At 50.2% G+C, this 114,432-nt stretch overlaps 3 protein-coding genes across 10 annotated transcripts; 2 read left to right on the forward strand and 1 right to left on the reverse strand.

Moving 5' to 3' along the window:
* Positions 1-7,695: 7,695 nt before the first annotated feature.
* On the reverse strand, positions 7,696-75,377 carry OGDH (oxoglutarate dehydrogenase). Of its 7 annotated transcripts, none has more exons than XM_025988371.2 (24): positions 74,904-75,051; positions 55,931-56,179; positions 45,691-45,882; positions 44,244-44,334; positions 38,378-38,422; positions 31,607-31,722; positions 27,774-27,928; positions 27,534-27,680; positions 27,259-27,349; positions 26,746-26,925; positions 23,870-23,998; positions 16,123-16,302; positions 15,696-15,848; positions 15,350-15,452; positions 15,107-15,235; positions 14,756-14,906; positions 14,439-14,566; positions 14,164-14,342; positions 13,713-13,784; positions 12,741-12,869; positions 12,197-12,269; positions 9,033-9,196; positions 8,789-8,943; positions 7,696-8,699 (listed from the first exon to the last, which is right to left on the reverse strand). In XM_025988371.2, the coding sequence occupies exons 2-24, from the start codon at positions 56,150-56,152 to the stop codon at positions 8,579-8,581; spliced, it is 3,105 nt and encodes a 1,034-aa protein (XP_025844156.1). In that variant the 5' UTR covers positions 56,153-56,179; positions 74,904-75,051; the 3' UTR covers positions 7,696-8,578. The 7 variants fall into 7 exon arrangements, with proteins under 7 accessions (XP_025844156.1, XP_025844154.1, XP_072619135.1 ...); XM_025988369.2 differs by lacking the exon at positions 44,244-44,334 and adding an exon at positions 44,025-44,127 and having other exon boundaries at positions 74,904-75,022; XM_072763034.1 differs by lacking the exon at positions 74,904-75,051 and adding an exon at positions 60,562-60,864.
* Positions 75,378-86,153: 10,776 nt separating this feature from the next.
* Positions 86,154-88,637, forward strand: TMED4 (transmembrane p24 trafficking protein 4). The gene is made up of 5 exons (XM_025988364.2): positions 86,154-86,463; positions 86,582-86,682; positions 86,828-86,953; positions 87,184-87,330; positions 87,629-88,637. The coding sequence occupies exons 1-5, from the start codon at positions 86,337-86,339 to the stop codon at positions 87,776-87,778; spliced, it is 651 nt and encodes a 216-aa protein (XP_025844149.1). The 5' UTR covers positions 86,154-86,336; the 3' UTR covers positions 87,779-88,637.
* A 939-nt stretch (positions 88,638-89,576) lies between these two features.
* DDX56 (DEAD-box helicase 56) lies at positions 89,577-96,543 on the forward strand. Of its 2 annotated transcripts, none has more exons than XM_025988345.2 (14): positions 89,577-90,059; positions 90,137-90,298; positions 90,737-90,897; positions 91,069-91,239; positions 91,317-91,407; positions 91,957-92,201; positions 92,524-92,643; positions 93,211-93,324; positions 93,409-93,503; positions 94,363-94,436; positions 94,576-94,665; positions 94,927-95,032; positions 95,827-95,897; positions 96,234-96,543. In XM_025988345.2, the coding sequence occupies exons 1-14, from the start codon at positions 90,000-90,002 to the stop codon at positions 96,309-96,311; spliced, it is 1,638 nt and encodes a 545-aa protein (XP_025844130.1). In that variant the 5' UTR covers positions 89,577-89,999; the 3' UTR covers positions 96,312-96,543. The 2 variants fall into 2 exon arrangements, with proteins under 2 accessions (XP_025844130.1, XP_072619140.1); XM_072763039.1 differs by having other exon boundaries at positions 89,963-90,059; positions 90,741-90,897.
* The last annotated feature ends 17,889 nt before the right edge of the window (positions 96,544-114,432 follow it).

Here is a 114,432-nt window from a genome sequence, read left to right on the forward strand (position 1 = left end):
TCAGTCCTTGGTGCTGCTCTGTGCCCACTGTACTCTGCTGTGGCTCCTGTGGCCCTGGAGCCCATCCACTGCCATCCTGGCCTTCCCTGAAGCCAGGCTGACCTGAGCCGTGCAATTCTCATTCTGAGTCTGCCTTGGCATATGCATGTACACAGTGGGACTCTGGGTCCTACCCCAGGCCTGCTGATCCCACTCTTCCTGCAGGTCCTCCCCTGGCAGCCATCCTCAACCTCCTGCAGTGCCTGGCAACCAGCTTTCCACTTTCTGTCCCTGTGGGTTTCCCTGTTCTGGACACTTCGTGCATGTGGAATCACCCAGCAGGTGGTCCTTTGTATCCCCCTGTTTCACTTAATGTTTCCCAGGTTCAGCCAGATGTGGTGTGGAGGGTTCGTGCCACATTCCTCTTTCGTGGCTGAATAATATTCCATTATATGGTTGAAGACAGATGCTCAACTACTGAGTCACCCGGTGCCCTGCAGATCAGTTTTGAGAGCAATGCCATCTTAATGGTCTTCTGCCTCTTGATCCATGAATATGGGATGTCCTTCATGTGATTAGGTGTTTTTCTGTGTGTGTGTGTGTCAATTATAGTTCATGGTTTTCAGAATATACATTTCACACTTTTTTGGTAATTATTCCTGAGCATTTTATCACTTCTGATGCTGTACATGAGATTTCAATTTCATTTTCATTCTGTCCATTGCTATGGTCTAGAAATATACAGATTCTTAGGTAATGATCTTGTATCCTGCAACCCAGCTTGCTTCATTCTGTACTTCTACTAGTTTTGAAAATGGATTCTGTAGGGTTTTCTTTATATGAGATCACATCATCTAAATGGAGATAGTTTTACTTCTTCCCTTCCAATCTGGATGTCTTTTATTTCATTTTCTTGCCCTGTTGCCCTGTGTGGGGCTTCCATACAGTGTTGAACAGCACTGATGATGAGTGCCTCCCTGGGATTCGGTGCGAGCCTGGCCATGGTCGCCCATCTTTGCCCATCCCTTGGTCAGCAGTGAGCCCTTTGAAGAGGAGCTCTGCCTGTGGTGTGCCTCTTCTCAGAGCTCGTGGCTGCACGCTCGACCCAGTGCCCCCCTGCCTTCATCTCAGGGATGCTCTGTGCTCACCATGCTTGGGCCACACGGGCCATCCACTGACCCCAACCTCTCCGACTCCTTGTCTTTTCACTCGTTTGCTCTGTTCCCAGATTTTTACACAGCTTATTCCCTTATTTCCTCTGGGTCAGTGGCTCAGGACAAATTTGTACTCTTAACACTTATTAATGGAGACTCTGACTTCCAGGAAGATGGAGATGTACTTTCCATGTTCTGCTAAGGACAACAAAAGCCTTAGACATTACATATAAACACAACGCAAGGAGTCTCTGAAAAGAGGAAAGAAGGCAGACGGACTATGGACCTCAGAACCCAAGGAATGACCACTCAGTAAGTCCTCCAAGTTTTCTTTTCCTTGATATTTCCCAGACAGGGTGCTGGAGGAGCTGGCAACCCAGAAACACCAACACGTGCAGACCATGGGGCTCCTGGAAGAGCCAGCTGTCTAGCCACAGGACCAAGAAAGGCACAGCCAAGCAGGACAGAAAACTTTGAGATAATAACAGCCCTACCCCAGGCAACACCACCACCCAAGCAAAGGCTGATTGGGGAGCCTAGACCTCCATCCTCAGCTGGCTTAAGTGTGGGAGCACTGCCCCCCAGTGAGCTGGTTTTAGAGGAGCACTTTTACCACTCTGTGGTAGTACAAATTCCAGGGGAGGCCATGTGAATACAGTCACCAGATGCTCATGCCCCTCCACTCCCTGCCATGGAGGTGAGAGTGGAGGCCCAGTGGGGAACAGGAACTCCTACACCAGCAGCCTCAATTAGGAGGCCTCCTCCGCGGAAAGGAGGCCGAATGGGGAACACCTGCCATGGTATTATCCCATCTCCCACTGAAATGCAGTGAGAAGATGCCACTTAAAATAAAAATCCAGAGTCTCATAATACTCAAATGTCCAGTTTTCAAGAAAAGAAATCACTTATGCCAAAACTTAGGAAGATATCAAACTAAATTTATGAAGATAATCAATAGATGCTAACACCAAAGTGAGAGAAATGTTAGAATTATCTGACAAAGATTTTAATTTTTTAAAAAGATTTTATTTATTTATTCATGAGAGAGAGAGAGAGAGAGAGAGAGAGAGAGAGAGAGGCAGAGACATAGGCAGAGGGAGAAGCAGGCTCCAGGCAGGGAGCCCGACGTGAGACTTGATCCCAGGACTCCAGGATCACAACCCAAGCTGAAGGTGGCGCTAAACCGCTGAGCCACCCAGGCTGCCCTCTGACAAAGATTTTAAGCAGCCATATAAGCACGCTTCAACAGGCACTTGTGAATACTCTCAGGACAAATATAAAAAAAAGAATGCCTCAATAATAGAAGATATAAAGAAGAACCGAATGGAACATTTATTTTGTATTTATTTATTTTTTTTCAAATGGAACATTTAGAAGTAAAGAATGCAGTAACTGAAATTTAAAAACTCCATGGGTGGGCTCACTGGCAGAATGGACAGGTCAGAAGATCAGACAGCTGGAAGGAACAACAACAGAAATTACCCAATCTGAACAACAGAGAGAAAATTGTTGGGAAAAACAAAATAAAACAGAGCCCAGGGTCTTGTGGCACTATAACAAAAGGTCTAACATCTTAGTTTATCAAAGTCCTGAAGGTAGAGGTGAAAGGGCAGCTGGAAAGGCATCTAAGGAAAGTGGCTGAAAACATCCCAAATACAATAAAAGGTGGATACATACAGATTCAAGGTAAGCAAATCCAAAGTGGGTAAATCCAAAGAAACCAAGCCAAGACACATCATAAGCAAACCTCTAAGAATTGAATTCTAATACACATTATTCCATGCAGAACAGTTAATACAAGAGATTTCTCATCAGAAACCAGGGAGGAGGGCAGCCCGGGTGGGTCAGCGGTTTAGCACTGCCTTCGGCCCAGGGTGTTATCCTGGGGATCCAGGATCGAGTCCCGCGTTGGGCTCCCTGCGTGGAGTCTGCTCCTCCCTCTGCTTGTGTCTGTGCTTCTCTGTCTCTCTATCTCTCATGAATAAATAAATAAAATCTTAAAAAAAAATTAGGAAGGCCAGAAGAAAGTGACACCTTTACCAAATTCTTTTTTTTTTTTAAGATTTTATTTATTTATTCATAGAGATGCAGAGAGAGAGAGAGAGAGAGAGAGAGAGGCAGAGACACAGGCAGAGGGAGAAGCAGGCTCCATGCAGAGAGCCTGACGTGGGACTCAATCCAGGGTCTCCAGGATCATGCCCTGGGCTGCAGGCGGCACTAAATCGCTGCGCCACCAGGGCTGCCCACCTTTTCCAAATTCTAAAAGCAAAGAACTGTTAACTGAGAATTCTCCATCCAGCTATTTTGGATTTAATTCTCTATCCAGCTCTATCTATCTATCTATCTATCTATCTATCTATCTATCTATCTATCATCTATCTATTCTCTATCCAGATCTATCTATCTATTTAATTCTCTATCCAGCTCTATCCTCTATTTTGGATATCCAGGACATCCAAAGTGTCCTTCAGGAATTACGAGGTGGCTGATTCATTCTTAGATGTAGGACAAGAGAATTTGTTACTAGTAGACCTACCCTAAAAGAATAGCTAAAACACATTCTCTAACAGAAAGGAAATGATAAACTATCTTTGACCATCAGAAAGGAATAAACGACACAGACAGCAAAACATTTTTTATAAAATATTTTGTTTATTTATTCATGAGAGACAGAGAGAGGCAGAGACACAGGCAGAAGGAGAAACAGGCTCCATGCAGGGAGCCCGATGCAGGGCTCAATCCAGGGACCCGAGGACCACGCCCTGGGCTGAAGTCAGGCACTAAACTGCTGAGCCACCCACGGATCCCCAAAATGTGTTGTTAAATAAAATAGAACTGGGTCTTCTAAATTATCTTTGGTGGTGGAGCAGACGTACAAGACTGTCTGATGTGGTTCTAGATGGCACTGAGAAAATGTTTACGGCAATTATATTTTAAGTGGAAAGGGCAAAGGGATGTACAAGAAGGTATGTTTTCTGCACTTTACTTGAACTGTTAAAATTATGACACCAATAGACTGTGATAAGTTCTGTATACATAATGTCATACCTAGAGCAACTACAAAAAGCTACACCATAGACAAATACCAATGGTCAAAAACACCATAAATAAAAATGGAATTATAAAAAATTTGTAATTCATAGAAAGGCAGAGGAACGAGGATGGAGATTAAAATTAGAAAGAATAAACAGAAAACAAAAATAATATGACATACTTATACTCTGACATGGTAACAATTACACTAAGTGTAAATAGTCTAAATATACCAATTAAAAGAGATTGGAAAAGTGGATAAAAAATACATGCTGCCTACAAGACTCTCACTTAAAAAACACATATAGGCAGGTTGAAAGTAAAAGGATGGAAAAAGATAAAGATATACATATACATGCAAATATTAATCAAAGAAAAGCAGAGACAGCTCTATCATTATCAGATAAAGTAGACGTCAGAGCAAAGAGAATTACAAGTCAGAGAGGAACATTACATCATGAAAAAAGGGCCAACCTACCAAGAAGACACAGCAATCTTAAATGTGCACACACTGACCCAAAGCTACAAATATGTGAACTGAAAACTGAGGCCTGAAAAGAGAAACAGAGAAACCCATAGTTATAGTTGGAGATGCCACCACCTGTCTCTCAACAACTGATGGAAGACGAGATAGAAAGTCAGCAAGGACATAGAAGGACTCTATGACACCATGACCCCACAGGGTTGACTGGATGTTGACAGAGTACTTCACCCAATGCACATTCTTTCTGAGTGTCTGTGGAACACACACCAAGACGGACCATATCATGGTCCATAAAACAAATGTCAATGAATTCAACAGAACTGAAATCCTATGGAGTGCCTTTTCCCAGAGACAATGGAATCAAAACAATAACAGAAAGTGAACAGGAAATAACACATATTTTAGAGAGGAGTCTCAAGGGAAAAAAATTTAAAATATCAAACGCAGTGAAAATGAAAAAATACAACATATCATTTGTGAGCCACAGCTGAAGTGAGGCTGAGAGGGAAATTTATAGAAGTAAATGCACTGATTAGAGAAGAAAAGTCTCTATTTAATGACCTACACTCTACCCAAGTATCTAGAAAAAGAAGAGCAAAAGAAACCAAAAGCAATTAGAAGAATTAAATAATAAAGACTGGAAATCAGTGAAACTGAAAACAGAAAAACTAGAGAAAACTCATGAAAAAAGTCTGATTCCTTGAAAAGATCAATAACATTGATGAACCTTCAGCAAGATGGATAAAGAACACAGAACACACACAACTACAGACCAATATCCCTCATGAATCTAGAAGGAAATCCTTAGCAAATTATTATCAGATAGGACTTGACAATGAATAAAAGGAATTATACATCACGATCAAGAGGGATCCATGGCTGCTTGAATGATCACATGTAACAGACTAATGGAAAAAACCCATATGATTACATCAATCGTTGCTGGTAAAGCATTTGACAAAATTCAACACCTGTTTATGATATAGACTCTCAGAAAAATAGTCATAGAGTGGAACTTCTGGACTAGACAGTCTACAGAATTCCTGCAGTTCACAGCACACCACTCATTCCTGAGTGGGACCACAGGACCTGAGGGGACCTGTGGCAGGGACTGTCCAGCCTGGGGCACTCCCTCAGATGGCCACACCTGGCCTGGGTGTCAGCAGGACAGCAGTTCTCTTGGGCGTTCCCCTGAAGGTCAGAGCAGAATGGGGGCAGGGAAGGGACATGGGGGCATGCTCTGTGTCTGGGCCAAGGGCCACCAGGGGCAGGGGGACCCTGGGCTGCGGTCCAGCTCTAGGCTGGGTGGACAGGGAGAGGGAGGGTCTGAGGCCAGATGGCCATCCCAGCCCCTCCCAAGCCAGGAGGCCAGGGGTTAGCAGAGGCTGGGGGCAGTGATGGGAGGGTTATTGGGGTGGGGACGTGGCCCTGGGGGCAGGGGGTCAATGGTGTACATTTCTAATCACACAATGAATAAGTCCTGCAGTCCAGTGTGCAGCCTGGCAGTTGTAGTTAATGATACTGTATTGCATATGTGAAAGTTTCAAGAGAGTCAATCTTAAAGTATGTGTCAGTGAGGTGAGCTACTTGGCCATGATTCTGCAGAATGTACAAACACGGAGTCACTACGTTATACACCCAAAACCCATGTCATGTGTCACTTAGATCTCATTATAGAAAGGGCCTGGGGAGGCAGTGGGAGAGGGGCTGGGAGGTGGGGCGACCATGTCCTGGCCCCTGCAGGCACTCGCTCAGCGGTCACTTGGGGATACTCTGGGCCTTGTGTGGCCTCGTGGGTACAGCAGGGCCTGAGATGGGAAGCAAGACAGGTGTAGTTCGCTCCGGATGGCTTCTCATTCTGTTCAAGAAGTCCCAACTGAACGCTGCCTTGACGGGGAGCTCACTGCCCCAGCTAATTTCAGGCAGAAATAGGTTCAACACAGATTCCAATTCCCTCTCTTTCCACTGGAGTAGATGGAATCAGCCCAGTGAGTGGGCACGCCACATAATACCTACCCTCCTGTGCCACCCCCAGGCCCCGCCCTGGCCCAGGCGCACCTGTACTGGGGCTGGAGCCTGCTGGGGCTTCACCCCCGCCAGCAGTTGGCTGGCTCTCCCCCACTTTCAAGCTGGCGTGAGTGTCGAAAGGTCCTCTCCATCCAATAAAACCCAGACAACTCCCTCAGCACACCCAGGGACACTCGTGTGCACAAAGTATGCTCATGTTCACAGGCACTCAGATGTGCAAGCACACACTTATCCTCCCCGACACCGCAGCTGAGCACGCGGGATGTTTGCCCAGACGTGAAGCGTCTTCCTTCGTGCGATCACGGGGCAGAGAGGACCGCAGGCTTAGCAGACGAGCTAACCTGGGAGGGCTGAGTGTTCCTGCTCCTGGCACAGCCCCTCCAGACCACACTCCAGACCACATGGCAGCACCCAGCACAGCCAGGGGTCTCCAGGGAAGGGGCTCCTGCTTCATTTTTGCACTTTCTGGCCCTAATTAGCCAGCCAGTCAACTGCGTCAGTCACAGGTGTGTTGCTTGTGTTCCCCGGACCCCCTGCCCAGGTCGGCTTGTGGGTGGCCATTGTCCCAGTAGGGCTGCCAGGACCCTTGGGTCAGCTGCAGGGAGCATGCAGGATGTGGTGGAGATTACAAGCAGGGACCCAGGTGTGGCCTACAGGTTAGGGCACACATCAGCCCCATGTCCACACCCAGGCCTTCCCCTGAGCTGCCTTTTGGAGCTGGGACACTGGGACCTGGGGGCCCTGCTGGCATAGCTGCTTCTCTGCAGAGGCCAAAGGAGCTACATAGGCCTTTAGAGGCACACTGGCTCAGGGCCCAGGCGCAGACCATGGAGCATGGCTCTAGGTGGTGAGGGGAGGGGCCCTGGCATCAGCGGAGGCTCAAGAAGCGGGTGCACAGGCACAGCCCTCACCCATGATACATGGCCAAGCAGTGAGGAACTGCTTCCCAGGCAGGGTGGGGAGGCCTCGGTGGGTCTCTTCTGAGGGAGGACAGAAAAGAAGGACACGCAGACAGGCCCGTGGGGAATTTCGTTTATGGGACAAGCCAAATGCAATGCAAAGTTGTTTTTGTTCTTTTTTTTTTAACCAAAATAAATAAATCAGATCTGTTCCTGTGATGGGTGAGGGGAGCTGCCCCACAGCCCTGGCCCTCCTCTCCTCTCCTGACCAGCTGTGACACAGCACAGAAAAGAATGCTTCTGTCTCCATGGTGTCGGGGGAAATGGACATAGGAGTGGGCTGGGTGGGTGGTGGGAGGTGGGGGGCAGCTGCACCTTGGCTTGGCCGTGTACCCTGCACACCTGGTGCCACCTGGCCCCAGGTGGGTGAAGCATGCATGGCCCCCACGCATGGCCCAGAACCATCTTGAGGGACGGAAGTGGACACTGCAGAGAGCGGACCTGCCCTCTCTGTGCCAGGTCGGGGGTAGGCCCCCTCCTGCCAGCCGCCCCCAGCCGCCTTGCCAGAGCTCAGCCCACCCGTGACAGTTCCTTCTGAGGGCCCTGGGGCTGGAGATGAAGAGGCAGCCACCTGGGTCCAGGTGCAGCAGCCCCCTTGCTGGGTGACAAGGACCGCCGCTACCTGGGGAGGCCATGTGAGGCTGGTCCTGCGGGGGTGGGGGCTGGGGTGCAGCTGACCCTCTCAGGACACCTGCAGGGACTCCCTCTCCTCCTCCTGCTCCCTGTGGCCTCCGCAGAGGACGCGCAGATGGACAGAAGTCATAGCGCCTGAGGGGGCAGCCAAGCACACGGGGGATGGCAGCCTAACTGGTAAGCAAGGGGGGTGTGCGGTGCAGTGGAAGGGCAGAGGTGTGGGCAGCGCTGAGGCACTATTCTTTAGTTGAGAAGCGAGGGGCGGCCGTGGCTGTGGAGGGCAGTGGCCCACGCGGCCCATGTGGCGTCTATGAAAAGTTCTTAAAGGCGTCCAGGTCAAAGGCCGTGTCCAGGAGACGCTGTAGCTCCGTGAGGTGGGTCTTCTTGTTGCCGGTGGCTGGAGCAGCGGCTGGGTCCCGGCCTGCATACCTGCAGAGGTGTCGGCAGGGGTCACGGAGGAGGTGATGGCAGAGCCACGGAGGACCCAGTCCCCGCTGCTCTCCCAAGGCCCCACTCACCACACGGGCTTGGCGCGGCTGATGGTCGTCCGCAGCCTGGGCTTCACGTAGTCATAGTAGCCCTGGTTCTTGTGCTCCTCCTGGCACCAGGCCAGCTCGGCATTGGGGTACTTCTGTACCTCCCGCAGCAGGAGGTCAAAGGGGAATGGGGACAGCTGCGGGGAGAGAATGTGGGCTCTGGTCAGGAGGGGCACATTCAGGGGCCCCTGATGACCCGGGGGGGCGCCAGCACACCTGCCCTCACCTGTTCAATCCTGGTGATGGCCACTTGCTCTGCCATGCCTCGCGCCTTCCGCTCACGGGTGAGGTCATAGTACACCTTGCCCGTACAGAACAGAAGTCTCTTGACGTTCTCTGGGTTCTGGGCTGCGAGGCCATCTTCGGGGATGACCCGCTGGAAGTGCGTTCCTACGAGAGGATCCCCGCAGCCGGGGGTTCTCTCAGGACCTGGTGGAGGACACCTGGGACCCTCCCACCATTGCCCTGCATGGGCGGGGTCCCCCAGGCAGGGCTGTGACCAGGGCTGATGCCAGAGTACATAGCTCCTCGCAAACACCAGCCTCAGATGTGACCGAGAGAGCCCTGAGGAGTATGTCACGTGCAGTGCACAGTAGGCACACCAGTTCCTTCTTCCGAACAGCCCATCCCGATGCCCAGTACGACTTAGTCTGATCACTCTGCTCAGACTCTCCACAAGTTTACAAATCCTGAAGCCTTCCACACAACTGACAAATACCCAGATTCCCATTGCTGGGCTGGGCCCCATAACCAGCTGCCTTCAGGAAGCAGCATCCAGAAATGGGTCTCACTTGGTGATATGCACACAACACATGCATGTTCGTGCTACAGAAGGACACTTCCCCCACGCAATACAGGGTCAGATCTGAAAGGCCCACCATGAATGTAATGCTCAGGGGTGCAAGACAGGGAGACCCATGTCACTGCTCCCATGCGGCCTGGTACCGGAAGCCCCAGCCAGAGCAGTTGGGGGAGAAGGAAGAGAAAAGGCCTCTAACTTGTAAAAGAAGAGATAAAATTATCTGTGTGTGGATGACATGATATTGTATGTAGAAAACCCCCAAATTAGAAGAGATGAACTCTGCAAAGTTGCGAATCAAAAAAAAATCCACATTCAGAGCTCAGAGGCATTTCTGCACACTGACAACAAACCACCCAAACGTGAATAAGAAACTCCATTTGCAATGGCATCAAAAGGAATAAAATACTTAAGGATCAAGACAGGGAAGGCGTGCACATTGTGTTCACGGGCAGGCAAGCCTGCTGCTGTTACAACGTCGGTAGTCCTCAGAGTGACCTACACATTTGATCCTACCAGAACCCGAGTGATGTCTTCTGCAGAGACAGAGAAATCCTTCCTAACACGCATGGATTCGCAAAGGCCCCTGAAGAGCCAGAATGATTTTACAACAGAGGAGCACGGTTTCTGATGTCAGAAGCCAGCACAGAGCTACAGTGCCCGGATCAGTGAGGCCCCAGCTTGCCGACCGGGACAGGAAGCCCAGAAGTAAGCCCAGCACACATGACATCTTTGTGACAAGGGAGCCAAGACCATTCAGTAGGGAAGGAAAAGGAGTCTTTGCAAAGAACGTTGGGAAAACTGGACATCCACATGCAAAGGACTAGTACACCACACAGAAAAGTTAATCCAAAATACGCTAAGGACTTCAACACAGGAACTACAATAATAACACTCTTAGAAAAAAACAGAGCAAACACTTCAGAACCCTGGATGTAACAGTGATCATCTGGGTGTAAACAGAAAAAGAGAGACTTCAAGAGACAACACACAGGGGGGCGCCTGGGTAGCTCAGCTGGTTTAGTGTCTGACTTTGGCTCAGGTCATGATCTCAGAGTCCTGGGATCGAGCCCCACATCGGGCTTGCTGCTCAGCAAGGAGTCTGCTGCTCCCTCTCCCTCTAACCCTCCCTCGTCCCCCAGTTCTCTTTAGAATAATTTTTTTAAAGATTTTATTTATTTATTCATGACAGAGAGAGAGAGAGAGAGAGAGAGAGAGAGAGAGAGGGGCAGAGGGAGAAGCAGGCTCCATGCAGGGAGCCCGATGTGGGACTCAATCCCAGGTCTCCAAGATCAGGCCCTGGGCTGAAGGCGGCACAAAACCGCTGAGCTACCAGGGCTGCCCAGAATAAATAAAATCTTAAAAAAAAAAAAAAAAAAAAGAGGCAACACGCAAAAATGAGAAAACAGCTATAAGCTCTCTGATGTCAGATTAGTATCCAGCTTATAGAAAGAACCTCTAAATATCAACACCAACACAAAGAACCCAAAAAAATCAGGCAAAGGACAGAAGAGATGCTTCTCTGAAGCCGATACCTAGCCAGCCAGCAGACGCACGAGAGGAGGCTCGCCATCACTGTCAGCAGGGAAACACAAGTTAAAACCACAAGGTATGGCTTCACGGGCAGTAGCATGGCCCTGATAAACACACACCAAGAGCCAGTGTGGACATGGAGAAGCTGGAGACCTCCAGAGTGTGGGTAGGGATGTCAAAAGGCACAGCTGCTGGGGAAAACCGCACAGAGGTTCCTCAATGACCTAAAAACAGAACCACCGTAGGATCTCGCAGTGCCACCCCTGGGGATATGCTCAAAGGGACCAAACGTGAGTTCTCCAAAGGTATTTACACACCCAGCTCACGGCAGCATCAATCACAATCGCTCCCAAGTGGAAGCGACCGATGTCCACTGACAGATAAACAGGTAACACGAGTGTTTCATCCGCACATTGGAGTAGCATTCAGTCTTAAACCTAAAAGGGGTCCTGACACCTGCTGTGATGTGAGTGGACCTGGAGACACAGCGACACCTGTTGCCCTCCTGCCTGTACTTACTTGAGAGGTCTCTCATGGCTAGACCAGAGACAGTAAGTGGGATGGAGGATCTCTGGAGGTGGCCACACAGCTGTGAGCATGCTTAAGGCTCATGAGCTGCACATGTGGAAACATTTACGTTTAAATTTTATGTGTATTTCACCATAATAATGATAAATGGGAACACAAACCAACCAAGCAGGGCTTCACCCTAATTGGAGATTAAGGAGGCACCCCCGGCCAGGTGAGCCTGGGGATGGGGGGCCTGCTCCATGCTGTGTCCACTGCCTGCCATCAGGGTGGGATCTCAACACTGTGGGCCTCACTGCATGTCCCCCAGGAGCAGCGGCCAAGCAGCAGGGGAAATGAGTTCAGACTTGCTTCCTGCCTCTACACGAGGCCTGGGGCATGCTCAGGTGAAGACCGCAGACCCGGTGAGCAACTCACAAGCAAGCTCCAACTTGTGGCCTGTTGTGTTCACTGGTCTTTATCCGATGACCAACGATGTGGCAAGGGCCACAGTGAGACTGTCATGTACAGGTCCCAAGCCTCACACCCACCTGAGAGCATCTCATCGAAGCTGGTTCTGGCCTCAGGGTGCCGCAGCAGAGACTTGGGGGTGAAGATGATTAGCTGGAACAGAGTAGCATAGGCTGTGATGGATAAGGCCCCACAGATTCTGGAAGGCATGGCGAGGACGGCCCCGACTCATCCCCAGGCTGGGGACCTGGTACTGTGCCCCACCCCCAGCTCTGCGGGCAGGAGCTGCTGGGATGATGCTGCTTCCCATTCAGCCACGTGTGTACTCCTCTGGGACCTCTTCCAGTCTGCTCTGAGCCCCAGCCCCAGTGCCACTTCCCTGTACCCAGCAAAGAGCCCCCACCTCTCTTCAGGGTCCCCACCCAGAACCAGGGCTGTCTCGACCCAGGGTCCCTTCACACACACACTTCTACTCACCCTTCAACACCCTGCCCAGGAGTCTGCTGGTTGGGACCCTTCTAGAGCTCACCCCTCTTCTTCCACCCACTCACACATCCCTCTTCCCAATGAATGGGGCCTGGACTCTGCAGGCCAGGCCTCTGAGCAGGGACCCCCACTACTGACCGGCTTCCGGAAGGGCAGGAGAATCTGACGACGCAGCACATGGAAGAAGTTGCCAGGGGTGGAGCAGTTGACGACAACCCAGTTGCAATCATACAGCTGGTTTATGTCAAAGTTGGCTTCTTCCAGGTTCTGCAGCTCGAGGGAGAGGCCAGAGGCCAGGCAGCACTGAGCACCTACCGTGGGACTTGGGGGCAGAAGCCCCAGCCTCAGAGCTGTCCTGCCCTTGCTCTGTCCACTATACCCTCCACTCCTCTGGAGACCTTGGCCACGCCTGGACCTTGGTTCTTTTTTTTTTTTTTTTTTTTTTAATTTTTTATTTATTTATGATAGTCACACAGAGAGAGAGAGAGAGAGAGAGGCAGAGACACAGGCGGAGGGAGAAGCAGGCTCCATGCACCGGGAGCCTGATGTGGGATTCGATCCCGGGTCTCCAGGATCACGCCCTGGGCCAAAGGCAGGCGCCAAACCGCTGCGCCACCCAGGGATCCCCTGGACCTTGGTTCTACCTACAGCCATGTCCGGTTCACCTTAGAAACCAACTCCCTAGGGGCACGGGGGTGGCTCAGTGGTGGAGCATCTGTCTTTGGCTCAGGGCGTGATCCCGGAGTCCTGGGATCGAGTCCCGCATTAGGCTCCTTGCAGGGTCCCTGTTTCTCCCTCTGCCTACGTCTCTGCCTCTCTGTCTCTCTCAGGAATAAATAAAATCTTAAAAAAAAAAAAAAAAAAAAAAAAAAAAGGGAAACCAACTCCCAGTTACTTTGTTCCAAGTCTTAAAGCTCTACTGAAGCCAGCCCAGAGGGCTCCACGTTCTTTCCTCTGAGTCATCTGCCTGAATCCAATGCAGTCGCTTGTCACGCAGCAGCACAAAGGAGACTTGCACTTTTGGGGGGGCCAGCAGGAACTGCCCTCCCGCCACCCCCATGAGGCCCGGGTGCAAAGCAGCGGTGCCTGTGGCGTGACCGCTCTGCTCACCGGCAGGACGTCCGGGTCATCATTGCACATCTGCAGGAACCGCTCTGGCCGGGCAGAGGAATGTTCCGGGCCCTGGAACCGGAACACAAATTATGGTTTGGGAGCTCTGCAGAAGGGGGAGATATACTTGCCATATCTCTTCCTTCACAAACTCTGGTCATTTCTGGTCTGAAATACGCTGAGTTGCACAGACCCGCTGGCATTTCAACTCCTTCCCCTCCCCAAGAGGTTGGATGGGCACTTCCATGTCAGGAAGGTTTCCAAACCCCAGTCCTGAGACGGTGTCCCACAGGGCCTCTGCAGTGAGGAGAGTCCCCACAGACCCACGGCAGGGGCGGGGAGGGGAGCAGGACCGGACGCCTGCTCCTGGGGATGGAGGCAGACCGGACTGCACCACGCCAGCTTCTGGGGCCAGAGTCCTAGGCTTGGTGGGGAGGGCTGGGGGGCTCACCATGCCCTCCATGCCATGGGGGAGCAGCAGCACAATGCCATTCTGTCGCACCCACTTGGCCTGTCCTGGGCAGATGAACTGGTCTATGATGCACTGGGCCGTGTTGTGGAAGTCACCAAACTGGGCCTCCCAGAGGACCAGGGCATTAGGGCTGGCCATGGCAAAGCCCAGCTCGAAGCCTGTGGAACAAGGAGGCCTGAGTCAGCTGGCGGGCAGGGAGGGGGCTACTGTGGGATACGGTAGTGGAAGGAGGGCTTGTGGGCTGGGGCACTCACCCAGGACCCCGTACTCAGAGAGAGAGCTGTTGCACACGGTGTAGGGGGCCTGGTTGGGCCAGAGGTGGTTCATGGGAATGCAGGTCTTCTTGTCCACGTTCTGGTCGTGGAGCACGTGGTGGCGGTGGCTGTGGCACAACAGCACAGATTAGAAGGTGGAAGCACCTGTGCTGTGCCCTGACACACAGACCTAAGAGGCAGCTACTTGCTGCAGTCTGAGCAGGGGAAGAGTGCTTGCAGGCCGACACAGGATTTTCTTCTCTAGAGAAACACCAGAGCCCTCCCTTTCAGTGCCAAAAGAACCCTGAGAGAATTACCTAAAGGTGCCTCGCTCCACATCCTGGCCGCTCAGCCGGATATGGATGCCCTCCTTCAGGAGGGACCCGAAAGCCATGTACTCCGCCAGAGCCCAGTCCACGGTCCTATTCTTCACCATTTCCCCGCGGGTCTTCAAGATCCGGCTCAGCCCTGCAGAGACAGGGTGCTCAGCAGCCACTGGGCATACCAGCGGGGGACAAGAGCAGTAGCTCCTTCAGCCTGGCCAGCAGCTGTGACAGCCCACCCTTTCCTCTGCCACGGGGGTGGAGGACCATGCTGGGCCAGCCCCGTGCTGGAGAGAAGTCCACGGACACGGCCCAACACTTCCACAGGTCAGTGGGTGTCCTCACCTCCATGAATGGTGAAGTTCTCCACAGGCACGGAACTGGCCACGTTCCCAATGTGTGTCAGAATGTCCTCTGTCAGGCCTGTGGAGGGGCAGGTCATGCTCCTTGGCTGTCCGTCTAGGGTGAAGAAGCCTAGGACAGGGAGACAAGCTGACACATGGCCGCCACTCTTCTAGAAACCAACTGTAGCCCACAGGGGTGTGGTGGGGGTGGAGGAGAGGGGCAAAGGCGATGCTCCTCACTCACCGGGCCAGGGGGAGTCCAGCCAGTGCTTGATGTGCAAGATCTTCTCGTCCTTGGACCTGGTGAAGGCCTCCTCGCAGATCTTATCGTACTTGGAGATCTCCTCCTGTGGGGTCAGGCATAGCACAGCCATTAGGGGCGCTCTGTGGTGTACCCCACCACAGCGCACCTGACTCTGCTGGCCCCCCATGTGTACGACGGCTCTGAGGCCTGCCAGAAGCCTGCTGTGTTCTCATCTTTATCCCTAGCATCTGCTTTGTGTCTAGGGGCTGCAGACCTGCTTGAGGTCAGATGCCCTGTCCCTGCCTGGTCTCTGTCCACCCCTCCTGGATTGGAACCAGGGACTTACCTCGTACTCCGGCTGGTTGACCACACCCTGGGACACCAACAGCTCTGCATACTTCTGCAGCACGGGCTTCTGCTTGCGGATCTGCTTGTACATGAGTGGCTGCGTGAACATGGGCTCATCCATCTCGTTGTGGCCGTTGCGCCGATAACACACCTGGACACAGCCCGGACATGCTGGCATCAGAAACCCACCAGCACCAGCCTGCTCTCCTGCACCGTGCGCCCTGTTGGCCCTTCTCTACAATTCGGGTCCTGCTGAGATCTCCTTTATGCCAGAGTCGCCACCACAGGAGATGAAACCAGTGACCTGAGGACACCCTGGCAGACCTGAACTACCTTCCTTCCCGGCAGGGCCCTAGGATGTGGGCGGGTCTGCCACGAGTGGGAGCCCGCTGCTCCTCTCCCAGACACAGATGGAGGCTGCTCACCAGGTCCACTACCACGTCCTTATGGAAGGTGCTCCGCCACTCGGCCGCCACCTTGCACACATACATGACAGCCTCTGGGTCGTCCGAGTTCACGTGGAAAATGGGCGCATTCACGACGCGGGCCACGTCGGTGGGGTAGGGTGAGGAGCGGGCCATGCGTGGGTCAGTGGTGAAGCCAATCTGCAAGAGACACGCTGCTGGGCGGGGCTGGGCAAGAAGGGTGGCACTCCACTGGCCCAGCGGGGCTGGGTCAGACAGGTGGGGCTGGGCGGGGTTAGGCTGGGTGGGGTGGGTGGAGCACCACTGTCTTAGCTGCCTCCTGGCTGCACCTGCCCTACTTGGTCCCCAATGGCTACTCAGGTGGTTTATTAAAAACTGTTTTGTTGTTTCCTATTCTGCGAAGAAACTTCATATGTTCAACATATAGAGTTTGGAAGACAGGATTAAAAAATTAAAGTTAATTTAAACAAAGTTACATATCTTTCCACCAGGTACAGGGTAAACACCTTGATGTCTTTCTTTGCACATATACAGCTCATATATATTAAAAATTTCAGAGGCTGGTCTATAACCCAGCAGTTTCTTCATTTAACACTGTAAGCACTATTTTCTTTTTCTTTCTTTCTCTCTCTCTTTCTTTTCCTTTCTCTCTTTCTTTCTTTCTTTTTAAAGATTTTATTTATTCATGAGAGACACACACACACACACACACACACACACACACACAGAGGCAGAGACACAGGCAGAGGGAGAAGCTGGCTCCATGCAGGAAGCCTGACGTGGGACTCGATCCCGGGACCCCAGGATCACACCCTGGGCCAAAGGCAACCACCCAGGGATCCCCATCAGCACTGTTTTCTTTGAAAGGAAAATTTAAAGCTTTCATGATAATCCTTACTTTGTCTATATTTGTATTTCTATGACCTATATCTCCTACTGACTTCTAGGAAATGCCTCACATGCACAGTGTGACAATACCATAGTGGTCACACATGAGCGCCTGCAAACCTCTGTGCCAACATGACCTGCTTCTGCTGCAGCGACTATCCTCTTAGGCTTGTCCCAACTTTACAATTTTGATACAATTTCAGAGTGGAGAAAGTTGAAAGAATAACACAAATAACTCCCATACACTCTTGACTCAGATTTGGCACTTGTTTCCTTTTACCATCCATGGTCCCTCCCTCCACACGCGTGTGACACAGGACGTAGGTAGTCCCCATTTGCTAAAACAGGGATGTTCCCTGAGCAGCCTAATCAATTCCATATCCCAGGCTCCACACACACACGCCCCCACTCTGTGCCCTCTCTTGTTTCCCTTTCATCTGGAAGACTCCCCACCTTTCTTGATTTTCATAGCACTGGCATCTGTCCATTTTACTGGTGGTGGACACGTTCCCACACAGGTCTGCTCCAGCAAATACGGAGCTCACTTGCGCCCACTCCCAGGAAGGGAATGCTGAGCCACAGGCTGCGAGCCTGTGGATGTCTGCAAATGCCAGCAAGCTTCTCTTCTGTTGTGAGTGTGCCATTCAAGTTCCAGCCGGTGGCAAGTGAGGGCCCCATACTGCCTTTCACCAAACTATGACTCTGTCTCCATGGTATTAAATGTTTTGATGATTATATAGCACTGCTTCCTATGGTTTTGCCGAAATATATGCCAAGACTTCTACTGTCAGACATATGGCTTATTTTCTACTTTTGTAAACAGTACCATTATGGTTTTGACAAACATAGAAAAGCATTTAGCATCTGATAGCTTCCTCAGGAGAGAATTTCTGGTCAAATCGTAGATACATCCATAGAGAAACAAGAGCATCAGGAAAACAGCCACTTCATCTCTCGCTACACATCTTACTGACCTGGTCTCACACTGTGTCATGATCTGTGGCATCAAAATATCAATGAAGAGACTGAAGAAAACATGAGCAAAACCACAGCTCCTAAAGATGTCTGGGAATTCCCATGGTTTTTACAATCTCCTTTATCACACTGACTAAAGAGAAGATTAGAAATGATCAGAAACCAATGAGAACATTAACAAATGATGTACCAGGGAGAATTCTGATGAACACGTCTTGAACAATCTCATCACCCATCGGGGTCACCTCATTCAGGGAGATGAATGTGGGGAACTATGAGTTCGTGACCACAATTCACATGTTGCTTATAGAACCTCACTGGAAGTGAACTGCTTTGACAGGTTTTGACCTGAGTCCACCAGCCGCCCTCCCCCTCAGGACCCACCACAGTTATCAGCATCTGTGTCTTCAAGCACATATAGATGTACGCACACGCGTGAGGAGACAGAGGTGTGCTCTGCAAGCACAGGCACCTCTGTGGGTGGTGGGTGTGCACACACACAAACACGGAGATGGGTGCGTACACACTCTGCCCGCTACTTTCTCCCCATGGAATCCATCTCGTAGACCATTTCAACAGTACACAGACCCCAGTCTTTTAAATAGTTTCACTGCACCGCGTTAATCACTACAGTTAACTCACACCGTGGCTATTTACGCACCAGGCATTCTTCTGAACATTTTATATATATTAACTTTCATGTGCTTTGTAACACACAGATGGGTACACCATAGACTATTTAACCAGCTCCCTGTTGATCTAGTGATGAAAATTTTTATTTCTGGTCTTAGAGCATCAGGGATGTCTTTAAAGACATCTCTCAGCAAACATCTGGTAGTGAGTGCTCCAGTGGGAAGACCCCACTGAGTGGAACTGCAGGTTTGAGAGCCAGAGACCCCGAAGTCAAATGGTTAACTCTTGCCATCCCTGGCTGGAGCCCTGTCTCCTTCACTCTGCAGCTGGACCCTGGCTGGGACAAATCTGATTGCCCAAAGCTCTTCTGGTCACTCAACCGAGACCTGGTTTCTAGTAGTTGCTATCCATTGGTGCTGACTCTGCCATCACATTCTTGCTACATGAAACATTGGTTTTGATGAAAACAGCTCCCAGGCTTTTAGAGGTCTTCCAGCTTCCTGGGTCATTCCTGGTGGGGTCGTTTCCAGACGCTATGCCATCCTATGACACTCTCCCCTGGACACGGTCTCACTTAAGTGCAACCAAAATCCTTCACAATCTTTCATAAGAAGTTTGACAAACCCATGGCTGACCTACACTGTATCTGTGTAATGAGGTTCTTAAATTGGAATGCTATTAAACATTTATATTGCAAAGAAGGAAAGTTTCAAATCAGTGATCTAAGAAACCAGGAAGAGGAGGCTAAATTAAATCCAAAGCAAGCAGAAGGGAAGGGATAACAAGGAGTAGAAATTAATAAACCAGAAAAACAGGAGCACACAGAAAATGCAATGAACCCAAAGCTGATCCTTGGAAAGCAACAACAAATCTAAAGCTAGACCAACTAAGAAAAAAAGAGAAAAGATATGAATTATCAGTATCAGGAATGAGAGAAGGGATATCAGTACAGATTCCAGTAAACTTCCAAACTCTAGGACCATAAATTCTACAACTTAAATGAAAGAAGTCACCACAGCCACTTGAGAACAAACTCACAACCTGGATGGTCCTACATTTATTAAAGATACTGAGTTTATATATAAATAAATAATATATAAGTAAATATGTATTTGTATATAAGGAAATATATATTTATGCATATAAATAAATAAATATAAATATATATATATAATATATATTAAAAAATATTTTTAAGGTGCGTGTGTGTTTAAGATTTAGTTATTTATTTGAGACAGAGAGAGAAGGAGAGAGAGAGAGCAAGCATGTGCACTCAGGGGCGAGGGCAGAGGGAGGAGCAGACTCCCTGCTGAGCAGGGAGCCCAACAAGGGACTCCATCCTAGGACCCTGAGACCATGATCTGAGTCAAAAGCAGACGTTTCACCCACTGAGCCCCCCAGGGGCTCTAACAAAAGATTTAAGTAAGATCGGAGTCTCAACACAAAACCCAAGATGTCTTGGTTTCATTTGAAAACCAACAACCTAGCTTGAATGAGAAAAAGCGATCATCAGAAGCTAACACCAAGACGACACAGATGTTAGAATTATCTGACAAAGACATTAAAAAGATGTCATAAAAATGCTTTGATGAAAATTATGAACATGCATGAAAACGCATGAAAAAATAAAAATTCTCAGCAAAGACAAAGAAGACATAAGAATGAAGTCAAAAGTTTAGAACTGAAAAATTAAAAATTAAAAAAACTGGCATGCCTGGGTGGCTCAGTTGGTAAAGTGTCCCACTCTTATTTCAGCTCTGGTTGTGGGATCAAACCCTGTGTCAGGCTCTGCGCTAAGTATAGGAGTCTGCCTGAGATGGTCTCCCTCCTTCTCCTGCTGCCTCTCCACCCTGCTCGTGCTCTCTCTAAAAAACAAACAAACAAAAAACAACAACAAAAAAACAAAAAACAAAAAAACAAAAAAAAAGAAAAAAATAATAAAAACCAAACAAAAAACTGGTGGAAACAACCTGAATGGAGGTCTCTACAGTACAATAGAGAGGAAAGAATCTACGACCTTGAGGTCACCCCGAATCCCAAAAAATGGAGAGGCTGAAGAACACCATGAACAAAGCATCAGGGAATTTGAGGCTGGCAACAGGTCTGACGTTGGCACCACTGGAGACTCAGAAACAGAGGGGTGGGGTTGAGTAAGTATCTGAAATAAGAAATATCGTCTGTAGGAATAAATGTAGTTGAGGAGGTGAGAGACCTGTCCTCTGAAAACTGCAATATGTTGATGAAAGAAATGGAAGACAACACAAATGGAAAGACATACCATGCTCATGGACTGGAAAAATTACCTATCAAAATACCAGGGGCATTTTTCACAGAAATAGAGCAATCAACCCTGAAAATTACATGGAACCACAGACCACAAATAGCCACAGTAGTATCGTGAAAGAAGAATAAAGCTGCAGGTGTCATACTGCCTGATTTCAAACCACACTGCCAAAGCTGTAGTGATCCAGACACTATGGTGCTGGCATAAAAACAGAATAGACCAATGGTACAGAACAGAGCCCAGAAACAAACAAACCCATGCCTACAAAGGAGCCCAAACTATATAGTGAGGAAAGGACAGTCTCTTCAACAAATGATTTTGGGAAAACTGAACAGCCACATGCAGAAGACCACGTTCTTACTCCATACACAAACATAAACTCAAGGGGATCCCTGGGTGGTGCAGCGGTTTGGCGCCTGCCTTTGGCCCAGGGAGCGATCCTGGAGACCCAGGATCGAATCCCACGTCGGGCTCCCGGTGCATGGAGCCTGCTTCTCCCTCTTCCTATGTCTCTGCCTCTCTCTCTCTCTCTCTGTGACTATCATAAATAAATAAAAATTAAAAGGGATCCCTGGGTGGCACAGCGGTTTGGTGCCTGCCTTTGGCCCAGGGCGCGATCCTGGAGACCCGGGATCGAATCCCACGTCGGGCTCCCAGTGCTTGGAGCCTGCTTCTCCCTCTGCCTGTGTCTCTGCCTCTCTCTCTCTCTCTCTCTGTGTGACTATCATAAATAAATAAAAAAACATTAAAAAAATTAAAAAAAACAACAACAACAAAAAAAACAAACATAAACTCAAAATGGAAGAGTGAGCCGCACGTGACACTGCAGGCTGCAGGAGTTCTGGGAAATAGGCCGGTTCTGGTAAAGTCTATCAGACCGTTAGGGTGTGTGCACCCAGTAGTCCCAGCAACAGGTACGTGCAGAGTGAGAAACAGACAGATAAGCCATCATCTGTCGATGAACCTTTACGCTGACTTCAGTCCTAACTGCCAAAGCTGGGAATGCTCCAAATTCCCACCCACTGTGGTGAGCGACCGTGCAACTGAGTGCCATGCAGCGACCGGAGGAAAAGACCCCACAAACACAGATGTGCGCCAAGGGGTGTCGCCAGGGGAGCCAGTACTGGAGGGCTCCGTTCACCTGTCACTGTGGCGGCAGGTGGGGAGAGGGCGGCAGGTGCCTGTGTGTATCTGTCCCAGCCTGGAGGAGTGCGCACTAGCACCGCTGGACTGTACCGTGTGGAGCCATTCCTGTGTCTACACTTTAGACTGCGTGTTGTTGCCTGCGGATGCCTCTCATGACTGGACTGGCACAAAATGTTACAGGCTCTCTTCTGGAGAATGGGAAAGATCCTGCCCGGGGCTCGGGTGGCTTCGGTATTGGCTAATGTGAGTGCCTAGCCTGGTGCCTGGCACACAGCAGGTGCTTGATGAGTGACAGCTGTGATCACACTGCATGTTATGTTGGTACCCGATGACGTGCCTGACCGTGCAGATTTTGAGCTCTCCTGCCTTATGGCAGAAGGGCCACCATGTCTGCTTTGATGTTTGCATTCTCCTGGCTCCCTCTCTGCGCCCTGCTGGGACACTGCAATCGTCCCCTGTTCCTCTATGCCCTCTGCAGATAGAAAAAATCACCTTTGGAAATGAAACTATCTTGTCACTCCCTCACTCTGGTCCTTCCAGCAGCCTCCCGATGCATGGAGGGCCCCAAGGGAGCTGGCCGATGGCCGCACACTCACCAAACTTCAGTGCGGATGGCCCCGTCCCCTCCTCTGGACACAGGGACTCCTTCCCTGCCTGGATCCGAAGGCCCCATCATTTGTCTACCTGACTGTCAGTTTGCATTTAAAGATTAAATCCGGGGATCCCTGGGTGGCTCAATGGTTTAGTGCCTGCCTTTGGCCCAGGGCGTGATCCTGGAGTCCCGGGATCAAGTCCTGCATCAGGCTCCCTATATGGAGCCTGCTTCTCCCTCTGCCTGTGTGTCTGCCTCTCTCTGTGTCTCTCACGAATAAATAATACAATAAAATCTTTTAAAAAATTAAAATATAAATAAGTAAATAAAATACACACACACACACACACACACACACACACACACACACACACACATACATATATTAAATCCTCTGGGAAACGTGCTGCCCGACCAGCATTCGTAGGCCCCCACCCCACATTGGACCCCAGCTCTGAGGCGGCAGGGAGCATGCCCTCACTCTGCTGGAACCTAGCACAGCACCTACATGCAAAGGCCTCAGTATCTGTCACAGGACAGTTCACACGAGCTGGCGACAGGCACCCTCGGGTATAGCCGCCAGAAGTAACAGACACATCAGGATTATGTAAGAACAGCCGAAATATTCCCTTACAAGAGTGTTCATCACGGCATTACTTAAAACAGTGCAAAATGAGAATCCTAAAAGTCTAACAACATGGCAATGTCTGTTTTATTAAACAATCTATGACAGATATTTCCACTAAAATTAATATTTTCAGGGGTACCTGGGTGGCTCAGTGGTTGAGCATCTATCTACCTTCAGCTCAGGTCATGATCTTGCAGTCCTGGGATCGAGCCCAGGAGTCTGCTTCTCCCTCTCCCTGCTTGTGCTCTCCCTCTCTCTCAAATAAAATCTTTAAAATTAATATTTTAAAAGTACATAAGAACATGAGAAAATAATGAGATGAGTAAGAAAGGGGCATACTGAAGAACCTCAGTTTCTTCAATATGAACCGCCATCTATATACCCTCGTGGGGCTGAAATAAAATATTCTAAAGTAGTATCATGATCTTGAATAACGTCATCAAAATCTCTCCTTTTTAAAAAGATATCTTTTGTGTTGCCCACATCTTTCATAAAAGACACACGTACATGATCAGAGAACAACTGTTCTAAATAACCGAGGCATGTCATTCTAAGTAAGATGATGTGAGCACAGGGTGCCCTCAGGAGGAGCCTCGGTTACCTGATTGTTGACGACCACGTGGACGGTGCCGTGAGTCGTATAAGAGGGCAGGTCACTCAGGTGGAAGGTCTCGTACACAATGCCTTGGCCGGCAAAGGCAGCGTCTCCATGCAGAAGGATGGACATGACCTGCAGACATGCAAAGGAAACCCGAAATCCAACACAGTCCTGACCATCATGGCTACAGGGCATACCAGATACTGAGTCACAATGTGCTTTTCAAAAATGAATGCATTTTGAAAACCTGTCAAACTTAGAAACAAACAAACAAAAAAAAAGTGGGAGGAGAACAAGACCCCCAACCCCTCCTGGGTCCTGACCCGCTCCATCTGCACACCTGCCACTCTGCCACTGTCTGCTGCAGAGCCCGTGGATGTCACGCTGGCATAGCCTGTGGGACCCTCCCACCAGGAGAGCAACTCTGGCGGGGCTCTGACTGGGAGTAGTTCATTGCCTCTCCTGTCTCCACCACCTGGACAAGCCTTGGGCTCCAGCATCCTTCATGACCAGGCTCAGTACACTCCATCCCGGGAGATACCCCAGTTGGCCTGACCCACGCCAGCTTGTGTCTCCCTTCCACTCACTGTTCTCCTCAGTCAGTACACTCCATCCCGGGAGATACCCCAGTTGGCCTGACCCACGCCAGCTTGTGTCCTTGTGGTCGCCTAGGCAGGGAGTTGGCTTTGTGTCTCCCTTCCACTCACTGTTCCCCTCAGTAGGGAGAACAGCAGCAGCATCTGAGAACCTCTGGGTCCCGCTGCTCACCAAGCCCTGCCCAGCAGCCGCAGTGGCCTCTCTAGGGCGCTACCAGGCGTCACTCTCACATGTACCTAGTGGCGATCTGCAAGACCCTCTCCTTCTTGCCTTTTATTTGTATTCATGTGTGCTTAGGGGTTTCTAGCTTATTCAATTGCTGTAACTGACTCATCAGAGTGACTTTGCCGTCTGGACGGCAGCTCTCTGGCACGGTAGAGCCTTCAGCTTTATGCTGAGCGGCCCCGTGGCCTGGAAGGAGATACTTCTCCGGGAGCCTGCTTCCTTCAGCAGGGACAACAGGTGAGACCAGGCTGCGCATACAGGTGTCTCTCAGCGTCTGTGTGTGCAGCATAACAGCAATGCTGCTGAGTGCAACCCGACCCTGTTCTGTGTGCTCCTCCCTCCACATCCACAAATACTTCCTACGCTGTGAAACACAGCTACTGCTCCCTTGGATGCTTTTGTGTGTCCCCCGCCAGGAAGGGAAAGTCTACGATGTCCTCTTAGGGGACAAAATCTAGATCTACTCAATAGCACCCTTCGTGTCCTGCCTCTGGATGCAGGGATGTTTGCTAGAACAGGTTGTTCAGAGGCATCCTCAGAGGCATGTAGGAAGGTCACAGGGAGTCCAGCCAACGCCTTCTCTGCACATACTCAGCTTCCCGCTGTAGGGTGCTTCGGGGAGAGCCTCCTGTTCAGGTCTCCTGGGGAAGCCGCTGGGGCCCTTGCCAGGCAGCAAGGCTGTCCCCCGAGGCTCCCTCAGTGCGGCGCTGGCTGCCGCTCCTTGCGTCTGACAGCATCCCAGTGCCCGATATCTAGACCTTGGCAGGAGCAAGTCTCTGGGTGGGCTGCTTCCCCATGAACACCCCAGGGGCCAAACCAGGTCAGGCCCCATCCTGTCCCAGGTTATGCAACAACCCTGGTTACATGGACAGAGGATAAAGATGTTTTCTTAAATGAGAAAGATAGGTTAACAGCTCCAGCTCCCTAAATTCCGTTTAGCAGAAATCAGCTAATTGCTGGGGGTTTCAGACGAGCAGAGAGAACAGGCATGAAGGGGTGTGGGGTCTGGATCCGTGGCTGAGGGTGGGCAAGGGCTGGAGTGGCTCCCACGGAGGGGCGGGTCCTCAAGGGGTGGGCAGCGTGCACTAGGAAGAGCCCTCCCGAAAACAAGGGCCTGGGGAGCACCGGGGCTGACCAGCCTCTCCTGGCCTTCCAGCTCACAGCAGGACTGATCCGTGCCAGCATCCGGAGCAGTTCAAATGTTCTCGGCCCTCACCTAGTTATTCACTGCTTTCCAGGACGTGTCTAGCACTCTGGGTGAGTGCTGCTTGAGGGGCTTTTTGTCTGTCACTCACAAATGAAGACATTGCACAGACTTTCCTGCAATCTCCTTCCCCTGCCTAGCTCCAAATGCCCAGGCCAGTGTCCTCACCAAGGACGACAGGATGATGGCTAACCTTGGCCACTGTGTCAGTGCTGCTCCCAGAGGCTGCACAGGAGGCCCGCCCTTCTCTGGAGTTTGACCATCACACCCTGACATCTTCCCCGCGGTCCGTGCCCTTTCTCTGTGAGGGCAGGAGTGCCTGCAGCACAGGACCCACTTCCTGTCCCCGACACCATGCCTAGTCCACACCGATTGCTGCTGATGGCAGCTTCCTGTGTCACCCTCCGAGCACAGTCTAGCAGACTTACAGTATTTTAAATTACAGAACCGGTAAGCTAATGCTTGGCACCAGCCCTAAAAAGCTGGCCTCCTCTAAGGGCACCCCTGGGCCAGCATGCTCCGCTCTGCCCTCAGCACCCCCCAGTCTACCTCCACCTCACCTCTGCCTTTCACCTCTACAGTAAGTTCTTTCTTGCAAGCCCGGCTTCACCGGGGGTGTGAGGATGGGATTGGCCAACCCCCCCCCCACCACATCCCTGCCTGTCCCTGCTGCTCCAACCCGGGAGGGGGCACCTCTGGCAGCATGGCTGTATCGCTATCTAGAATTCCTCCAAAGTCTGTCCAGAATACGTTGTTAAACTGCAGAAACCTGAGGTGGGAGACATGATGGGCTCAGAGCCCATCCTGGACACTGTGGCCTCAGGGTTGTCCTGGCTGATCCCTGCGGCCTTACCTTCTTACCCTCCGTGTCCCCGCAGTAAAACTGCTCGGCCTTCGTCTTGCCCATCACCACTGGGTCAGCAGCCTCGAGGTGGGAAGGGTTCGCTACCAGCGACAGGGTGATGTTCCTGTCAGTCACACGGTTGATCCGCCGGTGGTACATGCCCAGGTGGTACTTCACGTCCCCAGAACCCTGACACACAGACACAGGGTCTTTATCCTCAGTGGGAGATGCTTAGGCTTCACGATGGCTCTGCTCTGTGCCACTTCTATCCCAGAACCCCATTCCCGAAGGCGTGGTGGGAAGGTGTTTCCCGGGATGGCTCCCTCCATGGCTCTGGGAGGAGGGGCATATCCTTGCCCCCAGTGGGAGGCTGTGGGGGCCACCTGGCCACTGGCCACCTGTGTATGGTGTGGAAGCCCCGGCCCCCAGGAAAGGGAGGGATGTCCTGAGCGACAAGTGGAGCTGAGGGTCTCCAGTGGCTGACCTGTGCTGGATGTTTCTGAAAGAAAACAGGTGCCTCACCTCATCAGCTGCCTCCAGCTTCGAATCAAACTGGCAGAAAATCTGCTCCAGCTCCTTCCTGATGACATTGGCAAGGACATTCAGCCGCCCCCTGGAACACAGAGGCAGGTGAGCCAGATGCCACAGCAGTGGAGGAGGGAAGGTGGAAAACAAAGGCCATGGGCTGTGGGGGGCCCTCGGCCCTCTGCCTCTGCTCTGCTATGCCCAGTGGGCTGGAGCCCCAGAGGGTGGTGGTGGTGGGGCCGTGGGGAAGGCCACAGGGGGCGCGTGCGTACCTGTGGGGCATCCCCATGATCACGTAGTCCACCCCGTTCTCACTGGACTTGTCGATGATGGTCTTGAGCGCAGGAATCAACACCTCGCACCCTTCCAGACCGAAGCGCTTCTCAGATGACCACTTTCGCTGCAGGAAATCCTCAAACCTGGCCAGGGACCGCCACGTCACCAGGGTCAGTGCCACTCACAGGGGCTATGGCCCCTCCCCTCCCCCCATGGGCAGAGGGGACAGCCCGCACCTGGTGGACCGCACGAGCCTGGCCAGCAGCGTCCGCTTCTCCTCATTGGTGAACTGCATGATTCCAGGCGTCTCAAACTTTTGGCGGATCCACTGGCACTGCTCCAGGTCGTTGATGAACATGAACTCCACCCCAATGTGCTGACAGTAGGCCATCTGTGTCACACACACGCACACATACCCTGTCAAGGGCTGCTCGCCTGAGGCTGTCCACTGCCTCCTCAGCCAGAAGGTTGGCAGAAACAGGGGCCTCCCTTTGAAGGCAGCAGAGCTGGCTGGGCCCGGGGCAGAGACGCACAGCTGGAGGGCGGTGCCAGGTCCAGGCCCACACCATCCTCTCACTTCTAGCAGGGCCACGAGATGCATCCTTCACGTCACACTGAGCCAGTGAGCAGGAAGGGGACAGCAAGAACCATGGGGCCAGCAGCCAGGGGATGGGCAATTCTGGGAAGCCAGCTTCCCTGACCTCAAGGTCAGACTGGGGCCGGCACCACGAGAAAGAAGGGACTGTGTGGCAGTGGGTGACAGAGCTCAGCAGTCACTGAAGATTCACAGGTGTTTAGATTTTAACAACTGACCCTTCCTGGGAAGGCTGGGTCCTACAGAAGCGTGACTGCACACATCACGACACACAGGGTCGGGAATAGAGCAGGGTGTCCATCCACGGCACTCACATTACAGCTGGGAAGGATGATGCATGGGCTCAGTGGAAAGGAAACCAGAGTGGAACAGAGGACATGAAGGTACAGGAGTGCCCAGTCTGGGGGGGTTTACATTTTCCTGAGGCAGATGACCAGGACCCCTCTTCTTCCTCCACCCGCCAGCCATCCCAAATCAGCACAGGAGTTAAAGAAGGAAGCACCTTGGCATGGCAGTAGGGAGATTCTATAGACCCTAAAACACCTCTAGCAGCCACACTGTCCCAGCTGAGGGCTCAAGGCTCTGCTGGTTTCCATGACAGGCATGGAGCCACCTATCACCCTGGACCATTCCTCCTGCCTTCAGAGCAGGGTGGGCATCTGTGCACATAGCACCATGATTAGGAAACAAAGGAAGGACTGTCTGAGCCAAGAATGGGCAAGCACTACAGGCACCATCACCCTGGCCAGGAGAGGAAGGGCTCAGGTGATAAACCCAGACCATGAAGCCCAAGGATGGGGTGGGCTGGGACAATTTCCTTGACGTCAGAGTCAGCACTAGTCCCTGCTTCTGCTTTATGGTATGCAGATCCGCTTGAGCCCCAAAACGGGTCCGAACCCCCCCACCAGGGTGCCTGTTGAGAGGAACCTCCTCCTTCAGCTTAACACAGGTCTTTCTTGGGGCTTGAATGTGACCTGCAAGGTGAGGTGGGGGAGGTCTGGCGGGGGAAGAGGAGGGAGGGAGGAGGAGGGAGAGAAGGGAGGAAAGTGGAGGGAGGGGGAGGGAAGAGGATGCAGGGAAGGATGGGGAGGGAGACCCACACCCCTTACTCCCAGGGAACACTATTTCCCTGACCTGAACGCCTTAAAAGCTAGAAAAAAAAAAAAAAAAAAACTAGCAACTCTCTTGTGTCGATCACCATCAGCATGAGTTTAGCTATTAACTTGGATGCGTGATGACTGGGCCCTGGATCACGTGTTGTTTTTCCTAGTCTTGGCTCAATCCCCAGGAGAAAAGGCCGAGCGTTTTCAGGGGCCGGTTCTCAGTTCCTCTGTCCAGAACTTTTCAGAGGCCACAGTGTCCTGGGCCAGCCTGTGTTCCTGGCAGCTCATGCCAGCAGCCCAGTGTGCACACATGTGTGTGAACCTCCACACCATTGCTGGCAAGTGTGCCCCGACACCTGGAAGCCATGAGCATGGCACACGGGTTGGCACGTGGGCACCCTGGGGTCAAGAGGGGCAGTGGCCAAGGTCTCACATAGCAAGAGCCCACCTCCTGGGCTGCAAGTGACAGCAGAGGGCTTTGCCCTTCCTTTTTTTTTTTTTTTTTTTGGCTTTGCCCTTCCTAATGCCGGGGGTCAGGGCCACCGGGACTCAAGGCTGAGGAGGTCAAGCACAGGGCTCTGCACACCCCTAGAAACCTGGCTCAGGAGGAGGGCTGGGCTCCCCTCTGGAGCCGTGTGGGAAGGGAAGGGGGCAGGAGCACCATGCCAGCCCTTACGAAGACTGCCCCAATCTCTGTTTTCCACAAACAGATTGGCCCAGGTGCCTGTGACACATACGGGGTAGGGCCCACATGGCCTAGGCCTACAGACAGGCTCATCTGGAGAAGGACTAATCTCCAAGGGGTGCAGTTTCTGAGGTCTGAGCCAGGGGAGCCCCCAGTCAGTAATGTCCCAGAGAAACAGAACATAACCATCCGTGACATTTAAATTTTTCTAACAGACATGAATTAATTCTCAGCCTGTGTCTGATCAAGGTATCAACACTAGTTATCTCCTCAAGATCTAAGTCCCTCAGGTATTCTGCACGCTTCCAGAACTCAAGGACCGCATGGGGCTGGGGGCCACTCCTGGACGGAGTGGATCCAGACACTGCAGGCAGTGGTAAGGCCCAGTGTAGACCCAGAGGACCCCCTTGGCTAATCCTGCCCATCCCTCCCCACCCCTCCCTGATGCACACACCCCTCCCCACCCTTCCCTGACACGTCCATTCCTCCCCACTCTTGCCTGACGCCCACACCTCTCCCTGTGTCCACACCCTCATGTTGCACCAGGTCACAGTGTCAACATTTTCCCCTCACAGCCTGGAAGTGATGAAGGCCAAGCTGAAATATTGACACCACAGGATGTAAGTCACAAGTTAAAGACAATGTCATCAACAGACACTTAGACCTTTCTAGATTATCACAGCCACAGCCACATGTGGTACCACCCATGGGAGCATTCTGATCAGATCCCACTGGCTGGAGTAAGATCCCCTTTATCACAACTGAGTCATAGGGCTGGGTACGAGCAGTAGTGCTGGTGCCTGGCGTGGAGAGCCCTACTATTGGGTGTCGTGCAGCTGGGGCTTGCCAGGGACACCAGGTGCCACACACGATCCAGAGAGTGCATGCCAGGCAGTGCCCCAGGTAACTGCATGATCCACTCTGAGGAGCCTTGTTCCAGAGTACTTGTTTCCTTCATCTGATTATTTATTTATTTATTTGTTTGTTTGTTTGTTTAAAGATTTTATTTATTTATTCATGAGAGACACAGAGAGAAAGAGAGGCAGAGACACAGGCAGAGAGAGAAGCAGGCTCCATGCAGGAAGCTCGACATGGGACTCGATCACAGGTCTCCAGGATCACACCCCAGGCTGCAGGCAGTGCAAGCCACTGCGCCACCGGGGCCGCCCCTCCTTCATCTGTCTTAATGGGCAGCACAGGCACAGACCCCCCACACCCTGTACAGATGAGGGGCTAGACAAAGACTGGCAGGTGGCAGTAGACCCCTGTGTAGCTGTGGTGCGTGTGCGGCAACCAGCAGGTTCTGTGCCAACCAGGGCCGGAAAGGAGAAGGAAAAGAAGAAAACACCAGAAGTGTGGTGCAAGCAGACAGACCTCTGGGGGCAGAGACACTGGGCAGCCTGGGGCCCAAACCTGGTCCCTGAAGGCAGAATGCGGGTTCTGGGGGACCTCGCACACCTGAAGTGAGCTCCCACTGAGATTGATGTGCACAGAAATACTTTATCTCTGTTATCACTGACGGTAAAAATAAAAAGCATGAATTTTTTATCTACCAAATGAAAAAAATGTTCCCCTCTCTCTTACACTGAGAAGGAAACCAGAGAACTAAGACAAAGAACCACCTAGTCTGGAGGCCTCCTGCCAACACAGGTGAAAAACAAGTACATGAGATTTCTGTCCCCTTACCTCCAGCCGCCGGATGATCTCCCGCAGAGGAAGTGCTGACTCCTGCCCCCCAATGAAGGTGGTGGTGGGCAGGTGGAAAACCTTGTCCAGATCGGACTCATCCAGGCCGTAGAACCCTGCAGGGTGAGGAGAGACGGGCACAGCCACGAGGGGACCACAGTTTATGGAAAGGGGAAGGGACTCCCCGGAGGAGAGAAAAGAGAAGAGGAAAAATCATAAAAACCTCTGATATAGGTGAAAATTAGTAATATTTTACAGTCAGAAACACAAATTTTAGCAACAAACAGAAGCTGAGAATATTACTAGCATCACCGCTAAATGAGAATAAAATTCATATTATGTGTATTAGTCCAGGGCACCAACTATTCATGATTTAGAAGAAAATGTATTTCAAGGTCCCAGAGACACCAATTTTGACTTGAAAAGGCACTGGGTAAGTTAATCGGAAAGCAAATGTGCAGTAGTTAAGGAGGAATTTCAAGTGGAAACTGAGGAACTGGTGTAGAACAGGCCCAGCGTCCTGTGTGAGGAAGTGACCGGGAGCTGGGGGCCTGAGGCAGGGAACGCGGCCAGCCTGGACCCACAGTGCCCGCCCCCTTCTCCCAACCATCCGTTGGCATCCATTTTGCACCCATCCTGCACACGGTAGGCAGCAGGCGCCCCCCAGGGCCCCGCTCACACAGATCGCCTGACTAATCCCTAGCATGTCCCACAGTGCCGGCTAGGCAAGGCACCTCAGCTGAGAGCGTATTTCCAACTGACAGAAACGTGAAGGAAGGACTCTTTCTCAGGCATGAGGTGCTTGTTTCATGTCATAGTGACTGTCGGGGAAGAGACGGGGAGGGCTGTTGGGCGATACAGGAGACTGGGCTCCCGCCAGCTCTGAAAGCTAATGTGCGTGGGAGGAGGCAGAGGCGCCACTTCACACCAACAGGCTGGACGCCAGAATGCCACAGCCTGGGACACCCGGCTGTGCAAGGTCACAGTCCTTGTTCCTGCCTAACTAAGAGTCACCGGGAGAAGTGCCGGGAGTGGGACTCGGGCTGCCGCAGGCAGACACAGCTGTGTGTCTGAACCGCTGGAAGCTTGTAGAAGCGCACATTTCCAGGCCTCACCCCAGCGCTGACTCCCTGGTCACGTGGGGGCCAGGAATCCCCAGGTGATCCCATCCAAGCTGCCGTGGGGACCACAGTCTGCATGCATTTAACATTTTGGCACACATTTTTAAAGTCTTAGAACTCTTTTCTAAACCCCTTTCTGCTTAAAAGTCTTTTCTAAACCCCTTTTTGCTTTACTGAAACAAAAGCAACCCAGCTGGCTTTTTCATATGGGGGCAGCGAAGGCAGTGGTGGCTTGCGTAAACACACGCAGCGGTTTCCTGCTGCCATTCTATCCAGAATGAGAACGGTCCACCGCATTGGTCTGGTGAGGCTCCGGGTACTCAGTGCCCGGCTCGTGGTATTAAGGGATGGCAGCCAGAATCATATGGGGGGCATTTTTCCTAGCTGATGAGAACACCAGGTGTGCACACTGCCGGGAATGCTCTGATCCAGAGAACTTCAGCTTGTCAGGACCTTTGAGTGGGAAGAGCCCCCAGCCTTGACATGCATATGGCTCTTTGCCCCGGTCACCCTGTGCTAACTACTCTTGGGCTGCCCTGATGAGCCTCCAAACGGCCGGCCCTGCTTCTACATTCTTTAATCACATGAAAACTGAATCTTGGACACCCGTGTTCAAAAAGGTGAGCTGACATATTCCTATCTATTCCCCACTAAAGGTAACTACAAAGCCCAGACATAGTGGGTAAAACAAACATAAGACAATGCCAGAAGGTGAAGAAGGCTGACCAGCCAGTGAGGTCCCGGGATTTCCTTCCAGGCTTCCATATCCCAGACTTGGGGCAAAGAAAAAGCAACGTGAGAACTCCTCCAGATGCAGACCAAAAAAGCCCCCAAAAAAGCTTGGGTCAGGAGCGGGGCAGCCAAGCAGGGCAGAGAACTCACACAATGACCATTCATACTACCCAAAACCCCAGCACACACTGCAGTCCAGATGCACCCCCACAGGCTGCGATGCCCTCCAACATCCAGCCCCATCCTGGGCTTTCAGGGAAAGCCCAACAAGGAGCCCAGACTTTGTTCCCTTCAGGAGGTGATGCACTGGCCCACTTGCCCATTCCAGCAACAGTGGATGTCTATGGGGACCATGGCTCCTCCCTGTCACAGCAGTGTTCAGATGGGGCCTGCTGTAACAGAGATCAGAGTATGATTCCAAGTCTGCTAATACCCAAGTGTCCTGGCTTCAATAAAAGAATCCCTGACAACAAGAACCAGGAATATCTCTGACTGAATGAGGGAAGAAAACCAAGAGACACCACGCCAACTCCCAGTAGCATGGATGCTGGAACTACCTACTTGGGGGTCTCCAGGAGCCGTCCTCAGGGACAATGTGACAGGGATAGTGGGGAGCTAAGTCTACAAAAACTGAAGATGCAGAAAAAAAACAAATGGGAAAGTCTGAAATGGAAAACGTAACCAACTGAAATAAAGTCGGACACGTAGGCTGGAGGGCAGAGGTGAGGGTTGGAGGACAGGGACTTTGAGGACAGAACCATAGAGATGAACCAATCTGAAAAATAGAGAAAAATGAAGAAAGCTTCGGGGACATGTAGCATGAACAAAAGACTTTGTGCCCACAAACCCAGAAGGGGAGGAGACAGAGGGACGCCGAGAAAGGGACCTGGAAAATCATGGCTGAAATGCCCCACATATGGCCAGAGACTTCCACCCACAGATCAAAGAAGCAGTGATGGGATGCCTGGGTGGCTCAGTGCTTGAGCATCTGCCTTTGGCTCAGGGTATGATCCTGGAGTTCCGGGATCAAGTCCCACATCGGGCTCCCTGCATGGAGCCTGCTTCTCCCTCTGCCTGTGTCTCTGCCTCTCTCTCTCTCTCTCATAAATAAATATAATCTTAAAAAAAAAAAAAAAAAAAGAACTGTGTCCAGGGACGACACCCTTTAGGAACGAAAGGGAAATGGAGGCATTCTCAGTTGCAGGGAACAGAGAGTCTGTCACCTACAGGAATGGCTACAGAAAGTTCTCTCCAAATAAATGAAATGACATCTGAAGGGATCTTAGCCACTAGGGAGGAAGACAGAACACGGAATAAAAAGTATGGGTTAATAAAGCAGACTTCCCTTCCCCTTGGGTCTTCTAACTTACAGTTGACGGTTGAGGCCAAACTTATGACACTAAGGTTCTAAACATGTACAGAAAATATTTAAAATAATTTTATTTTAAATGAAGAGGGTAAAGGGATATATAGAGAGGTATACTTTCTATACATCATTTGAACTCATCACACAAGGACACCAGTAGATTGTGATAAATTGGATTTATGGATATCTGAAAGAGGCTGAAAACTACTAAAATCACAAAGATATGACCAAAAATACTATATGTAAGTAAAATCAGAATTCTAAAATATAGGCTTAAAAACCTAGATGAAAAAAAAAAAAAGGAAAAAAAAAACAAAACCTAGATGAAGTCAGGAAAAAGGCAGAGAAATGAAAAAGAGGACAAATAAAACACTAGATGTTAGACTTAAGCCCTAGCATATCAATAATTACATTAGATATAAATAATCTAAATATGCCAATTAGAAGACAAAGGTTGGCATAGTGGATTAAAAAAAAAAAAGATCCAACATATGGTTGTCTATAAGAAACTCCCTTCAAATATAATGACATAGGCAGGCTAAAAGTAAAAGGATGGAAAGATACATCATATAAACACAATCAAAAGCAGAGGTGGCTCGATTATTATCAGATAAAGCAGATATCAAAGAAAATTACTAGACACAGGGGGCATTACATGATGAAAATAGATGAATCCATCTAGAAGACACAGCAAGCCCAACTGTATATGCACCCAGTGATGAAGCTATAAAGTTTGTAAACCAAAAATTGAGGATAGAAAGAAGAAACAGAGAAACCCATAGCTACAGTTGGAGACTTCAACTCTTCTCTCAGTAACTCATTGAAAAAGTAAATAGAAAAATCACCAAGGATGTAGAAGGACTCAACAACCATCAGTTAAAAGCAAACAAAAAACAACAAAATCCCATCAATTTGGTACCGATGGGTGTTTACAGAACACTTCACCCAAAAGTAACAGAATATACATTCTTCCAAGTGCCCATGAAACATAAACCAAGACAGATAATTAACTGGCCATAAAAAATCCTCAACAAGTTTAGCAGAATTGAAATCACAGAGTGCACTCTCTGTGATTTAGGCATGAAAAGGAAATACAAGGCACACAGGTTAGAAAGGAAGAAATAATTGTTCCTCTTGTCAGATGACATGATTATCTACACAGAAAATCCTAAGGAATCTACTAAAAAAAAAAAAAGTCTTTGAATAAGTCAGCTCAGTAAGGCCACAGGATACAACATAAATACAAAAATCAACTGTATTTCTAGATATTAGTAATGATACATTGACACTAAAATTAAAAAGAAAAAGAATCTGGGTATAAACATTAACAAAGCATGTACAGAGCTTATAAACTAAAAATACAAAAAGCTGATGAAAGCAATCAAAACAGATCTAAATAAAAGGAGAGGCATACTATGTTCATGGATTGGGAAGCAATGGAGTGAACATGCCAATTCTCTTAAACTGATCTGGAGGTTTAGCACCATTGTTACCAAAATGTCAGCAAGTTGTTTTGTAAACACAAACAAACCTTTTCTCAAATTTGTCTGGAAAGAGAAAGGCCCTACAATAGCCACAACAATTCTGAAGCAGGAAAATAAAGCTCAGTAGCTATGGTAACAAAGAGAGTGAAAGTGGTTAATACAGGCACAGACTATAGAAAATGATCGAGAATCCAGGAACAGACCGGTGCAAGTCAGTCCAACTGATTTTTGACAAAAGTGAGAAAGCAGTTCAGTAGAAGGAACACAGGGGATCCTGTGTTTACTCAGTGGTTGAGCATCTGCCTTTGGCCCAGGGCATGGTCCTGGAGTCCCAGGACCGATTCCCACATCGGGCTCCCTGCATGGAGCCTGCTTCTCTCTCTGCCTATGTCTCTGCCTCTCTCTTCTCTCTGTCTCTCATGAATAAAAAAAATAAAATCTTAAAAAACAAACAAACAAACAAACAAACAAAAACCCCAGAAGGAACACAAACCTTCCACGTGTTGGGCAACTGGAGATCCATAAGCAAAAAACAAAAGCAAAAAACAACCTTGACCTAAACTTCAGGTTTTATACAGAAATTAACTCTAAAAGGATCATAGATTTAAATGTAAAATGGAAAACCAGAGAAATCATTAGAAAATACATAAGAGGGATGCCTGGTTGGCTCAGAAGGTTAAGTGGCCAACTCTTGACTTTGGCTCAGGTCATAACCTCCAGGTTGTGAGATCCAGCCCTGCATTGGGCTCTGTGTTGGGTGTGGAGTCTGCCTAAGATCGTCTCTCCTTCTGCCTCTGCCCCTCCCCCAGTCACTCTCTCTCTAAAATAAATAAATATAAATAAATCTTAAAAAAAATACACAAGAGAAAATTTTTGGGATCTTAGGCTTCACTACAAAAGCACAATCCGTAAAAGGGAAAAGTGACAAACTAGACATCATCAGAATTTAAAATTTTGTTCAGCAAAAGATGGTACTAGCCAAAGAATGGGAATAATACAAAGGTCCTCCAAATGAAGACTGGAAACAAGTGTGGGACACCCATGGCAGGGAGTCCTGCCCAGCAAGAAGGGATAAACCAGTGTTAAAAAGCCTCCTGGGCTCAAACTCCAGAAAAATCACGTTGACTAAAAACTGCTGATTACAAAATGTTACATACTGCGATTCCACTGCAGAATATTCTTTCACTGAGGAATTAGAGAAATGGGGCCCAGGATAGGTCTGCCAGGGGTTAAATGGGAACAGGATGCAGGGGAAGACGGTGTGGCTCAGGAAGCTCCACCCCCCCTCTGGTGATGAGGTGCCCCTGTGCTATTGATGTGCTATCTTTGCAAGATGTTACACCAGGGGACCAGCTGCTAGGCATGAGGCATGGGTTTCCCTGTGAGTTGTTCCAACTGCATATGAATCTACGATGATCTCAAAACAAAAAGTATCATCAAAACTGGGGTCTCACAGCTATGGTAAGATGGAGGAAAAAGAACTTCTCAGGGCCACAGGGCATGGAGGGAAGACTGGCCACCAGGGTAATAATAACAGGCAGATGGCCTCAGCACCTCACTCTGAATTCCTCAAAAGTACTTTGCCCAGAACCCCAGGTCACTGAGGATTCCTTACTTAGGGAAATAAGTTTTTATCAATTGTTGTCAAGTTGTCCTTCAAACACAGGAGGGTCAAAAGAGAACTCGTCAAACTGCCCAGGAAGCAGAATCTGAGAGAATCCGGAGCCCAGTAAAAGGCACAGCGCAGAAGGTGGAGGAGAGGGTGAGCTGACATGCAGAACGCTGTGTGGCCTTGGGGCGCCCACCAGCCAGGCAGGAGATCCAAACACCTGCACTAGAGATGAGCTTAGCGAAGCGGTGGTGAGACACATGGCAGGTGAGAATGGACAGAAACGGAAATGACACAGAAGTGGCTCTCCCTGCTGGGTGACAGATGAATGACAGAACAATGCACTTCAGTAAAATCAACAGTCAACTTTCCCCCAATCACATGCTGGGAAAAGTTGCACATCCCTGTTCCAATGAAGTCCTCAGCTCCAGAAAGGTGAAAGGCGCATTATTTTCCTACCTCCTACTGTTAGCATTCGGAGTCGTTCCTTGAACACTGCAAGGTCTGAGAGGCAGAGTGGGTGGCGTGGGTGAGCGCAGAAGGAAAAAGACAGCGAGAGTTAGTTAAACACCCAGACATCCCAACCCTGCACCGTCACCGCGGTCACGGGGGCGGGGGGCACAGACACTGCCACACAGACAGACACTGAAAGGGAACAGAGTGGGCTCGGGGGCTGACAGAGACTGGGGTTAGGGTGGGAGCTGCTCGGGAACAGCTGGAATGAGGGGAGCCTAAAGGAGGGACATGCTGTTTCCCAATGCGGGAAAGACCACCTGGCTTCCCCGTCCTGAGGAAGGCACTGACACAGAGCTCTGCTGGGAAACCAACCCACCCCACTCAGCCCACTTCGGGTGAGAAAACCAGGGAACACAAAATGAAAAGGCCTAATTGCTAGCAGACCATCCTCAGAACCGGAGCAACGAACTACACCCTAAACCTCAGGTTCTGATGAGGTCTAAAGGACAGAGGTGGGTCCTCGGTCTCCCCTCAGTGACAATGCAGAACTGGGAGGGAGCTTGGCTGCACAGAACCCCCCGAGGGCTGCCCTTGGTCCTCCTGCTGCAAGCTTTTCAGGGCACTGTACCATTCCTGGATGCTTTCCAGGCCATTGCTGAAAGCCAAGGTGTTCATTTGGACACATGCCAGCACCGTCCTTCCCCTGGCCCTGCTCTCCCAGGAATGTGAGCCCAGGGGCTGGGGCCGGGAGGTTCTTGGTGACAGGGCACACGAGGGTTGATAGCTGAGTGGTTGGGGCATGCTCACTGTCCCTGCAGCTGCTCCCTGCCCTGGGAGGGCAGAGGAAGGCCAGCACACACTGCCTCGGAGGTTGAGAGCAAGAGATCCGAGTCAGAGGAGGCAGGCCCCCTTGCTTGGGCAGGCAAGCCCTCCTCCTCACCCATGAGGAGAGCCGCACCCAGCAAAGACTGCGGAGCCAGTGGCTCTTAGACAACATATCATCCAATTTTGGCAGAGAAGTGTGGATGCTGTGCTCAAGGACAAGAATAAAGAATCTTCCTGTTTTTCTTTCGAGCCTCAGAATGAAGACGGAGGACCATGTCCTGCCCCAAAGGGAATGCAAGCATGCCCTATGTGTTAAAAAATCCACAGGCAACATGTGAAAGGTCTTGAAATGTTTACATCTGTTCACTCTGCGTACTGATTATGTGAAGCCTTTTTGTCTGTACTTCTTTGTAGTTTTAAAATTAAACGTGAATAAAAGACACAGACTAAAGGTGAGTGAAAAGGACAGGGGTGTTCTGGCCGTCACCCCAGAAAGCCAGAGGGATCCCCACGGCCTGCATGTTACTCCTGGTGAGTGCACGACACTGCTACAGACATGAGGTGGCTGTGGTTCAGCCATGCTGCCCCCAGGCACACCTGGGCATCCAGGAGGACCCCTGTGCATGGCATGCTGGCCTGGTCCCCAGCGCTTCACTCAGGTGTTTGGTGGCACTGCATGTGGCAGCCCACAAGTGTCAGGTGCACTGCTCTCAACTGCTCTGAAATTAGGAAAGCGGGCTAAAAACCAATTCTATTTTTAGCTATTTTCCCCAGCCATCCAGGGAGAAGTGGCCTGGTGACACACAGGGTCAGGGGCGAGACTCCAGCCCCTGCCACGCTGGAATGAGCTAATCCACTGATGTGCTCAAAGTGCTGCCATGATTTTGGACTTCTGAATTGGCTTTTTAATGACAGGCACACCTTGCTTCATCATCCTTCACAGATATTGAGTTTTTGTCGGGTTTCTGTTTGTTTGTTTTTCTTACAAATTTTAGCGATTTACAAATTTGTGGCAACCCTGCATCCAGCACGCCCATCGGCCCCACTTCTCCACAGCATTTGCTCACTTCCTGTCTCTGTGTTACATTTTGGTAATTCTTGCACTATTCTAAACTTTTCGCTATTATCCTATGTGCTACAGTGGCCTGTGATGTGATGACCCTGACAGCTCAGATGACTTCAGATGATGGTGTGCTTTAGCGTGAAGTATTTTTAATGAAGGTATGTGAAGTATTTTTTATTCAGACGCAGTGCTGCTACTGTACACTCCTCAGCCGCAGCACAGACCTCACCTGCATGCACCAGGAAACCGAAAAGCTCACGGGGCTCGCTTGATGGCCGCATGGGCTCTCCTGCGCTGCTCTGGCACTGAGCCCGCAGGACCTCCAAAGTGGGCCTGGACTTAAGCTCAAGCTTGTTTCCTACAACTGGCTGTGTGCAAACACTGAGGGCAAACAGCAGAAGCATCAGTTTCCTCCCTGTGATCTACAGAATTTGTTCAAGTTCTCCTTTAATTACATTTAAATCTCACATTACAGTAAACCCCCACCACCTCTGTCTCCGTGAGCAATCACACTGTGTATCTACCCAGGAGCACAGGCGCCGGCACTCTGACGTTGGAGTCTAATTCATGTGCTGAATTTCAAAGCAAGACACAGAAGGCAGGTCAGTGGGACTTTGCTGCACATCCCAGACGAGTCAAGGGTGGCCCAGCTGCCTCCCCACCTGAACAAAGCAAGTGCTGCATGTCCGTACAGGACACAGGTGTGCTTTCATCCAGTTTGTCCGTAATGAAGACGGCAATGACCCTGACCCCATAGGACTCTGGATCTTTCCATCAACAGATGCACCCTAACCCTAACTTAGGGTCAACCAGAAAGGCCTCACTAGAAAACCCAATCCTGTCCGGACCTCCTGAGGAAGTCAAGGTGGAATGTGTGCTCAGGCATCTTATGTCGAACTCCCCACCCTCCTCCACAGGTGTGGGGTTGACGGTACAACCTGGTACAGATGAAGATGCATTTCTGGGCCCATCTGGAACCCAACACAACACGCCCAGGGAAATGGTACCCTATTCCTAGTCATCATCCACCCAATTATGGACCTGCTGAGAAATTGTACTAACGTTAGCTTAAATGTAAAATCTTCATTAAAATAATCACACCTCAACAATGTTTCTGGTTCACGGGCAGTTATGTTCCATGCACACGCCACATCTGCTGGTGATCCCAGCCACCCTGGCTGCCCAGGAGTGCCACACACCTGCCGACTCGGTGCGCAGTAAGAGCCTGCCTGGGAATCATCTTTCCCTGCCACTTTGGGGGCCAGGAGAATGTGTGCGACATTAGGGTAGGGACCCTGGGCCAGTAATTCCTAACCTTCTCAAAACTAGTCAAAAGTCAAGAGCTGAACAGAAATGATTTTATACCATCTACCTTATTTAAAAAACTGGGAGTGGACATAAGCCCACTGTAGACCAGCACTGGCGCCGCTGGAAGACAGCCTGCTGCCTGTGCCCAAGGCTCACGTCCACGCACCGCTGTCCCTCCACTCACATGCTTCTCCAGCAGCACAACATGCTCTCAGACTTACGGGGAGTGAGGATCTCCCAAGCCCGGTTTCCCCACATGAGGATAGAGAAATTGTGCTTGTATCCACAGGGAGAAGGGGAGGTCAGCACAGAGGGGGCATGAGAGGGACCTAGGCTCCATGCGGAACATGCAGGCCACTCTGCTCTGGCCCCAGCTCCCGGGCTCCCTCACCACCACCAACTCTGGTGTGACCCTGTGCTGCTTGCTCCATCCCTCGGTTTCTGGATTTATCTCGTTACCAGAGAACATGGCAGCTTCGTATCTCTAAAGACTGTTAATGACTACACTAACTCAGAACTTCATGGAGCTTAGGAAGCTCCAGGCACTGTTCTATGGAGTTTAATTCTGAAATAGCTTTACAGATGAGGAGATGCAGGCACACAGCTGGTCCTGGAAAGGGCCCACGGTCCCACCCGGGAAGCCACCTCTGAGGCCAGGCCCGTGGCCCAGAGGAGGTGAGGGGTATGGAAAGACCCAGAAGTGACCAGGCCCATGAGCAGCGGTCGGGTTGGACCAGCTATTTTCCCAAAGACTTGCATGCACCAGAGGTGAGATACACTTCAAACTAATTTTCCTGCAAATTCACTATTTCCATTTCTTACATCTAAAAAAATAATTCATCACAACTATTTTGGCCACCTCCGTGTGGCCCTCCTAGGGCATCATGTCCTCTGACCCTTTCACCCTTACCGTGGTGAGGCTGATCCCCAAAGAAGTACAAATCCTTGGGGACACTACTCTAGGAGGGGATGGAAGGGATCACGGTGGCCAGGAAAGCACTGGGAAGAATGATGGAGGCCCTGCCCCACTCCTGCCTCTGCCCTCAAGCAGCGCTGGGATGGAGATGCTGGAGTGCCACCAGGTGTCCCCCTCTCCACAGACCAGCCGGGCTCTAAGCAACCACTAAGCAACCTCTGCCGGTGCCTGTGGGCTGTGGCTCTGCCCTGCCCAGTCTCATGTGGGACAGAGCAAAGCTTCGCACTCCCCTCCCCTGAAGTTCTCATGAAAGCTGAGAACCATGAAAAAAACATCCATTTTAATACCAAGAAATTGGTGACCATGTATGCCACTGGGGTGATGCAGTTTTGGGTGGCAAAGGGCGACCCCTACCTCCTGTACTCTTTTCCTGTACGTACAGTGCTTCACTGTGTATGGGAGCTCTAGCCTTGGAGCCTTCTCCAGAGAGGCCCCAGGCCTAAAGCTGTCCAGATGGGGTCTCTGCCCTGCCTTCAACACATGGATGGGCTGCCGAGGGGCTGCAGGACAGCCAGGCACAGGTTGTGTGGGGCCTAGGTGCTGCTGGGGCTGTGTGGTAAGGACGAAAAGGGGAGGCAGCCCTGGACCACCCAGCAGTGTTTCTCCAATGAACAGGGCAGCAAGACTGCTAGCTAACACTGGCCCTGGAGCAACACTGTCTGAAACCTAGCCTTACCTGGCTCGAGCCTGACCACCCCTGTCACAGCCTAGCGATGCCAACCAGGTGCTGGGGTGTCCCTGAGTGTTAGAGACCATCACTGGAGGAGGCGAGGTCCATCCCCTCGCAAAGAACAGCATTAGGCAGGTAGGCAATTGTCAGTTTCGTTAGCATGCATGGGGTGTCTGCTGGACACTTGGCCATCTTCAGATCAGTCATCTCAGCACAGGTTAGCGGCGCAGTGACTGAGAGCAGATTAACTTGAGAAAGCAGCTGTGGGGTGAGCCTGGCCGCGCCCCTGTGCTGCACGGTGGCAGTGGGGATGCGTGACAGCAACTGCCTGCATGCCACGTACCTCCCTGTGTGCTGGGATGCCTTCCAAAGTTTCCTTCCTCAGTGTGATCACCAGCGCTTACGAATTGACACCCAGTGCACAGTGCACTTCGGCCTTTTGCCTGTTAAAGGCAGGCCTTGTTGGGGCACAGGCCGCACCGCACTGGGATTTGGGTACCAAGCCACCAGAGTGGACGCCTGGAATGTCATGTGACCCACCTACCCAGGGAGGTCACCTTTATATCTTGGCCACAAACCTTGTGTGCCCCCAGTTTTACTCTCCAATTTTGAGGCTTCGACAATTGAGCTCATACAGCCTGGCTGAAAGCTGGGATAAAAGTAACTTGTCCCAAACATGCTAAATTTCAAGTGATCATAACGAAGGAAACTTAAGAGCCTTTCCCTTCCATCTGAGGACATCCTGGCTGTCACAGCCGTGACACAGAGCAGCTAAGCAGCGCAGCGCTGGCCGCTCCCAGACCCTCACCAAGTTTGTCTGTGGATGAGATAATGTCAGCGGGCACGGACGAGTCCAGATCGGCGTCCAAAATCCCCAGGGGGTCCAGCTGCGCTACATGGTGCCCTCGTATCTACGAACGGGCCAGCGAGGGAGGGGACACACACAAAAGGACAGGAGAAAAAAAAGAGGGAAGGGGTAAAAAAAAGTAAAATTACATTAAATTAGCATTTACAGATTAATTCTCACCCACGTTTGAAGAAACAGTTACCGGAGCATCATCAAAATTTACACAACTAATTCCGAGAGGATCAAGTTTTGCAATGTGGTGACCCCTGACCTGGAAGCAATAACACAAGCAGTTGTTAAGCAGGACCCGCGGGCTGTGGGGGGGGAAAAGTTACACTTGGTCAGACTTGAACCCAAAGTAACAAAATTAGTTAAAAAAAAAAAAAAAGCCTTTGGATATTTTACTGTAAAAGCACTCTTGTGCTTGTAAAAAGAGATGAGCTCAGGTCACAGTACACCAGGCAGCTCAGGAGGACCCAGTTCTGGGCATCCTCGAAGTTTCCCTGGATACATGAAGTGGGACACGCTGGAGGCTCACACCTGCGTGGGGTCATGCAGCTTAGGACATCAGCACCCCCAAGGAAGGGAGTGGCGGGGATGCCTCCCGCCCACCGTGGGGGTGCAGGGGCTTCAGCATCTGACCTGAACTGCCTAAGAAGCAAAAGGAGGAAGTAAGTCCCTCCCAGCTTTAGGTGCTGGCTTTTACCTACAATTGTTTGCTAGCCATTTGAGAAGGCACAGCTGCTGAGGGGGACCTGGGACTGTGTGGAGTTACTGAGGCTGCATGAGGTAGCCACAGTCAGAAGCCACCCAATGCACCTCCTTCCTGCAGAAATGCCCCCTGAACAACGCTCCAGAACACATGGCCGTGTGGGCCACGGAGCTCGGAGTGTCTCCTCACCACGACCCACCACCCTGCCCTGTGCCACCTGCCCCGACCTGTGGTGTCTCCTGGAAATGTGCCCAGGAAAGAGAGAACTCTGTGTGATCCATGGGAGAGGAGGTGGCAGGGGGCCCCAGAAGTGGCCCCGCAGGCCTGATTGTTCTTCCTGCCCTCAGAGCTACTCTCAGAACAGGTGTTCGGGTCTGAATTCTGGGCTGTTCCCCAGCAGGCAGAGAAAGGTCGGGGGAGCCCCACTTGTCCTGTCCAGCAGCCCTCCGATGGTGTGAACTGCTAACTGGAACCCTCCTGGAGACCGCCCTGCCCTTCATCCGTCTCTCACACACATCCATGGGCCCTGCTTCCATCCTGAACTCTATGGGTTCATTTTCTCTGGTCATATCTGGGTGCTGGCAATTGAGAAGGGGGAGTACCCTTCTGGTCACTGATCCCTCCTGGTGACCGGCAGCCCCCTTGACACCCCAGCAATGACTGTCTTTCCCTGCCCACAAATTTTTCTTGTCGACTTATGGAAAGACATAAGGAGCTCTTTGCAGGGCAGGTGCTACAGGTGGCAGAGAATGTGCTCAAGCAGGGTCAGAAAGTCTGGCAGATACCATTTTTGTCTCCCCAGGCTCCTGGGCAGGGAGGGCGTGCCCACGGTTGCTGGGGGTGCAGGTTATATGACATTTTAGTCGGGGCACCCTCTGTCACTGATGTACCGCCAGCTGGCCAGCACCACCTTACCTGGTAGGCTCTTATGAGAGACTGCACCGCCAGGTGATCCTCCACCAGCTTGTCCACGTTGGGCTGGGCTTCCACCAGGGGTTGTGCTCGGGCCATTGCAGACAGGGAGCCTGGGCTCAGGGGAAGTGGGCTCTGGTAGGCAGTGCCCGGGGGCGCTCCAGCATTGGTGTTTCGGAAAAAAATGTCCCATGACTAAAGACAAAGAAGGAACTTGTGTTACCCCATGGCTCACCTAGGATGTAGGACCCACTTTTAGCCCAAAAGAGCAGCATTCTTGGCAGGCAGGTCATGTCCTGGCTGTATCTGCCCACCAGCAGGCTGGCTGGGTCGATGGCCTGATTCCACCCCTAAGGATGGGGCCCTGCTTCCATTATTCCCTTGGGATGCCTAAGACATAGAGGACGTGACACTGGCCTTCCATCAAACCCCCAAAGGCCCATGGTTGCACAGCTCTGCTGCATGACATGACCTGTCAACTGCCTCCGTGGCAGAGTCCTTCCCACCCCATCTGGCCTGGGCCCAGTCGTCTGGAAGACCAGTGCTCCTGGCCCTGGTGTGCAGATGTCCTGACAGGACCACCTGAGAGGGACTGAGCATTCCAAGGGTCTCTCCAGACCCAGAGGCTGGGCACAGTCCTGGAGGTGCCTTGTAAGGCATCCAAGACCCATATCTGGAAGCTTGCCATGCTTCCTTAGTGACCCCTGGAGGTGGGCGTACTCACAGACAGAACCAGGGTCTCTCAGCCCCGACATATGGGCGAGTCACCTAACTTTCTGTGCTCGGTCATCATAAGAGGACTCACATCTATACTCCTCAAAGGTCTGTCGTAAAGATCAAAGCAAGCGGTTAAAGACACTTAGAACGTAACTGTAGGCAACAAGAATTTCCCCGGCAGGACTGCTGCCCCGATTTCCTCTGGGTGAACATGATCTCTTTTACTATGTCCTTCTGTTCTCGGGTGTTCTGTGCTTGGATGCTTCAATTTGCAACTTACAGAAATGTCGTGAGCTATGATGGTTTATCATCTCATACATGGATAAGAGCTTAAAAAAACTTCAGAGCTCAGAGAAATAAAGGCTTAATAAAATTCTTTTGGAAAAAAGAACACTATTGAAACCCAGCAAGTTCAGAGACATGAAAATGTTCTTTCCTCAGTTTCTGAGGTTCTTCTGTCAATAAGCTGATTTAGACTCCTGACAAATGTCGCTGGACTTCTGTGCTCGCCTTCTCAGGAGGAGCTATCAGACACCGTCCAAAGGAGCTGGGCTGGGGCTTGACAGGCATCGTGTGGGTTGTCCATGTGCAGACTGACGCCATAGCGCAGGTCCTCACGGTCCTCTGGCTTTCTCAGGCAGGCTGCATCCAGGGCTATTCAGGACATAGCTGTACCTGAGTCCATGGCCCCCCGAAAGGCTGGTCATAAGCTCATCACCAGGGGAGGCCTGTAGCACTGCCTCATGTGGGGAGGACAGGCCTTTCCCTACCACTGCTTCTGACGAAGCTTTGCAAAATATTTAAATCATTCTACTATATGTACACAATTACTTTTGGATTCCAAAAAGGTAATTAAAAAAAATTCAAACCCTTAGCAGGATGGCTGTCCAACGCCGAACTGTACACTTTATGTGATTTTATATGTCAACAATTTTAAGATATTTTTACTAATTAGTCCAGATATTACTGTTTTTGCCTTTCTGGCTAATTTGCAGTGTGCCAGCTGATGGGAGAGAGATGCGGGGCTCTCCCCTGGCACCTGCCTTGATGCTGCTGTGAACCCTCTCCTCCCACGAAAACTGACAGCGGAGTGGGGAGGGGGCCTCTCTGCAATCTGGGACTCAGGGGCCCGGGACTAACCTCTCACCCCTCCCCTGTCAAACTGGTGCTGCCGACACCCGGACAGGTGAGAGGCAGCATGTCCACCAGGGAAGGCAGCTGCCTTTATCTCTGGAGGGAAACAGGGGCCACCTGAGTATTGTCTCCCTAGGGAAGGTAAGGCTGCCTCCCTGCTCCCATATGGTTCAGTAAAAGGACACAAGGAGCTGACCTGCTGGATGCTCCACATACTTCTGATCCGTGGGGCTTTCTAGCACATGTGAGCGAGCCCCCTGCAGCTGGGGAGTGGCTCTGGACCAGGGCTCACCCTGGCTGCCATCCAGGCCTCCAGTGACCGAGGGCCTGGCCCAGAAGGAGCCCCTCCAAGGTAACAGTGAGGCAAGAGCCATAGCATGCTGCCCTGAGTGCCAGGACAGCCAGGCCACAGGGACACGTGGGCAGCCTAGACAGCATTGCTCAGCTGCCCACCCTGCCAAGGAAATGCAGAAAGGCCTCTCCAGCAGTGGACGCAGAGTGCAGAGCCAGAAGACAAAGGCAGCAGGGGCTTCATCCAGCCTGCCCTCCCCTCCGGGGAAGGTGGGCAATCGCTACTATCAGGCCTCCTCTCTCTGACCTTCTTTTGTGCTCAGAATAAAACTCCAGGTGATTTTCAATTGGCTGGGACAAATGCATGCATAGCAGCAAACCCTGCCAGCGCTGGAGGCAGTTGGAAGAAACTGGTTCACACCAGTCCTGCAAAGGGGGAGCTAGCAGGGAGGAACACACTGGAATGCAGTGTCGGCCCTTCCCGTCACTTGCCCCCGTGCCCGGCCAGGCTGGGCACCTGCCCTGAGGTGACCTGTCCTTACAGCAGTGGCGAGCCTCTTCCCCCCAGACACCCAGACCAGGAGGCTCTCCCACGCAGTGATACAAAAGCCTGAGGACCTCTGCAAACGGGTGTCGGGGTGGCACGGCTGCAGGCACTGGCACACCCACCATGCTAAAACTTAAAATGGGTGCATTTCAATATAAGTCAGACCTCAAAAAAGCTGATTAACAAAGTAGTCTCTGAAAGTGGAGGTCATGTTGTAGCTGCAGGCTTCACCACCCCAAAGAGCTGCTCTCATCCCTCCAGTGGTTTCAGTTCCCCAAGGAGCCTTGCTTCCCTCTCTCCCCCACCTTCTCTCCCTTGCTCTTCCCACCTTCTCCCTCTCTCCCCTGCCCCCAGTCCGCTGAACACGGAGAGGGCTTCCTGGCTGATGAGTGCAGCCCTCACTGGCACGCCCGTTGGCAGCACTGAGTGCCAGCAGTCTCGACACACGAGGCTGCAGTGCCTGGTAGGGGAATCCTTCCACTCTATGAGGAAGAAGCTTCCAGAAGAGGATGCCTGACCCCAGCCCACCTGCTCCTTGAGACTGGCAGTGCGAGGTCATTGTGTCATGGAGGGCGAGTGGCCCCGGGCTTCTTGTTGAGTGAGAAAAACCCTGTGTGCATGTGCACACCGCATTAGCGTTCTTCTCCAAGCCACTCATTCCTTTTGTCTGGACACTCTGATCCTATAGTGTGGTGACCTCTGACTCTGGCACTAACTCTAGCGATAAAGCAGAAGTAAAAGGGAGGAAGCACAGGGACCGGCTAGTGGGACTGATTTCACAGCACAGTCTAAGAGTGCATCTAGAACACCCACAACAAACCAGCAAAGCCGAGCCTGGCTGCCATCTGGGTGGCAGTCCTTGGGCCCAGAGGGTGGCCTTCTGTGTCAGCCCTGCTGCACAGCTACAGGCTTATCACCTCCTCCAAGGGCGACACAAGGCACACTGGAGCAGCCCCTGCCACGCAGCCACCAGACACACACGCCGAGGGTCGCCCCAGCCTCCAACCTGTCCACCTGCCTTGGCACACAAGTAACCCAGAGGAAATTCTCTGTCCCCTTGCCCACCTTCAAGCCTACCCATGGCCACTGATGGACACTCAGTCCTCTGCTGCGGGAGAGGGAGTGGTGGCCTAGAGCGAGGATGAAGGAAGGAGCTTGCCCACAGGAGGCCAGCATCTCTGCCTGGCAAGACTGGAGGGTTCCAGTGACGTTCTGCTTACGCAGGAACCATCTTCCCCAAAGGCACATACGATGGGTGTGAGCAGTGCTCTGTGACAGGTGAACAGGGCACTCAGAAGTTCAACCCCTTGGCTCGACGCCATCTGCTTTTGGGTTTGGGGCCAAGTACACAACCACGAAGGGCATCCCCTCTCACGAATGGCAGGAAAATGAGTGAGCGTGGGATGTCAGAGCAGACACAGGACAGAGAAGATGGTACCTGGGGACTGGTGCCAAAAGGACAGTTGGTACAGGGAGCCCGGGACAGGAGCCATGCAGGAAGAGGGGACAGCCATCAGTAGACACGCGGGCCTGCCATCCCTGCCCCCCATGAGTGGGGCTAAGACCATCATTTACTGCTGAAATGACCTCATCAGAACGTGGTAGACTTTGAGTGTAAATAAGTGGAATATTCTGGTAGAAATAAAACCAGAAATCTTATTTTCAATTTTAGGTAAATGAAAGCATTCCCCCGTAACATACATATGAAGTGGAAGCTCTGTTCCTAAAGCCATTGCCCCTTTGCTCCCTCAACCTCCCAGACCTCCTGTAACCATGACAGGCTCTCCCGCCAGCCACCAGCCCTCTCTGCCCTAAGCAGAGGAAGCCATCCGATGGCCGCACACGTCCCCTTTCCTCTGCAACATCCTAAGAAGTTACTCTGGGCTCTGCACACAGTAGGTGCTCAACACACCTGAGCTAAATTCAGACAGCTGGGACTCCCTCACATGGGAACAGCCTGACAAGTTAGCTGTGGTGTCAGGTGGGGGGCGGGGGGGGGGGGTCAGCTGCTGACACCTGTGGCCTCCAGAATCTAGAGGCTCCACCTCACCTGGGAAAGGTGCTGACGCTGGTAAGATGGGGCCACTCACCAGGGCACATGGGTGTGAGCTGGTCAGTGAGCAGGTCAGGAAGGCAAGTGGACTCTGCCTTCAGTTATTTATTGTCAACAGATCACAGGCGCCTTGGGGCCAAGTTCCTGGCTGCAGTGCTCCCATCAGAGACCGTTGGAGCGCTCCAGCTTCGGTGGGGTGGTGTGTTCACCTGCCGGGAAGGCCCCTGCAATGTGTCTGACAGGGCAGCCAGCGTGAGCGTGTGACGTAAGGGCTGCACACACAGCAAGCCCAGTCCACCGTGGTGGTGAGGCCCAGGGAAGCTGCTTCAGCTCTGTGTGTGCCAGACCCTCACCTGCAAGTGGGATGGAGATGCCCCTGTACTTGCACACCTTCTTATGCTTTGAAAAGCAGCCACAGGACACTTGGATTTCTTCCAGAAGCTGGGGATCAACACTCAATCCCGGGGTTACTGATGGTGACTGTAGCCACCCAATCCCATGCCTCTGGGCTGACACCATTTCCTCCTGCCCAAAGGCCCCTCCAGATGCTGCTCCACCTGGGCCCTGCCCACCTGCTCCACACACCTTGGTCCAGCACACCGTGTCACCCAATGCCACCACCGCTCTCTGCTGGCACCCTGCCAAGCACCCTGACCTAAAACCAGCTGGGGGAGTGGGTGAGGCAGCCTCTGGAATGGACCAAACCCTGGGCTGAAAGGCCAGCCCAGGGCTGATGAACTACTGACCCTGGGTCTGGGTTGGATCCCAGCACCCTGACAAACAAGCGTGTTGTTTAAGTCCCCGTATTAGCAATGTTTCTTAACTGCTGCCAATGTGAAAGTCGGGGCAACAAGTGACTAGCTGCCATCCTGAAACGCAGTGGCTGATTCAGGCTAATTCAGCCAACCTGATGGACGGGCAGTGGCTCCTCAGGCTGAGGGTGGCCACCAGGTGCTGCTGTGGGGCTCCTGTCCTCCTCATCCCACTCCCCGCACAGAGGCTCTTCTGCCGTGGAAGGCATGCTGGCAGCTCTGCACTGTCTCCTCAGCAGCCAGGTTACTGTGCACAGCAGCCCAGCCACCACATGTTGCTGTGTGTCCTGTGTCCCCACTGGGCATGAAAAAGCTGTGCGGACAGCCCCCACACCCACCTGATGTGCCCTATTCATGCCACCTGCTGGCTGCCAGCCTTCCCTGAAGACACTGATGTGCCTGCCCCAAGGTGCCGCCATGAGGCTCTGGGGGGCAGGGGCAGGCAGTGCACTGGGGTCTGTGCCTGCCTGACCAGTCACCCGGGAACCGTTTACACTGGAAATGGCTAAAATTGGGGGTTCCTGCTGGGGTATCCCTCAGTCACAGAAACCAAGGGAACTTAAGCTCAGTCTGAGTGATGCTGCTGCACTCAAAGCACAGCACAGGTGAGGGCATGTCTGCAGACGACCTCTGCTAACTTCTCCCTGTAAGAGCGTGCAAGCAAAATATCAGCAGCCCCCCGCCCACGAGCAAAGGAACGCTGCCTCAGCTCTCACCGTGGAGTCCACAGACAGTGACTGCCACTCCTAGGTAGGACCCAAGACCAAGGTCGGCAGCCCAGTCCCTGGCCTGCAGAACAGCCCTTGCAGGTTCCAAGAGTATCCGAGTCTGGGAGTCATAATTACTTAAAGGAGGGGCCTCCTTTCCAAGCCCTGAGGGTGGCAGAGCCAGAACCAAGAGCCCCCAGACCTTCAGACCACTCAGTGCTTCACTCATCATTCCGGCCCGAGAGGTGGCGGGCCAGCCTGCACTCACAAGGACACTGGGTCAGCACCTCCCCCAGCAGCCCCTGGCCACCGTGCTCCCACAGGACAGTCCTGGTACTCTTCTGACATGCTCATCTTATCTCCTTTTATCTCCCTACCCAAACTGTGCAAGGGAAGACCCCAGAAGGTACTCCACCTATTTGGCTGACTTCATAAGCAAAGTCACTGTGGTTGAGGTGCCTTCTGAGGTCGGGAGCCGAGTGTCATCGAGGGCCAATGTCACTGCTGCTCAACATCACAGAAATCCCACAAGGCACCCCACAGACCTACAACCTAGGTGTGTCTCTCCTCTGAGGCTGGTACGGGGTCTCCAAGCACAGCCAGGGCACTTTCAAAACTGCAGGGTGAAAAGGCATGTGCCATGATGAACTGGGGTCCGTTTGTTTTTTGCTCTGTCTGGTTCCCTTACATAAAATGACAGGATTGTGTCTCAGAGACACTGAAGGAAGACACAGAGCTGCCCTCGCCAGGAGGGTGGCACAGCCAAGCCCCTGGAGGAGGGACTGAATGTGGAATGACCCATGGATGGCATAAAAAAATGGGTGTGTTGAAGGAGAGGTGGAAGACAGTATTTAAGAACTGGGCTGAGGCCACCGTGAAGGCCTGGCAGGGGAAGTGAGCTCTGAGGCTGGAGGATGGCAGAGACGGCCCTCCCTCCAACTCCTGGGTCCTCTCCAGCAGGGCTGCTGCCACGCTCAGCCCACGGGTGGGTGCGTGCCTCTGCGCACACATGAGGCCCAGCAGTGCCCAACGCCCATCTATCCTAAACACCGGCGGGGCAATCTGGCTTTGACTCTAAGTGTTTCTAAGATGTAAATGAAAATGAGACGCCACCACCTGATTTGTTCCCAACACGGCCTAAGGAGACCCTACGGAGGGAGGCTTCTCGTGTTGACACCACAGCCACCAGCTGAGGGTCCCTACGGGGGTCCAGCGCTGAGCTGTGCCTGACGTTTCAGATGGCAGGTGATGATGGGGAGGGGACACCTGCAGTGGCCAACCGGGGCGCCAGGAGCCAGAGGGGCTTGCAGCTCTGAACTGCTCAATTACTTTACCACAAACAATTTTCACCATCAAACATTTAAAAAGATAGAAGTGGTCTTTAAAAACAAGGATCTATGCTTTACGGTAACCACAGCTGGCAGAGGCTGAGAAGTAGATGGTACAGAGTCACTTTGTTACCTTCATCAGGTGTGGTGAAGGAAACCTTCCCGTTCATCAGAGTTGTACCGAAATGACGCACACTTGGATTGGTTTGAAATATTCCTCTGGGCCCTCACCCTGAAAAAACTACCAAGCAAAAAAGAGTGGGGCAGGAAGAGGTTTTTGAGAACTGGCAAGCTGCAGAGTGCTGTGGAGGTTGGATGTGGGTCTCCTCACAGAGGCTCACTGTAGACCCTCCTCTCTACTCTATGTTTGAAAATATCATAGAAAGTAATTGGAAAGCTGAGCGCAGCAGGACAGGGCAGAGAGACGCTAAATTTTGTTCTGTTTCTGCCGGATGTGAACAAGTTCTATGCCGGTGGTGGAGAGAAGGGACAGGACCAGCACTAGGGGCCAGGAGCCCACACCACACACCCACACCCACCTGGGGGATCGAAACACCAATTGATCTCAATCTCCAAAGCTAGTTTCTCATTTCTGCTTGAACTATGTGTTCTAAAACATGACCACAAAGGAAGCATTCTTAATAAAGTCAATTATTTTGAAGGACTTCCCTGAGTCCCAGATACCTCTGAAATCTGACACAAGCTCTGGATTGTGTCTCTGAAAAAACACGGACATGTCAGGTATGAGGCCTATCCCAATTTGGAGAGGCAGCTGATTCCCCGTGGCTGGTACTGCGGACCAGGGGCACGCCCACTGATTTATGCCACCCCGCCCCTCTGTAGAAGATGCGATGTCCCCTGGAGAATTCCAGTAACAGACACAAGCACATAAAATCTGTCCCAAAGATGTCAACTGTCGTGGATTCCCATATTAAACCATCAAGTCAATCTGTGAGATCCTGCACATCTGCTTGGTAGCATCCCTGTGGGGTGTTCGGACAGACCAGCAGAACCCATGGACCAGTCCCCACCCTGGATTCCTCCCTGGCCTGTGGTACCTGGCCTGTCAGTGGACCTGTCACTGTGCTGTCCTCCCCAGGAGTGGGAATGAAGTCAGATGACCCTCCCCTATTGTCCACAGTACATGCACTGCATCTTAGATTCTCCTCCAAAGAAGAATAACGATACTAATATGAATGCTAATAATAACAACAGTACTAAACCTAGTGACTAGGAAAAAAAACTTTTCAAGGAAATCGGCCCCATTTACGTACCACGGTTTACGATCAGGTCCCCATAAAAGCCTCCTTGAAAAGTTTCTGGCAGGAGCCATGGTGAGTGTTAGCCCCTTTTCTGAGTTCTGCACCAGTCACAGGGCGCTTCCCCACTGCCACCCACTGGCACAGACGCTCCTGGCACTGTGCGTACAAGGCGTGGTTGTAACTTCAGATGTGGTTGGTTCCACAAAGAGGTCATGTTTGGGGAGAGGAAGGCCAAGGGATAGGCCTGGGCATGAGAGGACAGCGTGAACCCACAGCCTCTGGCTAGCTTTATTTCAGAGTGCCCAGCGCAGCGCCTATCTTCAGAGCTTCTGATGGCCAACATCTAGGCAGGGCCACTTGCAGGATGCCTCTGGTCAGGGAAAGATCTACTCTCACAGGAAACTAGGATTTACAGGTCAGGGAAACATCTACTCTCACAGGAAACCAGGTCTCACCTGCTCAGAGAGCCATGTGGCCCTCAGGTTGCCAAGGGAATGGGGAAGCACCCAGCTGGATATCCTCCTCTGCCAAGCAACGAGGCTCAGATCAGGACAAAACAGGGCCAGTGGCTCTGGCAGTCACACAAACGTATCCAACCTTAAGTGTCACGCACCTCACACGTACGGTCTCAGGCAATCCTCCCACGGTCTGCAAACAGGGTACACATTGCAACTTGGGGACCCACCCTCCAGTTCCTGCAAGGAGGCCGGGAACCAGGAACAACCATCAAAACCCACAAATATCACTGGCCAGAATTCTATGAAGAAGTTCGGCCATCACTGGACATGCCCTGTATCAAGCAAACACGTGTACACAGGGATTCTCGACGGGTTGCCTTACAGGTGACAGAGATGAGTTACAGAGAAGCCTGCGCAGAATTCATTTTCAAACACAGGAGATAAAACATGAGCATACTGCTCGAAAATGCCAATTACACAGCATTTGCATGTGATCATTATAAGGCCTTCTCAGGATGAGGGGATGGAGTGTTGGAGGAGCAGCCTGCAGGGTTGTGGCTTCTGTTTCCTTCCCGTCTTGGGCGTCTGTACCCCATGGCTTCCTTGGGGGAGGGCTGGCAGTGGTGCCCGAGCGTCTTCAGGGTGCCCGACCCTTGCAGGTCAAACAGGCCTTCTGTTCCAGGGTGAGGGTCTCAAGTGTGCAGCATGTCCAATGAGAGGGGAGTGCTCCTCCACAGAGGCGGTCACTGTTGGGCCTGGCTGACAGCCAAGCTGCCTGCTGATGCAAAGGACTCTGCCAGGTGGGGTTTTCGCCGCCTGTCGGCCGGCCCGCCTTCCAGAAGTTTCCTCAGGACACAGGTACTTACCTGGACGGCCAGCAAACACCAGGCCAAGACTCCAAACACATGAAGACATTCCCTCCTGGGAGCCTTACCTTGTGTACACTTTTGGGGTTTTCCAACCAAGCATAGTACATTTCTTCCACATAGTTGGAACTAGTCCCGCTGAGGAAGGGCTCAGCAGCAACGGGGGAGGTAAAGCAGCGAATCTGCCCCAACGTCCTAGCTGCTGCTGGTCTGTTTTGTGAAAATGTCTTCACAGTCTGGGAGGCCGTCAACGGCCTCAACTTAGCAGCACAAGTCCTTAAGTGAAACATTCTTGTCCTGACGTCTCTCACGACTGTCTGTACAAAAAAGAAGAAAAGTTAGCAAGGGCATCCTATCAGACGGGGAAAATCCATGCAGACCAAGGCTGGCGGAGATGCTTGTGGCTGTGAGCACGGGCGGAGAGCAAAACAGCGTGTGCAGGTCACCCCAAACCTGTCTTCTACGTTCGGGGCCCATGCTCGAGGACACAGTTTCCACCTCACTGGAGGGATGTGATGCCAATGAGAAGCATGGGACACTTCAAGTCTGCATGAGTACGCACAGGGATAGAAAAGGCAATAGGGGCAATTTAGTGCGAAAGACATTTCTAACCTATCCTGAAACTACTGCGCACCTACTGGACTCATGGTGTTCTGGAACCTAGAGAAACTGCTAAGTATCTTGTTCACACTCAAAGAATTTATCATCACGCAGAAGAGAAAACAAATATATAAACAACACTGCGGAGAAAGCACTGACTACTGGAGAGGCACCAAGGTGCCAAGGAAACCTCTGGAAGGAGAGCACTGGGAAGGCTGTGGTGTTCAGGCCTCCAGGAAGGATCTAGCCGTGGCGGGAGGAGGCAGCCTAAGCCGAAGAATCAGAAGGAATCACAAGTAGGGGGGAAGCACAAAGGAGCCCAGAGGAAGAGCGAGGAGCGAGGCGGAGAGTGCAGAGTGTGGGCAGCCAGGCTCCGACACCACCGCACGCGTGGCTACACTTCACAAGCCCCGTGGAGTTCAGGGGGGCCTGGGCAGGGAGGTGCTCGAACGAAGGCTCTGAAGGCAAGTCCACGCACAGGTCGTGACAGGAATGTCTACTTGCCCCGCGACACGCTGGGACTCCGCATGAACCCTGAAAACCTGCAGGAGGCGGGCGCCGGCCCTTCTGTTTGTAGACCGCTTTCCTGGCTGGAGTTCCTTTCTTGAGAGAAAGTCCCTAAGGTTGGCAGGACCAAGAGGCAAAGCCCGGCTTCCAGTTCTGAAGAGGAAGGGAGAGGCCAGGGCAAGAAGGAAGGGAATGCGCAGGGGGAGGGGCACTCATTTGCTTCTGAGCTGAGTGGACCTTGTGCCCGATAGTCATAATTTTACTAAATATAACACATACCTCTATCAAACACAGCCGAGTTATAAAAGCAGCAGCTGCGGCCACCAGACCATGCAAGAGTTCAGACTGCTCCCAGAGTATCTCGAACCACTTCCAGCCATGTGTGCCCGTGGGCAGGGCCCTTGTCCAGAGTGATACGGACACCGCACTGCTCCCCTTCCCTGAGAATCCTGGCTGCCCAGGGACCCCAGGAGGGGTGCAGGGCTTACACCACAGCCCTCTGCCCCGAGCTGCCGTGTGCACTGGCCTAATGCCTTGCTCACGCTTGTGCCTCAAAGCAGGCACCCTGGCTGGAATCACACCCACCTCCACATCTACCTGAAGGAGATCTAAGCCTTGAAACATGCTGAGAATTCCCCCAAAGTAACTGTTGTATAAACTACCCTGTGTACAGGTTGTTGTTTTTTTTTCTTTTAAGATTTTATTTATCTATTCATGAGACACACACAGAGAGAGAGGCACAGACACAGGCAGAGGGAGAAGCAGGCTCCCTGCAGGGAGCCCAACGTGGGACTCGATCTCTGGTCTTCGGGATCAGGCCCCAGGCCGAAGGCAGTGCTAAACTGCTGAGCCACCCAGCTGCCCCTCTGCGTACTGTTTACAGGAACTGTTCCTTTTGGCCCAGACATGCTAAGAATACACACACAAGGTCTCGGACACAGGGCAGGGCGCCTGCCTGCTCTGCTACTTGGAAAAGACAGGCCAACAAAAGGAAAAAGCAGAGCAGGTGCTCTGAAAACCAACTAAATGATAAATGAAAATTTGCCCCTTACAGGGTCAAGACGGGCAGGCTGCAAGTCTCAAATGTGGCCACAGAACGCGATCTCAGCCTGTGCCGTTTCCACCTTGGAGTCATGGCCACCTACCCTGTCCCTCCCCAGGCGTCTCTCCATTGCGCGGGCTGCAAATACCAGCACCATCACTTTAATATAGAGGTACAGAGGAAACCACCTGTGCCTCCCTCCAGCGTCACCGTCATCTGGGCCTCCTGAGCCACGCCACGGTCTCTGCATTGGGCTCTCCTCCCGGGACACCGTAGTTTCACCTCCACTAACTGTCATTATTCAGCAGCTGTGATGCCCAGTGACACAGGTACCACACTGACAACCACAAAACTGCTCATTTCTTGTTCTGCCAAATGCGGTCCTTCCAATATGACACTGCAAATGACCCATGTTATCTAGCTGCTGTGCAATCACTGAGTGTGACACACAGCTTAGGGCTGCCCAGATGGTCACCAGGATAGATGGCGACTGTCAAACTTCCCTTTAGATGACTCGTCAGAAAGACTGCTCGTCAGCAGGCGGCTCCACCCCAGGATGTTCATGCTCTGACAGCTCCAAGCAGACACTAGGTTTACCATTCCAGATGTGGAAGAACCAGATTCCGTCCTTCCAATTCCAGAGTCACTGTGAGAATAGTGCATTGTTTGGGACATTTAATTGTTCACTTTCATGAAAACTCTGGGTTATCCCAAAAGTCCAAGTGTTCTGACTCTGGTTTGGATGAATATTTCCATTTGACAAAGGTGCCAGAAAGTACACTTTTCAACAGATGGTGTTGGGACAAACACAGTACACAGATAAGAGCATGAAACTGAACCCCTATCTCAAACCATATAGAAAGTTAACTCAAAATGGAACAGAGACCTAAATGCAAGAGCTAAAAAAACTGTAATACTCGTAACTTTTATACCTCCTGAGTTACAATGTTGTAAATCTTTGTCGTCCTGACTCAGCGAAGAGTACCAGAAGTACAAACAAATGAACAAATGGGAACTTCCAAAGTAAAAACCTTTGTGCATCATCACAGACACCATCAAGAAAAACACAAACACTGAATAGGAAAAACATTCACAAATCACATGACTGAATACACTTAAAAACCGTCTTCTAAGTCAACAGTAAAGAGAAAAATAACCAAATCAAACAACCACCATAGGACATGAGTAGACGTTTTTCCCAAGAATATACTCAAATGGCCAACAAACATGTTAAAAGACGTTCAAAATCATTATTAATTCCGGAACTTCAAATCAAAATGGTAAGATACCACTTGATGCCCACGAGACTAGACATGATCAAAGAGAAAACAGGTGCTGTGGAGGCCGTAGAGAAACCAGAGCCCTCACGTACTGTTGGTCGGAATGCAAGCTAGTGCGGCCGCCGGGGAACATGTGGTTAAACACAGAGCTGCCGTATGACTCAGCAATTCCACTCCTAGGTACATGACCAAGAGAAACGACAACCTATGTCTATGTAAACCTTTGTATGTAAATGTTCACAGTAGCATTTTCCATCACTGCCAAAACATGGCAACAGCCCAGATGTCCTTCAACTGATGATGGAAGGTGTACGGAAGGTGCTATAATAGCCATACAATGTGACAGTCGTTGATAATAAAAAAGGATGCAATATGGATGCGTGCTGTGACACAGATGAACCTTCAAAGTGTTAAGTGAAGAATGCCATCCACAAAAAACAACAGGTTATATGATTACACTCACATAAAATGTTCAGAACAGGTCAATCTCTACAGAGCCTACTGGTAGCTGTGAGGGGCTGGGAGCAGAGAGGAGAGGACAGGTGTCTATGAATGGGTGTGGATTTTCTTTGGAGGAGGATGGAGATGCCCTACAACCAGATTATGATGACTGCTGCACAACCCTCTAGTCTACTGGGGAAACACCCAATTGTGAAATTTAAGTGGGTGAATTGTATCATATGTGAATTGTATCAAAGAAGTTGTTCAAAAATAAAGTCTCAGAAAAAATAAAAGTGAATCTATTTGCATCAGTAAAGTACACAAATGACACTATTTGTAACCTGTTAATTTCATGTAGATACAGGTATAGATCCGTACATTTGAGAAAAAGTACATTTAAGGTAAGCAGAAACCAAGGCAAAATTTGTTATTAAGGATTTGCTATACTGCCCTTAGGAAACTATATGCTGACATAAAATGAGACTTTATCTGTGCCTGGCCCTTCCCAAGTTGGGCACGCACTTTACCCAAGGCCACCTCCCCATACACAGAATGCTAGATAAACTGCCTCCTGATGCTATCAAGGTCACGTCAGCGAGGCAGAGGTGCAAGTACACAGGCAGGGTCTAGCAAAAACAGCCGAGGCAGCTCCTCAGGAAATGAGTCTGAGGAACAGAGTGACTGTTTCCAGTATGTGTTTGTTGCCTGACAACCATTTCAAAAGAACAACAACTCATCTTGAAGACATTCTTCTTTCTCTTTTTCTTTTACGGTTTCAGACTCATTGAGATTCTTGGGACGAACCAAGAAAGCAATATTTGCTACATACCTATAGCTGTTACTTCCATGGCTGCAGTTACGGTACTTCTGGCAGTGATACAAAAACACGGACAGAGAAAGCACGAGTAGGAGCTCTCCCCTTACTGGCTGAGAATCTCGAAGAATTCCATGTCTTTCACTTGTGACACGTCATCAAACATATACTGAAGGAAAGGCAGGTAGTGAGGATCACTTTCAAACTGCAGAAGTATTTTGCCATTACTAGGTAGAAAGGATGGTTGAGTGCAGGGCAAAGTGACTCTAAGTTCCTGCGTGAGCCTCAGACAAGTCACTGGCTCCGTGTTCCGGTTCCTTTGTCAGAAAGTGAAGGCAACAATCACTCCTGTTCCCTCCTCTCACTTCTTGTGATTATGGTACAAATATGAAAGCACTTTGAAGGCTTTGCGAGTGTTCTATGATGAATGAATTACTACTCACCAGCAGGAGAAAAAAACCAATTAATGATAGTTCTTAAAAGGCTTAGGTAAAACTAAACATAAATTAATGTGGAGTGGGTAGCTGACCAGATTACTGGGAGGGACTTCCACCTCAAAGTCAGAACCCCCAGCAAGCTTCAGTGTGTAGGTCTGAGGCTGACCCATCCTTGCCCAGACTGTGACTGTGCTCGGGAGCATAGCTACACAGGTATTCTTCAAGGGTGTTGATCAGGGTATAAATTATGAAGTATTTATAGAAAGAAGGCCATCTGTCAGTATTTACTAAAAAGTTTAAAGGCACATACAAGGGGCGCCTGGGTGGCTCAGTCAGTTAAGGACCTGACTCTCAGTTTCCTCTCAGGCCATGATTTCAGGGTCGTGAGATTGAGCCCCATATCAGGATCTGCACCCAGTGCGGGGTCTGCTTGGGGTTTCTCTTTCCTGCTCCCTCTGCTCCTCCCCCTAAAATAAATAAATCTTAGGAAAAACCCAAAGGCACATACAGGACTCCTGTTTCCCACTAAATGCAACTAAAGAAATAGACGTTGCATTCAAACCAAACAAAAGACAGAAAGGTGGAGTGAGAGAAGGCAGACTGGGAAGACATCTGGGGACCAAAAGACACACCATCAAGTCCTCGATTTTCTTTCTGCTTCATATATTCCAGACTAGGTACCAAAGAAACTGGTAACCCAGACATGCTAACATAGACAAAGCTGCAAACAAAGCCTGACCTCTGGTCAAAGGACCAGGAATGGGTTGCAGAGCAAGAGAGAACATTTTTGGACAATAATTGCTCTATTGTAGCCTGCAGCCAACCCCACAGAAAACACTGTGGCCCACCTCTACCCCAAATGGTGGTATCAGAGAAGATCAGGGACTTCCATCCCCGCAGGGGACCCCCACAAGCTCAGTGGAAGCCAGGAGGAAGCTGGCATTCCACTGTGCCCAGCAGTAACAGGGTGGTACCGTTCCCCTCCCCGGCAGGGCTGAATCACAAAGGCTTAATGGAGAACTTATGCCCACACAGCAATACCAAGGAGTCCCTCCCCACAGATACCAAGGAGGCTGGGTGGAGAGCCTGGATTCCACCCCTGCCCAGTATAACCAGGCAGCACCTGCTGACCTCCAGCAGCGTCAGCAAAAGCCTATTCTGCTGTGTTCAGGTATTTAAGATTCAGAGTCTCAATGTAACACGCAAAATGTCCAAGACCTAACCAAAGATCACTCACCACATCAAGAACCAGGATGATCTCAATCAAAACAAACAAACAAGGACAATCTATAGGCACCAAGAAGGCAGAAATGTCAGAATTATCTAGCAAAAAGTTTAAAGGAGCCAGCTTCAAAATGCATCCTTGAGCAACTAAGAACATGCTCGCAAACAAGTAAAAAAAAAATTTTTTTTAAAACCTCAACAAATGGGGATCCCTGGGTGGCGCAGCGGTTTGGCGCCTGCCTTTGGCCCAGGGCGCGATCCTGGAGACCCGGGATCGAATCCCACGTCGGGCTCCCGGTGCATGGAGCCTGCTTCTTCCTCCGCCTGTGTCTCTGCCTCTCTCTCTCTCTCTGTGACTATCATAAATAAAAAAAATAAAAAAATAAAAAAATAAAACCTCAACAAATGGATTTCTGGGTGGCTCAGTGGTTGGGCACCTGCCTTCGGCTTGGGTCGTGATCCCTGGATCCGGTATCAAGTCCTGTCATCAGGCTCCCTTCAAGGAGCCTGCTGCTCTCTCTCCCCCTCTCTCTTTTTTTTAATTAATTAATTTAAAAAAATTTATTTATTTATTCAGAGAGAGAGAGAGAGAGAGGCAGAGACACAGGCAGAGGGAGAAGCAGGCTCCACGCAGGGAGCCTGACATGGGACTCGATCCTGGGTCTCCAGGATCACACCCTGGGCTGCAGGCGGTGCTAAACCACTGTGCCACTGGGGCTGCCCCTGCTCTCTCTTTTTTAAAAAAAGATTTTATATATTTATTCATGAGAGACACAGAGAGAGAGAGAAGCAGAGACACAGGCAGAGGGAGAAGCAGGCTCCACGCAGGGAGCCCGATGTGGGACTCGATCCCAGGACTCCGGGATCACTCCCTGAACCGAAGCCAGATGCTCAACTATTGAGCCACCCAGGCGTCCCAGAGGAGCCTGCTTCTCCCTCTATGTCTCTGCCTCTCTCAGACTGTGTCTCTCATGAATAAATAAATAAATCTTAAAAAAAAAAACCTCAACAAAGAAATGAAGGACATAAAAAAGAACCAAATGGAAATTCAGAGCTGAAAAATACAACCACCAAAATAAAATTGATGGATGGGCTAAACTGCAGAATGAAAAGGAAAGAAAAAACTCAGTGAACAAAGATAGAACAAAAAAATTATCCAAGCTGAACAACAGGGAATACACACTGAAAAGAAAAATGACACATGGGACCGTAACACAAGATTTCATGATGAATATGAATGCCATGTTATCAATGATGTGAAAATGTCATCAGAATCTCAAGAGAAGGGGATCCCTGGGTGGCTCAGCAGTTTAGCGCCTGCCTTTGGCCCAGGGCGTGGTCCTGGAGTCCCAGGATCAAGTCCTGCATCAGGCTCCCTGCGTGGAGCCTGCTTCTCCCTCTGCCTGTGTCTCTGCCACTCTGTGTGTCTCTCGTGAATAAATAAATAAAATCTTAAAAAAAAAAAAAAAAAAAAAAAGAACCTCAAGAGAAAAATGAAGAGGTAGGAGCTGAAAAACTATTCAAAGAAATAATGGCAAAACCTTCTCAAATTTGGCAAATGACATAAACCTACAGATTTGAGAAACTTAGTGGACCCCAAAAAAGAATAAACCCAAAGAAACCCACTGTAAGACACTCCATAATCAAACCCGAAAACTACAGACAAACAATTTGAAGGGCATATCTCTCACCAGAAACTGGAGGCCAAGAGAAAGTGGCAAGTGCTGAAGGCATCACTGTGAACCCAGAATCCAATGAAAATAGCCTTTGGGAATGAAAAGATGAAGAAAAACTAACAGAATATGCCTCCAGCAGACTTTCCTTAAATAAATGGCTAAATGAAATTCTCTGAACAGAAATGAAATGATAAAATAAGGAATCTTATAACATCATGAAATAAAGAGGAATAAAAATGGGTAAATATTTCCTTCTCCTCTTGAATCTTCTAATTATGTGTGATAGATGAGGCAAAAATTGCAACATGTTTGATATGGTTCTAAACATATGTAGAGATAATATTTAAGATAAATGAGGGAGGATAAAGAGATGTAAATGGAGGTATGGTTTCTATACTTCCCTCGAACTGATATAATGATGACACCAATAAACTATAATAAGTCACACACACATATATACACATACTATTATACACAACCACTAAAAAGGCTATTCAAAGACACATACTCAAAATCACTATACATAATTAAAAGGTTTTAACATATGTTCAAATACTCTGTAAGAAGTCATGAAAAAGACAACAAAGAAAAAACAGAAAACAAAGAAAGACATTTAACTCCTAATATAAACAATCATTTAAGTATAAAGGATCTAAATATACCAAATAGAAAACAGATTGGCAAAGTGGATAAAAAAGGATCCAACTATATGCAAATCTATAGGAAACTCAATTCCAACAAAATGATAAAGACGGAAAGCCAAAAGGTGAAAAATTACATATCATGCAAACATTAATCAAAGAAAAGCAAAAGTGCAGTATTATCAGATAAAGTAGACACAATAGCAAAAAAAAAAAAAAAAAATACAAGACAGAGACATTATATAATGATAATAGATCAATCCACTAAGAAGATAATACTAATCCTGGATATACATCAAACAATGTAAGTGCAAAATATATTAACCAAACTAATAAAAGGGAAAAGAGAAACTCACAATTATAGTTGGAGACTTCAAGTTCCCTCTTTCAACAAGGGACAGAGCAGCTAGATGTAAGATGAACAAGGATATAGAGGAACTCAACAGAAGTACAAACTGTCACAACTGACCCAACTTGAAATAGGTAACTTTATAATTCCACAACTATTAAAGAAATTTAATATGCAATTAAAATCTCAAAAAGTAATTTTCAGGCACAGATGATTTCACTAGGGAATCATACCATATGTTTAAAGATTAATTCCGATCCTACACAAACTATTCCAGAAAATATAAGACACCAATTCAAAAACAACAACAAAAATTCAGCAAATAGAATTAAGCAATACACAGACACAATTATACTTTAGTGAAATTTATTCCAGGGAGGCAAGGCTTGTTCACTACTCAAGAAAAAAAAAACAGGGATCCCTGGGTGGCGCAGCGGTTTGGCGCCTGCCTTTGGCCCAGGGCGCGATCCTGGAGACCCGGGATCGAATCCCACATCGGGCTCCCGGTGCATGGAGCCTGCTTCTCCCTCTGCCTGTGTCTCTGCCTCTCTCTCTCTCTCTCTGTGACTATCATAAATAAATAAAGATTAAAAAAAAAAAATGTTTAAAAAAAAAAAAAAAAAAAAAGAAAAAAAAACAACAATGTAATCCACCACATTGACAAGCTAGAGAAGAAAAATCACATGATCATATCAATAGATGCTGACAAAGCATGTGACAAAATTCAACACCCACTCATGATAAAAACCCTCAGAAAGCTAGGAGTAGAGAGGGATGTCGACTTGATACAGAGCACCACAAAAACATCCCGCTAACATACTAAAGAGATTGAAAAAAGAGACTGAAAAAGAGACTTCTTTCTAAAACTGGCAGCAACATTAGGATGTCTACTCTCATGTCTACTATTCAACACAGTACTGAGAATTGTTGCCAGAACAAAAAGGCAAGAAAAGGAACTGAAAAGCCTACAGGTCAGAGATTAAGAAAGGAAACTACTTCTACTACTTCTATCTGCAGATGACATGATTGTCTTTATATAAAACCTGAAGGAATCTACAAAACTCCTCACAGAATAAATGAATTCAGCAGGTCAGAGAATACAAGATAAACATATAAAAATCAACAGTATTTCTATATGCTATTACCAAATACATGAAAGCCGAAAAACTTTAAAAAGAAATATTTAGTTTTAAGTCCAACAAAACATGTGCAGGTAGGCTGAAAACTACAAAACACTGATGAAAAAATTTAAAAATCTAAATAAGTGGAGAAACACACCATGTTCATAGACTGGAACACTGAACATGGTCAGGATATTGATTATTACCAAACTGATATACCAGTATAATACAATTCTTATCAAAACTCCAATAACTTATTTTTTGTAGATAGAGGTTAAAATTATTCTAAAATTTTTAGGAGAAGGCAAAGGAACTAGATTAGCTAAAACAATTTTGAAAAGAGAGAATAAAGTGGGAAGAACCAACCTACTTGACTTCAAAATTATGTAGTTGCAGTAATCAAGACTGTGTGGTATTGATGGTAAGATGAACAAAAATTCTAGTAACAGAATAGAGAACTCTGAAATAGACCCATACAAACACAACTGATTTCGGACAAAACTGCAAAAGCAATTCAATGGAGGAAGAATAGTCTTTTCAACAAATAGCATAAGCTGAATATTCATTGGCAACCTCCTCTCAAAACAAAACACATCTCAAACTAACTTAATACCTTATACGGAAATTAACTCAAGAAGAGTCAGATTTACATGTGCAACAAAAAACCATGAAACTTATAGAAAAGAACATAACAAGAAATCTTCAGGAACTAGAACTAGCAGAGTTCTTAAACTTGATGCTAAAAGCACAATCCATAAAAGACAAAAATTGATAAACTGGACTTCATCAAAATTATAAACTTTTGCCCTGCAAAACATCTTAAGGAGATGACAAGCTACAAAAGAGGAGAAAATATTTGCAAACCACATATTCAACAAAGGCCTAAAATATATAAAGAATTCTCAAAACTCAACATTAAAAAATATACATATCATAAAATGAGCAAAAGACCAAATGGGCAAAACAACATGACACTATACAGATGGCAAATAAGCACACAAAAATGTGTTCAACATCACTAGCCATCAGGGAAATGCAAACTGAAACCACGAGACATCGCTACACAGCTATTAGAATGGCTAAAATTAAAAAAAAAAAAATAGTGACATTACGAAATGCTGGCAAGGATGTAGAGAAAGTGGATCGTAAATACATTCCCCGTGGGAGAGTAAAATGGCACAGCCACCATGGAAATTTTGGCTATTTCTTAAAGGACCAGACATGCAGCCACCGAATGACCTCGTCATTGCACTCCTAGGCATTTATCCCAGAGAGAGAAAAACTTATGTTCACAAAAAAACCTGCATATGAATGTTTCTAGGAGCCTTATTTGTAATAGTCCAAGAATGGAAACAACTCAATGTCCTTTAATGGGTGGTGGTGTATTCTTGGCTTGGAGGCATAAAAAAGAGCTACTGATGCAGGCAGAAAGCTGCATTCATCTTCAGAATATTATGAGGAGTGGAAAAAGCCAATCCCAAACAGTTATGTGCCTTACGATTCTCTTTCTATAACACACATCATTTGCCAAAATCAGAGAAATGGAGAGTAGATTAGTGGCTGCCAGGAGCTAATAAGATGGAGGCAGGAGGAAAGAATATGTGGCTATAAAAAGGCAACAGGAGAGATCCTTGTGATGAGGGAAATATTCTGAATCTTGGCTGGTACCAATGCCAGTACCTGGTTGTGATACCATACTTAGGTTCTGCAAAATGTTACCATTTGAGGAAACCAGGTAAAGGGGTACTGGGATCTCTCTGCACTATCTGTTGTAACTGCATATGATAAATTTATAGGTACAGTTATCAAAATAAATCTCAATAGCTGCAGTTATCCCAAAGTAAACTATCTAAAAATTTAAAAAGTAGATAGTACAGTATTTTTTTTAATGGGGCAAAGAGGAGTGAGATCGGTTAAAAGTAGACCGATATGTACACAAGTACACTACTGTGTAGGTATAATACACATACAATAAACATGGTAAAGGTTTGGTAGTTAATAAACTGCAAATTTAAATGAGACCCACAGAAATTCATGCTTCTGAAATTAGTTTTTTTTTTAATTTTTATTTATTTATGATAGTCACACAGGGAGAGAGAGAGAGGCAGAGACATAGGCAGAGGGAGAAGCAGGCTCCATGCACCGGGAGCCTGACGTGGGATTCGATTCCGGGTCTCCAGGATCGCGCCCTGGGTCAAAGGCAGGCGCTAAACCGCTGCGCCACCCAGGGATCCCCTGAAATTAGTTTTTATTCTTTTTTATTTTATTTTATTTTATTTTATTTTATTTTATTTTATTTTATTTATTTATTTATTTATGAATGATAGTCACAGAGAGAGAGACAGAGAGAGAGAGAGGCAGAGACACAGGCAGAGGGAGAAGCAGGCTCCATGCACCGGGAGCCCGATGCGGGATTCGATCCCAGGTCTCCAGGACCGCGCCCTGGGCCAAAGGCAGGCGCCAAACCGCTGCGCCACCCAAGGATCCCTGAAATTAGTTTTTAAAAGTAACTGAACTATGGCGATGGCTGTATAAGTGTGAATACCCTACAAATCCTTTGTGTATTCTATTTTTTTTTTAATTTTTATTTATTTATGATAGTCACAGAGAGAGAGAGAGAGGCGCAGAGACACAGGCAGAGGGAGAAGCAGGCTCCATGCACTGGGAGCCCGATGTGGGATTCGATCCCGGGTCTCCAGGATCGCGCCCTGGGCCAAAGGCAGGCGCCAAACCGCTGCGCCACCCAGGGATCCCCATGTATTCTATTTTTTTATAGAATATTTTATTTATTATTTTGACAGAGAGAAAGCCCAAACAGAGGAGCCTGATGCGGGGCTAGATCCCAGGACTCCGGGATCATGACCTGAGCTGAAGGCAGATGCTTCACCTAGTGAGCCACTCAGGCAACCTAATTGTACATTTTATTTTATTTTATTTTATTTTATTTTACTTTTTAAAGATTTTATTTATTTATTCATGACAGACAGAGAGAGAGAGGCAGAGACACTGGCAGAAGGAGAAGCAGGTTCCATGCAGGGAGCCCGACATGGGACTCGATCCCGGGTCTCCAGGATCAGGCCCTGGGCCGAAGGCGGCGCTAAACCACTGAGCCACCGGGGCTGCCCTAATTGTACATTTTAAATGAGTGAATGGCACAGCACACGAGTTGTATCTCAAAAGTTTTGCAAAGGAAAAAAACTGAAATGTGGAAAGTGCTCTCAGTTATCGGAAACTCTGATCTTTCTCCAGCTTTCCAAGATCCAGTCCTTGGCTAATTTGCAAAGCTAGAACTGTACTGCGTACTTTCACATAAAGCATGTCCACATGAAAACACTGTAGTTTTACTGTCACACCTACTGCTACTGTTTGTCACACTGTCCTGCCATGAACAAGGCTTCATTCCAGGTCACTGGTCCTGAAGCTGCTTGGAGCAGTGAGCCTGGAAGTATGCCTCCAGTCCCTGCTTCACAGTACGGGACTGCAGGACACGGCACACAGAAACCAAAACAGAGGGCACTCCTCAGGCCTTGGATTCATCTGTCCTCTGTTCTGCAACTACCACTTCTCCACTGCATTTTGGAAGGCAGCTATGCTCACCCCTACACCACCAACGCCGATGCCCCCAGATTCTACTGAGTCTTGAAACATAACTTACACTTCTGTTTGGCAGCTCCATGAGGCAGAAGAGGTACACTAGTGGTGTGCTACTACAAGAAATGTGCCTCATCTCATCACAGGCCATCCAACCTCCAGAAAAAGGACAAGTATTGTGGGTGATGCAGGGTGGTCTGCTCAAGGGCTCCCCAGAAGCGCCAAGGAGAAGGATGGGAATCGTGGGGTACTGAGTACGGAGAAGTGCTAAGTACACAAAGTGCTGTGGAGGCTAAATATGCTTAGGGGCATCACTCCAAGAGTGCAGAGAGGATGGGTACATGGGGTGCTGAGGATGGAGGGGTACTGAGTACACAGGTGCTGCATGGTGGTACACTTAAGCACGTCACCCCAGGACCTCAGGGAGAAGGATGGGTGAGGCAGGGTGCTGAGTCCAGAAGAGTACTAAATACACAGCATGATCTGAACATTAAATATTTTTAAGGTTATCACCCTAGGAGTGCAGGGAGAAGAATGGATATGGCAGGGTCCAGGTTACGGAGGGGTACCGAGTACACAGAGTGCTGTGGAGATTAAATACGCTCAAGGGTGTCCCCCTGGGAGCGCAGGAAGGATGGGTAAGGTGGGGTAGTGGGTGCAGAGGAGTACTGAGTTCACAGGGTGCTGTGGATCCTCTGCTCAAGTGTGTCTTCCCCAGAGTGTAGGGAGAAAGATGAGTATGCAGGATACTGAGTCTGAAGGGGTACTGAGCATGGGCTGCTGTGGGTGGTCTGCTCAAGGGTGTCCCCCCAGGAACAGAGAGAGAGGGATGGGTAAGGGAGGGTACTCAGTCTGGAGGGGAACTGAGTCCATGAAAGGCTGTGGGTGGCCCACTCAAGGGCATCTCCTCAAAAGCGCAGGTTGAAGGATATATGAGGTGGGATACTGAGTCTGGAGGAGTACCAAGCCCATGGGATACTGAGGGTGGTCTGCTCAAGGGTGTCTCCCCAGGACCATAGGGAGAAGGATGAATACAAAGAAGTACTTAGTCTGGAGAAGTACTGAGTCCACAGGGTGCTGTGGGTTGTCTGCTCAAGGGATCCCAGGGAGAAGGATGGGTACTGAGTCCATGGGGTACTGTGGGTGATGTGCTCAAGGGCATCCCCCCAGGAGTGCAGGGAGAATGAGTAAGGAAGAGTATTGAGTCTGGAGGGATACTGAGTCCACAGGATGCTATTGGTGGTCCATTCAAAGGTGTCTCCCCAGGACCACAGGGAGAAGAACGGGTAAGGTGAAGTCCTCAGTCCAGAGAGGTCCTGAGTCTGGAGTACTGCAGGTGGTGCATTCAAGGTTGTCTCCCCAGGCACACAGGGAGGATGAGTAAAGCGGATACTGAGTCCGTAAGGGTACTTAATCCACAGGGTGCTGTAGGTGGTATATTCAAGGGTATCACTCCAGGAGCACAAGGAGAAAAATGGGTAAGGTTGGGTACCGAGTCTGGAAGGGAACTGAGTACATGGGGTGGTGTGCTCAAGGGTGTCACCCCAGGAGTGCATGAAGAAAGATGGACAGAAAGGAGTACTGAGCCTAGTGAGTCCCTGGGGTGCTATGGGTGGTCCACTCAAGGATGTCTCCCTAGAACAGACAGAAGGATGGATACAGAGAAATACTAAATCTGAAGGGGTACTAAGTACCCTAGGTGCTACAGATTGTGTGCTCAAGAGTATCCCCCCAGCACGAGAGAGAGAATGAATACAGAGAAATACTGGGTCTGGAGAGGTAGTGAGTTCATGGGCTGCTGCAAGTGGTGTACTCAAGGGCATCCCTCCAGGACAAAAGGAAGAAGAATGGGTACAAAGTCTATGGGGTGCTCTGGGTGGTCTGTTCAAGGGTGTCTCCCTAGGACCACAGGAAGAAGGATGGGTACTAAGTCCCTGGGATGGTGCAGGTGGTGGGCTGAAGGGCGTCTCCCCAGGACTGCAGGGAAAAAGATGGGTAAGGAGGAATACTGAGTCTAGAGCAGTATTGAGTCCCTAGGGTGGTACAGTTGGTGTGCTAAAGGGTGTCTCCCCAGGACCACAGGGAGGAGGAGGGGTATGGAGCCAATGGGGTACAGTGGGTGGTCTCCTCAAGGGTGTCTCCCCAGGACCACAGGGAGGATGGGTAAGGAGGAGTACTGAGTCCAAAGGTGTACTGAATCTCCGGGGCGGTGTGTTCAAAGGTGTCCCCCCCAAGACTACAGGGAGAAGGAGAAGTAAGAAGGAGTACAGAGTCTGGGGGAGTAGGGGATCCATGTAGTGCTGTGGATGCTGTGTTTAAAGGTGTCTCCCCAGGAACAGAGTAAGGATGGGTAAGGTGGAGTACTGAGTCTGGAGAGGTAATGAGTCCCCAGGGAGGTATGGGTGGTGTGCTCAAAGGTATCACCCCAGGACTGCAAGGAGAAGAATGGGTATGAGGTAAGGGAGAAAGATGGGTACTGATTCCATGGTATGCCGCAGGTGGTGTGCTTGAGGGCGTCCCCCCAGGACCAGTGGGAGGACGAGGAGTAAGGAGGAGTACCAAGACTGGAGAAGTAGACAGTCCACAGGGCGCTGTGGGTGGTGTGCTCAAGGGCGTCCCCCCAGGACCACTGGGAGAAGGAGGGGTAAGGAGGAGTACTGAACCTGGAGAAGCAGTCCACAGGGCACTATGGGTGCTGTGCTCAAGGGTGTACCCCCAGGACCACTGGGAGGAGGGGTAAAGATGAGTAGTGAGTCTGGGGGAGTAGACAGTCCACGCCACTCTGTGGGTGGTGTGCTCAAAGGCATCCTCCTAGAACATCTGAGAGAAGAAGTAAGTAGTAGTACTGAGTCTGGAGGAGTAGACAGTCCATGGGGCTCTGTGGGTGGTGTGCTCAAGGACGTCCCCCCAGGACCACTGGGAGGAGGGGTGAGGAGTACTGAGTCTGGCGGAGTAGACAGTCCAAGGGGCTCTGTGGGTGGTGTGCTCAAAAGCGTCCTCCTAGGACATCAGGGAGAAGGAGGGGTAAGGAGGGGTACTGAACCTGGAGTAGACAGTCCACAAGGCGCTGCAAGTGCTCAGGGGTGTACCCCCAGGACCACTGGGAGGAGGGGCAAAGAGGAGTACTGAGTCTGGGGAAGTAGACAATCCACACTGCTCTGTGGGTGGTGTGCTCAAGGGCGTCCTCCTAGGACGTCTAGGAGAAAGAGAGGTAAGAAGGAGTACTGAGTCTGGAGGAGTAGACAGTCCATGGGCCTCTGTGGGTGGTGTGCTCAAAGGCATCTTCTTAGGGTGTCTAAGAGGAGGACAAAGGAAGAGTACTGAGTCTAGAGGAGTAGACAGTCCACAGGGCGCTGTGGGTGGTGTGCTCAAGGGCGTCCCCCCAGGACCACTGGGAGAAGTAAGGAGGAGTACTGAGTTTGGCAGAGTAGACAGTCTGTGGGGCTCTGGGGGTGGTGTGCTCAAGGGCGTCCTCCTAGGACCACTGGGAGAAGTAGTAAGGAGGAGTACTGAGTCTGGAGAAGTAAACAGTCCACGGCGTGCTGTGGGTAGTGTGCTCAAGGGCGTCCCCCTAGGATCCCTGGGAGTAGGAGGGGTAAGCGGGAGTACTGAGTCAGGGGGAATAGACAGTCCATGCTGCTCTGTGGGTGGTGTTCTCAAAGGCATCCTCCTAGGATGTCTGGGAGGAGTAAGGAAGGGTACTGAGTCTGGAGGAGTAGACAGTCCATGGGGTGCTGTGGGTTGTGTGCTCAAGGGTGTCCCCCCAGGACCACTGGGAGAAAAACGAGTAATGAGGACTACTGAGTCTAGAGGAGTAGACGGTCCACAGGGCGCTGTGGGTGTTGTGCTCAAGGGCATCCCTCCAGGACCACTGGGAGAAGGAGGGGTAAGAAGAAGTACTGAGTCTGGAGAAGTAGACAGTCCAAGGGGCTCTGGGTTTGGTGTGCTCAAAGGCATCCTCCCAGGACATCTGGGAGAAGGAGGGCTAGGGAGGAGTACTGAGTCTGGGTGGTGTCCAGGACCACAGAGAGAAGGATGGGTATTAAGTCTCTGGGGTCCTACAGATGGTGAGTTCAAGGGCATATACCCAAGATCACAGGGAAGAGGGAAAGGAGTACTGGGTCTGGAGGGGTGCTGAGTCCCCAGGGTGCTGCGGGTGGTGTGCTCAAGGGCATCTCCCCAGGGCTACAGGGAGAAGGAGTAAGACGTACTGAGTCTGGAGGAGTACTGAGTCCTTGGGGCACTGTGGGTGGTGTACTCAAGAATGTCCCCCTGGTACCACAGGATGAAGAAGAAGTACAGAGGAGTACTGAGTCCAGGAGTATTGAGTCCTTGGGGTCCTGCTGGTGGTGTGCTCAAGGGCGATCCCCCATGACCACAGGGAAGAGAGGAGGTACTGAGTCCTCGGGGTGCTGAAGGTTGTATGCTCAAGGTCATCCCCCCTAGATCACAGAGTGAAGAAGTGGTAAAGAGTAGTACTGAGTCCGGAGAGGTACTAAGTCCTCGGGGTGCTGCAGGTGGTGTGCTCAAGGTTGTCCCCACAGGACCACAGGGTGAAGAAGTGGTAAAGAGTAGTACTGAGTCCGGAGAGGTACTAAGTCCTGGGGGTGCTGCCCTCAAGGTTATCCCCCCAGGACCACAGGGTGAAGGAGTAAAGAGTAGTCTGAGTCCGAAGAGGTACTAAGTCCGTGGGGTGCTGCGGGTGGTGTGCTCAAGGGCGTCTCCCCAGGACCGTAAGGAGAAAGTGGAGTACGGGGGAGTACTGAGTCCGGAGGGATACTGAGTCCTCGGGGTGCTGCCCTCGGTCTTCTCAAGGGCGTCTCCCGGGGCGCGCAGCCAGGGCGGCGGCGGGCGGAGCAGGCCCCACGGCCCGCAGCCGCTCCATCAAGGGCGCGCCACCCTTCCGAGCCGGCAGAGGACGGCGCCGGGCGGCTCCCGTGTGACGCCTCCCCGACCTTGGGGGTCACCCTGGCCGCGGCGCCCGTTCCCTCACATCCGCCGCGAGGCCCACCCCACGCCCCACACAGCCAATAGCGCGCCACTGCGCGCCCCCCGCGACGTCTGCGCGCGCCAGCGCCCGCCAATCTCCGCCCGTCAGACGGCCCTCGCCGTCCCATTGGCTGCCACGGTCGTCCATCAGGCCCCGTCCTGCCCACCTCCCGCCGTCAGCTCTGCTCCATCCGGCTTCACTCCCTGTCACCGCGGCGCCTGCGACAACGAGGCTGCGGCGCCCTCGCCCTCTGCCACGCCCCCCGCCTCCTGCCCGAGGGCGCGGGTCCTCCCGCACCAGCCCAGGCCCAGCGGCAGCGCGCGCTTACCTGTCCCCGGCTCGGCTCCACCCGAATGAGGCGCCGACACCCCACTCCGGGGCACCAAACTCTTGATCCCGCCCCGGCGTGTGGCGTCAGCACGCAGTCCCGCCCCTGGAGAAGAAGGCCCGCCCCGGCCGCTCGGGCGTGGCCTGACGTCACAGAGCAGCGCCGGCGTGGTCGTGGCGTGGGCCGGGGGCCTGCAGTGGGCGGGCGGGGTCTTTGCGGCCCCGACGCCGGGTGGCCGCCGGGGGAGGAGTGGCGAGTGCGAGTGCGGTTTCCCTCCGGAGGTCGTTCCCGTGAGGAAGGAAGAGCGCTGTGCGCGGGCAGCTGGGCGGCCATGGGGTCGGGGTATTCCTGGGGATGGGGGGCCAGTGGGGACCGTCCGAGCGGTAACCACTCCCAGTACCCTTCGCTACTCCTGTCCCTGGGCCCCGTGCGGGTGCGGTGGTGCGGTTCCTGTCTCGGAGCTTGTTTCACTGAGCATGTGCTGAAGGTGGGTCCACGTTGGAGCAGGGGTCAGGATTCCCTTTTTTGTTTTGTTTTGTTTTTTAAAGATTTTATTTATTAACCAGACAGAGAGGCAGAGACACAGGCAGCGGGAGACGCAGGCTCCATGCACGGAGCCCGACGTGGGACTCGAACCCAGGACCCCGAGGTCACGCCCTGGGCTGAAGGCTGACGTGCAACCGCTGAGCCCCCGGGCGACCTGATTGCCATTCGTTTCTACGAGCAGAGAGTAGTCCGTCCTGTGGCTCCTCTGCCGCTCCTGTGCCCATTCCTTGTTGGGGTCGTTTGCATGTTTGAGCTTTTGTGCCTGGTGCTGCGGTGAGGTTGGCCCACAAGCACCCGTGGAGTGCGAGACGGGTGTCCACCCCTACTGTGTGTGTACCTGGGAGGGGAGCCCTAGCTGGGTTTTCCAGCGCCTGCCACGGCCGCATCACTTCCCCACCAGCAAGATGCGAGGGTCCCAACTTACTTACATTCTGGTTACTATTTATTTTCTTTTTTAAAAGATTTTATTTATTCATGAGAGACAGGCAGAGACACAGGCAGAGGGAGAAGCAAGCTCCATGCAGGGAGCCCAGCGCGAGACTCGATCCCAGGTCTCCAGGATCACACCTCGGGCCAAAGGCGGCGCTAAACCGCGGAGCCAACCAGGGACCCTGGCTTTAACTTTTTAAAAAAAACTGGGTGAGGGCAGCCCGGGTGGTGCAGCGGTTTAGCGCCTCCTGCAGCCCGGGATGTGATCCTGGAGACCCGGAATCGAGTCCCACATCGGGCTCCCTGCATGGAGCCTGCTTCTCCCTCTGCCTGTGTCTCTGCCCCCCCCCCCCCTCTGTCTCTATGAATAAATCTTAAAAAAAAAAAAAAAAACTGGGTGATTATCTTCTTTTTTTTTGATTGAAGTACAATTGCCTTAAGAGTGTAGCATTAATTTCAGGTGTATACCATGGTGACTTGATATTTTTATACATTAGGAAATGGAGCCCTGCAGGGGCGCCTGGGTGGCTCAGTTGGTTGAGCTTCTGCCTTCAGCGCAGGTCATGATCTCAGGGTCCCAGGAGGGAGCCCCAGGTCCTGGCCCAGATCCCTGCTCAGCAGGAAGTCTGCTTCTCCCTCTCCCTACCCCTTCTCCCCCTCTCTCTCTTAAATAAAATCTTAAAAACAAAAACAAAAACAAAAAAATACCCATCCCCGCGATAGTCTAGTTACCTTCTGTTGTCATACGAAGCTATGAGGGGGTCGCTGCCTGTGCTCCCTGTGCTGTACATCAACATTTATCGCTGGGCAGCCCCGGTGGCGCAGCAGTTTGGTGCCGCCTGCAGCCTGGGGTGTGATCCTGGAAGACCTGGGATCGAGTCCCACATCAGGCTCCCTGCATGGAGCCTGCTTCTCCCTCTGCCTGTGTCTCTGCCTCTCTGTGTGTCTATGAATAAATAAATAAAATCTTTAAAAATAAAAAAAAAACATTTATCCCTGAAAAATAGGTGCCCCTTAATCCCTTTCACCTATTGTGCCCGCTCCCAACCGCTTCCACCACCTCTGGTAACCAACAGCTTGTCTGAATCTGCGTCTGTTTTGTTTGTTCCTTTGCTTTATAGATTCCACACAGGAGTGAAGTCGCATTTGTCTTTCTCCGACTTACTCTGTAAACAACGTGGATCCACCCACGTTGTTGCAAATGGTAGGATTTTATTTTTTTTTTATTTTTTTTTTTAATTTTTATTTATTTACAATAGTCACACACAGAGAGAGAGAGAGAGAGAGGCAGAGACATAGGCAGAGGGAGAAGCAGGCTCCATGCACCGGGAGCCCGACGTGGGATTCGATCCCGGGTCTCCAGGATCGCGCCCTGGGCCAAAGGCAGGCGCCAAACCGCTGCGCCACCCAGGGATCCCTGATTTTATTGTTTTTAATGGCTGAATAACATTCACATGTGTGCGCCCACATGTGCGTCCCCCCACCTCATCTTTCTCCTTCTGTATGTCAGTGGACACTTAGGTTGCTTCTGTTATCTTTCCTGTTGTGAATAAAGTTTCAGTGAATGTAGGGGGTGCATATATCTTCAGATTGGTGTTTTTGTTTTCTTTGAATAAATACCCAGAATTGCTGGATTTTAGGGTAATTCTATTATAATTCTAAAGTTAATGTTCTTAAATTTTAAATAGGATTTTGTTTATTTGACAGCACCAGCAGGGGGAGGGGCAGAGGGAGAGGGAGAAACAGCTTCCCCTCTGAGCACAGAGCCTGATGCAATGGGGGCTCCGTCCCAGGACATTGAGATCATGACCTGAGCTGAAAGCAGAGGTTTTTGCCCACCGAGCCACCCAGGTGCCCCTATTTTTAAATTTTTTTTTTTTTTTTTTAGGAACTTATATACTGTTTTCCAGAGTGGCTGCACCAGTTTGCAGGGCATGAGGATTTCCTTTTCTCTGCGTCCTTGCCAACACCTGTTATTTTTTGGCTTTGTGGAAATAGCTGACCTGACAGGTGTGAAGCGGTATCTCATTGTGGTGTTGATTTGCATTTCCCTAAGGATCAGTGATGCTGAGGATCTTTTCATGTGTCTGTTGGCTAGTTTTAGCCTTTATATTTAGGTGGTTTATCCATTCTGAGTTAATTTTTTGTGTTTGATTTGTGGCAGGGGTTCAACTTCATCTTTTTATGTGTGGAACTCCAGCTGTCCTGGCACCATCTATTGAAGAGATAATTCTTTCCCACATTGAATGGACTTCACACCCTCTTTGAAAATCAATTGAGTTCATTTCTGGACTCTCAATTCTATTCCATTGGTTCCTATGTCTGTCTTTATGCCGGCACCTCACAGTTTTGATTACTATGGCTTTGTAGTAAGTTTGAAATCCGTTAAGTGTGAATTCTGCAACTTTGTTCTTTTTCAAGATTGCTTTGGCTATTTGGGACCTCTTGTAATTCCATATAAATTTAAGGATTAGCTTTTCCACTTTTGCAAAAAAAAAAAAAAAAAAAAAAAGCTGTTGAAATTTTGAGAGGGAATGTTGAATTGGTAGACCACTTTGGGCAGTATTGAGGTCTTAGCTATATCAAGTCTTCCAGTCTTCTTTAATTTCCTTTAGTATTTTTACTTTTCAGGGTATAAGCTTCGTACCTTCGTTAAAGTTACTACTCGTGTGTTTGTTCTGGGCAGCATTTGTAGGTGGAATTGCTCTCTTAATTTCCTTTTGATTGTTCATTTCTGGTATGTTGATTTGTGTACTGATACTGTGCCCTGCAACTTTACTGGATTCATTCATGAGGTCTGGTAGCTTTCTCTTGGATTCTTTGGGATTTTTTTTTCCATATGTAGGATCATGTCATCTGTGAACATAATTTTTCTTCCTTTCTGGTTTGAATATGTTCTGTTTTTCTTGTCTAACTGATCTAACTGGAAAACCCAGGACAGTCTTGAATGGCAGTGGAAGCCCTGGGCCTCCTTGTCTTGTTTTTGATGTTAGGGGAAAAGTTTCAGCCTTTCACTGCTGAGTATGATGTTTCTATGGGATTTTCATAGATGCTTTTTATCATATTGAGGAAATTCCTTTCTATTCCTAATTTTCCTAGAGTTTTTGATGATGGAAGGGTGTTTGATTTTGGTTAAATGCCTTTTCTGTATCAGTTGAAGTAATCATGTGTTTTTTCTTCCCTTCATTTTATTAATGTTATTGTGACATAGATTTTCTTCTGTTGAACCATCCTTGCATGGATGGGACAAATTCCCCTTGGTCATGATATACATTCCTCTTAATGTACTCTTGGATTTGCTAGTATTTTGCTGAGGTTTTTTTCATCTGTATTTGTAAGTGAAATTGGTCTAATGTTCCTTTATTGTGATATTTTGTCTGGTCTTAGCATCAGTGTGATGCTAACATGTTCTCAGTTTGTCCAGAAGTTTATGCAGGATTGGGGATACATCTTTACACATTTGGTGGAATTCAACAGCAAAGCACCTGGTCCTGGGCCTGTCCTTACTGTGTCGCTCTAGGTAATGTGTGTTTCAAGGGATTTTCCCTTTAACTCCTGTGAAGTCACTGGTAATGTCTCTATTGCCCATTTCTGATTTTAATGATTTATGTCTCTTTTTTTCTTTGTCAACCTAACATAAGGTTTGTCAGTGTTGATCTTTTCAAAGAAGCAACTTCTACTTCCACGGACTGTTGTTTTTCTATTCTTTTTCTTGATCTCTATTTAAATCTTTATTATTCTTTCCTTCCACTAGCTTTGGGTGTAGTTTGCTCTTTTTCTTTTTTTGTTTCTCAAAGTGCAAAGTTGGGTTATTGACTTGCTATCTATCTTTTGCTTTAATGTAGATATTTGCAGCTACAATTTTCCTTTGCACACTGTGTTCACTGCATCCTATGGGTTTTGCTCTGTGTGCTTTTTCTTTCTTTTTTTTTTTAGATTTTTAAAAATTTATTTATTCATGAAAGACACAGAGAAAGAGAGGCAGAGACACAGGCAGAGGGGAAAAGCAGGCTCCATGCAGGGAGCCCAATGTGGGACTTGATCCCGACGTGGGACTTGATCCCGACGTGGGACTTGATCCAGGGTCTCCAGGATCACTCCCTGGGCCGAAGGCAGGCACTAAACTGCTGAGCCACCCAGGGATCCCCTCTGTGTGCTTTTTCATCAAGTGTACGTTCTGCATTCATTCAAAAATGTTTGTACGAGTTGGCCCTAGGTTCTGGGGATGAGGCAAACCCAGGAGATGGGCTCTGTGTTGTCACAGAGCTGACATTCTAGGACAAACCAACAAGCTAGCAATTGGCAGCCCCTGGAATCCAGAAAACAGAATGGTGGTAGCACTGCATTAGTTTTTGTTTTTATTATTTTTTAAAAGATTTTATTTATTCACGAGAGACACACAGAGAGAGGCAGAGACACAGGCAGAGGGAAAAACAAGCTCCCTGCAGGGAGCCCAACGAGGGCCTCAATCTTGGGGCTCCAGGATCACGCCCTGAGCCAAAGGCAGATGCTTAACCGCGGAGCCACCCAGGCGTCCCTGCTTTAGTTTTTAAACTTTGTATATATATATTTTAATATTGTAGAAGAATTACTCATTTATTTTGATGTGAGGATATGTTTAGTATTTGGTTGTGATGGCATCATGAGTGTTCATATGTCCCAAAGTCATCAAGATAGTACATGAAATGTATGTAATTTTTTTTATATCAACTATACCTTAATAAAGCTAAGAAAGACTTAATTTAATTCATTTTTAAATCAAACTCAAAGGCTAATGTTAATAGGCATTATATTAAAAATTCTGAATTAATTATTGATTCATTTGGGGGGAAAGCCGCCAAGAAAATTTCCATTCTTTTTTTTCTTTGAAAAAAATTTTAAATTTCTATGTTATTAAATATGTGACATTCACATGGTTCAGAAATCAGTAAGACATTGAAGGATGTGTAGTTTGCACCCACTTGATTATCTGCTGGTCTGCCAGACCCCATCCCCTGCCAGGGGCAACTCTGTATTCACTGGATCACGGGACAGTGAGGTGTCTGTTTTCTTGGGGTAGACAGCGGAGATAGAGAGAACCCAGGGACTGGGGCATGGCCATGGAGCAACCAGGAAAGTATGTCTGCACTTGAATCAGTCCAACCATCCTGACGTGTGCTGGCTGACTGGGTGTTACTGTAGGTAACCCGCCATGCTAGCAGCTTATTGCACACTCGCTGTCGTAACTGGGCATTCCATGCTGCATATCTTTCCATATCAGTTCATAGAGAGCACCCTCATTTTTACCAGTTGCATAATTGGACAGCATGGTTCTGGTGGGGATAGCTTACCTTTGTCCACTGTGGTATTGGCCAGGGCGGCCTCTCTGGAACTGGGGTGGGGGGGAACAGCCACTGGGAGGAGGCCAATTGGAGGATCCAATCAATCCAATCAGCCTCCTCCCAGTGGCTGCTGGCCTCCCAGGGCAGGCTGAGACTCATTACCGCCAAGCTCCCAGGGGTGGACCCCCTGCACAGCTCCAGGCCAGGTTCCTGGCGTGGAAGCGCGTCCCACTGCTTCGCAGAAGGGGCAGCCTGCAGATGGCAGCAGGAGGAGGGCTGACAGACATTCTGGCACACTCCGGCCCAGGGGTGCCCACCCTCATGCAGTGTTTCCAGCCTCTCTCGTCCTTTCTTTTCAGCACAGGTTTTCAATATATTTCCCTCACTTTTGTTTCTCTTCAGTGTTTGGAAGTTTGAAGCCATTTGCTCCATATTCTGGATTAAATTTTCTGTGAACTGCAAGATGGGACAGAAGACCTGATTTATTTATTTAAAGATTTATTTATTCATGAGAGACAGAGAGAGAGAGAGGCAGAGACATAGGCAGAGGGAGAAGCAGGCTCTATGCAGGAAGGCCGACGTGGGACTTGATCCCGTGACCCCAGGATCACGTCCTGGGCCCAAAGGTGGCGCTAAACCACTGAGCCCCCTGGGATCCCAAAAGACCTGATTTAGATTGAACACTACCTACAACAGCATTTTGATCCTATGATTTTATAGTATCAGCTGTTTGGACAGGATCATAATTTTCAAATCAGATCAAGTCATTCCTTGATCAGGAGTTCTCCTTTGCTGGAGTCCTTGAAGTGGCCTAAGAGGCCCACCCACTTCCAATTTCCTCCAACTGTCCCCCCGCCCCCAAGGCTTGCTCCTCTGACCTTCCACTTGAGGTGGGGCTCTTCCTCTTTCTTCAAGTATCTATGTGGCCAGCGCCCCAGGCCTCTCTTACATGGCATCCTCTCCATGAGCCACCTTTTGACACACTGTTGTACCCCACCCTGCTGCTAACCAGACACTTCCTATTTTGGTCTCTGCCACAGATTACCACAAACATGGTGGATTAAAACAACAGAAATGTGTTATGAGATTCTAGAGAGAAGAAGTCCAAAATGAAGACGTCAGCTGAGTTGTGCTTCCTCCAGAGGCTCTAGAAGGAGAGATTTTCTTGCTTGTTTGTCTCTGTTTCTGGTGGCTCCAGGCATCCATGGCTGTGGCTGCATTCTGTCCAATGTCTACCTCTGTGATCCCATGGCCATGTCCTTTTATCTGTACATCTCTCTCTTCTAAGTGACATTATGTTGTGGAACAGATCTCCAGAACTGTTTTCGTCTTACAAATCTGAAACTATCCATTAGACAACTCCCCTTCTCCCTACCCCTCCCCTACCTTCCTTCCCTCTCTACCTCCTTCCCCCCCTTTATTTACCCTCTTGTAAGTGGAATCATACAGCATGTATTTTGTGACAGGCTTATTTCACTGAGCATCATGTCCCCAAGGTCCATTCATGCTGTGGCACTGCAGGATTTCCTTCCCATTTGAAGGCTGAATGATGTTCAGTGATGTGTATATGCCACTTTTGTTTACTTCTCATCTGCTCATCCATCAATGGACATTTGGGTGGCTTCTACTCTTGGCCACTGTGAATAGTGCTTTTGTGTCTTTTAAAGGTCCTATCTTAAAAAAAAAAAAAAAAAAAAGTAAAGGTCCTATCTTCACTGCTTTTAATTTTTTTCTTCTTCAGTGCTTTTAGAGATCTACCCAGAATGGGACTGTTGGGTCATATGGTAGTTTTAGTTTTAATTTCTTGTACACCCATGTTCTTTCCCATAGTGGTTGTACCATGTATGATGCTGCGCACAGTTCATGAGGTTTTAATTCTCCACATCCTCACCAATCCTTATTTTCTTTTTGGTTTTTTTTTTTTTTTTTAAGATTTATTTATTCATAGAGAGCGAGAGAGAGGCAGAGACACAGGCAGAGGGAGAAGCAGGCTCCATGCAGGAAGTCCGATGTGGGACTCGATCCCGGGTCTCCAGGATCACACCCCGGGGTGCAGGTGGCGCCAGACCACTGCGCCACCAGGGCTGCCCCTTCTTTTTGGTTTTTATACCAGTCATCCTATGGGTGTGTGGGTGTCTCTGTGATAGACACTGGTCACTGGATTTAGGGCCCATGTGGATAATCCAGGATTATTGCATCTGGTCCTTGATTACATTTGGAAAGACTCCAAGTAAGGTCACATTCACAGGTTCCAGAGATTTCAACACATGATATGTCTTTTGGGGGTGGGCACCATTCAACCCACTACAGTCCCTAACCTCTTCCCTGCTGCATTTTATTCCTTGACACCTATCTCAATCTGACATGTTATATTGTATTGAAGGGCAGTAATCAAAATAAACCCATGAGGACAAGGATTTTTGTCTTGTTCACCATTGTGTCCCCAGAGTTTAGAACAAAGACACAATAATAGCTGTTCAGTGATATTGAGTGAAGGGGCAACTGGCTTAGGAAAATGTTGACAGAAATTACCCACCACTGTTGAGGGGAAAAGTTTTCAGGCCTGGGGATTTAGATGACCTAATGTAGATTTTCTACTGTGGGTAATGCAATCTCTTTAAGATTACCCATCAATTAGGACAAATTTTAGGGTTCTTTTGAAAAAAAAAAAAAAACAACTAGAAGTATAAATACCATTTCTCACCAAAGTGAATCAGGATTCCTTGGATAAATGGGAGATCTTTAAAAAAAAGAGATTAGAGGAAGAGCATGAGCAGAGGGAGCAGCAGAGTAAGAGGGAGAAGCAAACTCCCTGCTGAGCAGGGAGCCAATGCAGGGCTTTGATCCTGGAGCTCTGAGATCATGACCCGAGCTAAAGGCAGGTGCTTCAGCCACCGAGCCACCCAGGTGCCCCGTAAATGGCAGATTTTGTGTGTAGGGCAGGCAGTGTACAAAATAGAAAACCAGGAAACCACTTAAGATTACTGGGGTTGTTTTAAAAGGGCACAGAGAGCTTGGAAACCTTACGATCTGAACGTTAAGGGGTAATGATTGCAACATATGCAGACACGTTTAGTTTTACTGCAAATCCTCCCTGGTTCTGGATCTAATGGTTTACAAGATACCGCAGGGACAGACACAAATGTGAAATGACACGTTAAGATACAATCTGCCCAACCCAGAATGTAGAGGATTCTAGCCCAGGGGTCTAGCTGCTTCAGTAAGAAACAGCACTGTGGTCATCAACCATGAAGATTTAGGAGCTACGTCCCTGACCCAGTGAATTTACCTTATTTGCACCGATTAAACAATCTAAAGCCTGAGACGATGGGAAAAACTGTACATATGCTAAGTATTAGGGGACATCAAAGGATTACTTAACCTCATTGGATGTTAATATGGTATTAAATTTTTTTTAAAGATGTATTCACGAGTGACAGGGAGAGAGGCAGAGAGACAGACAGAGGGAGAAGCAGGCTCCCCACAGGGAGCCCAATGCAGGACTTGATCCCAGGACCTGAGGTCACGACCTGAGCCAAAGGCAGATGCTCAACCACTGAGCCACCCAGGTGCCCCATGAATACGGTATTTTTAAAAGTCCTCATCCGTTACAGATACTCAAGTATTTATAGGCAAAATGATATATATGCAGAAAAAATGCACTTTAATATACTTTAGGGAAAACATGCTGAAATGAAACAGGGCTGGCAAAAGTTGATTTTTGTTGAAGGCGGGTGATGAGTATATGAAAGTTCATTCTAACTATTCACTGTTTTTGGAAATTCTCTATGAGAAACTTAAAGCAAAGCTTCACCCGTGCTCTGCTGTGATTCTATGGCCAGCAATGATGTTCTGGTTTGGTGTTGGGCTCCTTGTGCCCCAGAGGAGAGGTGGTGTGACCAGGCCCGGCAAACACGCCACCTGACCCCACTCATTGTTTTCCGAACTCTCCCTCCGTTTCTTAGCTCAGATTTTCAGTCTCCTTTTGCACCAGTTTGTTCATGGGGGGGGGGGGGCGGGGGGGCGGGAGGATAGGGTTGGGGAAGCCGCAACAGCGTGCAGGTCAGGTCCCTTAACCCTAGACGGTACCCAGGTTGGAACGGAGATGAGATGCAGAATGAGGCCAGACTATTGTCCATCCCAGTAGACGCAATTGAGCTAAACGCCCATATTTAAAATCAAGGGGCTCTATGCCAGACCCCCATTTCCAGCTTCTGGAGGAGACAGCTGTAAACGGAGGCTTTGGGTCCTCAGAACTGCTGCGTCTGGAACGGCCTTTATTGGCCAGGATGCTGTTCTGGCTCCGTCCCAGCGCTTATGGGAGAAAGAGCAGCGTCGAGCGCGGCGCCAGGGCTTTCGCAGGCCTCACCTGGGGCACGGGGCGGGGGCAGCCCGACAGCTGGCCGGAAAGCCGCGAGGCCCGCGGTGTCCACTGAAACGACGAAGGGACCCCTGTCGCATCGGTCCCCGCTCCACGCATCTTCGTGGAGGTCAGCGCAGTCCCTGGCACCCCCCGCCCCGGGAGTGCCTACCACGCACGCAAGTGTTAGGAAAAGCCCAGCACAACCGCAGGGTCGCAGGTCACGCCCGGCGGTCACAGCCCCACCAGTTCAGGCCGCTCCCCGGCCCGCCTCCCGCGCGGGCTCCCTCGTCCCCAGACTCCTACCCCAGTGCTGGACCCCTCCCCCATGCCCTTCCTTCTCCCGCCTGGGACACTCTGCCCCCCGCGACCCGGGTCCAGTGTGAAGTCCCACCAGGTCCGGTCCGCGGAGGGGCGGGGCGCGAACGAACCCGCACATGCGCGCTCCGACGCTGGCTGCGCGGCCTCTCCGGGAAGCCGGGCAGAGGCTTGCGCACGCGCGCAGGGCGGAGGAAACGCGTAGGTAGGTGTCGGGCAAAGCGTCGCTCCCGGAAAGCGGAAAGGAGCCCCGGGCGTCCCCCGCATGCGCACTCTCCTCTCGGCAGAGCTGCCTGGCCTGGAAGACGGGCGGAGCGAGACGGACGCAGAGCGCCCGCCAGAGCGCATGCGCACTCAGCGCCTGGCCCCGCTGCGTCTCCTGGACCGGGGCTCGGGCGCGCGCATGCGCGACGGGCCTCGGGCGCGCGTTGGCAGGTGTCTGGCGGGTGGCGGCGGGCGATGGGGCGACCGGCGCTGCTGCTGCTCGCGCTGTGCGCAGCTGGCGCCCGGGGACTCTACTTCCACATCGGCGAGACCGAGAAGCGCTGCTTCATCGAGGAAATCCCCGACGAGACCATGGTCATCGGTCAGGCGGGGCGAGGGAGGACAGGGCCTGCGTGTCTCCCAGACGCGGCCGCGGCGCCCCGCGGAGAGTGGGAGCCGGCCGGAGCAGGCGGGTCGTGACGGCTGTGTGTGCTCCGCAGGGAACTACCGCACGCAGATGTGGGACAAGCAGAAGGAGGTCTTCCTGCCCTCGACCCCCGGCCTGGGCATGCACGTGGAGGTGAAGGACCCCGAGGGCAAGGTAGGGCAGTGGTCCGCGCAGCTCCGGGGGACCTGCGGGGCCAGGGACGCGCAGGGACAGGGCGGGGCACATGCGAGGTCGGGGCAGCTCGGGAGACGTGTGGGGTCAGGGCAGCGAGCGCCTGTCACGGTGTGCTCCGTTGCAGGTGGTGCTGTCCCGACAGTATGGCTCCGAGGGCCGCTTCACCTTCACTTCCCACATGCCCGGCGACCATCAGATCTGCCTGCATTCCAATTCCACCAGGATGGCTCTCTTCGCTGGCGGCAGACTGGTAAGAGAAGGGCCTCTCCGGCCACATCCCGGAAGCTGTCCCCGATTCCACCAAGTTTTGAGTGAATGGCCACCATCACTTGTGACCCTTTGTGACCAGGGACAATCAAAGAGACAGGTGCTGCACTTCTGTCCCACAGCCAGGGGTGGAGTAGGTTCCCTAGCCCAGAACTGAGAGTCGGAGGGCTTCCGACCTTAGGGCTTTGGGGCTCCAACCCCCTTTCTTTGTAGCGCGTGCACCTGGACATCCAGGTTGGGGAGCATGCCAACAACTACCCCGAGATCGCTGCCAAGGACAAACTGACCGAGCTCCAGCTCCGAGCTCGCCAGCTGTTGGATCAAGTGGAACAGATCCAGAAGGAGCAGGATTACCAGAGGGTGAGCACATGTCACTGTACGGAGACGTGGCAGTTGACCTTTGTGCTTGCTGGAAGTCTCTGCATAGGGCATGTCCTTCCCGGGAGCTCAGCCACTGAGACTGGGGTGGACAGTGTGAGGAGAGCGCAGTTCCTGGAGGAGCAGCACATCCCTCTCCTGGGGTGCTGCCTGGGGAGCCTGGGGCAGCGTTTCAGCAGGCATTTGGTCCCAAAGTCAAATTCTGTGCAGGAGGGAGGGGTCTCATGACAGTGGGAACCGTTTTTCTTGCATATTAATCCTGGCTCGTTGTCCCACGCAGTATCGTGAAGAGCGCTTCCGTCTCACCAGTGAGAGCACCAACCAGAGGGTCTTGTGGTGGTCCATTGCTCAGACAGCCATCCTCCTCCTCACTGGAATCTGGCAGATGCGTCACCTCAAAAGCTTCTTTGAGGCCAAGAAGCTGGTGTAGTATCCTCTCCATATGATCCCTCCCCATCACCTCAATTACTTGGTACTTTCCCCACCTGATACCTTATCCACCTGGATTTTGAGGGAAAAAAAAATGAAAACAGTATATAAGCCACATTGGTTCCATGGCAACAAAGCATTCACATCAGCCACTCGTTCACACTGGTTCACGAGGACCGAGGACCAGGTCCTCGGTTTGGTCCAGGTTTTCAGAGGTCTGTTTTGGGGCCTGTTCAGAGTCAAAACTGCCCTGGGACTAAATCTTGCCTCTCACCTCCAGTGATTCCACTCCATCCTGTCACAAAAAAGAGCAAGTGAAAAATCCTCTGCCCTTCCTTTAACTTCTTTTTGTTTACTTAGGCGGTAGGCGGCTGAAATGCCCCACCGGGGAGGCCCTGCCTCACTGTCCCTCGCTAGTCCTGGGTTAGCTCAGTGGCTTTGTGAATGTTAAGAAGGGCAGAGGCCTTGGAGGATTGAGATGTTTTTCTATATATTAGAACTATTTTTTGATAAATTATATATATTTTACTTCCTGGTTGAAGTGCTCCTGCCTGTGTATGACCAGCATTGCAGCCTTGTCTGCATTCTGTGTATCCATACGTTTTAGCTAAGGGCCACAGCAGGGCTCACACCTGACAGGTGCTCCCAAGGCCTACTGTGAGGGCCGAGACTTCCCTGGGACACTGGGATTTCAATCACTGGGCCCCAGAGCGAGGTAGTGCCAGAGCCAGCACAGGCAGGGCCCTCCTACCCTCCCACCTTCCTAACTTTTATTTAAGCTGTGCTAAATGTTTTCTTCACAGGAACCACGTTTGGTTCTTCATACAGATTTTTCCAGTGAAATAAAATGTGTTGTAGTAGCTGTGTTTGAGATGAAGTAAGAGGCTGCGGGCAGAGGGGAGGCACGGAGGGAGGTGGAGGAAAGGCCCCTGGCCTTTGTGGGGGACATCAGCAGGCAGGCCCAGGCTGCCAGCTGCCAGGCATCCATGGGTGGGGGAACAGCTGGGCGGTCGCTGGGCCACTCCCAGAGGTCGGCCATGTAGGCCACCGGCGGGGCATCCTTTGAGGAGATACAGTAGCTGTTTCTTAGCTCCTAGGATCGAACTGGAGCATCTTGGTATCCTGCCCTTCTGCCCTTGTGTGGTATTAAACTTGCCCGCTCTTGACTTTTTATTTCATGGTTTTATTTATATTTAACAACATTGCTTATTTGACCTACAGAACTAGCGCTTTCTCTTTTTTTTCATACGTGTGTCCTATACCGTTTCCTGTATGTACCTACTTTTACTCACAAAACGATCTGGAAGTTTGTCTTCTAGGTTTTATCATTAACATTTTTAAAAATATATTTTATTCATTTATTCATGAGACACAGAGAGAGGCAGAGACTCAGGCAGAGGGAGAAGCAGGCTCCACCCAGGGAGCCGGATGTGGGACTCAATCTTGGGACTGCTGGATCAGGCCCTGAGCCAAAGGCAAGATGCTCAACCGCTGAGCCACCCAGGCGTCCGTCATTAATATTCTTTTTTTTTTTTTTTGGTCATTAATATTCTTAAAGTATTTTTAAAACTACGTGTTCCTTATGTTCTAATTCTGGATGGTGTAGAACAGTCCAACGATAACTGACTTAAGTTTCTTTGAATGTTTATACAACGGTTTTTTATTTCCTTGTTAGAGTGAACACAGGGAGGATGAGGATGAGCTGCGCCTTGGTCTGGGCCTCTGGGAATAGGGACCGGTCAGGGCGGAGTTGGGGCGCTGCACCGAGGCTGTCAGGCTGCGGAGGCGGGTCTCGAGCTGGGCTCCGGGGGTAGGGACCGGTCAGGGCGGAGTGGGGGGCGGGCTACAGCGAGGCTGTCAGGCTGCGGGGGGCGGGGGTCTCGGGCTGAGCCCCGGGGGTAGGATCGGCCGGTCGGTCCGTCCCAGGTGTCTGCACCGTCCGCCGGGCCGAGCAAGATGGGCAGAGCCGGCGCAGCTCCGACGGCCAGGCTGGCGAAGGAGCCGCGGGCAGAAGGTAGAGCCGCTGGCAGCCGCTGAGCGCGGCACGCAGAGTCCGACCCCGGACCCCGCGAACCACTGCAGCCGCAGATGCCCGCCCGGACGCCGGAAGCCGGGCGCCAGCACTTCCGGGGGGCGGCTCCCGGGACGCTGATTGGTGGTTGCGCCGCTCGCCGTCGGCCCCTTCCTGCGGTGCGTACGCACCGCCCCCGCAGAGCCGTAGCATGGCGGACCCAGAGGCGGTGGGCTTCGAGCACATGGGCCTCGACCCACGGCTGCTGCAGGTACCGGGAGGGACGAGCTGCCGGGCCCACGAGCCTGGGGGCGGGGCGCCGCCTGAGCCGCGCGTCGTGTCTTCTAGGCCGTCGCCGACCTGGGCTGGTCGCGACCCACGCTGATCCAGGAGAAGGCCATCCCGCTGGCCCTGGAGGGGAAGGACCTGCTGGCCCGGGCGCGCACCGGCTCGGGGAAGACGGCCGCCTACGCCATTCCTGCGCTGCAGCTGCTGCTCCAGCGGAAGGCGGTGGGTGGGGGCGGGGCGCTCCTGGGGCGACCGGGGGGAGGGGGGGGCTCCGGGCCCCCCAAAGGCCGCCCCGGGGTGCGGTGTGTGTGCTCCGCGCTCTGGCCCCTGCTCCGGGCGCCGCTGCCGCTACGTGAGCGCTGCCCTGTGTTTTCCGGCTGTAAAGGGAGGACACGCCCCCCGCTCGGAGCGTGAGCCGCACTCCCGAGCGCTCCGGCTGCAGTCCGTGCAGCCCCGGGTCGCCGCCGAGCCGTGCCCCCTGACGGGCGGTGCTGGGGGAGGGGCCCTCTGTTCCACCCTTCGTTCCGTTCTGGGCTGCGCGGAGGTGAGCGAGGGGCTGGTCAGAGCACAGCCCGGGTGGTGGAGCGGAAGACCCCGCGGTTGGGTCAGGTGGCCCTGAGGTCGCTGGCTGGCTGAAGTCTGTCGTTGATGCTCTTGCAGACAGGCTCTGCGGTGGAGCAGGCTGTAAGAGGGCTTGTCCTGGTGCCCACCAAAGAGCTGGCACGGCAGGCCCGGTCCATGATTCAGCAGCTGGCTTCCTACTGTGCTCGAGACATCCGGGTGGCTGATGTCTCAGCTGCTGAAGACTCAGCCTCTCAGCGGTGGGTGAGAGCCACAGAGCCCTAGAGGGATGACCTGCACGGGGATGCGGGATGGGGATGCGGGATCAGGTTTGCTGGGTTCCATGCAGCAGGAGGCGCGGCCAGCGTGCGGTGGTGGTGGGGCATGAGTTGCTGTGTGCTTCCCAACACGGAGGTGTCTGCTGCTTGCAGAGCTGTGCTGATGGAGAAGCCTGACATCGTTGTGGGGACCCCGTCTCGCATTTTAAACCACCTGCAGCAGGATAGTTTGGTTCTGCGAGACTCCCTGGAGCTGCTGGTGCTGGACGAGGCTGACCTTCTTTTCTCCTTTGGCTTCGAGGAAGAACTCAAAGGTCTTCTCTGGTAAGGAAGAGGTGTGTGGGGCTGTGAGTAGACACCAGGGCCTAGGGCTCGGATCTGACAGGCTGTTTTTTTTCTAGTCACTTGCCTCGGATTTACCAGGCTTTTTTGATGTCAGCTACTTTTAACGAGGATGTGCAAGCACTCAAGGAGCTGGTACTTCATAATCCGGTAAGGGCACTGTGGGAGCATCTGGAGCCACTGGACTGTGATTGTTAACTTTCCAAGGAGTTCTTTGGTATTTCGGGTGGGGTAGTTGCTCATGTTTTGGAGGCTCTGGAAACTGGTGGTCATCTATAGTGCCATCTTCTTACGGTCACTGCATATTTGCAGATGTTTGCAGGTAGTGAGTTCAAACAATGCTTCTTTACATAAAGGCCTGAATTGGGAGCCTCAAGAGTCAGAAAAGCTGCTTTGAGCAGCACGGTCAAAGCTCTCGCTGTACATGAGCTTGAGTCCTGAGAGATTGCTGCCTTGGGGCTCTCCTCCTCACTGCAGTTGCTTATCATGTGTTTCTTTCTGTTCTGGGCCCCCAGCATGTTGTAACTGTACAGTCTCTGTACACCACAGTCAGGGTACATTGAGTCCTCACATCACTGGGTCAGAGGGGACACCAGGTGCTCTGCCCTAACACGTTTGTGCCCTGGCTTGGACCAGCAGCTGGCAGTAGTTCTTCTGTTTTCTCCTCTTCCCTGACCTCGGGGCACCTACCTTCTGTAGGTCACTCTCAAGCTACAGGAGTCCCAGCTGCCCGGGCCAGACCAGTTGCGGCAGTTCCAGGTGGTCTGCGAGACAGAGGAAGACAAGTTCCTGTTGCTGTACGCCCTGCTCAAGCTGTCGTTGATTCGTGGCAAGTGCCTGCTCTTTGTCAACACCCTGGAGCGGAGCTATCGGCTGCGCCTCTTCCTGGAGCAGTTCAGCATCCCGGCGTGCGTGCTCAACGGAGAGCTCCCACTGTGCTCCAGGTTTGTCCACTCTGGCGCTTTGGCTGAGAAGCACTGAAGCAGGGGACTGAGAAGGAGAGACACGGGGGCTGCTCCTGTGTCTAAAGTGGAAGGTAGAGCCTGGCCTGTGGGTTGGGCTTGAGTGCTTCTTATTGGCTTTCCGTGTCACAGCTCTGAGATTCCTGCTGTCACATTGTCTTCAGCTGAGGCGCTGAGGCCCAAAGGTGAAGCAGGAGCAGAGCTGGAAAAGGAAGAGTCAGAATACAGTCATGATGATGATGGGGGTAGGAGGGCCCTTCAGCTGGCTTTGGGGGCTGATCCTTTCTCTGCTCTTGGGCTGTAGGTGCCACATTATTTCACAGTTCAACAAGGGTTTCTATGACTGTGTCATAGCGACTGATGCTGAAGTCCTGGGATCCCTAGTCAAGGGCAGGCGTCGGGGCCGAGGACCCCGGGGGGACAGGTGAGTGCTGGTGTTTCCCTTTCGTGGTGCACTGCAGGGAGACCTGTTTTCTCAGCCTTTCAGAAGGTGGTGAAACCAGTGTCCTGAGCAAGGAGTCTGGTGCTGGGGCCTTGCTGCTGACCATGGCCCACGGAGCCCTTGCTCTGTTGCCAGGGTCTAGAGGATAGTGAAGGGTGTGCATGCATGCGCTCTGGGGCAGTGGGAAGGGCCAAGTGTAGCAGATTGTTGGTGAACCGTCCTGCACGTGCAGCTCTGACCCACAAGGAGGAAGGTTTCCCAAGGGATCGGGAGTTCCAGTCTCTGCCTAGCAGGCCGTCTGGCCAGGAATGGATCTGGGGTTGTCTTGTGTCGCAGTGAGTTCTGCTCTCCCCCTAGCACTGGGGTCAGGGCAGTCATTTGGCCACCCTTGTCCAATGGTTTCTAAGTGGCCCTGGTTTCAGGGTTCCAAACTATCAGAGTCTTCTAGTCTTGTGTAAAGCTTTATTGAGTGATTTTGTTGATTAAATGGCTTGAGGTTGCAACCTGGAGGGAGGGGGGTCAATCTGACGTTGGGACATCTCCTCACAGGGCCTCTGATCCGGAGGCAGGCGTGGCCCGGGGCATAGACTTCCACCATGTGTCTGCTGTGCTCAACTTTGACCTGCCTCCCACCCCTGAGGCCTACATCCATCGAGCTGGCAGGTGGGAGAGCGGGGGCGTGGTGTGCAGGTGCGGGGACCATGGGCTTCAGGCCAGAGGTTCAGGCTGGGTCATCTGTTCTTGCAGGACGGCACGTGCCAACAACCCTGGCATGGTTTTGACCTTCGTGCTGCCAACTGAGCAGTCCCACCTGGACACGATCGAGGAGCTTCTTAATGGAGGTAAGCACTCAGCCCTCTTCCTGCAACGCTTTAGACCCAGTGGTGGTGATGGCAGCACCCCTTGCTCAGCCCTGCTGTGTGTCTCCTCTCTTCTCCATCCTCCTCCCACCCTAGGGGGGCAGGGAGTGTCGCCACAGATGAGCAAGTTGAGGCTCAGAGTCAAGGGGCAGAAAGGCCAGGGGAAGGGAGTGGGATTTGACAGATGGGGACGGGATTGGTGGTGTCTCAGGAAAGGATCTTGTGGGGATCTGGGGGGCCTCTGACTTCTAAGTTGCCGGGCTTAGATCTGGGTGCCCCCCGGGCCTCCCAGCAGTTATGCCACAGTAGCATAGCTGTCACCGTTCCAAGCGGTGAGCAGTGGCTGGCAGAAGAGGTGTAGGTGGGGCTGCTGACCAGCCAGGAGGCTCCCCAAAGGGGCCTCGTTCGTGCCCGTGTTGGGGGTCCAGGAAGGACACTGCAGGCTCGTGCAGAAGGGGGTCTGGGGGCACTGCTTGGCGGGAGCACGAGGGGTGCTTCTACTTTGAGACGCTGGTTTGTCATGAACGGTGAGTGTCCTAGTGTGTGGCTGTTTCTGCTGGGGGCAGTTCTGACTGCAGATGCTGGTACTCTCTACTGCCCTCGGCTGTTGTCTTGGTGCCCTTACAGTCAGAGTGGCCGTGGGGGAGGAACTGGGGAGGTGGGCAGGTTCTGGTGCTGCTGTGACAGGCACCCAAGGGACCACAGACTAGGGGCAGGACATTGTGGCTGGGGCAGCTACCCTGGGCATCTCACTGTGTGTGCTCCTCACAGGGAAGGCGTGGGCTGGGGGGCTCTGGTAGGCCTGCTTTTCAGGGCTCTCTCACTGCCATGCTCTCCACAGAGAACGGAGCCCCCGTCCTGCTTCCCTACCAGTTCCGCATGGAAGAGATAGAGGGTTTCCGCTATCGCTGCCGGGTGAGCGGGGTCTCGGGCGGGGGTGGAGCGGGGAGCCAGTCTTTCTGGGACCCGGATCAGACCCCTGCCGCTGAGCACCCAGTGGGCAGCACCCCACTGTTGCCCCCACCCCACCCTGACTTTTGTCGTTTACGTCCAGGATGCCATGCGCTCAGTGACCAAACAGGCCATTCGAGAGGCGAGGTTGAAGGAGATCAAGGAGGAGCTTCTGCACTCAGAGAGGCTCAAGGTGAGGCTCAGAGTCTACAGGGGACACAGAATCACTGCCATGGAGTTGATTCCTGGGACGCATTGCTGTGGGGAGAGTGCTCCTGGGATGCCCTAGGCAAAGGCCCTGCATCCATGTGGGTCACAGCTGCCATGGGAAGGGCAGTGTGCTCCCAGACACGGCGCCTTAGGGAGGCGGGAGATGCACAACATGCCCACCCAAAGGCCCTCTGTGGAGCCACAGGAGGCAGGCTGACCCCATGTGTGCCCATCTCTCCTGCAGACGTACTTTGAGGACAACCCCCGGGACCTGCAGTTGCTGCGGCATGACCTGCCTTTGCACCCTGCCATAGTGAAGCCTCACCTGGGCCACGTCCCTGACTACCTGGGTGAGCGAGTGGGCTGACACAGATGCAAACGTGTCTGCTAACATACATAGCTTAAACTGGTGGGCATGCACTCCCTAGATCTGTGGAGGCGGGAGACCCCTTGCTGTAGGCAGTCAGCAGTGAGGCCAGGTGGGCCTGCTGTGGCACCTGGCCTGTGGGGAGGAGGCACATGGGTACAGCGGAAGGTCGTGGGCAGTAGGTGGTGCTGCCCGTGCTGGGGGCATGAGGCCAGTCACCAAGTGAGCTGCGGGCAGGCGGCAGGGAGAAACTAGGCCTCTCAATATCATGGGGTTGGGGAACCCTGTTCTCTGTCTTATAGGAGCCAAGTGTTTGGTAGGTGTGTGAGGCTGGGGGCCTGGGGTTTGGGGTGAGTTGGGAGAGGGCGATGGCGGGGTGTGCAGACCCTATCAGGGTCAGGTATAGGTGAGGCTGGGGGTGGAGGGGTGCAACAGGTGCAGCAGTGACCATGTGGCCAGGTGGGTGTAGGAAGGCCGTGGGGAGAGGCCCCCAGGGTGCGCTGGGTTTGTTATCATGGACCGTATACGACCCAAGTTACGTGGAAGCTTTTGTTTTGTTTTAGGGGTAACTTTTTCCATTAAAAAACACAAGGTTTTTTTTATTGCCACGTTGTTTTTACAAGTTAAATTCGGCAGGGGAGTGACTTAAAGTCTCCGCAGCCTTACCTCAGGGGTGGCCACTGGGGTGGGGTTACCTTGCTGCGCTCAGGGCGGCCGCTGCAGGGGGTGTGGGCGGCAAGGGGTGCTGGCCGCTGCTCAGTCTGTGTGTGTCTCCAGTTCCTCCCGCTCTGCGTGGTCTCGTCCGCCCTCACAAGAAGCGGAAGAAACTGGCCTCTAAGAAGGTCAAGGTATGTCCCCTGCAGCCTCGGCCACACCGCAGGGCTCCCCTCCTCCTTCGTCATCACCTTGCCCATGGGAGGGAGGAGAGAGGCCTCGAGACCCGGCCCTAAACTCTTGGGCTGCAGGTCCAAGTCGTAGGGGCCAGACACACCCCAGGCTTCCTCAGACAGCTTCAGGACCATAGGGCGGTCTGCTTCTCTGTCATCCCTGCCCACTCTCCACTTCTTGGGTTGTGGCCTGCAGGGTCTTGCTGAGAGGCCCCACCTCTTACTTCCCTGAGCGTTTCTCCGTTCAGGTGGACAGATGTCCGATGCCCTCGGCTAACCTGCAACTTTGCCCTGCAGAAAGCCAAGACCCAGAATCCCCTGCACAGCTTCAGGCACAGAAAAGAGAGACGCAGACCCACAGCCGTGCCTTCCTGAAGTCATCTGGGCAGCCTGTGTCCCGGGCCCTTTCCAGGGCTGAGCGCTGTGCGGGGTGCAGACACTGGCTTCCCACCCTGGCCGGACTGGATTCTGGGGCCGACCTGCGGTGCTGCTAGGCTGGCCTTCTGCTTCCTAGTGGACTAGATTCCAGCCATCCTGCCTTGTGCTTCCTGCAAGTAGGAAGGGATGTCTGTCCCTGGAGATCTGGGGAATTAAACTGCTTCTGGGAGTTGGTGCCTGGCTTTCTGCTGGCTGTGTGCATGATGCCCGCCTGGCCAGCAGAGGTCAGCCGTGAGGCACTGCAGCAACTCTTCTGGGTCTGGTCCAGCCCCTGGCCACGCCCAAGGTCTCCCTCTCCTGAAGCTCAGAGAAGATGGGCCTTCCACTTCATTGGGTGCGATGTAAATTCAGTCTCAGTCTCCGCCCGAGAGCCAGGAGAGCCAGCCGTCCCCTGAGCTCCTGCCCCACTCCACTAGGCACACCTGTGAGCACCCGGGTGGTGGTGGGATGCACGTACTCGCTGTTGGGTGCCCTCCCTTGAGCCAGGGGGCCCAGCACATCCCAGCTCCTGCTGCTGTGGGAAGGCAGGATCTCGATGGCGCCGTGTCTAGTATTCCCGGCACCTGCTTATGGGTGTTGTGAGGCCAGGCTGGTTGGGAGAGGACTTGTGTGTGGAGGAGGCTATGGCGGCACTTGCTGTTTGGGTGTGGTAGTGCCTCAACGTCTCCTGATCCCCATGGTTGAGGATTTCTGGGTACCGGGCGTTTGCACCAGGGTTGCTCAGGCGGGGCTCTGTGAGCAAGCCCAGGTAGGTCACTGGGGTTCTAGCAGGCCTCGACTGTCCCACCTGCTGTGTGAGGCAGGTGAGGAGCTGAGGCCTGGCCACGAGGACAGGGGGCCCCTGGATAACCAGGGGCCGTCTGCTCTGAGAGGCTCTGCTAGCTTCTCCCTGTGGTTCTAGTCCCTCTCACCCTGCCACCTCCATGTGCTCATGGCCTAGAACTAGCCCAGATCCAGACACAGGAGAGTTGGGGCCCAAGGGAACTGGTCTGGACCTTTGTCCCTGCCTGGGAATGGAGCTGGGGCCGTGGACCCATCCTCTTCAACAAGCCCTGGAGGAACGTGACCCACATTCCTGGGTGGGGGGGCTGAGGCCCAGAGGAGATCTTGCAGCATTGAGCTCACAGGGCAGGATGTAGACGTCAGTACTGGCCCTGCTATCCACCACCGCAGAGCAGTAGCTGGCACTGTCACAGCACGGGACGGGTGCCATCTGGGGAACTGGGCCTTGCCTGCGTGCCCCTCCCTGAGCTACAACAGGCCCTGGCACCTGGTGTGGTCTGAACTGACCAGGGCAGTGGAGAGACTCCTGTGTCCCTGCGCCCTGGCCCTGCAGAGAGGTGTCCAGGGCCCAGATACCTCATTCAGTCCCCACCCCACCCTGGGAATAGACCCCCGCCTCGTGTCCACTTAATTTATGTAGGGAGAAACTGAGGCCCTCGGGGGCTGGACTTGTCCGCCTGATCCATGTCCAGATGGGCCAGACCGGCCCTGCCCTGGGCTGGAAGGGGTGGGGTGGGGTGAGCCTGCTAGGGGCGCGCAGCATAAGGCTCCCCATGGGAAGGCTGGCGGTGACCATGTCCTCCCTGTGTCCCGGCTGAAGCCTGAGCAGGTGCTGCTGTTAAGGCAGGCACGTGACATTTGGCTGTGAGGCACCCAAGCTGTGGACTGCACGCTTGTGGGGCTGCCAGGTTCAGGCACCCAGTGGGGGCAAGAGGGCTGGAGGGTACCCATAGCCAGGGAACAGCATCCACCCGTCCTCCTGGTGGGAGGGGCCCGGCCTGGCTGAGGATGAAAAGAACCAAAAGTGGTCGTCAACAAAACAGGTAAAGGCCGCAAAATGGACTTATTTCAGAGATAAACACAGTCGTTTGTTAAAAATTCAAAAGGTAAACGAGCAGGTGGTTTTCAGGCTGAGGAGCACCCTGATCAGATAGCTAGGCCGCCACAGTGATAACAGTGGGGGAACATCGTGTTCTTAGAAACCTCTGGACCCAGAGCACAAGCTGCTCAGGTGCATTTCCGACTGCTGCTAACTCCCCCATCTGCTGAGGATCAGTGACTCAGGGGAATTTGTTGCTTGAGGCACTTTGGTCTCCAGGGGCAGTGGCTATCAGGGAGGCGCCCCACCAAACACTGGGGGAAGTGTCCGGAGGTCCTGCCTCAGCTGGGGCAGCACGTCACAGGTGTGGATCACAGCTGCTCGCACCTGGAGAAGGAAGCAGTGCTCATCTACTGGGGACGGGCCAGGCATTAGGGCTCGGTGTCTGTTCCCCCATGAGCCCACCTACAACCCCCCTCCCCGCCACCGCCCCTGGGGGTGGCTCTGCACACAGTGGCCCTCAGACTTAAGAGCACACTCCAGTCACAGGGGCCTGTCCCTGCAATGTAGGTGTCAGCCAGCAGGTCTTGGTCGGGGCCTGTGGTTCTCCTGGGGGGTGTTGCTCTATCCCATTCTACAGACCAGGAAGCTGAGGCTCCAACAGAGCCAGGCCAGTGCCACCAGCTAAGGGATAGAGTGGGCAGGTGCTCAGATCTGTGGACACCACTCTGGAACCTAAGGTGAGAACTTGGCTTGGCCCTGTCCCATCCCTTCTCTGAGCCTGATCTTCATCTGCAAGGAGCAATGATGAAGGGTGTCACTTGTTAGCATAAGTATGTCCCAAGCGATGTCCGTGAGACACTAAAAAGATATTCAGTTACTCGTTTGAGGTTGAAATCTGGATGGGTGACCTGCTCCTTCGCTAGACCTGGAAGCTGTCTTGGCTCCCTGCCTGGGCTGGGCACCCCCTTCTGTGTGTCCTTAATACTGCCTTGACCCCATGGAGCACATCTCTGTGGTCTGAGCGGTCTGGAGGCAGGGGCTGTGCCAAGTGCAGTCCTGGCCTAGCTGGGACTTGGAAAGGGTGAAACCCTTTCCTGAATGGCCCTGGGGCCTGAGGCTCTTCACTATTTCCAGTTAAAAGTGGAAGAAAAGGATGTACTGACCAGGATGGACTCTGTCCCCTGACACAACATATTGGACGCACCCTGTTTGTCGCCTCCATGACTCAGGGCAGACACCGGGGCTGCCCTCGGCTGGGATTGGTTGCCAAGGCTGTCGGGTTTCAGGTGAAGTCAGAGGCCCATCCCTTCCTACCCTCACCTGCTCCCTGCACAGGGGCTGTCCCCCCCCCCCCCCAACCTGGGGACCATGCTTCACACCTCTCGAGGCTCCTTTGGCTCCTACAGCTCAGTGTCCGACTCCTCGGGCCTAGGTTAGGAAGTGTAGAAGCCGTGCCCAGAGGGACCACTGTGGACAGGCTTCTGCGAAGACACCCCCCAGCTCACACGGCTGGTAAGAACGTGAGGAGCAGAGGATAAACATCCAGGCTCAGCTTTCCAGACTCAGTCCCCACTTGGCCTGAACGCCTGTCCCTGTTCCCCACAGCCGCCTCCTACCCCCCGCTTGGTGGCCTGGCTTCCCTGCCCACTTCTCAGTGTATGGACATCTAAGGTGTTTAGCTGGGTCCTGGAGGTGGGCCAGAGGTGCCTGCGGAGGCAGCAGTGAGGGACAGATGGTCTGGGCTGCCCACCTGCTCCCTTAAGGGAGCCCTTGAGAGGGCCCGGGGGTCCTGTCCGTAGAGGGGTTCTGTACAGCAGACGGCTGGCCTCTGTGGGCCGCAGGCCAGGGTTGTCGTCTCCGTGGGCCTGCAGGCCCTGCCTGCCCACTTCAGCAGTGGCCTGGAGTAGCAGGCTCCAAGACCGTGGTGGCTGCCCTGCCAGGAACGAAAGGCCAGACAGCCCGAGCATCCGGGCTTGTGCAGCGGCCAGTCCTGACCACTGCTGAGCTCCAGGGACAAGCCATCTGCCGTGTGCACTGAACTGTATAGACTGGACCCTTCCAAGTGCTAAGCGTCCCTGCCCCCTGGAACCAGCAACTCGGCCTCCAGGAGCCAAACACACAGAAGGCAACAGGCCAAGCGCCGTGATGGGTGGAGCAGGGGCAGCCCTTGGGCTGGAGGTGGTGGTTGAAGTCCGCGCCATCCCCCCATGGATGGAGAATCTGGCGTGAATGGTGAAGGGCAGGCAGGGTTGGGGAAAACCCAGAGGGGCCTTGGTGGGGTCGCAGTGGAGCTGGAGGAGGGGACATGGTAGGGCACGCTGACAGCAGTGAGCAGAACGGTGGGCTTAGGAGAGGCTTCTGTAGGACAGTGGTTCTTGGCACAATATGCTCTTGAGGGAGGAGTGGAGACGAGTCAAGTGATGGCAAGGGATAGGTGCCACCTACGTGTACTGGGCAGAAGCCAGGGATGCCTTTGAAACCAATGGCCGGAGCAGGCCCACGGGAAGAGTCCTGGCCGAGGAGGTTGAAGCCCGCAGAGCAACAGTTGTGGGTATGCTGGCAGCCAGGCGGGAGGGGGCGGTGGTCTTGGGGCCCATGGCCTTGGTGTGCACAGCTGCAGTAAGAAGCCAGGCGACTGGCAGATGTGAGGTGTGGCTCCTTTCTTAGGCGTCAGGAAGGCTGCGGACCATCTGTGCCATTAGCGCCCCAAAGTCTGCCCCCACCACCACCACCACCATATAGAAAATAAAATGTATCGGTAAGGACATTCACGTTGCTGTGTGGTCCTACCCCCATCCATGTCCGGAACTTTCTCCCTGAACTGAAACTCCAAAACACCAGTTCCCCGCTCCCCGGCACCACCCCCCCGCCACCCGCCGTGGATTTGACGTGCTGGGGGCCTCGTGTAGTGGGGCCACACGGTGTGTCCTCCCGTGCCTGGCTCATTCCACCCAGTGTCGTGTCTGAGGTCCATCCGTGTGGTAGCAGGTGTCAGAACGTCCTGTTCTGTGGCTGGGTGGTGGTCCGTGGTACGGGTCGGCCGCGTTACCCCTTGTCTGCTCATTTCCAGCTTTGCGCTGTTGTGGATAATGCCCTTGAGTGCTGTTTAATCTTCTAAGGACGAGCTCCCACCAGCAGGGCACTGGCTCCCAGATGATGCTGAATAGGTATTGTCCATTGTTTTGGTAACAGCCTGGCTGATGGTCGTGCAAGGCCCAGTTGCCCTGTGGTTTGATTTGCATTATGCTAGTGACTGCCTTCAGCTCAAGGGGTGATCCCAGAGTCCCCAGATCGAGTCCCATATTGGGCTCACTGCAGGGAGCCTGTTCCTCCCTCTGCCTGTGTCTCTGCCTCTCTCTCTCTTTGTGTCTTTAATGAATAAATAAATAAAATCTTTTTTTTAAAAGACTACCCCCCCAAAAATAAGAGTACCCCATAAGTTTTCTTCTTTCAGAGTTTTATAGTTTTACATCTTTCATTTAGATCTTTGATCCATTTTGGGCTAGTTTTTGTGTGTGGTTGAGAGGTAAGGGTCCAACCTCATTCTTCTATATGTGAACATCCAGTTTTCCCATCACTATGTGTTGAAAAGCCCGTCCCTGGTCTGTATGTCTGTCCTTCCAGTAAAACACTTGTGTTGATAACTGTGCAGTAATTATTGAAACAGGAAGTGTGAGTTTTCCAACTTTGTTCTTGTTTGTCAAGATTCCTTGGATACTAGGGAGCCCTTGGATTTCCAATGCATTTCTGCAAAAGCATCCTTGCAATTCTTTTTTTTAAAAAATATTTTATTTATTTATTCATGAGAGACACAGAGAGAAAAGGAGGCAGAGACATAGGCAGAGGGAGAAGCAGGCTCCATGCAGGGAGCCCAGTGTGGGACTCGATCCCGGGACTCCAGGATCACACCCTGAGCCAGAAGGCAGACGCCCAACCACTGAGCCATCCAGGCATCCCGCATCCTTGGAATTCTGATGGGAATTGCTTTGAATTTGTAGATCGCTTTGGATAGTCTGGACATTTTAGCAATATTACGTCTTCCAGTCCAGGAACATAAGATGTCTTTCCATCATTTGTGCCTTCTTTCATTTCTTCCAGTGATGTTTTGTAGTTCTCAGTGTGTAAGTCATTTACCTCCTTGAATTTATTCCTATTTTATGCTCTTTGATGCTATTGCAAATGGAATTTTCTTTTTTTTATTTTTTTAAAAATTTATTTATGATAGTCACACACACACACAGAGAGAGAGAGAGAGAGAGAGGCAGAGACAGGCAGAGGGAGAAGCAGGCTCCATGCACCGGGAGCCCGATGTGGGATTCAATCCCAGGTCTCCAGGATCGCGCCCGGGCCAAAGGCCGGCACTAAACCACTGCGCTACCCAGGGATCCCGCAAATGGAATTTTCTTAATTTGTTTATTGTTAGTGTATAAAAATGCAACTGATTGATATTTTACACAACTTCACTGAATTCGTTTATTGGCTTGGTAACTTTCTTGTAGATTCTTTGAGATTTTCTATATATAGGCTCATATCATCTGTGTATAGAGAGAGTTTTACTTCATTTTCTCCAGTTTGGATGCCTTCTGTTCATATTTCCCCAATCTGGCTGAAACATCCAGTACCATGGCAAATCGCAGGGCTGAACAGCATCCTTGTCTTGTTCCTGATCTTAGGGTGAAACTCCCAGACTTTCACCACTCAGTATGATGTTTGCTGTGGGATTTTCATAGATGTCTTCTATCATGTTGAGGAAGTTCCCTTCTCTTTCTAGATTGGGTTTCTTTCTTTCTTTTTTTTTTTTTACATTTATTTATTTATTTAAGAGAGAGTAGGGGGAGGAGGGGAGAGAGAGAGAGGGAGGGGGAAAGAATCTTGAAGAGATTCTTCTCTGAGCATGGAGCCCAACACGAGGCTCGATCTCACAACCCTGAGAGCATGACCTGAGCCAAAATCAAGAGTCAGATGCCTAACGGACTGAGCCATCCAGGTGTCCCCAATTCCTAGTGTTTTTAATGATAAAAAGGTCTTTGATTCTGTCAAATACGTTGTATGCATCAATTGAGATAACTTGTTCTCTTTATTTTATTAGTGTGATATGTTATACTGATTGATTTCCTTCTGTTGAACCACCTGTGCATTCCACTAGGTCATGACGTAAAATCCTCTTTTTAAAATTATTTATTTATTTATTCATGAGAGACACAGAGAGAAGCAGAGACACAGGCAGAGGGAGAAGCAGTCTCCATGCAGGGAGCCCAATGTGGGACTCGATCCTTGAACCCCGGGACCACGCCCTGAGCCTAAAGCAGACGCTCAACTGCTGAGCCACCAGGCATCCCCATAAAACCCTCTTAATGTGCTATTGGCTTTAGTTTGCTAGTGTTTTGTTCATGACTTTTGCATCTGTGTTTATAAGGGATGTTGGCATAATGTTCCTTTCTTATGATGTCATTGTCTGGCTTTGTTATCAAGGTAACACTGGCCTCATGGAATGAGTTAGAAAGTATTTTCTCCTCTTCGATTTGTTGGAAGAGTTTAAGTAGGATTGGTGATAATTCTTCTTTAAATATTTGTTAGAATTCAACGGTAAAGCCATCTGGTCCTGGGTTTTTCTTTGTTGGAGGAGCTTTGATTACTGATTCAATCTCTTTAGTAGTTGTAAATTTGTTCAGATTTTTTGTTTCTTCATGATTCAATCTGGCAGGATCTGTGTCTCTATGAATTTATCTATTCAGGGAGGTCATCTAATCTGTTTGTGGTATCCTTATGTTGCCCATTTTATTTGTCTAAAATTTGTTGCAATGTCTTCTCTCATTTTTGATTTAACTGTTTCAGTCTTCTCTTTCTGTTTTTCTTAGTCTACCTAAAGTATCAATTTTGCTGTTCTTTTTGAAGAACTAACTCGATTTCATTGATTTTTTTTTCCTACTGTTTTCTGTTCTCGGTCTTGCTTCTGCTCTAATCTTTATCATTTCCTTCCTTCTGCCAGTTTTGAGTTTTATTTATTCTTATTTTTTTAGTTCCATAAGGTGTACAACTGTTTTTGATTTGATATCCTTCTTTATTTTTCTTTTGAGATCTTTTTTTTTTCAGATATGCATTTATAGCTATAAAACTTTCTCTGTGCACTGGTTTCCCATAAGTTTTGGTATATTGTGTTTTCATTATGTCTATTTATCCTACTTGAAATTCATTGAGCTTCTTGGATTGATATGTTCACATTCTTCATTGAACTGGGGAAGTGTTCAGTCATTATTCCTTTGAATAATCTTTCTGGCCCCCTCTCCTTCCTCGACTCCTGTGATACACATATCACTTTACTCAGTGGTGTTCTAAAGCCTCTTAGACTCTGTTCATTTTTTTTTTTCATGTTTTTTTTTCTTTAATTTCTGTTCCTCGTGACTTGATTGTTTCAGTTGTTCTGTCTTTGAGCTCACAGATTCTTTGTTCTGCCTGCTTATACATGCTGTTAAGCCCTGTAGTGAAGTTTCCATTCCGGGGATTGTACTTCTCAGCTCTGGAATTTCTTTTCTATCTTTTGTTGATAACATCATTTTATTCATATGTGGTTTTCTTGGCTTCCTTTAGTCTTTGTATCTTTTTCCTTTGTCTCATTGGAACATATTTTAGATGATTGCTCTAAATCTTAGTCTGTGGGCTTCCTTGAGGATGGTTTGTATCAAGTTATTTTTGTTCCTTTGGGCGTATTTTCTTGTTTCTTTGTGTACATTTTGTTGTTGAGAACGGGACATTTGACTATTATAAAGTGGTAAACATGGAAATAAGATTATTCTTTTCCAGCATTTGCTTTTTGTTTGAAGGCTGCAGCAGTCTGTTAATTTTTATATTTTCATAAGTATTTATCTTTGCAAAGACTGTTCCTTGTGTGTGCTTACTGAAGTCCCTGCTCCTTTAACTCCTGTTCAGCTAATATTTGGCAGAGGTTTCCTTGAATACCAAGAACTAAAGAAACAAACCAAACGTGCGTGTGAGTACACTCACACAGATACACACAGGAAAACAAAGAAACAACAAACCCTTCTTTCCCATCCTCTTCAGTTTGGTTCAGTGAGTGAGGCTTGCTCTGAGCCTCAGGATTAGCCAGGGTGAAAGCTTCAGGTCTTTGCAGGTCTTTTCTGAGTATGTCTTTTGTTGGGTATGCATGGGGCTTTTCTTTTCTTTTTTCTTTTCTTTTCTTTTCTTTTCTTTTCTTTCTTTTCTTTTGCATGGGGCTTTCTAAATACCCCTGTATACATAGCTGCTTTTGAATGTCCTAACTTTCCAAGCCTCTTCTCTACACCTTAGATAAAGTTTTGTGGAATAAAAACACCACAAAATGTTCCCACTGTTTTGAAGATGGATTTTTCTAGGTTGAGCCTTTGCTTTTTGCTGTAGACATTTTACTATTTTTCCAGAGCTCCTATGAAGTTGGTTCTGAGAGTTCTACTTGTTTTTTGGGGGGAAGGAGGGGCAGATGGGGAGAGAATCTTAAGCAGACTCCATGCTGACCATGAGCTCAACTTGACAACCCTGAGAACATGACCAGAGCTGAAATTAAGAGCCAATGCCTAACTGATGGAGCCACCCAGGCACCCTAACTCTGCTTGCTGTTGTTGTCAATTTTGTTTGTTTTTTTTTAATGTTTCTGTGGGTAAAGAAGAGCTTGAGGATTCCTAGTCCACCACTTTGCTGATGTCACTCCATCTGTGATCTCGTGCATCTTGTCACTTTCTTCATGTTTGATGCCTCAGGACCACAAGATGGTTGATACAGCTCCAGACATCCCATCTATGTGTTGGGCTGTGAAAAGAGAGGAAGGCTAGAGTACCATGCCAACTGCATACAATACCCTATCTTTTTTTTTTTTTTTTTTTTTTTATTTTTTTATTTATGATAGTCACAGAGAGAGAGAGAGAGGCAGAGACACAGGCAGAGGGAGAAGCAGGCTCCACGCACCGAGAGCCCGACGTGGGACCCGATCCCGGGTCTCCAGGATCGTGCCCTGGGCCAAAGGCAGGCGCTGAACCGCTGCGCCACCCAGGGATCCCCTACAATACCCTATCATGAGGAAAACAAAAGCCTTCATGTTGGGAAAGGGGATTTGGGGAAGATAGTGCAGTTGGAAGCACTGGGAATCTGTCTCCCAACCTGGACAACTGCACTGGTAGAGTCTTTTTGATGTAACTGTTTTGTACTCTGGAGTTGGTTGAAGGCTTGCAACTGCCAGAGGACATTTGTGGTTAATTTGGTTAATTTCAGGGACGCCCTGGGGCCTCAGTGGTTTAGCACCTGCCTTTGGCCCAGGGCGTGATCCTGGGGTCCTGGAATCGGGTCCCACATTGGGCTCCCTGCAGGGAGCCCGCTTCTCCCTCTGCCTGTGTCTCAGCCTCCCTCTCTGTGTCTCTCATGAATAAATAAATAAAATCTTTTTTAAAAAATTGGTTAATTTCAGCTCTTAGCACAGTAGCATCTAGCCATCTTGCACTCCTAGAATCCTGGCAGGCACACAGTCGTGGAGCAGCTTGCACACAGCTTGTGGGAGCCACAGTGAGGAAAAAGAACATTGTCGTCCAGATATCAGGGATCTCTGCTCTGATGGCTATTGCTGCTTTTGATCACAGAGGTACAGACACAGAGGCAGGTGGCCAGTTATTGTGGCAAGCCTCTTCTGTCCAGCTGAAGTGACTACCAGTGGATTTAGAGGTGGGGGCCTCTACCGGGGCCCTTTATTCCTCAACTTCATTTTTTAAATAAAGATTTTATTTATTTATTCATGAGAAACACAGAGAGGCACAGACACAGGCAGAGAGAGAAGCAGGCTCTCTGTGGGGACCCTGATGTGGCACTTGATCCCAGGACCCTGGGATCACACCCTAAGCCAAAGGCAGATGCTCAACCACTGAGCCACCCTCCCTCATTTCTTTCTTTCTTCTTCTTTTTTTTTTTTGCTTTTTCCCCTTTTAGGAGCTAGACTTTAAGAATTAGGACATTCAAAAACATGTGAATTTACAGGGAAATTAGAAAGTGACTGTGCACATGTCCAGGGAAGGGCTCAGAAAAGATGTGAGCAGACATTACATTCATGCCTCAGGCTGACCCTTGGCACAGAGACAGCCTACAACAATCAATCAAACAAACCCCAGTAAAAAGAATAACAAAACCAACAAACCCTGTGGAAGGGAAAGAAACTGATTTCCAGTTATTTCATTACTAGTTTCAAATTTCCAGTGTGCAACAATAACAAAATTTGTAAGGCATACAAAGAAACAGGAAAGTATTTAAAGGGGAAAAAATAAACGGAAACTGTCTCTGAAAAAGACCTAACAGCAAACTTACTAAGTAAATACTTCAAAACAACTGTCAAGAGAACTAACGGAAGATGCAGAGAAAAATCAAGAGAGTATTGTGTGAACAAAATGGAAATACCAATAAAGAAATAGAGAACCCCCCAAAAATAATTCTGGAGCTGAAAAGTACAGTAATTGGAATGAAAAATGCACTAATGGAATTCAAGGCAGATTTAAGCAGGCAGAAGGGTCAGTGAACTTGAAGACAGGACAATGGGACTTACTGAGTCTGAGGCAGAGAAAGAAAATAGACCCTAAAGGACTTCTAGGTCATCAGCAAACAAACGGACACACTGATTATGGGAGTCCCAAAAGGAGAAGAAAGAGAGGTGTAAAGAGAATATTTGAAGAAATAATGGCTGGAAACTTCCCAAACATGTGAAAGGAATGAATATAAACATCCAAGAAACTCAGTGAACTCCAATAAGAGACAGACAACACACATTACAATCAAATTTACAAAAGCCCAAGAGATCATCTTGAAAGCAGCAAGATAGAAGCAAATCTTCACACACAAGCGATCCTCAAAAAGATTATCAGCAAATTTTCTATCAGAAACTGGAGGCCAGAAGACAGTGGGCTGTTATATTCAAAATGCTAAAAGAGGGGCACCTGCGTGGCTCAGTAGGTTAAGCGTCTGCCTTCAGCTCAGGTCATCATCTCAGGGTCCTAGGATCGAGTCCCATGTTGTTGGGCTCCCTGACCAGCACAGAGTCTGCTTCTCCCTGTCTCATGCTGTCTCTCTGTCTCTCTCAAATAAATAAAATCTTTTTAAAATGCTAAAAGAAAAAAAGTTATGAACAAGAATCAATATCTGGAAAAACTGTCCTTAAAAAGTAAGGGAGATTAAGACAGCCTCAGATAAACCCTGATGGAGTTTGTAACCACTAGATCTGCCTGATGAGAAATGTTCAGTGGAGTTCTGCAAAGTGAAGTGAGGTCACTAGACAGTAACTTAAAGCCATATGGAGAAATAAAGATTTCAATAAAGGGAAATAGGGGTAATTATAAAAGCTATTTCATTATAACAATGCTTTGTACTTTCACTTTTTGTTTTATACCTGATTTAATAGGCTAATAAATTTAAGTTAAGGGATCCCTGGGTGGCGCAGTGGTTTGGTGCCTGCCTTTGGCCCAGGGCGCGATCCTGGAGACCTGGGATCGAATCCCACGTCAGGCTCCCAGTGCACGGAGCCTGCTTCTGTCTCTGCCTCTCTCTCTCTCTCTCTCTCTCTGACTATCTCTATCTTTATCTCTCTGACTATAAATAAATAAAAATTTAAAAAATTTTTAAGTTAAAGAACAGTTATTAGCAGAAAAGCTAGTACTATATATTTAGTACTACTGTATATTTTGTCACCCTTGTTTTCCGCATAATTTAATAGATTAAGGCATTGTAAAGAATGATAAGCTTATGTTTTGGGGCACATGATGTATAAAGGTGTAATTTTGTGATATCAGCAACTGAAAGAGAAGGAGGTAGAGCTGTAAAGAAGCAGAGATTTTGTATATTATTGAAATTAATCTGGCATAAATTCAAGTCAGAGTGTTATTATAACTTTAGAATGTTAAATGTAATTCCCATGGTAACCACAGAGAAAATGGCTATAGAATATACACAAAAGGAAATGAGAGAGGAATTTAAAAATATCAGTATAAAATAAAATCTAAACACAGAAGACAGGAATGCAGAAAATAAGGACAAAAAGCTACTTAAAGATTGGGGTATGGAGGTGGGGGCACAGTCAGCTGAGTGTCTGACTCTTGGTTTCAGCTCAGGTTATGATCTCAGGGTTGTGGAATCAAGCCCTCCATTGGGCTCTGTCCTCAGTGGGGAAGCTTCTTGAGATTCTCTCCCTCTGCCTGCCCTCTTCCCTCTCAAAAGAAAAGAAAAGAAAGAAAGAAAAAGAGGCACCTGTGGCTCAGTGGTTGAGCATCTGCCTTTGGCTCAGGTCATGATCCCGGGGTCTTGGGATTGAGTCCCGCATACTTTTCCCTCTGCCTATGTCTCTGCCTCTCTCTCTGCCTCATGAATAAATAAAATCAGAAAAAAAGAAAGAAAGAAAAGAAAGAAAGAAGAAAGGAAAGAAAAAATACTTTAACATAAATTAAAATAAAAACAAGCATACTAAAACCTAGGGAATGCAGTGAAAGCAGTTGCTAAAGGGGAAATTTATAACTGTAAATGTTTACATTTTTTAAAAAAGCTCAAATCATCATCCTAACTTTACAGCTTAAGGAACTAGAAAAAGAGGAACAAACGCAACTCAAAGTTAGCCAGAGGAAGGAAATAATAAAGATTAGAGTAGAGATAATGAAATAGTAGGAAAACAGTACAGAAAATGAATGAATCCTAAAGTTGGTTCTTTGAAAAGATCAACAAAATTGACAAACTTGTAGCTAGATGGGCTAAGAAAACAAAAAATAGAGAGAGGGAGAAGCCTCCAATGACTACAATCAGAAATGAAGATAAGGGCATTACTGCCAGTTCTTTTTTTAAAAAAATATGTTATTTATTTATTCATGGGAGACAGAGAGAGAGAGAGAGAGAGAGAGAGAGCCAGAGACATAGGCAGAGGGAGAAGCAGGCTCCATGCAGGGAGCCTGACATGGGTCTCGATCCCGGGCCTCCAGGATCAGACCCTGGGCTGAAGGCAGTGCTAAACCACTGAGCCACCTGGGCTGCCCTGCCAGTTCTACAGATATGAAATGTTACAAGAAAGCAAAATGAACAATTGTGTGACAACAAATTGAAGAGCCCAGATAAAATGGACAAATTCCTAGAAACATAAAACCTACTAAGACTGAATCAGGAGAGGGATGCCTGGGTGGCTCAGCAGTTGGGTGTTTGCCTTTGGCTCAGAGTGTGAACCTAAGTCCCAGGATCTAGTCCCACATCAGGCATCCTGCATGGAACCTGCTTCTCCCTCTGCCTGTGTCTCTGCCTCTCTCTCTCTGTGTGCCTCTCAAGAATAAATAAATAAAATCTTTAAAAAAAAATAGATTGAATCAGGAGAGGATAGGCAATCTCAATAGCTACACTAGCAAGGAGCTGGAAACATAAAAAAAAAAAATCTCCTAACAAATGAAAGCTCTGGTCCTGAGGGCTTCACGAATGAATTCTATCAAACATTTAAAGAGCAATTAACATCAATACTCCTCAAACTTGTCCTAAAAATTGAATAGGAGAGAACATATTTAGCTCAATTTTAAGAAGCCAGCATTTCCCTGATGCCAAAAACCCTACAAGAAAAGAAACTACAGGTGTATATCCCTTGTGAATATTGATGCAAAAATCCTCAACAAAATACTAGCAGAGTTCAGCTCATGTTAACAGGATTAAATACCATGACTAAGTATTCAACAAATGCAAGGATGGTTCAATATACAAAGGTCAATTGGCATAATAGGCCACATCAACAAAATGTAGGGGGAAGCCCACATAATCATCTCAATTGATGGAGAAAAAGCATTTGACAAAATCCAACATGCTTTCATGATAAAAAGAAAAAAAAACCACTCAAAAGATGGAGTAGAAGGAATATCTCAACATAATAAAAGTCACATACAAACAACCCCCAGCAAATGTCACACTCAGGGGTGTGAGACAGGGAGGCCCACATCACTGCTTCCATGAAGCTGGATACTGGAAGCCCCAGCCAGAGTGACTGGGGGAAAGAAAAAATAAAAAGCATCCAGATTGGAAAGGAAGAAGCAAAATGCTCTCTGTAGATGATATGGTCTTGTATGTTAAAAACAAATATACAAACAGACAAAAAAACCTTAAAGAGTTTCCCAAAAATACCTATTAGAACAAATAAACAAATTTGCAAAGTTGCAGAGTCAACACACGCAAATCAGTTCCATTTCTTTAAAAAAAAAAAAAAGATGTGGGGGAGGGGCAGAGGAAGAAGCAGGCTCCCCACTGAGCAGGGAGCCCGCCATGGGGCTCAATCCCAGGACCTTGAGATCATGACGCTTGAGATCTGAAGGCAGATGCTTCACTGACTAAGCCACCCAGGCACCCATTGCCATCCATTGGTTGCATTTCTATACAAGAACAATGAACAAACTGATAAGGAAATTGAGGGGGAAATTCCATTTGTAATAGCATCAAAATGAATAAATACTTAGGAATTAACCTCACTGAGGAAGTGAAAGATCTATACACTGAAAATGAGAAAACATTGCTAAAAGAAAGGAGACATAACTGGAACAGAACCCTATGTTCATGGACGGGTCAAAATAGTTGGTATTGTTATTATCCAAAGTGAGCCATTGTTTTAATGCAATCCTTTAATGTCACTTTTTGCAGAAATGGAAAAAAAATCTATCCTAAAATTCATATTGGAATTTCAAGGGACCTAAAAGTAAAAAACAAACAAATATAAACAAAAAATCCTTGAAAAAGAACAAAGTTGGAAGATATCACATTTCTTGACCTCAGAATTTACCATGAATATATAGTAATCAGAGACTCCATTGGTTAAGCATCTGACTCTTGATTTTGGCTCAGATCATGATCTTAGGGGTCATGAGATTGATCCCCACATCAGGCTCCATGCTGAGTGTGGAGCCTGTTTAGTCTCCCCCACTCCTTAAAAAAATGCAGTAATCAAGACAGTGGTGCTTGCATAAGATGGTTATATGGACCAGTGGGATGGCACAGAATAAACTGCTCCTAACCAAATCCTTGCATATATGGTGAAATGCCTTTTACAAGGGTACTAAGACCATTTAATGGAGAGAAGATAGTCTTTTCATGAAATGTTTGGAATAGTAGATATCCACTTTGTGAAATAATGAAGTTGGACCCCTACTAACACCGTATATAAAAATTAGCTCAAACTGGATCATAGATTATAGGGATGCCCAACTGTCTCGGTTGGTGGAGCATGCAACTCTCAATCTCAGGATTGGGAGTGAGTTCAAGCCCCACATTGGACATGGGGCCTATTTTTAAAAAAAGAACTACAACTATAAAACTCTTAGAAGACACCAGGATAAAAGCTTTGTGACATGGCGTTTGTGAGTCATTGGCTATGAATGACATCAAAGGTACAGTTAGGAAATCGGCAAATTTGACTTCATGAAAATTTAAAAATTTTGTCTATCAAAGGTCACTGTCAACAGCATAAAAAGGCAACCTACAGAAATGGGAAAAAATATTTGCAAACCACATATCTAATAAAAGATTAATATCCAGACTTTGTAGACAACTCCTGAACACAGCAACAAGAAACAAACAAAACACCCGGTCTGATTTCAAAATGGGCAAAGATCTTAAGTAGACCTGTGTCCAAGGAAGATGTACGAATGGCCAATGAGCCCATGAAAGATGTTCAGTGTCGTTGATCATCGGGGAACTGCGGATCAAAACGTCGATAAGCTGGCACCGTGCACCCACCCAGACGGCTGCCGTTGAAACAGCAGCAAACTGCGTGTGGAAGTGCACTGCTGGCAGGGGTGTGAGAGGGCGCAGCCTCTGTAGGAGCCAGTATGCTGGTTCCTCAAAAAGTTTGAAACAGAATTGCCATATGACCCAGCAATTGCATGTCTAGAAACATACCCCAAAGACTGAAGCAGGATTTGGAAGACGTGCTGCCCACCCATGTTCATAACATGATTCACAGCAGCCAAAATTGGAAGCACCACGGCATCCATCAGGGGATGGATGGATAAGCAACATGTGGTCTGTCCACACACTGAAGAATCGTTCAGGCTCAGAGAAGCTTGGCCTCCTGACACCTACTCCAACAGGGATGAAGCGTGAGGACATTATGTCCCGTGAAATAAGCCTGTCTCAAGAGAGATGTGAGATTGTACTAATGTGACATATGTGGAGTGGTGGGCGCGGGGGGCCGGGGGGTTGGGGTTTAGCAGGTACGGAGTTTCCTATTTAGAAGATGGATGGTGGTGATGTCAGTGCAGCAGTGTCAATGTACTTAACATGCTGGACTGTGCACAGAAAAATGGTAAAGATGGTAAGCTTTGTGTTGTGTGTATTCACCACGCAAAATAACATCTGCCCAAGGAGCTGTGGGTTGTCAGGGGTTTGGGAAGAGGGAAGGATGGATAGGGTAGAGCACAAGAGTTTTAGGCAGAGACACTATTCCATATGATACTAAAATGGTATCGTGGTTACGATACAAAATGGTTATGTGGCATTCCATGTTTGTAAATCCCATAGAATATATGACACCAAACATGAAGTCTCACATAAACCGTGGACTTCACTTAATGTGTCAACACTGGCTTATCGATTGCGGCAAATGTGCCCCACTCCTGCAGGAGGTTAGTAACGGGGGTTGTGGGGACGTGAAGGGGTGTCTGGGAACTCCTATACTTTTTGCCCATTTTTTCTGTAAAGAGCAGACTGCTCCAAAAACTGACACTTATTATTATTTTTTTAAAGGAAGCTTTCACACTGGCCAGAATTGGATCACAGGTGCTGAGCAGGCTGGGAGAGCAAAGAAGCAAATAGCATCAAGATGTGACAACAGGGATGATGAGGGGTGCCCCAGGTGACCCCAAATCTCACTGTGTCAGCTGGCAGCCCAGGGGGTCACCATGGCCGCCTGGGCTGGTCAGAGCACTACACGCACACCCAGCCAGGTGCCATGCCGGGGGCTGGCGTAGGGAGCACCACAGTAGGAAAGCATTTCAGTCCTGGCGGGGTGGGGGGGGGGGGTTAATCATCTGAACCCTTCACTCGACACGCTAAGATTTTTGATGTGCTTCCTGTTAGCCTAAGGGAAGAGCGCAGGGGTGTGCACCTACTGCATAAAGTGGGTGCCTTTTGGCACTGATCTCATCTCTAGGATCTCGGTTTGAATCAATGCAAAACCAAGGAAATACTGTTGGGCACGAACACAGAAACCAGATA

The sequence above is a fragment of the Vulpes vulpes genome, chromosome 7 (assembly GCF_048418805.1).
Source record: "Vulpes vulpes isolate BD-2025 chromosome 7, VulVul3, whole genome shotgun sequence".
Classification (NCBI taxonomy): Eukaryota; Metazoa; Chordata; class Mammalia; order Carnivora; family Canidae; genus Vulpes; species Vulpes vulpes.

What these genes read in the sequence shown, in the direction of transcription:
- OGDH (XM_025988372.2), bottom strand. Translation starts at nt 75,236, where the DNA reads ATGGCCGCCCAGCTGCCCGCGCACAGCGCTCTTCCTTCCTCACGGGAA. An exon ending in AGCTGGAGGCAGCTGATGAG is followed by an intron (nt 26,926 to 27,258) that starts GTGAGGCACCTG and finishes TCTGTGTGTCAG; the next exon opens with GGTTCTGGGGACGTGAAGTA. An exon ending in GCTGGACTCCCCCTGGCCCG is followed by an intron (nt 15,236 to 15,349) that starts GTGAGTGAGGAG and finishes TCCCTGTCCTAG; the next exon opens with GCTTCTTCACCCTAGACGGA.
- TMED4 (XM_025988364.2), top strand. Translation starts at nt 86,337, where the DNA reads ATGGGGCGACCGGCGCTGCTGCTGCTCGCGCTGTGCGCAGCTGGCGCC. An exon ending in TGAAGGACCCCGAGGGCAAG is followed by an intron (nt 86,683 to 86,827) that starts GTAGGGCAGTGG and finishes GCTCCGTTGCAG; the next exon opens with GTGGTGCTGTCCCGACAGTA. An exon ending in TCTTCGCTGGCGGCAGACTG is followed by an intron (nt 86,954 to 87,183) that starts GTAAGAGAAGGG and finishes CTTTCTTTGTAG; the next exon opens with CGCGTGCACCTGGACATCCA.
- DDX56 (XM_025988345.2), top strand. Translation starts at nt 90,000, where the DNA reads ATGGCGGACCCAGAGGCGGTGGGCTTCGAGCACATGGGCCTCGACCCA. An exon ending in TGCTGCTCCAGCGGAAGGCG is followed by an intron (nt 90,299 to 90,736) that starts GTGGGTGGGGGC and finishes ATGCTCTTGCAG; the next exon opens with ACAGGCTCTGCGGTGGAGCA. An exon ending in GAACTCAAAGGTCTTCTCTG is followed by an intron (nt 91,240 to 91,316) that starts GTAAGGAAGAGG and finishes TTTTTTTTCTAG; the next exon opens with TCACTTGCCTCGGATTTACC.